The 142,374-nt window shown below is 45.4% G+C and overlaps 4 protein-coding genes, 1 long non-coding RNA gene and 1 other non-coding gene across 9 annotated transcripts; 4 read left to right on the forward strand and 2 right to left on the reverse strand.

The window, feature by feature from the left end:
• Positions 1 to 355: 355 nt before the first annotated feature.
• On the forward strand, positions 356 to 66,701 carry Scube2 (signal peptide, CUB domain and EGF like domain containing 2). 3 transcript variants are annotated; one of them, XM_052763290.1, is made up of 23 exons: positions 356 to 506; positions 1,671 to 1,793; positions 7,084 to 7,209; positions 12,153 to 12,287; positions 17,499 to 17,624; positions 19,668 to 19,784; positions 19,891 to 19,980; positions 24,519 to 24,635; positions 25,620 to 25,742; positions 29,776 to 29,892; positions 31,109 to 31,231; positions 31,675 to 31,791; positions 32,034 to 32,120; positions 33,925 to 34,029; positions 38,449 to 38,604; positions 38,968 to 39,174; positions 51,350 to 51,520; positions 52,995 to 53,162; positions 53,703 to 53,864; positions 56,035 to 56,232; positions 58,304 to 58,456; positions 62,712 to 62,791; positions 63,991 to 66,701. In XM_052763290.1, exons 1-23 carry the CDS (start codon positions 356 to 358, stop codon positions 64,141 to 64,143), a joined length of 3,105 nt encoding a protein of 1,034 aa, XP_052619250.1. In that variant the 3' UTR covers positions 64,144 to 66,701. The 3 variants fall into 3 exon arrangements, with proteins under 3 accessions (XP_052619250.1, XP_052619251.1, XP_052619252.1); XM_052763291.1 differs by lacking the exon at positions 32,034 to 32,120; XM_052763292.1 differs by lacking the exons at positions 31,675 to 31,791; positions 32,034 to 32,120; positions 33,925 to 34,029; positions 38,449 to 38,604.
• A 14,313-nt stretch (positions 66,702 to 81,014) lies between these two features.
• On the forward strand, positions 81,015 to 108,042 carry Nrip3 (nuclear receptor interacting protein 3). The gene is made up of 7 exons (XM_052760641.1): positions 81,015 to 81,301; positions 99,936 to 100,097; positions 100,677 to 100,759; positions 102,317 to 102,456; positions 104,143 to 104,195; positions 104,295 to 104,389; positions 104,840 to 108,042. The coding sequence occupies exons 1-7, from the start codon at positions 81,128 to 81,130 to the stop codon at positions 104,853 to 104,855; spliced, it is 723 nt and encodes a 240-aa protein (XP_052616601.1). The 5' UTR covers positions 81,015 to 81,127; the 3' UTR covers positions 104,856 to 108,042.
• Positions 94,308 to 94,380, reverse strand: Trnak-cuu (transfer RNA lysine (anticodon CUU)). Its single transcript has one exon. It is a non-coding gene; the product is annotated as a tRNA-Lys (tRNA).
• Positions 94,883 to 114,349, reverse strand: LOC128124418 (uncharacterized). The gene is made up of 3 exons (XR_008222843.1): positions 114,194 to 114,349; positions 99,978 to 100,052; positions 94,883 to 98,614 (listed from the first exon to the last, which is right to left on the reverse strand). It is a non-coding gene; the product is annotated as an uncharacterized LOC128124418 (long non-coding RNA).
• On the forward strand, positions 113,948 to 131,543 carry Tmem9b (TMEM9 domain family member B). Of its 2 annotated transcripts, none has more exons than XM_052760643.1 (5): positions 113,948 to 114,048; positions 116,699 to 116,790; positions 121,741 to 121,849; positions 124,063 to 124,197; positions 130,391 to 131,543. In XM_052760643.1, exons 3-5 carry the CDS (start codon positions 121,766 to 121,768, stop codon positions 130,544 to 130,546), a joined length of 375 nt encoding a protein of 124 aa, XP_052616603.1. In that variant the 5' UTR covers positions 113,948 to 114,048; positions 116,699 to 116,790; positions 121,741 to 121,765; the 3' UTR covers positions 130,547 to 131,543. The 2 variants fall into 2 exon arrangements, with proteins under 2 accessions (XP_052616603.1, XP_052616602.1); XM_052760642.1 differs by lacking the exon at positions 113,948 to 114,048 and adding an exon at positions 114,380 to 114,578.
• Positions 131,544 to 139,759: 8,216 nt separating this feature from the next.
• On the forward strand, positions 139,760 to 141,050 carry Ascl3 (achaete-scute family bHLH transcription factor 3). The gene has a single exon (XM_052762808.1). It carries the CDS (start codon positions 140,033 to 140,035, stop codon positions 140,555 to 140,557), a length of 525 nt encoding a protein of 174 aa, XP_052618768.1. The 5' UTR covers positions 139,760 to 140,032; the 3' UTR covers positions 140,558 to 141,050.
• The last annotated feature ends 1,324 nt before the right edge of the window (positions 141,051 to 142,374 follow it).

Here is a 142,374-nt window from a genome sequence, read left to right on the forward strand (position 1 = left end):
CTGTCCCACCGTGTGGGGACTCAGCGGGGACACTCCCTGGGTGTCCCGTGACTATTTCAGGCTGGAAGGACCCGGTCAAGTTGGAGGGCGCTCCACACAGAGGAGCGGAGGCTCAGGGAGCGCGGGGCGCTGCCGACAGCAGCTCGGGCCCCGGCGGTCGCGCCCCCTCCGCCCCGGGCCGGGGAGGGGCCAGGCGGGCGGGGCGGCACCGAGGACCGTGTGAAAATGAGGCCGGGGCTCGGGGGCGGGCGGGGCTGGGGGTGTCGGCGGGCGCGGAGGCGGGGAGCCCGCACACGCCTCCCGGTGCCGCCGCCGCCGCCGCCGGCTCGCCGCCGCTCCGCGCGCTGCGGCTGCCATGGGGGTCGCGGGCCGCGGTCGGCCTGGGGCGCCCCGAGCGCTGCTGCTGCTGCTGCTGCTGCTGCTGCTGCTGCTGCCGCTACTGCCGCCGCCGCTGCTGGCCACCGCCGTCCCTTCCGGCCGGGGCCGCGCCAACCGGCCGCTGGAGGGTGAGTGTGCAGCCGCGGGGCGCACCTGGCAGGTCGCAGGGCAGGGTCTCCCGGGTCCCCTTGCGTGGTCCCCCGCCCGCGGGAGCCCTCACCGGTCGTCCCCACCGTCGAGGAAGCCAGAGGCTCCTGCTCCGGGCTGTTGACTTCTCCCGTACCTGTCGTTTTCGGGGTCTCCCGAGAGTGCCTGCTGGCCAGATTGTCGCTGGCTGAATCTGGGGTCCAGCTCCCCCTTGTGTAGATAGGGAAACTGAGGGTCGGGTTCGTGGCAGTTTGCCCCCCTTTTCTCCTTTGCGGCTAATTAAGTCCTGCCAACTCCAGGATGAGCTACAGTTCTGTGAGCACGGAACAGCTACTGCGCCAAGACCAGGAATGTCCTTAAACCTCCCAGTTTGGAGCAGCCATAGATTAGGACTCTGGGCAATCTGCTCTGATTGGACTTAAAATTCTTCCAAAACTCTTTCGTTTTTATCTTCATAACCCAGAGTGGTGTCGACCCCGGAAATGCTTTGGCTCTAGTGGGTTGAGAGAACTGGTAGGGTTGGGGCTGGAGCCTCTGGGACATCATTCCTGCATTGCATGGTGGTCTGAGCGCTCAGGATACTGTTTGCTCAGAGACCAGGGAAACTTTTAGCCCCACATCCCAAACTCTGAGAAAGCTGAGAGACAGCTTTCTTGGCCGTCTTCCGGAACTTTCCAGGCAGCCCTGCTGCTTGCTCCTCTCCTCTAGCAGGCAGTCTACTATATACTCATGTGCCAGGCACGGTGCTGGCTTAGCATCAAGGACCTGGCTCAGTTGTTAGGGCACTGTGGAGAGACGGGTGAGAGTGGACAGCGACAACTCTGCATACGGTGCGCTAGGAATGAGCTAAATATGTGGGAGCATGTGGTGGGAATGTCTACACGACCTTAGAGGATCATGGGTCACTTCCAAGAGGAGGCAGATCTGAACTGAATCTTGGAGGCCAGTAAGGGATGCTTGGGTGATTGCTCTTAGAACAGTGCGTCTGGAAATGGGCCTGGACGTGGTGTGGTTTATCCCGGGGTGTCCTAGCAGTATGGGCTTTGGAGGAATAGAGCGGGGTGGGCCGGTGGGAGATAACACGAGAGAGCCAAGATCACTCACAACTTGGAAACCGTACCAGGTGCTTGCTGTGTTATTTGCAGATGTGGATGAGTGTGTCCAAGGGCTAGATGACTGCCATGCTGATGCGCTGTGTCAGAACACACCCACCTCCTACAAGTGCTCTTGCAAGCCTGGCTACAAAGGGGAGGGCAGGCAGTGTGATGGTAAGTGACTTGGGGACCTGGGTAAGGGGGCAGCAGGGAAGCTGCCCCTCCTTAGCTCTCCTAGTTCATGTTGGCTAAATGAGCACTGCTACCTAGAGTACTGGCACCTGCTCTTGGAAACGATTTTCAGATCCCCAAAGAGCTGGGACATTAGTTCCTCCCCAGAGTTAATTTCAGTTTTATCTGACTCCAGAAGGTCCTTTTGTGTAGCTTCTGGAAAAGGAAATGCAGTGCTTTGCTGTCTTTTGGTTCTACCTACCAGGAGAGCCAGATTCTCAGAGCTTCGAGGATCCTGCTTCCCGGGGACTAGACTGGAGTCCTGCCTTCTGCTGTCTTTGGAGGATCCATCCTGTCTGTGGTTTGGGGCTGACTGATTGGGACCTACTAGACTTTAGAATTCTACCCAGGCACTGCATTATTCCAATGGCAAATTCACTCTGGAAAGATATGTGCAGAGGGAGATTTTAGCTCTTAGTGCTCCAGACCTGAAGTCCTGAAGTCTGGACTCTGCCCACTAGGGATTAGTTCAGTGTCTGACCCTGAGCTCACAACTGGATGGAAACTACTCTCATAAGAGGAAGCAGAATGTTAGCCGGGACAGGGCTCTTCAGGGAGCTTTGGGCCATTTCCATTGCTCATTTTATGGATGGGAACACTGAAGACAGGGACTTGGGACCATAAACACATGATTAGCCTGTGGGCAAAAGTCACACCCTCATCCCCTCTCTGTCCCTGGCCTTTCATACTCACTCAGTCTGCAGCTGCCTCTGGTTGGACAAGACATCCCTGTAAAACTAATGAAAGATATTTGAGTTCAGTTCTGATGCTTCTTCCATCCCCTGGACCCAACCTTGATGAGCATACTGGAGGCCTCTTTCACTGAGAGGTTTGAAACTCTACAACTTGCACTTAGCTCCTGGTGGGAGTTGATCTGAGCGGCTGCAGGAACAAAATCTACATAGTGAGTTAGAAAGTCTTATCTAAGCACTTGGAAGACCACATTAACTTCTTCAGGCAGGAGAAAACTTAATGCATGTCTATTTGGGTGGGATTTGATGACTTAGTATTCGTGTTTTGTTGTTTCAAATGACCCTATCTCGTCCTGTGGCCTCTGAGAAGTCCAGTTCTTGGTGTTGAAACACTATATAACATCCAGAGGTACCTGATGTGTGTGATATACACTCATTCTTGGGTTTTGCTGTTCTTGTTTTGATTTTGAATTTTTTTTTCTTGAGATATAGTCTCAGGTAGCCCAGCATGTCCTCAGATATACAACCAAGGCTCATCCTCCTGACTCCACCTTCCAAGTGCTGGGATTATAGGTGTGTACCATCACACCCAGCTGTATTTTTCTATTTATTTATTTATATTTATAAAAGATTTATTGATTTATTTTATTTTATATATATGTGTGTGTGTGTGTGTGTGTGTGTGTGTGCTTTGACTACATGTATATCTATCTGCATCTTATTTTATGTATGTGTGTGTCTATCCAGAAGAAGATATTGGATCCTATAGGACTACGGTTATAGACAGGTATAAGCCACCATGTGGGAGCTGGGAATTGAACCCAGGACCTCTGGGAGAGCAGCCAGTGCTCTTAACCACTGAGCCATCTCTCCAGCCCCCTACTTATTTACATTTTTTAATCATGTGCTTATATGTGTCTGTATGTAGGTATGTTTATGTGAGGGTAGGTGTTCTTGGAGGCTGGAGGCATCAGGTCCTCTGGAGCTGGGGTTACAGGCAGTTGTTAAACCCAGTGCTGGAAACTGAACTCTCATCCTTTATAAGAGCAGCACACATTTTAACTGCCGAGCCACCTCACCAGCCCCTATCTTTCTATTCCTTTTCTAAAATTTGTTTTTTTTTCCTTTTTAAGAGAACTTTTCACTTAGAAATACTTTTAGACCAGAAAGGTTGCCAAACCATGCAAGGCTCATGGGTGCTTTTCGCTCAGCTTAGCCCGATGCTATCAGCTTACAAAAGCAGAGTATAGTCACCCAAACCAGGAAATTAACAATGGCACAATGTCATTAAGACAAACAAACAAACTGTAAACACAATTTGGAGTTCATCAGATTCCCCTGATGCTCTGGTTCTGCTCAGAATCCAATTCCAGGTCCCGACCCACAGAGCCAGCATCTGTGTCTCTTGTTTCCCCAGCTCTTAGTCTTTCTTTGTCTCGCACATCAACTTTTTTTGAGATAGGGTCTCGTGTAGCTCAGGCTGGCCTCAAACGTTCTGTGTAGCTGAAGAGATGATGCCTCAAATTCCTGACCATCCTGCTTCCACCTCCTAAGCTCTGGGATTGCAGGCATTGGACACCACCCCTAGCTTATGTAATATTAGAGGTTGAACTCAGAGTCTCATTCATGCTAGGCCAGCACTCTTCCAACTGAGCTATATCTCCAGCCCTGACATCAATACTTTAAAAAAAGATTTATTTATTTTATATGTAGGTGAACCACACATATGCAAGAGCCCATGGAGACTTGAAAGGGGTGTCTGATCCCCTGGAGTGACAAGTGATTGTGAGCTGCCTGATGTGGGTGCTGAGAACTGAACCTGGGTCCTCTGCAAGAGCAGCAAGTGCTCTTAACTGCTAAGTCATCTCTCTAGTACCAACACTGACATTCTGATGAACACTGTTATGTTCATTTGCCTTTTATTTAGAGGCAAAGAACTGATAGAGCTTGGCATGGTGGCTGAGACAGGACGATTGCCTTGACTATACATTGAATTTAAGATAAGCCAGAAGGAAATGTCTGTCTTCTCATAATATGATCTGGCATTTCAGTAAGGCTGTCCAGAAATACCACAGTTACCTTTCCAGTGAACCACATCATCGATATATGTTCTCACTATGTCCCATTCGGGTGATGCTAATCATGATCCCTTGGTTTAAGATGGTGTCTGGTGAGCTGGACATGGTGGTGCATCCCTTTAATCACAACATGCAGGAGGCAAAAGTAGGTGGATTTCTGAGTTCAAGACTAACCTGGTCTACAGAGTGAGTTCCAGGACAGCCAGGGCTACACAGAGAAACCCTGTCTCAAAAAACAAAACAAAAAAATGGTGCCTGCTGCAAATTTACTACTCCCTCCCCCATTTATAGTGGAAGCATATTTGGGGGAGCCAATATCCTACTTGCCCCTCAAGTCTTTGTTCACTGATGTTAGTTAGCATCTGACTGTGGATCCTGTCTGTAGCAGTTATCACTGTGGTGTGCACCTCCTTGAAACTTTGCCCTGGACCCCCTTATGTGTCTCTAAACTGGGGTTCTTTAAGGAAGATCTGCCCTTCTTGCTCACTTATCCATTCCTTCATCTATTTCACTGTATGTATACTTTTGCATATTGACTTTATAACATTTATTTTCATGTTGTTCCAGCTCCAGCCATTGGATGCTCCTGCTCCTGCTCACTGTTGTCTGTGCCATTTTTTTAAACATCCTTTTCCTTTTTTTGAATTCCTTAATATTTTGTATTGAAGCTCCTCCACACCTCCCTTATGTTTTCTGCTTGCCCTGGGATCAGCCACTTCCCACAGTGAGCTCTGGTCCCTTTGATGGAAAAGGGTAAGAGTATACAGAACCCAGGACCTGAGCACATGGCATTCTCAGGGGTACCATTGTTCCTGGGGTTCCTCAGTGCACCAGCTAGGAAGTCCAGGCATATGTGCTGTTTATTCGTTTCACTGTTGTGTTTTTCTGAGACAGAGTCTCTCTATTATATAGTCCTGGTTGTCCTGAAACTTGCTGTGTAGACCAGGCTGGCCTTAAACTTCTAGAGATCCACCTATCTGCCTGCCAGTGTTGGGATTACAGGCATACATCACCTCACCTGGCTTATCTATTCTTTGCTCTTATTCTTCTACATATGTATTAAGAACTATGGGTAGCACTGGCATTTTGAACTCTGTATTAGTACCATGTCACTCTATCCTTCTTCGCTTGCGGCTTTTTCTTCCCACAGAAAGAAATCCAGCTCTTACCGTTGTGATGTATTTACCTTTGCTCAACCCTAGCAGATACATATTTGCAGGATTACTGACGCATGCCCTTGTGAGTTTCACTAGCCACAGTATTTATTAACTAGAGTACAACACACAGCAGTTGATGCTTTTATGACACCCAGTCAGGGATTGCTTTTCAGTTATCTAGGTTAGTACTTTACTGATGTGTCCTGGTTATGTTTTAATTCATAACATATTTGTTTCTTTGTTTCTGTGTGTATCTCACTTATCTATTCACATCCCTCCTGATCCCTGCACCTCCTGGTTATTTGTTTATATTATGAACATAAATGAAACATCACGGTATTTCTAAGAGTCAAAGCTGTACCAAATTGGTGCCCTCAAACAGATGCTGTGCTTTCCTGCTCCCTCACCCTGTCCCATGACTCCTCTTTCTACCCCTCCCCTCACACCTGGAACTTGCTCTGTAGACCAGGCTGGCCTTGAACTTACAGAGATCTGCCTGCCTCTGCCTCTCAAGAGCAGGATTAAAGGCATGTGACACCACCACCCAGTTGCCTATTTTCTTGTTATTAACAACTTTTCAGATGCATCATGTATATACCATAAATTTCACCAATTTTCTATATACAAATCAAAGGTTTGTAATAAATTGAGTTGTGTAGCCATACATACAGAATTTTCAAATATTTTACTTTCTCAGGAAGATCCACTGTGCACACTTCATTCCCAGCCCCGCCCCAGCAACAACTAACCAATAATCTACTTCCTGTACCTCACAGTCTCAGCTGCAGCTAACCAGCAACCTATTTCCAGTACCCTTCCTGGATGAACTCCTTGTATTTGGATTATTTCTCTCAGACTGCTGCTTTTGAAACGGTGTCATGCCGTAGTCTGTATCCACACTTCGTTCCTTTTTGTCAGTGAATAAGTAGCCTCTTGTACAGATCTACCATGAGCTTTGTGCGTTCTTGAGACAGAGTCTTGCTCTATGAACCAGGCTGTCCTCAGACTTGCCTTGCAGCCCATGCTGACTTCAAGCTTGTGACCTCCTGTCTTTCCCCTTTTATGATAACTCTAGTTGTGTGTCAGCCAGCACATACCACATCCATTAAACTGCTCTCCTAATATGAACTTTTGGGTTGCTTCTAGTATTTTGTAACTTCAAACAGTAAACAATGAATGATTAGTGCTTGTTTATTTCTCTATTTGCGTGGATTCTAAGAAGTGAAATGCTGGCTAGTAGGTAAAGGCATACATATGTCTCCCAAGGAAACAGCAACCACTGGCTCACTTCTGTTTTATTTTCCAGACGTGGATGAATGTGACAATGAGCTCAATGGGGGCTGTGTCCACGACTGTTTAAACATTCCAGGCAATTATCGCTGCACCTGTTTCGATGGCTTCACATTGGCTCACGACGGTCATAACTGTCTTGGTAAGGAAATCATTTGACCATGGCAGTTTTCCTCTCCCTATCCCCTTTCTTTCTGAAAACTTACCTGGGATACATTTCAGCCAGCAGAGGCTTGCCCAGCGTGCACAAAGCCCTGCGTTCCATTTCCAGTGCTGCAAAACAGGCATGGTGATGCCTGTCTGTGATCCTAGTACTCAGGAGATAGAGGCAGGGAGATCGATAATCCAAGATCATCCTTAACTACATAGCAAGCTTGAGGCCAGCCTGGGCTACATGAGACCCTGAATACATATTTTAAAAAGACAAAAAGGGATCAAAGGATCAGGGAAATGTGGGTTTTGGTCCCTTAGACATTAGTCTATGTGACAGAAAACTGGGTAGGTAAATTGCCTCAGTCCAAGGAGATGGGTGGACATTGCCATCACTGTTTATTGATTTTCTGACATTGACTTCCTGCTGTTTACACCTTAGGTGTTCCGTTGAAAGAATCCTGACTATCCCAACTTTAAGTACTGTGTCTTTATTCTTGTCTCAGATATGTTTTGGGTCACAGCCAGGAAGATCCCCATGCTTTTTTTTCTTTCTTGAAAGACAGAAGCTTTCTGTGAGCATCCTCCATGACTTGCACAAAGCAGAAATAACTCACTGGCACTTCCCCCTGAAGTGAAGAGTGCAGAGTGTTCCCACCAGTTCCGCATGTGAGCACTAGGTCAGAAGCTAGAGGTCCCAGTGGGTGGGGCTGAGGTTGCGTGTCTGGGATGATGCAGCGCACCAGGCGGTGTTTCGCTTTGCTAGGCTCACACTATCAGCTCTGCAGGAGGGCATTATGCTGATGACCCTTTCTGGGACTGACCTGCACGCCAACTAAGGTGCAACTTGACCCAGGCTCTGTCTCTGGGGGACAGATATTCAGATCTTCTTTTATGGTGTGGTAGGAATGGCCACCTGATCAAATGTCTTGAGTTTAGCTTAAAGAGCCCTAGAAGTGCCAGGGAGTTGGCACAATTGGCAAAGTTCCTGCTGTGGGAGTTTGAGGACTTGAGTTCAGATCCCCAGCATCCATATAAAAGCTGAGCATACTTGCAATCCTGGCACTGGGAAGGCAGAGTCAGGCAGATCCCTGGAGCTCATTGACCAGATGGCCCAGCCCAGTTAATGATCTCCATGTCCAGTGAGGGACCTTGACTCAAAAATAGAAGATGGAGAGCACCTGAGGAAGACACTTGACATTGAGCTCTGACCTCACACACATACACACATGCAGACACCCACACGGACATCCCTTCCTCTCTTTCTAAGTCCAGGCTGAACTGTGTTTGAAAGGTTGGGCTCTGGAGTGTGGGAGAGAAGGAGAACGTTCCATTTGGGATTCAGCCCTGATATGAGATTTCAGTATTACCTGGTGTGGGCCTTTCTTGTCTGTGTCCATGAGAGAGGCCAGGCTTTGGGTGTATAGGCCACGTGGGCTTCCGAGCCTGCAGCTGTCAGTCAGACATTGTGGGTGGTTAGGGGAGTAAAAACTCCTCCTAAGCAGGCAGCACCTCAAAAGAATACATTGAGAGAGAGCCCTGAGAGCAGAAATAAGTCACAATGAGTTTAAAATTAAGACAACTCAATTTGTGGGATAACATACACACTAGGGTTCTGTTGTTATTATTGGTTTGTTTTCCATCTTCGGAGGAAGATTTCCCTTTTGGTTTTTGAGGGTTGGTATCTGATGGCTGACCTGGTCATCACTGTGGGATGGGAGCTCCTTGAGAGCAACAGGCTGAACAATCCAAGGCCTAACAATGTCAGCCAAAGCTGAGTGGGGCTTTCTGAACACAAGCATGCCCACAGATTTCCAGGCCTAGAGTCTTGCCTTAGCCAATAACAGATGGCTCAGCAGAATGTCCTTGTCACCTACCTGGGGTCTCTTCATGGGTTCTGACAAGCCTCTACTTTGTAGAGACCCCAGGTGTCCACTGAGCCTGTATGCAAAGGCTAAGGATTCCTTCAGGGAAGGTAGTAGAGGATTGGGGCTATAGCTCAGTTTAGAGAACTTCCTTTTTACTTTTTAAAATTTTCTGTGCATTGGTATTTTGCCTGTATGTATGTCTATGTGAGGGTGTCAGAACAGGAGTTATAGACAGCTGCCATGTGGGTGCTGGGAATTGAACCATGGTCCTCTGGAAGAGCAGCCAGTGCTCTCAACCTCTGAGCCATCTCTCCAGCCCTTTGGTCGAATGTTTAATTAGCCTGCACAAATCCCTGGGTTCAATTTCCAGCACCCCATAAAACAGATAGAGTGGTGCACATCTGTAATCTCAGGATTCTGGAGGCAGAGGCAGGAGGATCAGGAGTTCAAGGTTATCCTTAGCTACATAGTGAGTCTGAGGCCAGCCTGGGCTACATGAGAAGAAGAGAAGGAGAAGCAAGAAGAGAGGGAGGAGGAAGAAAGACACGAGTAAATGCTGTCCCCTTGGAGGAGTAGGACCAGCACCCAGAGAGACTTCTTTAGGCCCACACATGTCGGGACCAAACGCTTTGTGGCAAGAAAGAGCTCAAAGCCCAGATATGTCTGGAGTTGCAGGTTCCTGTGTTTTCTGGGGTGACTCCTTCCCTGTGGCCAGCCCCCTAAACACATTAGCTACAAATATACCAGGCAGCATGCAGAGCGCAAACACCTCTCAGCTCTGACACAACCTCCAGCGCCGAGGCCCTCAGCGCCGTAGTCTGGGAAGCAAAGACACGGGAAACAAGACAACTCTTCCCTGCAGCCCCCACCTGACTCAGTTCTGTGTATGGCAAATTATGTCATGGCTATTTGGCTTTGTAGCAGCAGTTCTTCTGAGAGGTTTAACAGGCACCACTGCCCGGGCCTCACAGAGTCCAGCTTCATTGATGTCTCCGGAGGATGTAGCCAGGCATCTGGGGGCTGCTACAAGGCAGTCTGAAGATGCCCACTAGCTCCTGGACCTGGACTTGTCATCTGAACACACACTGTATTTATTCCATCTCAGAGTGTCACCCAGCTGCACACCACATTGTTGATTGTTTGGAGAGAACACGTAGTAAGTGACACATGGAATTTGGGGGGGGGACTGTTGTGGCTCAGGAGAGTTTACCTTCAGGCATGCCAGGGAGATAGGCCTCGCCAGTTCACCATGAGCCCTTGCTGCAGAATGCCTAGGCCAGGTGTCCCAGCACGGGCTTCTGTTCTGGAATGTGCTTCCTTCACCCTTTGGCATAGACAGGGCAAGTTTGTTAGGCTTCAGGGGATGGCTGCAGTCCCATCAGTTTAGGAGAACGTTGCTCGGTAGTGTAGGAGGACCCGTGCCTGTGAGATCTGAAGCTTGAAACCAGATAACAGACATTTAAATGTGAGTTTTCTGGTTACAGATACACCCAGGACTCAGTGATAGGCACATGACGTATTAAGCTGGAGAAGGGTTTTTTTTTTTGTTTTTAAATCAGCTTTTTTTCTTGAGCCTTTGTGATATCTGAGTTACTTTTGAAAGTTGTCTTCTTGGCTCTGGTCATCTGAGCTCTGTTGTTTGTTGCTGATCCATTGACATGGCGTTATGTCCAGTCTCTACAAATGAATGCTATATTATATTATATTATATCACAAAAATCTGTGTCTGCCAGGAGTGCACACGTAGTGGGGACCCACAGAGAGTACTGAGGAGGCAGTCCAGTGGCTCAGTGCAGCTGTGCCAGGGTCTCAGCCATAGTGGAAGGAGGGTTCCCTAAGGGGTGAGTTGCAGTAATAGGTCAAGGGAGCCTTACTTCCTTTCTGACAGGGCCTTCCCAGGTTCTGGGGACTCCTGATGACTCCTCTGCATCTTCCCAGCCCCTGGCACTGTCCAGAATTCTCCACATGCCTTGTGCCATTCGAAGCTGTGTTCACACCACCCCATAGTGTTCTCTGCCCACTATCCCTCTGCTCCCTCATGCTGCTGGGCGCTCGCACTTCAGCGTGTTGCGATGTCTCTGTCTACCTTGGGGGAAGGGAGCAACCCTGTCTTTGAGACCAGTGTCGGTCTTTCTAGAAACCTCCATCCTGTCCTCTAGAGAGCATTGAGAAAGTGACACCCTCCTGGGGGCATCTTGTCTACCCAGCAGTTTTCTATGTCTGCCTCTCCAGCTTCCCAGAGCTGCTCTGCTCTGTTTCCTCCCACAGTACCGGCTTGGGCGGTCTTGGGTACACACGTGTGCCAGACCCTAGGCTTTCCATTTCCCCCTCTACCCCTACTGCTGCCTTAGATTTCCCAGTGAGGGGGCCTGACTGTGTCACCCACTCCAGTGCTTCCCAACTGCCTCCCAAGTAAAACAGAAGTTTCTTGATGTTTAAGACCCAGCAGCACTGTGACCTTAATCTATCTTCCTGAATGTATCTCCTGTGACTTCCCTCCACGTCTCCCAGGCTCCAGCCAAATGGAATGACTCACTGCTGTCCAATATACTCAGAGCTTCCCAGCCTCTGTGCAAGGGGAGGGCTCTGGCACTACAGCCTGAAATCTCTTTTCTCCAGGTTTATAACTGAAGGAATCCTAAGGGCCATCCCTTATCAGCTCTTCCCATAAAGGCCATGCTGATAGCACACAATCACATGCCACCTACCTGCTCTCTCCTGTCCCACCCTTCCTCTTATCTAAGGACCCATTGTACATTGTCTTTGTCTCTCCTGAAGGCATTCTCAGGAAGCTAAGCATTATCTTGCCCATCTAGCACTGTGCTTTAGAAAGTGAAGATGTTCCATGGCTTTCGTTGTCTCGGGGGCTTGTCTAGGTGAGCCTCAGACCCATGGACCCCCCGGGGCTGGGTGAATCAACCATAGCCTCCTTTGGCTGTAGCTTTCCGAGAGTTTCTGCAAAACAGGGACAAGAGGGAGTCTCTTCGCAGGAATCCCTGAGCCCCCTGGCTGGGTGGGGTTTTTAAAACAGCCGTGAAAGTGACCCTTGATCCATCTCTCCCTCCAGATGTGGACGAATGCCTGGAGAACAATGGTGGCTGCCAGCACACCTGCATCAATGTCGTGGGGAGCTATGAGTGTCGCTGCAAAGAAGGTTTCTTTTTGAGTGACAATCAGCACACTTGCATTCACCGCTCAGAAGGTACCTTAGTCTGGCTGAGGGTGGGAGGCAGGGTCTTCTCAGAGTCCCCACTCCCAGTCATACACAATCAGGGAAGCAGAGTGCTAGGAAGTTTTGGAGGCTGGGGACAAGTCCAGAATGCACTGCTAGAGAGACATGGCAAGCTCTGTTACCTTCATCTTCATCACCTAGCAACGTGGCAGTCTGTGGGAGCTCTGAGGTCCCTGCAAGCTTTCACACCCTCTGATCCTAATCTCTAAATAGAGTGCATTTCAAACATCAGTACATGGTTCTGGAGAAATAAGGTGTATTATTTGCCAAGTTTTTCAAAAGGATGCTGCAAACCACAGTACCAGTGCAAGCCTGCCCCTTGCTCTGAGCTGGGAGTGGGGGCAGGAGTGGGAGCTGTATCCTCCCCAGGGACTAGCCTCTTGCAGCCTCAAGCCACATCTGGCCCTTCCCTGAGTTTTGAGTTTCTTGTATTCTACACGTCTAGGGCTCTGTGGGGGTGTGAGGGGTGGAAGAGGGGTGAGACTCCCTCTCTGGACTGGAGGCCCTCTATGTTCCCTTCCTCTCACCCATTCGGCTATTACCACTCTCTGACGCCCCCCCCCCCCCTCGCTGCTTGGAGCTTATGTCTTTTATTAGTACTGTTTTTAAATTCCTATGACTTTGACGGAGTCTTGGGAGGGAGAGCATTAAGAGCAAGTGGCCAATCAGTTATTTTTAACTGAATGTCATCTGTTTATTCTCTGCTTCTTCTTCTTAAGCCAATGGCACATCTTAGTGGCTGCATTTCTCTGCTGTTGCATCTGACTGTTTTTAGATTTAGGAGCCCAAATATTAGACAACTCATTTTAGCATATGATGCTTAAGGATTCCCACATCTTAAGAGTGAAGTCTCTTTAAAAGTTCTTTCCATTATTTAATTACAAACTCATACATTTATTGTTTATCATGGCTTCAGTGGACTTTTCACAGGTTTCTTCATGGAAGATGATTTTGCCCCATTTTCTAAGAATGGCGCATTAGGTTACACCCGACTAGAATGCTTGTCAGAGAAGCGTTGGGGGAAGTTTGATGGCTGTTGTTACTCTAGTCTACTCATTCTCAGTGCTCATGTGGGGAGAGAGTCAGAGACACTGTTCTGATTTCTTCTCATGTTAGGCGTGGCCCTTGAAGGGTGGCAATGGCTTCTTTCTTCTTGCTGGGGTCTCTGGATCCTGGTGGCATTGAATGACATTTCACAGGAAGTCAGAACAAGATGGGACTCAATTAAGGAGTCAGGCAGAGAGTGATGGGAATCTCAGAGCACCTCGCCTTTCAGTTGCTCAAAGCTGCTTCCAGGGAAGTTGCTCTGACTTTCCCATCTGGTGGCTGGGGAGGGAGGCAATGACCAGCTGCTGGAAAAGCCATTGCCTCCACCCCCAGGATAGACTCCGCCCACCCACAGCAGCTCGCAGGGCTCCTGGTCTCCTGCTTACACTGTGTTCCAGACCCCTGGCTCAGCCTCCTCTCCCCTCCTACCAGCCCCTAGACTGATTTGAGAACCAGGTTTCTCAGAGCAGAGGTAAACACCAAGGCAGTTCGTTCTACGAGCTGTATTAGAATTCTAACCCTTCCACAATTCAGACATTCTTGGATCCCCTGATGAGTACTTAACATGAACATAGATGTCTGGAACTAAAACCCAAATCCAAGAATTGCCTTTGTGGTCTGGAAGCGCTCTGATTTTCTGTTGTGTCAACCTGACTGCTGGGCAAATTCCTGCCAGTGTGAGCCAGCAGGTTATAGCGGTTTGCAATGGCAACCCCCTTCCTCCCTAGGATTTCATTCTTCAACTAAAAAATCTTAGGACTTCTAAAAACTCTTAGGACTCCCTCCTTCATGTATACAGTATCCTCTTGGAGACTGTATTCAAACAGACTCTAAAATTCACCATGGAAAGTGGGTAAAAGAAGTTAACGTCACAGGCAAGTATTTTCTATTGATACTGTTTTTTTTTAAATAATAATTTACTAAGTATTTTCCAATAAGGAGAACTATTTTCCAATAAAGAGAACTGGTTTTGATGGAAACTCAAGCTACTGCATTTTTGTTAAAAATCTTTAGAAAGCTCAAAGCTGTGATAAAGAGAACGTGTGTTTTCACCCATGTAATGAAGGGTAGGCTGGAGAGAAACATCACCCTCAGCCTGCCTTTGTTCCTATTCAGGGGTGCTCAGGCTCTCAAAATGAGCATTTCTCTTTTGTCTTGTCTGCTCTGAGCGTATTTGGACAGTGTACTGATGTCCTGGCCAAGCTGCTGAGAGACATCGGGGCCATAAGGAAGACTATGCATATTTCTCATTTTATGTAATATTTTCTGTCACATTCTCAAATAATATCCTTATTTTTATAATTATTATTATTATTATTATTGTGTTTTTTTTTTCAAGACAAGGTTTCTCTGTGTTGCCCTGGCTGTCCTAGATCTCACTCTGCAGACTAGTCTGGCTCCTTATTCTAAGTTTCCAGAAATATCCTAAAGTGGAAGCCTGGCCAGGGAGCAAAAGTTTGGGGTATCGCCAGGGTTTCTGAGCATCTTCCCTTTTGGTGAATCCTTAGCTTTACACATGACTACCAGATCAGGTCTTAAGAGAGTTAGGGCCCTGGCTGGGCTTCCTGGTTTGAACCAGATCCATCTGCCTCCTCTAGCCATGGCCGTGTTTTGAGTTGGGGTGCTGGGAAATGCTTTGGGGGTCACCTCTTGAAAAGCCACCTGCATAGTTCTCCCCTCCTGGTGACTTCAGGTCCAGTTTGCTATAAGGGGACACCAGAGACAGCTTTTCTGTGTAACCTGATGGCTTCTGGTCGTTCTTAGGAAAAAATATTTCTTGTATAAATGAACTACTCTGGGGCAGCAAAGGTCACTTTGCCAATGGCTTAGGCACATAAACAGAGTAAAATATCCAGAAGGTGAAGGGAAGTTGTTTGGGGATAGACTTTCCATGGGTTCCTACCACCGTATTTTGAGCACTGTTAACAATTACCTGCAAGTATCACCCTGACTCAATGACTTCAAATGCTCCACTGACCCAAAGACAAACGCAAGACTTGCTGGGTCTTTTGGGGGAGGGAAGGCCACTCCCTCCATGGGCAGCTCTTACCTCCTGTGCCATTTCAGTACTGGGGCGTGAATGACATCTTCATAAAGGACCAGCCAGAGCGGAGAGAGCTTTGCAGCAGCCCAGTGCAAACCTCTTTCTGTGCTACTTGACAGCAGCCCTTGGCAGGGCCAATGAATCCCAGCAGCATGCAGCAGATTGTGTGCGGGCGCATGCAGTTCAGAACTGTCAGACGAAAACCAAGGTGGTCTTCGGACAGACCCAAGAGAGCAGAGGATGCCCTAACTGCTGCCCTGTCTTTTGAAATAGAAATGTCTTTGGAAGCAGCTCTTCCCCAGACACACAGGCATAGAGAGGAGACTCACTCACTTCACTGGAGTCTATTGGCTATGGCTTTAGGGGCAGAATACAGAATAGTGTTCAGTCCTAGTGAAGCTGAATAAAACCTTTCAGAACTCAAGTTTAAAACAGTCCTCCTAAGTCTAGAATTAGAAAGTCTCGTGGACTCTCTAAGCACTGAGAACCAAAACCCCTCTCTCAGGGATGTTTCTGAGTTGTACCACACACATGCCAAGAAACAACATGTGTGCACATCCTTGCTAATACAGTCCTGACCGAGAAGACATCTTGAGCATATGCTTGGCTTTGGTACCTAGGCAGCAAGGTCTCAGCGAACTGGTTTCCTAATGAGGCAGGCCGCAGATAACGCACACACGTGCTTCTTCTGCCGTTGCACCGTCATTTAGATCAGCGATTCACAACCCATGGGTCGCCAACTCCCTTGACAAATCTCTACCTCCAAAAATACTTACGTTATGATTCACAACAGTAGCAAAATTAGAGTTATGAAGTAGCAATGAAAATATTCTATGGTGGGGGGGTCACCACAACATAAGGAACCGTATTAAAAGGTCACAGCATTAGAAAGGTTGAGAAAGAACCGCTGCTTTAGATGTTTGTTAAACCACCAAGGATCGCAGCTCCGTGATATATCCTCTTTCCCACCACCATTAGCACAGATCGGGTCTGAGGGACTCTTACAGAACAGCTAACTTCATTATGCAGCAGCTAAAGGAGCCCACATGCACGAAATCCTCCCCTCTCTCCGCTAATTCTCTTGGTTGTTGTATGGTGCTGTCTGTGAGAGGCATGATGCTCCGAGCATGTGGAGGGAGGGGCCAAGAGAGAAACTGAGGGTCACTTAAGAGAGGCCTCTAGGCAGTTGTCTGTGTACTCCTGATGAAGGAATGTAAATATATAACAGACATAAAAATTTGGATCCTGCTTTCTGGGATGAAGGTGCCAGCTTATTGGGAGGGCTCCTTTTCTTTATTTTTAAAGGATTATTTTATGTGTACGAGTGGTTTGCCTGCATGTATGTCAGTGACCACGTGCATGCCTGGTGCCCACAGAGGCCAGAAAATGATGCTGGATCCTCTGGAACTGGCATTAGAGATGGCTATGGGTCATCATGTGGAAGCTGGGAATTGAACCCAGGACCTCTGGACGAGCAGCCAGTGCTCTTAACAGCAGAGCCGTCTCTCCAGCCTCAGCTTCTCTTCTTTAGGAAAACTGAGGCATTCTATCTCTTAGGTGACAAAAGAAATCTTTCATGTCTCTGTTAATTGTCCTAGCCTGATTTTAATACATGTTCTTTTTATTTGTTTATTGTGTGTGCGTGTGTGCGTGTGTGCGTGTGTGTGTGTGTGTGTGCACTCCTGGGTATACCCACAGGCCATTGCACACGCGTGAAGGTCTCCTACTGTGTAGGTTTCAGGGAAAAAACCCAATAGGTCAGGCTTGGTGGTGTCTTTTGCCCACTGAGCCATCTCACGAGCCAGACACGGTCTTTAAAACAGTGTGGCTGGGGCTATGTGGGGTGGCACAGGCCTACAAACCCAGTACTTGGGAGGTAGAGGCAGGAGCATAATGAGTCTTAGGTAAGTCTGAACTACATAGGGAGTTCAAGACTGGCCTGGGCTACAAAGCAAGACTCTGTCTCAAAAAATAAAAATCAATAAAATATGGGGGCAGTAGCGACCCAGGGGGGCAAGCCTCTGGCCTTCCCCACTGTCCTCCCTTGCGGCTCTTCCCAGTGTCACCTGCTATGTGCTGTTGTCTTACAGAGGGCCTGAGCTGCATGAACAAGGATCATGGCTGCAGTCACCTCTGCAAGGAGGCCCCGAGGGGCAGCATTGCCTGTGAATGCAGGCCTGGTTTTGAGCTGGCTAAGAACCAGAGAGACTGCATCTGTAAGTATGAACTGTCACTCAGCTGAGGTGGGAACAGCCTACCCTGAGGTCAGAAGAACAACCATTAGGCATAGCCACAACTCAGGGACACAAGAGCAACTTGTAGGAGTCATTCTTTCCTTCCACCTGGTTCTAGGGATTGAACTCAGGTCACCAGACTCAGTAAGTGGTGCCTGTGCCCTTTGGGCTCACACCAGACCAAAAGCTTCTTTCTTTCTTTCTTTTTTTTCTTTCTTTCTTTCTTTCTTTCTTTCTTTCTTTCTTTCTTTCTTTCTTTCTTTCTTTCTTTCTTTCTTTCTTTCTTTCTTTCTTCCTTTTCCCCCCGTTTTTGAGATAGGGTTTCTTTGTGTAGTCTTGGCTGTCCTGGAGCTCACTCTGTAGACTAGGCTGGCCTTGAACTCACAGAAATCCATCTGCCTCTGCCTCCCAAGTGCTGGGATGAAAGGCATGTGCCACCACCACCCAGCTCTTTTTTTCTCTTTTTAAATTAAACGTCTTTAAGATTTCGCTGCTTAAATACTGTTTGTCATAACATTTGAAGAATTTTTTTAAAGCCCCGTTCCTTTGATCCCAGCACTTTGAAGGTGGAGGCAGGAGGATCAGGAGTTTAAAGTCATTCTTGGATACTTGGCTATAGAATGAGTTGGATGGCATCCTAGGCTACATGAGACCCTATCTCAAAAGACCACAAAAAAGAGGGGGAAGCCAGGCGGTGGTGGCACACACCTTTAATCCCAGCTCTTGGGAGGCAGAAGCAGGCGGATCTCTGTGAGTTCGAGGCCAGACTGGTCTCCAAAGCGAGTTCCAGGAAAGGCGCAAAGCTACACAGAGAAATCTTGTCTCGAAAAACAAACGAACCAAAAAAAAAAAAAAAAAAAAAAAAAAAAAAAAAAAAAAAAGAGGGGGAACATAACCCAGAATCACATAACAAAGTTTGTACTTTTTTTCCCACATTCCTATTTAGTTATCATTCATATGCATGCCCAGTTCTTACATAGGTGTGATTATAGCACAAATATATAATTAGTTCTTTTAAATTAGAAAAATTACATATGTAAAAATTTAAACACTCAGAGGCATATAGTGAAAATCTGTATCCTCTCTCCTATTTCCTTTGCCAGAGGTAATTCAGTCAGCTGCCTGATAGGTAGCTTTTTTTTTTTTTTTTTTTTTCTGTGCTTGTTTTTTGACAGGTTTTCACTGTGTAGCTGGCCTGGAACTCACAGAGATCCCCCTGTCTCCGCTTCCCGAGTGCTGGGATTAAAGGTGTGCGCCACCTCCCTGGTGCAATCACACAGTTTTATAGTTGGCTTTTCTACGTTGATTTTTTGGCCCGCCCTCAGTGCTTTCATGCACAGTCTTCCTAATTCTTGGTTGATGTTGCATTCACTGTGTGCAGAGTTGCCATTTCCTGTGATTACCTTCCCTTGTAATGAAGCCAGGTGAACTTTGACGACAGCTGCCCTTACATAGATGAGCAAATTAAATACTGTCGGTTTGTCCCAGAATTAGTGCTAGAGAACTTCCCAGAAGCCCTGAGTACAGCAGGGGTGACAGGCACACTTCACCAGAGAGAGGGAAGCAGGAGCCTAGAATCAATCACTTGGCATAATTCCCCCTAGGTAGTGAATTGCTTCCCCACCCCAGCCTCCCATCTCCCTCTCTGTGTCACTTTGCTCAAGCCTTGCTTTTGGTACTCCTGTGACCCGGTGCCATTGCATACACAGATGCGGACAGTGTCGGAGTGGAAGGTCTGTCTCTATGTCGAGTGTCAGGTGTGCACTAGGTGCTCAGATACCCGCAGAGCATAAATCAATTCTGAGGGGAAGCACGGTGGTACACACCTCTGATCTCAGCACTTGGGAAGTAGAAGCAAGTGGATTTGTGAGTTCAAGGGCAGCCTGGGCTACAGAGTGAGTTACGCATGGAGTTACTGCTCCCTAGCGAGACCCTGTCTCTAAAAGTGAAAAGTTCTTTGGAAACAAACCCAGCCATGGTTGTGGAAACCTCAGTGCTTTACGTATTGACTCATTTTGATCTCAGTGACTTGTAACCATGGAAACGGTGGGTGTCAGCACTCCTGTGAAGATACAGCTGAGGGCCCCGAGTGTAGCTGCCATCCACGATATAGGTTGCAGGCTGATGGGAGGAGCTGCCTTGGTGAGTGATTTTCCCTCATTCCGGGGGAGGGTTTGCCCCAGCCTGCCCACCCCTACCCCAAACTGGACCATTCAGCCTGACAATTGTGGCTTTGCTTCTCTTGTAGAGCAAGAGGGCACCATCCTGGAGGGGCCAGAGGGCAATGCCACGTCAGCGGCAGACGGAGATAAACGGGTGAAGCGGCGGCTGCTCATGGGTATGCCACCCTCCCTGCCCCTCGGCCTGTCACTGTCCCCTCCCTCTCCAGCTCACTGCAGCAGGCCTGAGCTCAGAGTCCACGTGTCCCAAGGCCAACTGGACTGGGATGAGCAGCTTCTCTGAAGCCAGGATATTTTTTTCTTGTCCCAAAACTGTCCCTTAGTCATAGTCCAGGACCGCTGGGACTGCGCCAAGTCATTAGAATAATCAGGTTGATGTCCTAGCACTGCCCAACTAGCTGTGAGACGTGGCAAGCCTCTCCGAGACGCTCCCTGTCTGTAGGTCTCTCTTTAAAACGGATGTAAGGCTGGGTTCAGTCAGAGTGCTTACCTAGCATGTACAAAGTCCTGGGTTTGACCCTCACCACAGCATAAACTGAGCTTGATGTCCCATGACTATAATCCTAGGTCTCAGGACGTGGAGGCAGGAGGATAAGAAGTTCAAGGTCACCTTGCTTACATAGTAGTAATAAATGTAAGGCAGGCATAGTGGCACATAACCTTTAATCCCAGCACTTGGGAGGCAGAGGCAGGCAAATTTTTGTGAGATGGAGGCTATCCTGGTCTACATAATGAGTTCCAGTAGTCAGGGCTACATAGTGAGACCCCACACACACCTGAGAAATAAATAAATAAAAATAAATAGGATGTAATAAAATCTTTTAGGGTTATCGGGGAATTCAATTAAGATAATAATGTGAGGTCTTCAACATGGCTCAGTAGGAACGGATGCTTGCTGTCAAGCCTGATGACCCGAGTCTGATCCTGGGACCTCCATGGCGGAAGGAGAGAATGGATTCCCACAAGTTGTCCTCTGGCCTCCACACATGTGCTGTGGCACATGCACATTACACACATACATACATAAAGAAACATAATAGATTTTTTTAAAGATAATAAATGTGCAGAAGTGCCCAGAGTCCATCCAGTCTGTGGGATGCAGTGGGTGGCCGTGGAATGCTAACTCTCCTCTTTCTGATTAGCTGTAATGACAGAGCGTTCTGGGCGGCCTCCAGCTTAGCATGGCCATTTATCTGTCTTTGTGCCCACCAGCCTTCCATCTCTGACTCAGCCAATGTTAGTGCTAGCGGAGCTGAATGGAGAAGAGCGGCACTTGGCTGGGGGACATGGCACAGCTGGCCCACAGCCCCATGGCTGGGGGACATGAGACAGCTGGCCCTCAGCCCCAACAGTCAAGCTAGAGATGAGAGAGAAGAGGCAATAGCTGTGGGGATGGGGCCAGACAGATCTTTTGACACGTTATAATGGAGAGTTAGGTTTGGCTTAACTAAAACTGTCCATCTAATAGCTCCTGGGTTTACTAGTCAGGTAAGATATTGACCAACCATTGGTTACCAAGCAGGGGACTGTTCTGATCTCTTCCTGCTGAATTTTCTTTTCTTTCTTCCTTTGTGCATATGTGTGTGCATACACAACACTCACCCTTGAACACAAGCACGGAGGCCAGAGCTGTATGTTGGGTATTTTCCTCTAGCACAGTCTGCTTTATGTTTTGAGATAGGGTTCTCTAGCTGAACCAGGAGCTCACCAAGATTTGACTAGACTGGCTGACCACTGAATTCCTCGGAGCTACCTGCTTCTTCTCACCTCCCAAATAAAGGGTGCTAGGGATTCAAACTCAGGCACACACACACACACACACACACACACACACACACACACACACACACACCCTCCCATGCCCTTAATATAGCTTATCGAAATTTAAGTCAATATTAAGTATTTACTGTGAGCATCATCTACACACAATTTGCCCAAGTCCTGTAATGCACTGTTGTTTTATGCTTTCTTTGGTTGCAAGTAGGAGGGCTGTTTTCTAAGAACCACCCACCGGTTCCTTTTCCTTTGGGAGTCTTTGGCAGGGCTTTCTAAAGCCCTTCCCAGTGTGTTCAGAGGCAGAAGCACGTCTCAGCCCCATTCTCTTCTCTGGCCGTCAGTCTCTTCTGAGGCTTCCCGCTGCTGCCTGCTGTGGAGCCGACTCCTGGCCTGCAGCTCAGTCAGCTGCGCCTTTCCCAGGGGCCTAGGAACCCCCTTTGCTGATCTCCTGTTTTGGCACTTCATATTGTGGATGAGATAAAGGTTTCTAAAAACCTCATGTCCCTCAAAGTGCCTTCATATGCATTCTCCCTTCAGCCTTCGTGGAGAATTTGGCTCATTATAGAATTCAGAGTTGGAAAGAACATTCTGTCGTCAGAATTTTGACACCAGTGCTCATTGTTTTCATCTTGTCCTGTCCCATCCTCCTTTCATGCCCCCTCACCCCAATCTCATGTAGCCCAGACTGGCCTCGAACTCACCAGAGCTAAGGATGACCTTGAACTTCCGCTTCCACCCCAGGCGCTGGGATTACACGTGCCACAGTCTATGTATTGCTGGGGGTGGAGCCCAGGGCTTCATGCATGCTGAACAAACCCTCACTCAGCTGAGTTACATCCCCAGCTCTCTCCGTCTTACCCTTGATCCAGTGTGTGAAACCTGTAAGAGCTTCACTCCGGACGTTTTCAGGGTCTTTTCTTTGTCCTTGGTGGTCTGAGATTTCAGACCATGTCCGCTTTGGTGCGCTCTGTGCTTGCTAGGTCTTTGAGCTGCTCTGGCTGCCTCTTGTCCCTTGTTCTTTGCCTGCTGACCATAGTAACTCCCGGGATCCTCTAATTTTCTTCTCTCTTCTCTATATCTTTTGTTTCACTTTCTAGATTTCTCACTTTTCCACCTTCTAATCTTCCTGCAAGATTCTTTTTTTTTAAATTTCCACTTTCTTGTTTTTTTTCCAGCATTTACTTTGGTCATTGTTATAGGGGCCTGCTCGTATTTCATGAATGCTTCTCTTGCCCCCCTGAAAATTGTATTTTATTCTCTCTTTTTCCCCATATTATCTTCTTTAAAATGGCTATTATTTTTAATTGTGTGTATATGCATGTGAGTACAGATGCCTGCAGAGGCTGGAGGCCAGAGGCATCCATTCCCCCAGGGGTTGGGGTTACAGGCAGTTGTGAGCCACTCAATGTGGGTACTGGGAATTGAACTCAGGTCCTCTGCAAGAGTCTGATGCACTTTTAACCACTAAGCCATCTCTCCAAGTTCCTGCCTCTGTTATCTTGGTTTTCTGTAAGTTTCTTTTTTGTTGTTGTTGTTCGATTTGGTATATATCTAAAATCCTAAATATCCTAAATATTTGGTAATCCTTGACTAGTTTTTCATATTTGATAGAGAAAAACTAAAAAGTCAATTGGATCTTACATTGATTGATGGGCTTTATATTTGTGTGACCTCACATCTGATGTCTTTCCATTTGGGCGAGTTGGTTGAGCATCTGAGGAATCCTTTAGTCTCTTGCTTGGGGATAGAAGCTTAGCCCCCAGCATTCCTGGCTGAGTCAGGGCGTGTGGGTTTAACAGTCCATCTTTGCAGGCTCAGACTTTCATCTCATCAGCTGTGCTTGCCTTTCCTCCTCTGTGATCCCTCGTGCACTCACTGGTCTGACTTCTCAGAGTGTGAACTGCAGTGTGAACTGCACTGTAGCTGGGACCTGGTCATCACCTGGTTCTCTGGAAATAAGAGCTTGGGGTGGGAGTGAGATGTGGGGGATGGGGTGGGTGTGGGGTACTGTTTCTCAGGCAAACTGTCCTTTTTTTTTTTTTTAACTCCATTCTCATCTCTGCTTCTGGAAGAGCTTCCCATCTCTAACTCCTGGCCTTCCTGGATTCTGGGGTTCATATGGCTTTGCCCCTGTCAGTAGCCCCTCTGCAGACCCGAGGGATTCACTACCTACTCCACTGACAAGCCACTTCCTAATAGTTGACATCTTTTTTGCCTTCTCTCACGTTTAAACACTTAATCTCCGTGGAGGGAAGTTTGGAGAGTATAGCTAGCTCGTTTAATTAATTAGTACTAAGCTCGTTCCCCTAGGCTTTCAAATGAGGTAGCTATGGAAGTTTCTGGACATCTGGGTGCTAACATTGAATGTTGACTAGTACTTGCCTGTCACTGAGAATGACCATGAGAAATGAAGAACTTCTGGAGTTCATTTTCAGGAGTTATGACAGGCCTTTTCAGAGACAGACTTGTGAGTACATTGGCATTTGCAAGGACAAAGTCATTAGTGGGTAGCTAGAGAATGGTCAGGATGGGGGATAGGCCCATCACACAGATGAAAGAGAAGCTTCTGGAATAAGAAAGGAACATCCTCTTTTGCCCTGTTCTGCACTCAATCTAGCCTGCCAGGTTGAGTGGTCATACTTAGCAGGCTGTTGGCTGTGGGTCACCAGGGAGCTGTGGTGGGTAGAGAATGTTTCTACAGGTTGGGAGGCATCGTCATCCCTCTGGTCACCAGTTTTCAGAGCAGCCCTTCTTGAAGAACAGGAGAAACCGCAGCGGCCATCTCTCTGTCTCACCTGCAGGTGGCAGAGGCTTGGGGGTGTGACCGTGAGCACCCCTCTCCGCTTTCAGGGTTGTCACACAGTATTATCTGTATCAGCTCTCCTTTAGGAAGCTAACCGTCCTTCCTACCTCTCCTCAGAAACATGCGCTGTCAACAATGGAGGCTGTGATCGCACCTGTAAGGACACATCAACAGGTGTCCACTGCAGCTGCCCCGTTGGATTCACTCTCCAGTTGGATGGGAAGACATGTAAAGGTAGCCTTCACTTGTCCTGGAGCTGGGGGACTGTGGGGCTGGGGGCCTGGGTGGAGGGAGCCCTGCACTGCTGATGTGTGGGCTAGAGGTAGTTCTGTCCTTCCATACCATTTGAGTGCTTCCAGATTTGCTTATGATTCATATTGATGGGAGCTCTTCTTCCCTGGCCTAGTGGACGGTTATAATTGAGTAAGCTTAATTAGAAATGACTTAATTACACTAACTGTTGAGAAGGTCAGCCTCTGCAAGCATCAGATAGTCCATTTCAGACAAGTGGCCTTATTAGCAAAAGGCAGTTCATGGAACATTCATTGGCAGCAGATAAGATCAACCTATCATAAATAATAGCCTCAAGATTACTGTGTAAATAACGGCCGAGATTATTATCCAGGGCACTTAACGAATAACTGTACCATTAACTTTTAGTAATGAAGACAGACCCTAATGACTTGCTGGTCTTTCATGGGCAAGAGTACAAAGGGTTTGTTAGTTCTTTAGCGTGATAAAAAGATAGATAAACTGGTTATGAGATGAAACTGGGGAAAGATAAGATGAAGTATCAGGAATCATTAAAAACGTTGAGACCATTTGGTCATTGTGTAATTTGCCAAAACAAAAGCTCTTGTCCCGTACAGATTTAGTCATTAGGCTAGAATAGAAAGTGTACTAATGGGGGTTGTCTCATCTTTGGAGAACATTAGAGGATGAGAATAAAATAAAACATGATGTCACCACTCCTTTCCAGGGTTTCTTTCCTTAATGCTTTCAATGGCATGGAAAGTCAAAATTGTAACTGGAAGAGGGACTTGTCTTTCAGCCAGAAAGGAAAATGCTTGTAAGATTGAAACCATCAGTGAACATGCTTACATGCTCTTGTGGGTCTGTTTCTTTCTGAGGATAAGCGACACACACAGCAGCAGTTTGGGGACCAGGGGAAGGCAGGCAGCTATTGCTCTCTGGTTCCCTAGTGCTTGCCTGTTACAGATATCGATGAGTGCCAGACCCGGAATGGAGGTTGTAATCATTTCTGCAAAAACACCGTGGGCAGTTTTGACTGCAGCTGCAAAAAAGGATTTAAATTATTAACAGATGAGAAGTCTTGCCAAGGTATGTGCTGAAACGGTAGCTGAGGTGTGTAGGGAAGCCCCTGGGTGGGACAGAGAAGGTGTGAGGGAGCCCTGGTTTTAGTAGAGACCGGCTCACTCTGCTCTTGATGGAGTCATGGATTCCAGTCTCCAACCTGGATGTCACCTACTTCATCTTTCGTTGAGTGAAAACATGGGTGTAGCTCACATACATTTTGGAAGCGAAGCTTTCAGCATCCGAGAATACCTTAGAAAGTCCATCACATCTGACTACAGCAGAGTGCGCTGCTGGGAAGGCAACAGAACACATGATACAAACAGAGTCACAGCTGGGGCTTGAGATTAGCAAAATTTATTTTACTGCAATTGAATATTGGACAAAAGTTGGTGGCAAAAATCTGTAGACTGGGGTAATACTTCTTCCTAGCAAAACGTTGAGGTCAATTCATCCAGAAGCAGCTGGTCTCTTCTAGCCCTTACAGTGGATACTACTCTTTGGTACTTTGAGGTGAGCGGAAAGGGGGGTGAGTGGAAGTAATACTGCTTGGCTCATAGGAAGATTATAGACCCGACCCCTTTTATTTTCTTTCTTTTACTTAAAGACTTTTTTTTATTTTTAAATGTGTGTATGTGTGTGTCTGTGTGTGGGTGGGTACATGTACGGTACCCACAGAGGCCAGAGGCATCAGATCCCCTAGAGCTGGAGTTACAGGTAGTTATAAGCCACCTGGTGTGGGTGCTGGGAGCTAAACTCCACCCAGTCTTCTGTAAGAGTGGTATATGCTCTTAATGCTGATCCATCTCTTTAGCCCCTAGAGACTCCCTTTTGACTATATCCTTCCCACATAAAGGGAGCAGCAGTGGTCAATGTTAACAACTGATTTAGGACAAGCATCATTCCTATTTTAAATGAACAGTTTTCATGCCTTATCAGTATATAAGAAGAAAGTCTCGGGAAAGATATACTGTCTTGTTCCATTTCTGGGAATTAGGACTGCCTTACTTATTTCATTAGGCTTCTCGGCATCTGGGGCTCATTAAGGGGTGGAGGTATAACTCAGTTGGTAGATGCTTGCCTAGCATGCACAAAGACCTGCGTTGGACTTCCAGCACTGCATAAACCCTACATGGGGTGTCACACCCCTAATCACTTGTCATATTAGGGAGGTAGAAGCAGGAGGACCAGAGTTTCAAAGCTATCCTTGGCTACATGTCAAGTTTGAGACTAGCCTGGCTAGAGACCCAGGCAAAACAAACAAAACCACAAAAGCCTCAAACCAAAGAACAAAACAAAGCCCAGCACTGTATAAAAATCAGAATATAAAATGTAGCACTGGGAGCTGGGAGATGGCTCAGCGGGCCAAGTGCTTGCCATGTAAGTATGAGGACCTGGGTTTGGTCTCCACCTCCCACCTGCACAGCTGAGTGTGGCGGTGTGTGCCTCTAATTCCAGTCCTGGGAGGCAGAGACAGGAAAACACCTACAGCTCAACGGCCAGCCAGTTTGGCAGAATCAGCAAGTTTCAGGTTCAGTGAGAAACCTTGCCTCAAAAAATAAGGTGGGAAGCAATTGAGGAAGCCCCTGATGTTGACCTCTGGCCTTTATGTGCATGTGCACACACACATATGAACACATACATACACAGAAGACCAAAGATGTAACAATTGGAAAAAAAAGACACTTTACAGAGTAAACTAGGCTTTTCTTCCCTTTGTTCTCAATACAAAATTTGAACTGGCAGTTCAAATACAGTCTCCTTTAAATTCAGTGAGTTAATTCTAGATAATTATTTTGTGGTTTTTCTTTGGTTTGACTTGGAAAGCAAATTTGCTGTTCCATACAATGTTTCTTAATGTATAGGGCAAGAAATATGTTTAAGCTGTGTAAACACATTAAAAAGGAATTAGGAAAGTGATCTCATTATTTTTGGCAAAGCAGACATCCACAGCGAGCAGCCAAAGTCAGCTACTGAACGAGGGCACTTTGTCAGCAACTGGCTGAAGTTGGGAACAGATCTCATGGAATGGGCATCAAGTCCCAGGGAAGAAACTGACTTTTTCTCATTTTCCATCCATTGCTCTTGGTAGGACAAATATTTGCATAGAGTGAACTTGCTGAAGAAACTGTCGGGATTGCTGGAAAACCCAGGGAAGAAGGGCTTTGCAAGAATTTTCCCTTCTGTGTTTTACATTTTCATTTTTCTTGATCCATGAACCCCTGCCCCATCTACTGTTATTATTTTGAGTTGAATCGGATCCTGATTGGCCTGGAAACTGCCTAAGCCTATGCTGACCTTGAACTCATGGTGATCCTACTGCCTTGGCCTCCCAAGTACAGGCACACACTACCACATCTGACTAACACATTTGCCTTTTATTACTATAGCTTTTCATGGCATGTTGGGTATAGAAAAAGTGGTCCAGTCCAATGATGTGGTTGTCATCCACTAAGTATGACCCAGGTTTATCTATTTGGAGGCACCAGTTAAAACCATCCCAAGAGTTCTGGGAGTGAGATGGAAAAAACATGATCAGGTCTATAGATGCAGCTTCCAGAGGCTGTTTGCATGGCCCTGCTTGCTGCTAGGGATATATCCCCACTGAGCCAGGGACATAGAGGGCACTGGGAAGAATAACATGTTAATCCTCTACCATAGAACAGTAACAAAACCAAGAGATTTTCCAAGTAGATCCAATCTATGCCTTAACCAACCTGATTTCAGCATCTTTCATAGAAAATCCCTGAGGGTATGAGTGTTGATGCAGAGGGCATTAAGACACAGATCAGCTGGCCTGTTGGGGGCAGAAGAGTAATTCTGCAAAGATGAGAAAGAGGTAGAAACCAGAACTGTCTCCAATTAAAGCATTTTCTCACTTTGTTTCACCATTTACAAACAAAAATAGAAAAATAATAATGAATACTAGCACTTATTATTTATAGACTAGGTTATGAATCTATTTTTAGGTATCTTATTTGCCTTCATATATGTTAGTTTGCTTTCTATTGCTGTGACGAAACACTGTGATCAAAAGCAACATGGGGAGGAATGGGTTTATTTGGCTTACATGTCTTATCATGGCCCATCATTGAGGGAAGTCAGGGCAGGAACTCAAGCAAGGCAGGAACCTGGAGGCAGGAACTGAAGCAGAGGCCATGGAGAGACACTACTTACTAGCTTGCTCTCCATGGCTTGCTTAGCTAGCTAGCTTTCTTTTTTAAAAAACTTTATTTATTTATTTTTATTTTATGAGCACTGGTATTTTGTCTGTATGTATGTGTGAGGATGCCAGATCCCCTGGAACTGGAGTTACAGACAGTTGTGAGCTGCCATGTGAGTGAACCAGGGTTACCTGGAAGAGTAGCAAGTGCTCTTAACCACTGAGCCATCTCCCCAGCCCCTCAGCCAGCTTTCTTATACCACTCTGGATCACCTGCCCAGGGATGACACTACCCACACTGGGTTGGATCCTCCTACTTAGTTATTAATCAAGAAAATGCTCCACAGACTTGTCTACCAGCCAGTGTTATAGAGACATTTTTTTCAATTGGAGTCCCTCTTCTCAAGTGTGTCAAGTTGACAAAAACTAAAAAGCCCACAATTTATATAACTTAAATTTCTCAGCCCTACAAATAAGTATGAATGAGAGGGATCACACGAACTTCAAAGCAAGTATAGTTTACAATGGAATTTACAACCAAGGGGCTGGAGAGATGACCTGGTTCGGTTCCCAGCACCTACATGGCAGCTCAAAACTGTCTGTAACTCCAGTTCCAGGGAGCCTGACACCCTCACACAGACATAGATGCAGGCAAAATGCTAATGCACATAAAAATAAATAAATCTTCAAAAAAAATTTACAACCAAGGAACCTAGGAATGACTATAGTTAAGATGGACTCCTCAACACATTCTATGATACAAATGAGCAAAGTGATGGGTTGATCAGTTTTCCTTACCTGTGTTGTTTTGAAGTTAGTCATCACGTTGTGATTGCTACAAACACCTCTATTCACACGGCAGAGTGGGCATCACCTCCCCCTCTTTGATAATTACAGATGTGGATGAATGCTCGTTGGAAAGGACCTGTGACCACAGCTGCATCAACTACCCTGGCACATTTGTTTGTGCCTGCAACAGAGGGTACACACTCTATGGCTTCACCCACTGTGGAGGTGAGTGGGCTGGCCCTCTGTGGGGAGCCTGAGCCTGGGAGCAGGGCCACAATTGAGGTTTATCTTCCTCGACTGGGACAAAGGGTACATTCTTGGGCAGTGGCAATAAGAAAAGAACCTGTTAAAAGGAATATGCTAATATTGACCACGTGTAAACATCAGGTATGGAACGGGGCCCTGAGCTCGTCAGCCATCAACTCACCAGTGAACTGACTTGTGCTCATATGTAAAGATTGAGAGTTTTGCAGGAGCCGAGACAATATCCCATTCTTCCCAGCAGAAGATAATGTTGCTGTCTTCAGAGAGGCTTGGCAGGGCACCTAGCAAACCCCTAGTTCTGCTCTGCCTGAGCACCGGTTGCAAAGCCCTGGTTCAAGCCCTACAGTTAAGGCTTGGATCCAGAAGGCGACATTGACTTTCTTTCTTCATCTTGTGCCCAGTTAACAATCTATGCTCATGTCTCATACTCTTATGGTCAAGTAGACTGTGGTATACTACTTTCCTGGCAGTCAGAAGTCATTGAGAATAGATCCAGACTCCAGAACAACTTGTCTAAGGTCACCATGGTGATTCTAGGTGGGACTGGGGACCACGGGCTGGAACACTTCCTGCCTATCCTTGTGCCCTGTGTTTGAAAAGAACAGATAATGGTGCTTTGGTGGAGGTGAGAATGTCTCCCTTCTCTCTTCCCACACTTTCTTGGCACTTCTGAAAGCATACCCCCACCTTACCCCATCCATCATGAGACCCAGTGAGATACCCCTTGAACACATGTCAGCCTAGTTAGGAGTTACCTTCTAGCTTGGGTTCAGTCCTAAGTTATTGGAGACAGGTAGGTGCACACAATTTTTCTTCTCTCAACTGTGGAAAGAGTCAAGTAGGGAGTCTTAATTCTGTCTGTCACCCTTGGTATGTAGCCCAGAAGATGGTGGAGTTTCAAGTTCAAAGCCTAGGCAGAGTCCGAGTCTGGACATCCGACAGTGGTGTGTTCCCTTCTGAGTGTTCCTGTCAATGGCTAAACCCTCCCAACCAAGGCTCATGGTGTGAGGAGTGCAGAGTGCAGTCAGCAGGTGCCAAGTGCATGTCCCTGAGAACGATGGTCTGTCAACCATGTGACCCACCTACGGCTTCTTCCTCAAGGGAGAGGTAGTCAGCCCTTGATGTACTGTTGTGACAGGGGACCGTTTGTTTTGTTGTTGTTGTTGTTGTTCCACAGACACCAATGAGTGCAGTGTCAACAATGGAGGCTGCCAGCACGTTTGTGTCAACACAGTGGGTGGCTATGAGTGCCAGTGTCATCCAGGGTTCAAGCTCCACTGGAATAAAAAAGACTGTGTGGGTAAGAGGCTCTACCCTTCCATAGTTCACATGTGGCTACAGGCTCACCCTGAGCCAGAGGTTTGAGACTCTGTATGCTCCCATTCCCCACTGGGCCCAAAGTACACCTTTCCCATTGGCTCTTCCTCCCCGAAGCGGCAGCAGCCAGTCTTTAACAAGTCCAAAAAACAGGAGATACTTTGCAGGCTCCTTGACATTTAGCTCTGTGCTTCACATAGATTGGAGCTTCCTTCTGTTTCGTGGTTGCTTCTCTGCATGAAGAGCAGACCAAGGCCTCCTTGACCTCGGTGCGAGGCGAGGCTTGAGTCAGCCGGGTGAGGCAGGGGAGGGAGGTCAGCTCTGCCTTCTTTTCTTGGGGCCTTCGGTGCACCGACTCTTCATCACACTTACATACTTAGGTACATGCATCTTTTACCTCAAGTATCTGTGTTTTGTCCTGTCTAGAAGTGAAGGGCTTCCTGCCCACTAGCATGACACCCCGTGTGTCCCTGCACTGTGGTAAGAGTGGTGGAGGAGACAGGTGCTTCCTCAGATGTCACTCTGGCATTCACCTCTCTTCAGGTGAGTGTTGTAAATCCCTGGGGAGGGTCTCATGGCAGGGCCTCTAGGTTTAGGTGTGCTCAAAGGGCTTCCTGGCTCTGGACCAGATACTTCTTGACCACCAGAGGCCCTTGCTTTGAGAGCCCATGTCCTGGGTACTTTCTAGTGGCCTGTGTGGAGTGGGGTGGGGTGACGTTAGCTGCTCCCAGGAGAGCCTGTCATCTTGCTTATACGTTTTGACAGTTCCACATTCTATCTGTCAGGACTGCAAGAGGCCTACTCTGTCACCTGTGGCTCGTCCTCTTCTCTCAGAAGCAGACAGCAAAAACCAAATGACTCTGATTTTGGGGGTAATTACCAAACTGTGTTCTTGCAGGGACTCATTGCATTCAGTGGCTTCTTCCATGGGGTGCTGCTCATAGGGGTGGCTTTGTCTGCTCTTTCCTTACTGTATGCTGTGAGCATGATACTGGGTGTTCTTGCCCACAGCCGTGGGGTCTGATCTCAGACTTACCTGTGGAAGCCATACTTACTGAGTGTTCCCTGTGTACTTGGAGGTCCTGCTCCACCTGGGTGGGTTACCATATTGGCAAAAGGTCCACAGAGCTCTGAAGAAAACAGTTTCATGGATCCCAAATTCTTTCTATCCCAGAGCACTTTAAAGGTCCAGTAGGGACCATGCCTGGGACATATGACGTTGGTGGACATGGCATGGACAGAATAGGGGAAGTGGGATTCTGTCTCAAGAAAGAGACCTGAACCTATTTCAGTTTGTCACAGTACTAAGAATAAAAGTCCAATATTTTCTGGAGGCCTCATCTTCCCAGATAAGGACACATTTGCTATTTTGTTACAAAACTGTCCAAATTGAGAACCACATTATATCTTGACTATATTGTCTAGATTATGAAGATGTCCAAAGTTTGAAATCTCAAGCAAGATGGTAGTTTAGAAGTTAAAACACTCCAGCTACTATATGCTATAGTCCATAGACCAGGCTATTTAATCCACCTGAAACTCTCTGCATTAAATATTGGAGGCAGGTCTCACTTTGTAACCCAGGCTACCCTGGAACATATTATGTAGTTCAGGATGACCTTGAATTCATGACAGTCCTGCCTCAGCTGCCCAAGTGTTGGGATTATAGGAGTGAGTTTACCACACTTGGCTGCATCGATTTTACATTATCCTTATTAACCAAAGAAACCAAGGCACAGAAGGGTGGAAGAGGGGTGGAAGAACTTAGTCAAAGTGACTCAGATAACTAGAGGAGCTAGGATTTGAACTCAAGCAGTTTGAGTTTGGAGTCTTAAGTGGTGCTCTTTGCTGCCAATTCTGATGGATGTTAGGACCAAGCCAGAGGAGACAACATGGTCTTGTTCACCAAATCCCCCGGTGATAATTCCTTGGTCATCTGGGATGCTCTAAGCAATGGCAAGCAAATAGCTAACCGTCCTTACTATGTACCAGGCAACCAGCTAAACATTTATTTTTGCCATTATCTCATTTAATCCTTAACAATATCCTGGTAAAATAGGTGCTTAACTGTGTGCATTTAACACCTGAGGAATCTGGGGTGGGGAAGATTAAGGATCATGACGAAGTTTTTACAGATCAGAGGGTTTTCAGTTAGAGGCATGGGCTCCAGCCCAACATATAGTTAAGATCAGTTTTGGGAGAACAGAAATCTGCACTCACTCCATCGCAGACTCCAGAAGTAGTAGCCACATCTAATGGCAGCCCCCTAAGCCCTGTCCTCTCCAGGAAGCCACACATAGAAGAGACTCCCCTCAATAATCTTATCTAGATTTGAGCAGGAGGATACGTGCCCTCCTTCTCAGGAAGACACAAAAATGACTTCATCTTTCATCTGACTGTGGAGACTGTTGGGGGCCCTTCCTCTGTTACATTTGAACATTGGATCCATCTTTCCCTTGAGATAAGTTTAACTCTGAGGAGGCTTCAGGAGAACCCGTGCATACTAACGGACACACTTTGTGATCCAAACCTTTGTTGGGTTCATCTCAAGGGTTAGAGGGGTTCATCGGCTATAGCATGTGGTGAGACCTGGCCAGCGGGAGCTTGCCACCACCCACTGGGTGTTCTCTTCCTTTGCCTATGAAGGTAATTTCTTGTACTTATTTCTTTCTGAAGATGTCGTCACCGTCAGGACAAGTGTAACCTTTAAGCTAAATGAAAGCAAGTGTAGTTTGCAAAAGGTCAAGCTGTCTCCTGAGGGCCTGCGAGCAGCACTATCAGGTATGGAACCAGGCTGGTGCAGGGAGCTTGCCTGCATGTTGGGTAAGGGACCTGGGACCAGCTGAGCTGGAAAAGGCCGTCCCGATGATGCAAGCACATGGCAGATGGCACTGAGCCATTCAGAATCTGCAGGGACTTGCTTCTCCAGGAGGAGGAGAGCCTGCCCTGACCCCTGTGCAGTTCTGGGGTTATGCCCCAGGAGGTCCTTTGTGAGGTCACCGTTGATGCTCTCGGGAAACCTGGGAGTTCATAGGAGTTGTGGACTTGAGATGAATCAGCCACTTGTGACTGCATTGGGTTCAAGTTTCTAATCTTAGAGTTTGGTTGAAGCATGAGTTCTGGAAAAAGGGGGCTGATTTGGAAATGATAACATCGGTGAACAAAGAGAGAATATCCAGTGTTCTTGCTGCTCTGGTGTTTGGAAACTGTGGCCCCCCGGGGCGGAAGTAGAACACGTGTCATCCGGGGAGGGCGGGGTTTATTCAAACAAGCAAACTGACGTGCTGATTTCTTCCCCAGCTTTCCTTTCCATCAGAACCTCAGAGAATGCTTCTGGAGTTTAAGATAAATCAAGACAGATTAGGAAGGTCCCCTCCCACCCCCCCATCCTACCCTGAAACAGATAAACCTAAAGCTCATGCTGGCTGTTCTGACTGCCTACGGTGAACAGTCAAGATGCATTTTGGTGCCTCCATTGACGGAACATGTACACCTATTAACTATGTGTATTCAAAGAATGTTAATGACATAGGAAGGTGTCTTGTTATGTGGCTGAGATCATAGTCAGGGGTGGTGGCGCACACCTTTAGTCCTAGCACTCAGGGTTAGGAGGCAGAGGCAGGAAGATCGCTGAGTTTGAGGCTAGCCTGGTCTATAGAGCAAGTTTCAGAACAGCCAAGGCTACACAGAGAGATCCTGTCTCCCAAAATGAAAACAAACAAACAAAAAAGGAGATAGAAAGGTGGACAGTAGAATTCTATATGTCTAACTAATTGAAATTGTACATAAATGAAGTTGAAGAAAAAAAAAGCTCTAGAAAGTTGACTGTATCATTAGTCATTATGTCTGAGTAGGAGAATGGTGAGTGATTTTGATTTTTTTCTTCTGTATTTTTCATATTCTCCTTTCATAGTTACACTTTTCTAACTTTTATTAAATTTGTTCTTTTGAAATTTCATGCATGTACATAGTGCATCCTGATGACTGATACCCCTCCGCCATCTATTACCTCCCTCCCACCCCTATCCTTATTCCCCTTCCCTGTGAGTTGATTTCTCACATTCATGCCTTTTTGTCTTGCTTTGTGACCGACTGAGTTTAACCAGGGCCATTTGTATGCCCGGAAGGTTTGGAGCTAACCATTGGAAGCCATTGGGCACATGAGTAGGTACACAGAGAATGGTTGTTGCCCTCTCAGGATCTGTCAGGACACAATTCGGCAGGGAGGGATAGGGCCCCAGGAGTCCCTTGGAGATCCATGATTGGCTGTTGGCAGGCTCATTGCGAGTACTGCAGCTGCTGTGAGATCATGATGGCTGTGGCGTGTCCAGAAGACAGTACTCTACAGCCCTTCCCCTGTCTTCTGGCTCTTACATTCACTCTATCCCTTTTCTGAGCTGTTCCTTGGGCCTTAACAGGGGTGGTCCTGTTTAGGGCTGAGTCGATTTTTTTGTACTTTTAAAGTATTTTTTTTTATTTTTTTAAATTTTATTTTATGTGTATAGGTGTTTTGGCTTCATGTATGTCTTTGTGCCACATGTGTGCCTGGTGCCCAAGGAGGCCAGAAGAGGGTGTCTGATCTCTTGGAACTGCAATTACAAGCAGTTCTGAGCCACCCTGTGGGTGTTGAGAATCAAACCCGGGTCCTCTAAAAGAATAGCCAGCGCTCTTAGTCACTAAGCCATCTCTCCAGCCCCGGTATTACTTGTTTTTATTATTATTATTATTATTATTATTATTATTATTATTATTATGTTTTTCGAGACAGGGTTTCTCTGTGTAGCTTTGCGCCTTTCCTAGAACTCACTTTGTAGCCCAGGCTGGCCTCGAACTCACAGAGATCTGCCTGCCTCTGCCTCCCGAGTGCTGGGATTAAAAGGCGTGCACCACCACCCCCTGGGCGGCGTGGTATTACTTGTTTTTAAAGATTTATTTTAATTTTTAATTATGTGTCCATGTGTGTGAATATGGTGCCTGCCAAACCCAGACAGGGCAGCGCTCTCTGGAGCTGGAGTTGTAGAAGTTGTAAGCCACCCAATGTGGGTGCTGAGAATCAAACTCTGGGTCTCTGCAGGAACAGTATGAGCTCTTAACCATACTGTGGTAGGAGCCATCTCTCCAGCTCAGGAAAGTACTAGCTAAAAAACTAGATTTGGTCTAGAGTTTACTTAATAGATTGGACCAGTGTGAAGTAAGGTGTTAATAGGAGGAACCGAGAGGAGGGTGTGCAAGAAGTCTACTTTTCATCAATTTTTCTGTAAATCTAAACTCACTTCAAAATACAAAGTGTTAAGCTAAACATGGTGACTCACACCTGTAATCCCAGCACTTGGGAGGCTGGGGCAGGAGACTGTTGTGAGTTCAAAGTTAGCTCTCAGTACATAGTGAATTCTAGGTCAGCCTGAAACACAGAGTACAATTTGTATAAAAACAAAATAAATAGATAAAAATAGTGTTAGGACCAGTGAGATAGCTCAGCAGTGAAGGAGTCTGCTGCCAAACCTCACAGCCTGAGTTTGATCTCCAGGACCCACACATACGGTAGAAGGAGAGAACTGACTCCTGCAAGTTGTCCTCTGAATTCCACATGCACCCCTCCCCCATGGCACATGTGAGCTGTGACATGTGTGCAACTACACATAAATGTAACCACAACATAAATAAATAATGTAAAAGTAGTTTTAATATAGATACGGGAAGCCGGGCAGTGGTGGTGCACACCTTTATCCCAGCACTCGGGAGACAGAGGCAGGCAAATCTCTGAGTTGGAGGCCAGCCTGGTCTACAAAGCAAGTTCCAGGACAGCTAGGGCTACACAGAGAAACTCTGTCTTGGAAACACATACACACACACACACACACACACAAATTGAAAGGAAAACAAGTTCAAATTGAACATCTATTTAAGCTTGGGGGTTAGCTCTTTAAAAATGTAGAACAGGGCTGAAGAGATGGCTCAGATTCAGAGTGCTCACTGGCAGCTCTTCTAGAAGACCCAGGTTCCGTTCCCAGCACCCGTGTTGGGCAACTCACAACTGCCTGTAACTCGAGCTCCAAGGCATCTGATGCCCTCTTCTGGCCTCCTTAGGCACCTGCACATATGTGGCATATAGACACACATAAATAAAAATAAAAACACTTTTTAAAACTATAAAAAATATGTTTGGGGGAAAATATAGGTGGAAAATGAATTTGTCTCTTCCTCTGGCCCTGATGGTCTCTATTACTTTGTAATTAAAGACTATATATAGCACAGATAACCTTTAGTTCAATACAGTCAGTTTTAAAAGAGATGCAAATAGATTTTGTGGCTATGTGGTTCTGCTCTGTAGTTTGGTTTGGTTCAGTTTTGTCTATTGAGTCAACAGATTCATCAGAAGCCCTGGGCAGAGGGGACACCACGAATATCAAGAGTAGGGATATACAAAGCCTGTCTCCTTTTTGTTTGTTTGTTTGTTTGTTTATTTTGGTTTGTTTTGTTTGTTAAGGCAGGGTTTCTCTGGGTAGCCCTGGCTGTCCTAGAACTCACTCTGTAGACCAGGCTGGCCTCTGACTCTAGAGATCCACCTGCCTCTGCCTTCCAAGTGCTGGGATTGCTGGCATGGGCCAGCACTGCCCGGCTGCACAGCCTGTCCTAGAGCAAGCATTTCCTCCACTGTCACCCGACATGGTTTCACAGCACTGTTTGGTTCTGTTGAATCTTTGTGCCGTTTACTGTTTGCGGTTGTTTAAAACGAGACATCACCGTTGATGTCCGTTCTGTCTCTCCCTTTGGGATGGAGCTGCACAAAGGTCAGATGGACAGGAAGCAGGGGTTGGTTTCCTTACGGTCCCTGTTGGAAGCTTCAGCATCAGGCCATCCCAGTCTAGCTTTGAGAATGCCCACCACCTAGCTAACCATCATCAAAAATACAAAACACCCCCAAGGCCCCTGGTTCTTGGTCTCTGCATTTATGTGGCTGGCCAGTGGGAGACACCCAGCCTGTTCCCGTGAAAAGAGTGTTCAAGAATTAGATGGTAAAGTTACATAGTAATGAAAATGTCCCGGGGCTCCAGGCTAGGGGCTGGCAATGGCTCTGCATGTGCAGTGAATCACACGGTCCCTGGAGGGTTGTAATGAAATGTTTACTGAGCCCTAGCGAATGCTCAGCTCAGTGCTCTGCCAGGACTTGGCTTCCGATCGTTTTGTTTCTTCATACAGAGAGGCACAGCTCGGTAAAAGAGAGCTTCCAGTACGCAAACCTTACATGCAGCTCTGGCAAGCAAGTCCCAGGAACCCCTGGCCGACTGAACGCCCCTAAGGAAATATTTATCACGGTTGAGTTTGGACTGGAAACTTACAAAAAGGAGGTGACAGGTTGGTCTGAAAGCTAGCTGCAGCGCCAGACTTCTCAGGACCCATTCCTTCTCTCTTTGCCTGTCATTTCCCATCATTCTTGGGGGGCAGAAACTAGTGTAAGCACTCAAGTATCTCCTGTTTGATGTCACCCTCACAAATTACACTAAATTGGTTTAGAACCCGATGGAGAGTCTTTTCCCCCCTCCACTTCATAAAACCCAAAGCTACCATTTGGGTCTGAATTTATGTTTGAATTAAATGCTGCCCAGCCTGCTAGGTTCCCAGCTCCAGGGGACTTGGAGTGCTGGTGGGTCTAGCCTGAACATCCTTACTGCAGCCTGAGGACCTGTCCCCATGCTGCTGTCACCCCTGTTCCCACAGCTTCCTGCAATCTGAGCTGCATAGTAAAGCGGACAGAGAAGCGGCTCCGGAAAGCCATCCGCACGCTCAAGAAGGCTGCCCACAGGGAGCGGTTTCACTTGCAGCTCTCGGGCATGGACCTCAATATAGCTAAGAAGCCCCTCAGAGCATCCGAACAGCAGGAGGAGCCCTGTGGAGTGGGTCAGGGCCAGGAAGAAAACCAGTGTGGTGAGTATCCTAAGGTGTGATGACCGACAGATCTGCCTGGAGGGTTAGACATGTAAACAAGGGAGCCAGTGAGACCTGGGCCATCCTTCCTTCCCCGGGCTCACTCCAGAGAACACCAGGGAGGCTTTTTCTCATCTGATAGCTGCTGTGTATTTACCAGCCCTGGAGCTCCCCAGGAGCTGAGGGGTAACTTACCTGTCTTTTCCTCATATCTGGCAGTGCTTATGGAACTCAAGGACAGAAAAGCAAATGTAGGCTTGGCCACCATGCTGCCTGGCTAGTGTGAGCCTTCACAAACTCTGTTGTCACAGTCTCTGTAGTTACTACTCTTTGGCTTGGCCCCTGGTGGTAATGAATGAACTCATTTCTGCCCATGGTTCTGTGCGAAGGCAAAGCCAGAGGCCGTGTAGGTGCCTCGGAGACACCTGGGCTTCGGGCTAGGACTTCCAGCAGGGTCAGGTCCGTGACATGTTGTTGGTTTAAGTCTGTGTGTGTGTGTGTGTGTGTGTGTGTGTGTGTGTGTGTGTGTGTGTGTGTTTCAGAGCAAAAATCAGTTCTAAATCCAGCAAGAGACTCCAGGGTGGTCAGATGTGAGAGCTCTTCTGTGCAGTTACAAGAGAGACTGTCTGAGAAGCCTCACAGAAGGAAGTGATAAGTGTGACTGATTTGGTTCTTATCTGCTAGGAACGCAACCTTGCCCCAGCTCCCTTGATCTATCGATAAAGATGCGGGCAGGGACCAGCATCTCCTACAGGTCTCAAAATGAATGCTGAGGTCTAAGTTCTCTTGCTGAAAATCTCATTGGTGGGAGATACCTCAGAAATACCAGTAAAGCACTTACCATGTGAACACAAGGACTGGAATTTGATCCCTGGCACTCATGTTAAAAGCCAGGCTTGGTGGTACATATTTGTAATCCCAGTGCTGGAGAGGCAGAGACAGAAATCACTGGAGCTTGCTGGCCAGCCAGCCTTGCCTAATTGAAAAGCTCTAGGTTGTCTTCGGACCTCCACATATATGCACATGCATGTATAAGCACACATGCACATATATACCCCACATATACCCTGTGCCTGCCCCAAATAATAATGGTAATAGTTTTTTCCTAAAGATTGAATTTGCAGTCTAATTGCAAAGCTTGTTTTCACTCTTGTGTAAGGTGAAGTTCAGTGACCAGATTCCCCCAAGAAGAAGAAGCAGGTGTCTGTTCTGAAGGGTCAGGAGACTCTTAGGCCCAAGCAATGGAGCTTAGGTATAGGGGTAGGATGTTGGTGTTTCTGTGTGGGCATGGCTGAAGTCAGCTGTGTTCTGGAGAACTTTCACCGAGAGTCACAGCTCCAAACTGCTGCTTTGCCAAAGCTTAGAGAACACTGAACATAACTGCTCACAAGGGGCCAGTTCCCAGATGGTCTGGACTCTTACTCCAGCTGATTTTCTTAAAAAGAAAAGAGGGCAATAAACCCAGCTGGCTGGCTTCTCACTTGGACTCCTCAGAGTTTCAGTCTCCATACCAAATTAGTGACAAGAGCTGGCTGTGGTGGCCCTGCTTTCTAGGGTGAGTGGAATGAACTCTCAGGCAAGCAGCCAGGCAGGTCCTCTTTCTGGTCTCTCGGAGCTGAATTGCAGCCCCTCCCTTCCCAGGCCTGTTGAGGTAAGGACTGTGGGTTCATCAAGGAGACTTTGTGAAGAGTCAGGAACTCAGGAAGACTAGTGTCAAGGTCTGCGGACCCTCAGGGATCATGTGAGCAGTGCTGGGTGTGCAAGGTCCAAGAAGAGGAACGGCCTTCCTAACACAGGCCTCCTGGCCACAAGCCTATGGTGGACACCGATAGAGTTAAATTGTTATGGTATGCGAATGTGTCCCTGACATGTCTATCAGCTAAATTTGGTTGGGTTTGTTTGTTTGTTTTTGTTGTTGTTTGTTTTTTTGAGACAGGATTTCTCTGTGTAGCCCTGGCTGTCCTGGAACTCTCTCTGTAGACCAGGCTGGCCTTGAACTCACAGAGATCTACCTGCCTCTGCCTCCTGAGTTCTGGGATTAAAGGTGTGCATCACCACTGCCTGACATGGGTTTGTTTCTTAAAGAGGCAGTGTGTTTTCCCAAAAGCTTTCTCTAACACTAAAAATGAATCCCGTACTCAACATGGGACCAAGTCTGGCAACCGTGTTGAAGACAGTCCTGTGGGAAGAGCACAGCACAGGCGTGGTCAGGGAGGGAAGATATGGGTACAAAGAAGGGTCAGGCATACTAACTAGAAAGGATGTGGGAGGCTCAGCAGGTAAAGGCACTTGTAGCCAAGACCAGTGACCTGACTTTGATCAGGGATCCACTTGGCAGAAGGAGAGAACTCCTAAAAGTTGCCCAGGGTTATTGGTATGTTTGAACTCTAGTTGGCACATACAATGGAGACAAGCCTAGGAATGTCCCTGGTTCTTTTTAGAAAATATTTTCAGCTTCTGTTTATTGTTGTTCTTGTTACTGTAATGAAACACTAGAGATCAGGTATCTTTACAAAGAAAAGGGTTTATTTTGGCTTATGATTCTGCATATCTGATGTAAAAGGTCAGGGAAGGCCCCACTGCAAAGCCTGACGGTGCAGACACACAAAAGGAAGAGAAAGAAAACTTGGGGATGCTTGGAAGAAAAGCGTTTCAGGCAAAAGAATAAGAAGTCAAACAAAAACCCCTCTGTATCAGAAGGAAGCACAGGATGGTGAGGGCTGGGGGGCTGGAGGGCTGGGGGAATGACCTCAGGGCAGTAGCAGAGGCCCAGTTCACTCCAGGACAGAAGTCAGCAGGCTTTCCTACCCATTGTTCTAGGGCTCAACCCAGGGCCTTCCACACTCTCCACTTCCAGCCTGTATCTAAGATAGCAGTATCTGTCAGCCCTGGTCCATGAGTAGATGTTGGCATGATTCCTAATTTTCCTTTTACAAACAGAACTACTGTGGATAGCCTTCTTTGTGCAAACACCAATATTCTCGAAAGCTAGATTTCTGGAAGTGTAACTGCAAAATCAAGGACATGCATTTGTAAACATTGGTAGATACTGTCAACTTACCCCTCCCAAATCCCCCTCAACGTGCACTGCCTCCAGAACTGCATCAGGGTGTTTAATGCCCACATCCTCACTTACATGATCTATTTATCATTGGTCCTTTTAATCTTTGCAAACCCAATAAGTGAAAATAGTAATAAAATCAATAACTGTTTTGATCAGTAAGAATGCACAAATACACGGTCTTAAATTAATTGTATTTCTTCTACTAAGAACTTTATAGGTTTTGTCTAGTTACATTAAATTGTCTTCCCAATATCATTTAAAAAATTAGTCAGGCATGGTGGTGCACAGCTTTAATCTTAGTACTCAGGAGGCAGAGACAAGCTGTTCTCTGTGAGTTGAGGCCAGCCTGGTCTACATAGCTAGTTCCAGAATAGCCAGGGGTACATAGTGAGACCATATCTTGAAGCAAAACAATAAATAAAAAAATTAAAATAAAACTTAGGGCTGTCAAGATGGTTCCATGGGTGTCTTAGGGTTTCTATTACTGTGAAGAGATACCTCTTATAAAGGAAAACATTTAATTGGGGCTGGCTTACAGTTTCAGAGGTTTAGTCCATTATTTTCATGGCAGCATGCAGGCAGACATGGTGTTGGAGAGGGAGTTGGAGTTCTACATCTTGATCCGCAGGCAACAGGAAGTGAAGTAGGTCTTAAGCTGGGTGTAGCTTGAGCATATATGAGACCTCAAAGCCTGCCTCCCCAGTGACACACTTCCTCCAACAAGGCCACACCTGCTCCAACAAAGCCCACATCCTCTAATAGTGTCACTTCTTATGGCCAAGCATTCAAACACATGAGTCTATGGGGGCCATTCCTGTTCACCCCACTACAATGGGTAAAGGTATTTGCCGCTAAACGTGATCTGAGTTCAATCCCCAAGTCCCACATGGTGGAAGGATAGAACCAGCTCCCACAAGTTGTCCTCTGTCTTCCACACGTGCTGGGGCATGTGCATGTGCACACACTTACATAAAATAATTTAAACTTGTTTAAAAATAAAATTTAAAGTCACAGGTTACCCCAAAGAAAAGATTCACTTCTGATCAAATAGAAAAACTTCCTCATTGTCATTTGTACATAGTGATGAATTGGTGAATTTGGCATTTGGGGACAGCCTGTTCTTTAAGTAACCTTTATACCATCTGTGATCAATTTTAGCAAGATGTCAGAAAAGAAAAGCAGTTCTGGGGCTGGAGACATGATTGAGTCAGTAAAGTACGTGCTGTGCAACAATGAGAACATGTGTTTGTATCCCCTGCACCCATGTGAAAATCATGGTCTGTGCCTGTAATCCCTGAGCTGGGAAAGCAGAATCAGGAGAGTGACTGGAGCACACTGGCCTGCCAGTCTAGCTTAATGAGTGAGCTCCAGGTCTCAGTGGGATATCCCTTCCCCAAAACTAAGGTGTAGAGCAATTGACAAAGATATATACATACACCCAACATACATGTACACAATGAACATGTGCACAGATGAACATACAGAAATAAATACAAATAAGTAGGAAAGCAGTTCTATTTTACAAACTACAGATTCCTGGGTTGAGGCTATAGCTCATGGTGGAGTCTTTTGCTGTGCATGTGTGAGGCCCCGGGGTGGATCTTGGGGGGCTGGAGAGGTGGCTCAGCAGTTAAGAGCACTGCCTGATCTTTCAGAGGACCTGGATTTGACTCCAGCACCACATAGTGGCTCATGACTGTCTACAACTCCAGTCCCAGGGTGTGTACATGGTTCACAGACACACAAAATTTATATATTTTGGTTTTTTGAGACAGGGTTTCTCTGTGTAGCTTTGCGCCTTTTCCTGGATCTCGCTCTGTAGACCAGGCTGGCCTCGAACTCACAAAGATCCACCTGCCTCTACCTCCCGAGTGCTGGGATTAAAGGCATGCGTCACCACCACCCGGCAAATAAATAATATTTTAAAAAAGAAATGTGTTTGATAAAACAGACATGGTGGTACATGCTTGTAACCCCAGAATTCAGGAGGTTGAGGCAGGAAGATTAAGAAGTTTGAGGCCAGATAGATCTATATAGAGAGACTTTGTCTCAACAATAGCAAGAACATAATTTAGTAAATTATTGGCATTTATCAATTACTTACAATGTGTTCAGTATTATGCTAAGTGCTTTGCCTACAATCCCTACAAGTCCATATTATGTCCTTTTAGAGATGAGTAGAAGGCTTGCTGAGTGATGGAGTAGACAGTAGATGAGTGAGGGACAGCTGTGGTTTAGAGTATTAACAGCAGGGAGAGGAGAGGCCACTTATTGAAAGAGTAAAGCCAGAGAGAAAGCCTGGCCCCCTGGACCAGTGTAATTTCCAGGCAGAGGTATTGTATTATTTATTATTCTTGCTGTTGTGACAAAATACTTGACAGAAAACAATTGTCAAAAGGAAGAGTTGCTTTTGGCTCAGTCTGAGGACGCAGTCCATCGTGGTGGCAGGGACATAAGGCAGCTGTTGTATCTTGTCTACAGTTGGGAGCAGAAAGGGATCAACACTGATACTCAGCTCACTTTCTTCTACTTATTCTGGGACCCCAGTGCAGAGGATGGTGCCACCCACAGCTAAGATGGGCCTTCCCTCTTGGTTTAACATCTCAGGAAACAATCTCAATGACATATTCAAAGGTGTGTCTGTCTCTAGGTGATTCCAAATTCTGTCAAGCTCTCTTAGCTGACCTCTGCTTTAAATACCACTGTAGAGACTGGGCAGATGGCTCAGTGGGTAAGAGCACTTGCTTTGAAAGCAAGAGGACTTGAGTTCAAATCCCTAGCACCCACGTAGAAGCTGGGCATGGCTACATATGACGTAGCCCTAGTGTTGGAAAGCAGAGCCATGCAGAGCGCAGGAGCTCACTGGACAGCCAGGGTGGCCAAAGCAGTGAGCTTCAGGTTCAGTGAGAGACCCTGCCTCAAAAAACAAGGTGAGAATGCCAGAGGAAGATACCTGACGTCCATCTCGGACCTCCACATGTACGGGCACAGGTGTGTACACATACATGAATGTGCAATCATGCTCTCAATAAATAAATAGATAAATAGATACATAAATAAATACTGCTATATAGTGGCAACCCCCTAACTGCCCTATCTAGCTATAGGTCTGTCTGCCTGTCTGTCTGTCTTTCTCTCTCTCTCATACTCCCCCCTTCCTCTCTTTCTATGGTTTAAGCGTGTATCTTTCTCTGTCTCTTTAATATATATTTGAATTTATGACAGTTTTCTGGTATACTAACTAATATAAACAATAAATGATAAAAGACAGAATAAGACAAAGATTAAATAAACATAATTTGAGCTGGCTTTCCTCTTCAGGTATACTCTTTCCAACTTGGCAAGGTTCACTGTTGACTGTACTGGTATGAATCCATTTCTAAAGCAGACTTTTCATTTGTTGCTAATGCTTTGTGCGAACACCTGTCGGATCTGATCGATTCATGACTCTTTGTCTTGTGATATGGCTCGATCAAGAGCTAGTGATATTGGTAGAAGATGTGTCTACCCCAGCATGCTCCTGTGTATCTGAGTGCCATTCATAAGCCTTCAGTGCAGATGGCCTCGAAGGAGTCATCCACAGCTGCTTTCTGTGACTTTACGGTGGCCAATCACTCTGTTTGAAACTATATATTATAATCAGTTAAGTCTATTTGACTAGGCACAGTTAAACCATAATTCCTCAAAATGTATGGCAAGAAGTGAGTCTATCAGTTCCTCTACATACCCAGAGTTGTGGAATGCCCACAATTCTCCTTTCTTAGAGACATGGAAGATCAACCCCACAACTGTCTCAAGGCTTTTGGACAGGTGGATTGACTGAGGGACCAGTCTTATACCATATACCTAACCGGTGGAGGCTTGTTTCTTATTTAATAGGGAGAAATGAGTATATAGAGATCTGAGAATGTTTTCCTTACCCCTCTGAGTCATCCAGTAAGCCCTCAAAGTGCAGTATGTGCCTCAGAGAGCACGGAGAGCTTAGCTAGTACCCCTGAGGATCAACACTTACTGTTTTCTCCTCCTTCCCAAACAGACCTGCCTTTCCTCCCCTCAGGAAATGGCCCTTCTCTTCATACAGTGGCTCAACCCCAAAGCTGGAGTCTGCCTGGCATCTCCCCTGCTGTACCCCTCACCCCTCCACTGGTAAATCCTGTCAGCCCTGCCTGCAGGCAGGCTCCTGCACCCAGTTAGTGACCCGCCCCATTGGCACAGCTGGCTGGCTTCCAAACCACCTCCTTTCCCCTGTCTGTCCTCACAGGCTCTGAGTGTTCTCCTTCCCCTTCCTGTCCTCAATCTGTTCTCATACAGCAGCCAAAAGATGGCTTAGAGACAGAAATTCTGTCACACCGCCTGGCGGTTCAGGACCTCTACACACTGTCAGCCTCCTTTCCTTATCAGACAACCTGCTTTGCTTGTTTTGTATTGTTTGGTTGTTTTTGTCTGTCTGTCTGTCTGTTTGTTTTTCAGTGTTGCACTATGTAGCCCAGGCTGGCCTTGAACTCCCAGTGATCTCCCTGACTCAACCTCCCTAGTGTTAGGATTATAGGTATAGGATTATAGGATTATAGGCTCTTTATTTATTTGAGATAGGGTCCCACTGTGTAGTACAGGCTGGCCTCAAACCTATAAATTCTCCTGTTCCAGCCTCTTAAAATACACCTCCACTCACCTTGCCCCTTTCCTCCTATTCCCGTGACACAGGTCTTCTGTACTGGACAGTCTCAGAGCAAGACTGTTTCCCTTCCAGAGGTCTTTCCTAGTCACCTTACTGAAACAGACACACACAGACACTGGGTCCCAGAACACTGCTTACTTTGTATCACCACGCCACTGTTGGGCATGCTACTGTGCATTCTTTTGCCTATTGTTAATATTCTCCATGAGAACAAGGGCTGTATTAGGGTAAGGCCATATCTGTCAGCCTCCCTGCTGTATCTCCAGCTCCTAGAATAACACTAGACACACAGTTCTTGTTTGGTAATCCTTGTTAAATGAAGACACGAATGATTCTTCACGAGCGCCACCAAAGGTCAGGGCTGGCAAGATGACTGACTCAGTGGGTGAAGGTGCCCGTTGACTGGAGTTCACTCCCTGGAACCCACAGGTGAGAACTAACTCCCACTAGTAGTCTTCTGGCCTGTACCCCCCGCTCCCCCAAACACACACAAAATAAGTAAAATGTCAAAAGAGTTAAGAAGAAAGAAAGAAACCCTAAGGACAGGTGACAGTATACAAAGAGGCCAAGCCTAGCTTTCTGGTGGGTGGGGGGATTTAGATTGAGGGCCAAAAAGACACTTTGAAGGAAGCAAAATTTTGACTTCACTTAACTAGGCATGAAGAGAACATGACACACACTTGGGTCCCCAGCAAGGAAGGCACCCAGCTGGGCTCATTTCTGGGCCTCAACCCTATGTTTTCAGGCAGCAACTGACTGTACCTCAAAATCCTACAAAGACAATGAAGAAGCAATTCTTTAGTCCAAGGAGTTGCTGTGTCCTGTTACCCTGGGGTACTCTTTTAAAGGAGGCTCCAAACAGGATCCTGAGGTCACTGCACTGCCTTGGGACTCTTGGGACTTGCCTCTGAGCTGGGACAAAGCAGCCGCCCCAGGATACCTTGGGAATCCGCATGGGCTGCTTGTGGCTCTCCTTCAGAAGTCAAGACTCAATCCTTCAGACAACGGTGAGACGCTGGAGAGTGGCCTCTTTTATTAGGTTCGCCCTCTTAGCTGCCGAGAGACCATAGTGTTTGCCCATAGCCTGAAATACTCAAAGGCCAGGGAGCTGAAAAGAGGGCAAGCCTTTAGGCCTCTTTGTCACCATTAATCCTGGTCCCTGCTGGTTTCCACCCTTTTGCATCAGAAAGGCTTTCTGGTAATTTTTTTTTCTTTTTTAAGAGGAGGAGAAACAGCTGTGTGGGATTTGAGACTAGGGTTTTAATGGTCACTGACAGTACACAAAAGCTCCACTGTGATGGTGAAGTGTTCTGGGGGCAATGGCCTCCTTTGTCTGAGGGCAGCAACACAAGCAGGCCACTCAAGGGGAAGAGAACCTGTGATTGAGGTCCCACCCAGCACACAGGCACAGCGCTGTTCCCAGGCAGCCATCCTGACAGTCAGGGTTTCACTCTGTTTACCCCGTGGAAGAAGCAAATGTATGTGGCACGAATTCTTTCCCTAGGTCTTTCTGTATGGAAACTGACTGACTAGATGAGGCTGTTTATGTGAAGCAGGCCTCTCACTGTGGGGAGAAAGAAACAAGACCTTCTTGACTACAGGGCAAACCTTTGATCAGTTAAGAAATCCCAACTGATATGGGATGATGTGAGGCCTCTTCAAGTGGAACCTTGACAGGAATTGGGGGTTGGGTAAATAGCTCCAAGGTGGACAGTCCTGTGTCCATCCTGGTACCCTGTTCCATGAGACACAGGTCTAGGCCTGAACATGGGCACTGTGTTTTCCTCCAGAGGAGCCAATGGTGACAATCATGTTGATCTGTCTCTATGTGAGGATTGACTGTGCTGCTGGGGTCACAGTTGTAACCTGGGTGTCTGCCAACAGCTCTTCTTCCAATGGAAATGGCTCAGGCCAGAGGCACTCTGGTCAGGCTAACATTGATTGCTATCTGCTAGCCTCCATGACAGCTTGGCTGGAGAAATCCATAAAAAAGTTATGTTCTTATTTACTGGCCCACCATAGACACTGGAATGGACAGGTGAGATACAGCATGACACCTGAATGTCTTGTCTGTAACTCGGCCTAGCTTTTCATGAGACATGGGTGAGAAGCAGTGTGGTTGTAGAAACCATCATGCAATGAGGCTGTGTGTAGAGGGTAAGTCTGAAATAGGGACTCTGTCACAGATATATGCATCCTGTTCATTATAATGTTGAGTGCCAAGGAAGCATGGGAGGCTCGCATTTAAGATTTCAGTTATAACAAGATCACAAACTCCCTGGGGGCTGGAGAGAGGGCTCAGTGGTTAAGAGCACTAGCTGCTCTTCCAGAGGACCCAGGTTTGATTCATAGCACCCACATGGTAGTAACAACCATTTATAACTCCAGTTTCAGGGGACCTGACACCTCCTTTTGGCTTCTATAAGCACGAGGCACACACATGGTGCACAAATATACATAAAAGCAAAACATCCATATACATAAAATAAAAATAAATCTTTTTGAAAAAAATCACAAACTCATATAAAAGCAGCCCACAAATATTTTAAGACAAAAACGCAAACAATACCAAAAGATGTTAAGATTTAAATATAAGTGTAGATTCTATTGGTTGAGTACTGTAGAAATGATACCTGGAATATTGCATAGCCTCATTCTGATAAAAATAAAACCTCATTTTAAACAATATTTTTGAGAGAATAATGAAAAGTGGGTAATAAATGATTTTTGTTGTTTTTGAGACTAGGTTTTACTACGTAGGCCTTGAACTTGCTGTGCAGACCAGGTTGGCCTTGAACTCACAGAGATCGGTCTGTCTCTGCCTCCCGAGAGTTGGGATATCGAGCACTGAACGTTTTGATTACTGATGATAGATTTCTTTAACCCTAAGATTCCATACACAAACTGCACTTCTAGGATAGGATGGAGATAAACACCCCCTCAGACAGTTGAGGTGTGTAGTAGTCAACTTTGTCCTGTGGTTCTTCTATTTCCTGGAAAGTTTAAGTTTTAAAAAGAACGTTTTTGTTCTAGTCAGACCCTCAGCTGCTTAACAAAGTCTGAGCTTCTTCGGTCTCCTCTTGTGCAAAGTAACCTTTTCTTCTTCTAAGTCAGGGTTCAGGGTGCCAACTGTTACACCAGAGAAATACCGTCTCTTAGAGCCAAGGCTCTAAACCTTACCAAAGATGTATTCCACACGGTAGCTGTGAGACCTTGGACCAAGTTATTCCTAGGCTCTGTTTCTGTTAATCAAAGCTAGTGATGTCATCTGCTCTCCAGGGTTATGCTAAGGAATACATTAGGCATATTACAGGTGTCTGGTATGGTGTCGTGTACACAGTAGGTACTTAATGTCAGCTACATAGAAAGACTATTTAGGAAGCTATAAGGATGATGTTTGACTGTTGAAATAGGAAGCCAAATTGGGTATATTTACTTCACTTTCATGCAGTAGAACAGGGCATAAATCCTGATTTAACTAGCACCATCAGAATCTCGAATTAACTAGCAATCAGAAGCACAGTCGTGAATTTTCTTATTGCTTATTCTTTCTGGAACATTTACAAGGGTTTATGCTTTGGAATGCATTTTATTGTGCATCTGAAGTATGCTGTTTTATGAGACCCTCAAGATCTTACCCACACAGTGACTGAAGGAGGAGCTTTAGAAAACATAGCTTCTGATGGGATTCCCCCTTCCAGTGCCTACCTCACCCACCCAAGAATAAAATCCCAAGGTCTGGAATTCAGGAACTCCTTTGATCTATCCCCACTTCTCCTTCCTTTCCTTCCAATATGCCATGCAAGAACCTCCAGGAGGGCCCATTTCTACTGGGAGATCCTCTTCATCCTTCAAGGCCTGACTCGTGTGACTTCCTCTAGGAAGCCTTGCAGGATCCTGCCAGGCAGGATTCAGAACACCTTCCTCAGGGCTGGACCTGTATGGAGCTCAGTGGTAGAGTGTTTGACTAGCATGTGTGAGGCTGTAGACCCCTAATTCTTTCAGGGGAAACACACACACACACACACACACACACACACACACACACAGAATGAGTAACTTTCACCTTAATACTCCTTTGATAGCCCTGTAAACTAGGACAACCCAGAAGTTAAACAAACAAGCAAGCAACAAAGCAAAACAAAACAAAACAAATAAACAAAACCACCCAACATTTCATCATTAAGTGCTTCTGCTACAAAATAAGTAAGGTTCCTATGGTCCCGGCTATCTGGTCTAGGGAGATACAGACCCTTTAGACAGGGGTCAGGAGTGGGGAATCCAGAGACAGCGCACACTCTGTCTTTAAGGGATTTGCATGGGGAGTGTGGTACATCTTCATCTCGACACCTTCATCTCTAGTGCTCACATGCTCACATCGTGCTTCCTCAGCCTCTGTCTCACACTGACCAGATTGTTCCCCCTTTGGCTAGTCAGTTGCAGGGCTGGGACGTATTACAATGGATCCCAGGAACGCTGCATTTTATGTCCAAATGGAACCTTCCAAAATGAGGAAGGACAAGTCACTTGTGAGCCATGCCCAAGACCAGAAAATCTTGGGGCCTTGAAAGTCTCAGAAGCCTGGAATGCATCTGAATGTGGAGGTAAGGATTCTGCTGTCCCTTCTTACTCCTCCAATCCCTAGAGCCATTGTTCAGATTAAGGCTGGTGGCCCCCCAAAGACTCTGGACGATGCACACTAGACCTTGGTCTTTGAACAAGCAGAGAGCATGTTGGGTTCATTATTAGTTCTCTAGTGCTTGGGTTGGCACCTGACGCACTGGGCTGATGCCCACACGAGCAAATGAATGAAGATGGGGACCCAGCTCAGTTGGTAGAGTTTGAACTCCAGTACTGCATTAACCAGGCATAGCAGTGGACATTTGTAATCCTAGTACTTGGGAGGTGGAGGCAGGAAGATCAGGAGTTCAAGGTTATCTTTGACTACATAGTGAGTTTGAGGCCAGCCTGGGCTAAATGAGACCCTGTCTCAAAGATAAAAAACAAAGAGATGGGGACGATATTGGCAGAACAATATAAATGTTACACTTACATGCTTTCTTCACTCTGTAAACATGCACACTGGAGACCTCAGCCATCTCTTGGTCCAAAGGGCTCTGGTTAAATGAAATGGGTCACAAAACAAAAACAAAACACATGAATCTAGAAAAGGGACAGGGAGTGATGAGGGGGCATTAATAGGAGTGAGATGGAGAGAAACATGGATCAGAAGAGAGTAATTAGAATACATTGGATACATGCCGAAACAAAATTAATAAAAATAATTGAAAAATCCCCAAATAGATCAAATAAATAAATATAAATATAAATAAATCAAATCCAAAAATAAACCAAAAATCCCACAAATGAACAGAAAATAGGATGTGAGTAGGGTCGTAAGAGACATAGACTCTATAGAGCATCTTGCTAACAACACACTGCTTCCTAAAGAAGAGAGCTTCTGTGTCTTTCATTAATGGCTGCCTCCTTTCCTAATCTTGAGAGGAAGAAAGGAGCCAGGCTTAAAGTCAGTGTCACTGGGTCCCTCTGCCCATGTGGAGTGAATTAGTTGGGTTTAGTAGACTGACCGAGGTAGGCCAGGACATACCTCGGTGAAGGAGATGCAGCTGAGTAAATGGTGAAATGGGAGACTCTTGATCAGTTCATGCAGTTTCTAAGTGAGTTTGGGCTTCTGTGTCTAATCACCAGATTGACTCCACAGCAGAGACTGTTTCACGCCCCTTACTCCGTTCCCACCCCAATGCTACCCCATTAAAGAGATCCCTGGGTAGTGTGCAGGCCAGGCTCCACACATATTAGGTCTTTCTCATACTAGAAGCAGATAGCATGGCCTCTTGGTGTCCATCTTTGTGCTGGGCTCTGTAGGCCTGTGTGCAAACCTCAGGCACTTGCCCACCTCCAAAAGATCCCAGCAAGACTGGCTGGGTGCTTCTCACTGATGTGTGAGCTGAAGTCAGCATGGGATATAAGGCCTCACAAAGGCCATCACTTCTGCAGAGTGGTGGGGAATGGCCTTCCTGGGGAGCCTCACTCACCCAGGGCCATGATTTCTTGCAGGCCTGTGTCAACCGGGTGAATATTCAGCAGATGGATTTGCCCCTTGCCAACTCTGTGCCCTGGGCACCTTTCAGCCTGATGAGGGCCGTACATCATGCCTCCCATGTGGAGGAGGTCTTCCCACTAAACATCTCAGAGCCACTTCCTTCCAGGATTGTGAAACCAGAGGTGAGTACTTGCTTGCTCCTTTCTGGAACTCCACTTCTCTCCTGAGTTCCGCAGGATCCAGTGAAGATGTGACCCAGTCCGGGCTGCCCCTATGGCAGGGCTTTAGATGTCTCCAGCCACTTAGGCTGCTCACACAGGTCTGATGATTGGGCAGCAATGAGCAGGTTTTACAAACAGACCTCCTGAGCTACACTCCTCTAGTCCTCCTTTATCTTAGTGTCTGGGCCTAGCTGCTCCCACAGCACCCCCATTCAGTCTACCAGCCCCTTCCAGATTCCCACTTTCCTGCCTCTCCCAAGTCTAAGTCAGCCTTGGCCTGCACCCTCAGTGTTCCCACCCCGAAGATTTAAGAGGTGACTACTGCTGCGGGCCACGTGCATTTGAGTGCATTTGGAGGTTATGAATCCCTCTTACTCTGGCTATTGAGGGAATCAAGTGTTAATTAATCCCAGCTTGCCTGGAAAGCAGTATTTCATTTAGACACAATAATTTATTTCATAAACCTTGAAGCATTTGATTAAAAACTCTTTTTCTTCACAGTTCAATGTTCGCCTGGGCATTTCTACACCACCACCACACACCGATGTATTCGTTGCCCACTGGGGACATACCAGCCTGCATTTGGAAAAAATAACTGTGTTTCCTGCCCGGGCAATACTACCACTGACTTTGATGGCTCTACCAACGTAACGCAGTGTAAAAGTAGGCTTTTCTCTAAGGTGTTTCACAGGCTGGATTAGAGGGCAAGTGTGTGGACTAGACTTGGGTAGTGGGTGTGGGGAGGAAGCTGGGGTTCTAGGTTCATTCAGGATCATGTGTGTGATGTTAGCGCCACTCATAGCTAAGTGGACCAGTGCTATGGGAGAGAGACGCTGCAGTGTCTTGGCTGTTAAAACGGGAGCTCTAGCTATGAGCGAGAAGTACTCGCCTTTTTTATATGTGTGGGGCAGGGGATCGAACCAAGTGCTTAAAACACTGCACCCTGTCCCACTAGCCCCACTTCAGCTCCTTCTCTACACTTACAACTGTCCTTGTCCCTGGAGGATAATTTTGGTCAGCCTAGCTCAACATGCATTGTCTGAGGGCCTGCTCTGTTCCTAGCATCCTAAGTCAGCCTGGCCAAGCTGCCGGGAGCCAGGCTGTAGGGCTGCAGAAGGAGCAAGTGATTGGTCTGTGGAGGAAAGGTCTTTGGAGAGCATGGAAGGAGGATGGGGCACATAGGAGAGAGCTTCATGTTCCAGATAGCCCTCAGGGAAGCCAGGGCTTAGGCAAGTGAAAAGCCTTCTGGGAGCAGACTTCTGAATCTGAGCAAAGAAGAGCTGGCAGGTCAGTAAAAGGAGGCCTTGGATGCCCCGCTAAGGAGTGAGATTTGTAGTTTCAATGATGGGGAACTGAACCGTTTAAGGGCTTGCGAATGTGGGTTTTTCCTGTATTACCTGCTATATGAAATTCTATAGTAAAGGTCCAAAGTAGAGCTCATCTAATAGTGACTGCCATCCAGTCTAGTGAGGAAGCCTCCCCAAACTGGAGAAGCTTGGGGTTGAGAGGAGCATCGAACCAGTGGAGTTTTATGGTTAAAAGGTTATCTAGCTTTCTCTCCTAGGTTGTTGTTTGTTTGTTGTATTTTGTTTTCATTTCAGTAGAGGAGATTGAACCTAGGGCCATGTGCATGTGAGGCAAGAATTTTACCACTGAGCTACAGCCCTAGACCCAAATATCCTCTGTCTCAATGTAGCTGTAGCCATAGACAGTGGCATTGAATACATGCTTCAACAGCGCTCTCACTACCATCCATGAGAGCCTCATCTGTTGGTAGACTAGACTTTGGGAAGACTCACAGTGTTAGGGAAGTCTTCCTCATACCAAGATGACTCGATTCCTAGTCTTCCCACTCCCTGGGCCTTGGCTGTCCATCAGGAGCCCCAAGTCAGTTTCTCAGGCAACCCTGGATTCCATGACTCTCTCTTCTCTTTTTTCTCTCAGAAGAAAAGCCTAGTTATTATTATTATTATTATTATTTTTTTTTTTTTTTTTTTTGGTTTTTCGAGACAGGGTTTCTCTGTGTAGCTTTGCGCCTTTCCTGGAACTCGCTTTGAAGACCAGGCTGGCCTCGAACTCACAAAGATCCGCCTGCCTCTGCCTCCCGAGTGCTGGGATTAAAGGCATGCGCCACCACCGCCCGGCTAGTTATTATTATTATTTTTTAACTACTGCTAACAACAAGTTATAGGTAGAGAAGAAAATCACCTCCCCCCATGTCTCTTGTACAGGTTTACCTAACAGTAGTAAACAGTGAGTCCCCTGAGGAACTCCTGACTATGTCTGTATCTGAGCCCCAGACCTCTGGGCGACATGTGAGGAACTCAGTGCCTGACAGTAGAGCTAAGGTAGTGAGCATGTACCCATGAGCTCTTTTCCTTTGATGCCAGATGTAAACATACTGCATGTCCAAGTGCATCCAATAGTTAACTGAAACTTCCTTCTCCACTGAAAAATAAAATGTGCCTTTAAACAGAAGGAAGAGTGAAAGAAAGTTTGTTTTATCTTCATCAAAGGTCTTGGTTAAATATTCTCCACTGAGCTGTGAGCTGTGTTCTGAGTTCAGTGTTATGTCCCCCGGATAAATAGAATTGTAAACAAAAATAGCAAAGATTAAAAGTGTCAACCTTGGTGTCTTCAGGCTAGCAAGGTGGGCTGCTTTGGGGAGTCCAGGCTGCTTGGCTCCCACAGAGACCTGCACTATGGGATGCACATTCTCTAGGTGGTGTCACTTCCTTGCAACAGGGGGTCAACGGTTCTCAGCTACCCTTGGGGTGTCTATATTAGCAATGCCAGTGTTTTGCCCTCCTAACTCACGGCACTTCCTTTCCAGACAGAAAGTGTGGAGGGGAGCTGGGGGACTTCACAGGATATATTGAATCCCCAAACTACCCTGGGAACTATCCCGCCAACTCAGAGTGCACCTGGACCATCAACCCACCCCCTAAACGTCGTATCCTGATTGTGGTCCCCGAGATCTTCCTGCCCATAGAAGATGACTGTGGTGACTACCTGGTGATGCGGAAAACCTGTGCGTCTCTCCCTGGGCTTCCCTCCCCTCCCAAGGCAGCCTGGGAAACCTGATAGCCTCCCCCCACCACCCCCAGATTTAAATGTGATGAGTAGGTCTAGTAGATCCTTTCCTTCATAGTAGAACAGAGATGGGACATGAGTTTATAGCCAAGTGGGACTGACTTGACATTGTTCACTCTCGGTAGCAACATATAGTTTAGGGACTGTTCAAGGCCAAAGTCATGGTCCAGCCAGAAAGGAAGGTCCCTCCTGTTATCCTGACTCAGTCTCTGGTGTCTGTAAAGGGATGCTACTATCAATGCAGCTTGATTGAGCTCAGTCCCAGATTCACCTCCTTCTGGGTCTGTGATCTTGGGTGGACATTGGCAGCTTCTCACTGTAGTCTTCTCGGGGAGGGGGTATTGGAGAAACGGCAGCCACTGCCTTGTAGGGTTGTTAGGGCTAAAAGAGTTCAAGTTGCAGAGTGCTTGGAAAAGCCATGTGCTTTCTTTTCCTTCCTTCCTTTCTTCTTTGAAATTTACTGGTATATACTACTTTTATAAAATAATGGGTTTATTATGACATTTTCACACATGTATATGATATGTTTTGATCATATTCTCCCTCCATTACCCTCTTGTGTCTCCCTCCAACTAATTCCCTTCCTCTTCCCAATTAGTCTCTCTTCTGTGTTTGTCTTTGGGGAGGAAGTTGTTTGTTGTTGGTTTTTTGTTGTTGTTGTTTGTTTGTTGTTTTTTTGAGACAGGGTTTCTCTGTGTAGCCCTGGCTGTTCTGAAACTCACTTTGTAGACCAGGCTGACCTCGAACTCATAGAGATCTGTCTGCCTCTGCCTCTGCCTCCAGAGTGCTGGGATTAAAGGTGTGTGCTACCACCGCCCGGCCACAAGATGTTATTTACAGGAACACGGGCACCTTTCCAATGACTATGCCATAAAGCAAACATCTCTTTCCCATGCCACCAATAACTGTACAGATCATGGAGCAGGGGCACTGGGGGGTGGTACAATCATGAGCTTGTCCCCTCTCTAAAACAGAATATTGATAATAAGCTCAATCTTACACAGATGCTGTGAGTTCAAGAGTGCAATGACCGTTACTAGTGGTTAAAATGCCTGAAGTCAGATGAGGGTTTGAATCCTGTCCTCACCACATACTGGCTGTGGCCCTGGGCCACAAGTCCTTATTGTAACAGAGGTAGTAATTGGTCAGCCTCTATGGTTTTCAGAGGAATCAATGAGATCAAGCCCATAAAATGCTTAGTGTACCCCCAGAAAGCTACAATAAGTAGGGGTGACTCTTTCTGGGTACCAGCAACTGGGTCTGGACTCTGGGGCCATCTCTCCACTCCTACCATGGATGGGATAGCCTGGGCTGTGGCCGTTTGTCTGCTGAGGGCAGGTGGGGCTTAGCCTTTCCTTGGGGTAAAGTATAATCCCCAGTGGAAACTTCTCTATTTCCAGGGCTTTCTACTGTTAGGATGAGCCTGAGTGTGTGTGTGTGTGTGTGTGTGTGTGTGTGTGTGTGTGTGTGTGTGTGTGTGTGAGAGAGAGAGAGAGAGAGAGAGAGAGAGAGAGAGAGAGAGAGAGAGAGAGCAAGTGAGAGCATGCATGTGTGCACGTGTAGGTACTTGTGGAGGCTCAGGGATAAGCATGCATGTGTGCACGTGTAGGTACTTGTGGAGGCTCAGGGATGACCTCAGCTGTCGTTCCTCAGATGCCATCCATTTTGGTTTTTGAGGCAGGTTCTCTGATGAGCCTGGTACTTACCAAGTAGTCTAGAGTGGCTGGGCAGCAAACCTCAGGGGTCTACATGTCTCAGCTATCTCATGACTACTCTATCTGGCTTCAAAACAAAGCAAACAAAACAAAAAACAAAGCCTGGATTCTGGAGATCAAACTCAGGTCCTCGTGTTTTCAAGGCAAGCACTTTACCAAGGGAGCCATCTCCCCGACCAAGAGTTCTTGAGCTGAACTTACTGTGTGGGCTAAGTGTTTCCCAAGATGAGCATTTCCTGATTGCTGGCTCCATGACACCTCTTGAACCCCACCCCCTCCAACTTCCCTCGGCAGCTTCATCCAACTCTGTGACCACATATGAAACCTGCCAGACCTACGAACGCCCCATCGCCTTCACCTCCAGGTCAAAGAAGCTCTGGATTCAGTTCAAGTCCAACGAAGGGAACAGTGCCCGAGGATTCCAGATCCCCTATGTGACCTACGATGGTAAGCAAGTGCAGCCCGTGGCAGGCGTGGTGTGGCTCTGCTTTGAACTGAAGGAACTGGCTTCCGGGCTAGCTGGCAGATGCTAACGAGCACACCCACTCAGCCAGCCAGCCGGGGTGAGGCAAAAGGACGTGGTTGACTCACTGGGGCCACGTTTTAAACAGACATTTGGGGACACTTACTGTAGGGATGAAAAAGAACGGTTTAGAAAATACAGGGGAAAGTGAATGGAGTCAGGTGTGAGAACATGGTCTCTTTCAGGACCTTGTGTTGGTGATTTACCATCTCTAAGAGTTCTTTTCTTCAGTTCCATCGATCGAACCCAGGGCTTCTGACTCTGAGATACACCTCTAGTCAAACCGAATTCTCTCTCTCTCTCTCTCTCTCATTCATCTCTCTCTCTCTCTCTCTCTCTCTCTCTCTCTCTCTCTCTCTCTCTCTCTCTCTCTCATTCTCTCTCTTTCTCTTTGAGACAGGGTTTCTCTGTGTAGCCCTGGCTGTCCTAGAACTCGCTGTGTAGACCAGGCTGGCCTTGAACTCACAGAGATCCGCCTGCCTCTGCCTCCCGAGTGCTGGATTAAAGGCGTGCACCACCACGCCTGCAAGCCATATTTTCTTAATGAGTGATGAAGAAAATCCTTTGAATGAACATTGAGAGTTTAACATGGACAGTTCCTGGCAGATAGTAATTGCTCAAAAGAATGTTAATGTTTTTAAGGTTGTGACATTTATTAGACAGCTCATAAGAAGGGGAAGAGGTTTAACTCCAGGTCTTGGGCCTGCTTTTGACTCTGTGATCTTGGGCAAGTCAGGTGATGTTTCGGGATCCTCTGATCCCTGGAGACCTACTTAGACTGAGACTTGGTCAACAAATATTTGTAGTGACCAGAACACAAAGGTGTGTATCTCGTCATAGGTGCTTTCATGGGGTGCATAGAAACAAAGCTCTGTGAATGCAGAGGGAGAAGGCAGCAACTATTCTGGGTAGGCTTGGAGGGAAGAATCATTTTTAAGAGGTTCGGGGCTTGAAAGAATATGTAAATTGGGCTGGGACATAGAGAGGAAGAACATTCAGGAAGAGGCCAAAGGATAGAGCACCTGGCAAAACCAGGGTCTGATTTGGCCAGTGGGTAGGGCACACAGGAGGATATGTGAGGGTGGAGCTAGGCAGTGAGTAGCCTTGAATGACAAGCTCAGGAGAGTAGGCTTAATTTTTTAGGGAGCTATTAAAGAATTTTAGGCAAAGAGACAATATCCTTGGCTTTCCTAAACTCACTTTCCTAAACTCGCTTTGCATAGTTTATGTCTAACAAGTGACTAGACTAGACTTACCCTGCTCTGCAGTTGCTTCAATAATGTGCAATGACCAGGACCAGGGCTCTTGGAATCTTACTCCTGGGACTCTGCTGAAGGAGACATTGAGTCTAGTTCCTGCCTGGAGGCAGATGTCCAACAAGCTCTCCTGTCTGAAGTTAGGGAGGAAAGCAAACAGACTCTAACTAAGGCTTGGGCAAATGTTATCAAGGCATTGAGACATTTTCACATGTCACAATTTATTCTGCTTTTGTGACATATTAAATGTCCCCCCTTTAAAAAATAATTAACTATTTTATTTTATATACATTGGTGTTTTGCCTGCATGTATGACTGTGAGGACCCTCTGGAAGTGGAGTTACAGACAGCTATGAGCTAGGATTTAAACCTGGATCTTTTGGAAGAGCAGCAAGTACTCTTAACCTATGAGCAATCTCTTCAGCCCTCTAAATGTCACTTTAAAAAAAATTTATTTTTATGTGCATTGGGATAAGGATGTCAGATGCCCTGGAACTGGAGTTATAGACACTTGTGAGTTGCCATGTGGGTGCTGGGAATTGAACCCAAGTCTTCTGGAAGAGCAGTCAATGCTGTTAACCACTGAGCCATCTCTCCAGCCCCCCAAATATCCCCTTTTTTAATTGAACAAATATGAAAACAAGGGCTGGTGATGTAGCTCAGTTGTTAGATAGTTTGCATGACATGTATGAAGCCCACGCTCAGTTGCCCAGCACTGTATAAGCCGGGTATGGTGGCACTTGAAATCCTAGCAGAAGATAGCGGGGATGGGTGGGGTGCAGGTGACAACTGCAGATGACATTCTGGAGAAGGGCAACCAAGAGTCATGGTGACAGGCACTGGGCATTCCTGAGCACCAGGTATGCACCACAGTGCCTCTTATGGGGCACATTCCTCATGGCCACCTCATAAATTGGACCCAGTCACTTTTGATGTTACAGATGAGGCCACTCAGGCTTGGAGATTTAAATAGTTGACCTGAGATCATGACATGGCAAAGTTGCAGAACTCGGATGACCCAGGTCTAGGGACTTCAGAGCCTGAGTTCTTACCTATGAGTTTCTCTGTGTTTTGAAAGGCAGAAGGAAGACAGGAAACACAGGAGCTCTTAGAAACGTGTGTGTGTGTGTGTGTGTGTGTGTGTGTGTGTGTGTGTGTGTGTGTGTGTTAAAGACAACATTTAGGAAGCATTTGGTATAATGGCAAAGCACAGTCTAGTTTTCTGTTACACCATAGTGCACAACAACCTGCATTCCTAACAGTAGATTCCTTTATGGAAAGAAGCCAGTCCTCTGAGGTCCAGACACTGAACAAGGGTGCAAAACTAAAACTAAAATAAGCAGGGCATGGTGGCACATGCCTGTAGTCCAGCACTTGATGGGTAGAGGCAGGAGGGTCAGCTTTGGTTACATAGCAATTTTAAGGCCAGCCTGGACTACATTAGACCCCCCCTTTTTTTTTTAAAGAAAAACAAATAAAACTTATTCCCTTGATTTTGTTTATTGATTTGGGCTTTGTTGTTGATGTGTTTGTCTTGAAACAGAGTCCTACAGCTCACAAAGTCACCTTGTAGGCCAAGCTGGCCTTGAACTTGTGCACTTACATCATATATTCATTAGAATAAAAGAGTGAGGATAAAGGTGCCACATCATTAGTAGCAATGATACTGTGTGTGTCAAATATAACTGTGCAGTGACAGTGTTCCATCACTATCTCTGGACTGAAGAAACTTCTTGGGAGTGCTTCCAGTACCCCTCCACGGATGCTCTTATAATTCATGTGGCTTCTTAGCACATGGTATGCATACAAAAAGGCCATTTTTGATGTGTCTTGGCTTTGGAGAGGACTGTGCTCTGCATATGCTTATTTGAATTATGACTATGGGAAGCAGGCTAGACTTCAAAGTGGGATGAGATTACATTTGGAGAAGGAATACCATGTGCACTGCATTTAATGTGTATGCCAGGACCAAAGAAGTGATTAATGAGGAAGCAAAAAGGCCATTCATCTTTCTCAGATAGTCAAGTTCTCCATCCCCAACCCTATTCCACCTAAAGAGAAATCTTTCTTGGTGCTTAGAAGCTTGGTCACCTTATACATTGCAAGGACAGGAAGACAGTGGAGGTGGGCAGGTGTTAGAGAGGGAAAGAAAAGCCCAGATGAGCTCAGAGCAGGGGGTGGGGGTGGGGAGCATGGGTAGGAGCAGTCCCAAGACCCTCCTACAGGAAAAGACCAGGGACAGAGGAGAGCCGAGACTGCTTCCCCAGGAAGCAGCCAGTGAAACAGCAGGAAAACCAACGTGCAGAATTTTCTAGATGATGAGAGGGGAACTGGATGAAGGAAGAGGGTGACCAGCCAGGTCAGTGCTACTAATGCATGAAGGGAAGTGAGGACCAGCATTTGACTTTGGGACACACACCATGAAGCTCATTGCTGAGCTCAGTAGGCAGTTTTGGAGGGGTGCTTGGGACGAAACTGAGCACGGTGGGTTTAGGAGAAGAAAAGTCCAATTATAAACTGAGAGCCGACCCTGCTCTGGGAACAACAGGGAAGAGAGACGTGAGATGGAAACTGGCTGGAAAGATGAAGTTAAACGAAGCATCCTTAAGATCAGTTTTCGTGCTGATGGGAGTTAGTAGAAAGATTTCTGTGGAGGGGAAAGTGTAGACTTACTGGCTGAAGTGTCCTTGACTTGGGGAGGAAAGGTGCAGCTGGTGGGGGAGGCAGACGATGGGTCTTGACTGGAGGCACAGAAGTCTCCTCTGAGGGGAGGGGAGGGAGGCAGGGCAGATGCCAGCTGAGAATGGAAAGTTCTCTGAGAGCAGCCACTGAAGGGGGACTTCTCAGGGCTTATAAAAGACAAAAGTGTGGGTTTGGAAATAATTAAACAGTGAGAAGCAAAACGTGTCCTTTGTTTCAACAGAAGACTACCAGGAACTCATTGAAGACATAGTTCGAGATGGCAGGCTCTACGCATCTGAGAACCACCAGGAAATACTGAAGGTGAGTGCCGGCCTCAGCAGACAGGAAGGTAGCCACGAACTCTCCACATACAGCTCTTCCTTCCAGACACTGAGCCTATGGGGACCAAGGCCCTCTCCATCCTTCCTGTCTTTAGTGGTTTTTTTTTTTTTGATTTTTTTTTTTTTTCATTTTTCAAGATAGAGTTTCTCTGTGTAACAGCCCTAGCTGTCCTGGAACTAGCTCTGTAGACCAAGCTGGCCTTGAATTCACAGAGATTCTCCTACCTCTGCCTCCCGAGTACTGGGATTAAAGGCATGCACCACTGCCTGGCTTCTTTAATTTTTTTTAAATATATATAACCAAAATTCTCATATATTTGAGAATTTTGATATAATGTATTTTGATCTTAGCTACACTTCCCCCTAACTCCTGCCAGACCCTGCTCAAGGTATTCCCTTCCCAATTTCATGTTTTCTCTCTCTTTTTTAAAATAACCCACTGAGTCCAATTAGTCCAATTGTAGCACTTACAATTAGTGTATGCACATGGTTGCAGGGTCAGCCACTGGAGTATGGGCAACCTGTGAAGGACCACACCTCTAAAGAGAACTGTGTCTCTCTCCTCCAGCAGCCATCAACTGCCAATAGCTCCTCAGCTAAGGGTGGGCTTTGTGAGCTCTTCACCCACCCACCCTGGGGTTTTGGCTTCCTCTCGTACTGCTCTTCTGCCGGCAGACACAGCTGCAGGAGTTCCTGCATGCAGTGGTTCTACTTACACTGGGCATTTGTGGAGGGGCAGGTGTGGGGGGTGCTTGCTTACAAATCCAAGTCGCAGGCATATAGTGTTTTTATGTTCAACTTGAATAGTGAAAGACCTTTGCCTCCTAGTTTATGAACTCAAAGCCCACCACATTTCAGACACTTGTGAGTAATTTTATAGCAAAGACTTGCTTATCACTAACCCTAAACTGTTCTCCAAATTTCTATGTTGTATCTCATACGGTTGAGAAAAAAACAGTTTTCTTATGTCAAGTTTTCTTTCATAAAGTAATGCATCCTTATTATTAACAATTAAGAAAAATTAAAACTGGAAAGAAGATAAAAATCAGGGGAAACAATTTCACAAAGTGTTTTCTAGCTAGTGAACTCCAGTTGATAGTGAGTCATTGTGATTGCATTGGCCAAGTGCCAGAAGGTTTGAGTGTTTTGGCCTGGTAACAAAAATTCTGTTCTCTTCAGGATAAGAAACTGATCAAGGCTCTGTTTGATGTCCTGGCACACCCCCAGAACTATTTCAAGTACACAGCCCAGGAGTCCCGAGAGATGTTTCCAAGATCTTTCATACGATTGCTGCGTTCCAAAGTGGCAAGGTTTCTGAGGCCTTACAAATGACTCTTCCCACGTGCGACTCAGAACAGTGTCTTACTGTGGCCTCAGTGGGCTGAAGCCGTCTACCCTCCACATGCCAGCAAGCCATCGGATTATCATCATGCCCGGTATCAGTGACTCCTTACAGTTCGGTTTTTATAGATAATACAGACATCTTGGTAAACTGAACTTGGGTTTTCTTTCCCAGCTTCAGATGGCTTTGAGCAGCACCAGCTTCTCACTGTGTGGGCATGTGTCCTGGGTGTGTCCGGGCCTGGCTGAACTGGCCTCCTTTTGGGTTCTCACTCCTCTGATGGTCTGTAGTGGAAAGAAAGGAGGCCACAGAAGGACCACTCTGGCTGCAGTTCCATGTCCTCCAGGCCAGTCCTCTCCCAGCGAGCATCTGTACTCATGCAGAGGCCGAACAGACAAGCAGGAGGCAAAGGCAAGCACTCCAGGAGCCACCCAGGTCCTCTGAGTCGTGGGAGGATCCCCATCCTCTCAGCCTCTGTGATGCCAGTTTAATCCCAAATGTGTTGAGTTCTAAGCAGTGATGATTTTTTAAAAAGACTAGAAAGAATTAGAAATCAAAAGGCAAGTGTAGCCCTTCTGGAGACATCAATAGTGCATGCACACACAGCAAATGCAGAGGGGGCTGGCTGTAGTAGCATCCCCCATGCCTTCCAGCACACTGAGCACTGTGCTAGGGCTTGGAGAACTCCTGGAGGTGATTTTGATGGATGACGGTTATAAATCATCATGGAAGGGAGACTTCATCAGTCCAAGGTCAGCACTGCCAGGCTCCCCCCAGTGCCAGTAGTGACTGACACAAGTGCCTTCCTTTTTCATTCTCCCAGAGTGAAACAGTCTGAGATGAAGTGGCATCATGTAGGGCACTGTCATTCTCTGATGGTGGGCCACACACCTCTTCACAGGCCACACAGTTAAGTCACTTTGGTTTGCATAGTGGGACCGTATAGTGATTCCCCTCCCGCATGAACTTGACTTTTCAATATTACTGAGCTTTTAAGTATTTTAATATCTACCCCCATCCCCGGCAGGCAAAAACCTCTTTACAGTGGATGAAGGAAAGATCCTATTGCACTAGAGATGTAGCTCAGTGGTCGAGTACTTGCCTAAGATGTACAAGGCCCTGGGCTTGGCCCTCAATACCACTTTCTCCTCCAAAAGAATCCTGTCAATCAAGCTACTGTCTCCCTAATGGATGGACTGACTACACATAGCCATAGGGTTTTATTCTTTCTGTGGCAATAATAGCACACCATTCTGTATACCAAAGTACTAAAAAATGTTTAATAGGCATTTTAAAAAGAAAACAGAATATTTCATTATTATTAGACTTGTTTTTCCACCTCAATGTTGTTTTTAATCTATTAATAACATTGACTTTTTTTGGGGGGGGGAGACAGTGTCTTACTATGTAGCCCTGTTAACCTGGAATCTATATGTAGACCAGGCTGGCCTCAAACTCACAGAGCTTCACCTGCCTCTACCTCCCAAGCACCCATATCCAGAGACATTGACATTTTTAAAGCTCTAGTGAACTTTTAATTTTTATTTGGATGAACTTTCTCTTCAAGAATTTGTACATCTTGCTAGGCACAGTGACACCTATAATCCCAGCACTCAGGAAGTACAAGCAGGAGGATTAGGAGTTCAAGCTTACCCTCAGCTACATAGGGAGTTTGAGGCCAGTCTGGGCTACAAGAGACCTTTTCTCAAAAAAAAAAAAAAAGTTTTTAAACATATTCAGTTAAAAAAATCATTAAGGGGTTAGAGAGATGGCTCATCAGTTAAGAGCACTTGCTGCTCTTGCAGAGGGCCCAGGTTCAGTTCTTAGCACCCACTCTAGGCAACTTACAACTGCCTATAACTCCATTTCCAGGTGATCTGCCACCCTCTTCTGGCTTCTTTGGGCACTGCATGCATGTGGTGCACATATACCCATACACATACAGATGCAATGTAAAAATAATAAATCTTTGTTTTTAATGTTTAAAAATTTTAGGCCAGGTGGCAGTGGTGCATGCCTTTAATCCCAGCACTCAGGAGGTAGAGCCAAACTCTGTGAGTTCGAGGCCAGCCTGGTCTACAGAGCGAGATCCAGGACAGGCTCCAAAACTACACAGAGAAACCCTGTCTCAAAAAAAAAAAAAAAAAAAAAACCAAATTATTTTATGTGTATGTGTATTTTGTTTGCATGTATGTCTGTGCACCACATGCACACCTGTCCCAAAGAAGCCAAAAGAGGGTGTTGGGTTCACTGGGACTGGAGTTACAGATGACTGACTTTAAGCCAATATGTGGGTGCTGGGAATCAAACCCTGGTCCTCTGGAAAAGCAGTCAGTGCTTTTAACTGTTTGCCAGCTCTCCAGCCTCTAATCATTTTTATTTTATTTTATTTTATATTTTTGAGACAGGGTCTCATGTATTTCTGGCTGGCCTTGAACTCATTTACCTGCTCCTGCCTCCTGAGTGCTGGGACTGAAAATGTGCACCACCATACCTGGATATAAAATAAGTCTTTAAAAAAAATCATTAAAATGAATTTGATATGCTACAGTTTGACCTGTATTTCTGAGTTTGACCATAAAGTGGAAATTCAGAGTTCACCTGAGTTAGTGACCCAGCTGATCAGGAGGACAGGAGGGCTGAGCCTACTAACTTGGTGTTCATGACAGCGTATTGTGTTGCCTTTCCAGAAGGCTGGGGGTGGGCGTAACTGGAGGGTTGGCAGGAGGCTGCATGGAACCAGTCAGTAGCTTTGAAGTATCCTCCAGGAGCAAACCCCCCTTCCCCCACCAGAGCTGTTTCTGGTACAAGTGTGAGCCCCTGATATCCTCCAGGAACAGACCCCCCACCAGAGCTGTTTCTGGTACAAGTGTGAACCCTTGATATCCTCCAGGAGCAGACCCTCCACCAGAGCTGTTTCTGGTACAAGTGTGAACCCCTGATATCCTCCAGGAGCTGACCCCACACCAGAGTTATGTTTCTGGTACAAATGTGAGCCTCTCAGTAGAAACTCTTCAAGTTTCTACTCTAGACATATCAGCCGCCCTGAGAGATTCTGTGGCCCTGGTGGGAAGCTGTCTGGCTAGCCAGGCAGTTAGCTACCTACTAAGTCAACCCACATTGCATATCCAATCTGTGCCAGGTACTATTTTGGACCCTAGAGATTAATCAAAGAGCTCAGTAATAAGGTAGATAGGGTCTTAGCCCTCATAGCGCTTGTATTTTAGAAGGAAGAGAATGAACTTGAATTGGCTAGTGGTAAGTGCTATGCTATAAATTAAAACTGATGTAACAATGGCTCTGTGGCTACTTTAGGTTTGGGGACCAGGCCAGAGAACCACAGATGGGCCAGATTCCATCAGCTGTGGGATCAGAAGGAGAGGTTTGGGTTTAATTCCAAATACCCTTTGAAGTCTGTGGTGGAGTTAAGCAGAGAAATGGGGTGGCTTATATTTGAGTGTGTGTGTGTGTGTGTGTGTGTGTGTGTGTGTGTGTGTGTGTGTGTGTCTTCGTGCCTGCATGCACACAGTTTTACACACGTGTGTATGTGGTGGTTAGAGGGCAATTTGATGTCGTTCTTAGGAGCCGTCCACCGTGTTTGTTATGACCAGGACTCTCACCAGCCTAAAGTTCACCAAGTATGCTAGGGTGGCCCATGAGCCTAGGGGTGTCTGCCTGCCAGGCAGGGGATTACAAGCACATGCCACTACACCCAGCTTATCTTTTCTTACAAGGGTTCTGGGGATGGACTCAGGTCCTCATGCTCACACAGCAAGTACTTTACCCTCTGACCCACCTCCTCAGCACCCCAGGCTTATGTTTCTAGAAGGTACCATGGACTCCTCGGTGGATGGCTTTGAGGAAGCAGGCACAGGAACTGTATAGGAAGCTGGTACCACAGAGCAGGCACTCATCTGGGTGGGAGGGGGGAGGCTCCAAAGTTGAATGTCCACCTTCCTGCCATTCGAGCTGGTTCTGTGGGTGAGTTCTGAGCAGGCGTGGGAGTCTGGGAGTCCCACCTTCCAGCTGTGGATATTGTAATGCAGCCACACACTGCAGTCCTGCCTCTGTGGATCCAGCAACATTCTCCTCCATTTCCAATGCTAATGAGAGCCTGCCTCTTCACACCAACAGATGATTACCTTCCCCTAGGGAAATTGCTTCCTCTGAATCATCCTCTGAGCTGGTAAGTGCAATGCCTTACAGGCATTTGCTGGATTTAAGTTTGCAGATGATTCTCACGTGGCATGTGGGAACCTGAGAAAGGCAAAGGCTGAATGCAAGAAGTAAGATTTCACTTGCCCTTGGGTAGAACTTTGCAGGAAGATGGACCAGGGCTGTGCCCTGCTGCAGGCTGTCTCAGACTGGTCGGCTGGTGCACCCAGCGATCCTCCTCCAGGCCCAGCTACAGAGATGTCATTGTGAGCTTTGCCCAGGTCTACACCACTTCTCAGGAGCATCTGAGAGGCAAATGGATCAACTGAGGCTAAATGGTTCCTTGTTAAGTAGAGGGAGCCTTCTTACTCCTGGCTAGCTAACAGGCCAGCTACAAGCTGTCCCCAAAGCTGATCCTGGAAGAGGCCAGAGGGACTCATCCATAGGAATTAGAGGCCACCACTAGTGCTCCTTTCTGTGACCTGTCACACAGGGGTATGTGAACTCCTGGTATCCCATCTCCTTTCTCTAGGTATTCATATCAGCCTGCAGGAAACAGACTGGCGGCCCAGCAGGGCTATTCCAACGATTAAAGGCAGAGAATATAGCCACAAAGAAGTAAGTAAGCTGGACATGGTAGCTCACACATGTAATCCCAGCACTTGGGAAGGCAGCTGTGTGGTTGTCATTTGGAAGCTTGCCTGGGCACACAGCAACCACCAGACCAGCCAAGGCTACAGAGCAGGACTCTGAAAAATAAGACACAAGTATCTATCAAGGATCTCCTCAAACAGTACAGTAGGAGCAGAATAGATGTAGAAAATGAAACCACTTTAATTTACAGGCAAGTTGTTCTGGTTGAATTAAAGCAATACAAGTTAAGCCCAGTCACCACAAGGGTAACAGCACAGTATTACTTGGTTTTCAGTTTCCCAGGGAAATGCAACTACAGTCCTTAGTTACTATACTACTTTGTTGCATATTTGCTTCTTCATTAATTTATGCAATGTATATTTACTGAGGGCTTACTAAGTACTAGACATTGTAGGAGCTAGGGGTACAGCACTGAACAAAATAAATCTCTGTCCTTGGTGAATTGAGAGTCCAGTGGAGAAAGGCAGAAACCAAACAAACATACAGGCAAGTGGGCAATGAGTTTGCAATGGTTATTTTCATTAGGATAAGCTAATCACTGGAGACATGAGTTCAGACTGGCTCCTCAAACTAAACCTGGCAGCACTGCCCTGGCAAGCTCCTTTACTCACCCAGCAAGAACTTAGCATTGTGTGGACACACCAGGCTACTAACCATAGCACCAAGTGAACCAGCAAGTCCTAGAACTGGTGCCACCTAGTGGTTGAAAAAGAGTTGACCTGTGTTTCAGTTGCTCATGCTATTTGCCTGAGAACTTAAATGCCTAAAATTCAAAATAAAGTGCTACCAAATGGGGCTCTGAAGGTCAGGGCTGATCTTTGATAAATGACTGACCACATGCTGAACTGATATAGACCACAGAGAGTATTGGTTTAGAACCACACTCTGCCTGGCCTAATAATTAGTCATTGGTTTAGGTGATTTCAAGCTATCAACAATACTGCCAACCCACCCACACCATTGATACTCATTCTTTTTTATGGTGTTGGCATTAGGGTAGGCTGAATATATATTACTGAGTTGGTGAGGAAAAGGAATTGAAAGGGGAGGCTACAGAGATGGCTCTGTGGTTAAGAACACTTGCTCTTGCATAGGGCCAGAATTCAATTCTCTACACCCATGTCTGGCTGCTCCCTCCAGGGTTCTGATATCCTCTTCCAGTTTCCAACAGTACTCACACACAGGTGCATGTACCCACACAGACACATCTATGCATAATTTAAATCATTTTTTTTTTTTTTTTTTTGGTTTTTCGAGACAGGGTTTCTCTGTGTAGCTTTGCGCCTTTCCTGGAACTTGCTTTGGAGACCAGGCTGGCCTCGAACTCACAGAGATCCGCCTGGCTCTGCCTCCCCGAGTGCTGGGATTAAAGGCATGCGCCACCACCGCCCGGCTTAAATCATTTTTAAAAATTGAGGAGTGTCTTAGTTTGGGTTTTATTGCTGTGAAAAGACACTATGACCACAGCAACTCTTACAAAGAAAACATTTAATTGAGGCAGTGGCTTACAGTTTTAGAGGTTCAGTGTATTATCATCATGACGGGGAGCATGGCGGCCTGCAGGCAGATGTGGTGCTAGCTACATCTTGACCATAAGGCAACAGGAAGTCGACTGACTGTTACACTGAGTGAAGCTTGAGAAAAGAGACTTGAAAGCCTGCCTGAACAATGACACACTTCCTCCAACAAGGCCACACTTCCTTCAACAAGGCCACACCTCCTAATGGTGCCACTCCCTTTGGGGGGGCATTTTCTTTCAAACAACCACAAAGAGTAATTTGTAATCTTGCCTAATGTGAAGCATCTGTGGCTCTAGGTGCTACGACATCCCCAACTTGGATTGTTCTCTTATCTCAAAATATTTCCCAAGACTGAAGGGTAATTCTGTGTAATTACCGAGGTAATACAGTCTGATGTTTTCTGTCTCTTCCCTGTGTTATGGTTCAAATTTGAAACATCTTCCCAGGTTCGGGTGTTGAGTGTTGGTCTCCAGCTGGTGGCACTATTTTAGGAGGTACAGTCTTGGAGGAAGTAGGTCCTCCAAGGAATGTGCCCTTGAGGGTCTCTCCAGTCCTTTCCTTGTATTGATTCCTGTCTGTCCACGGGTGAACAGCCTCCTTGCTCCACACATGCCCTTCACCATGATGTTCTGCCTCACAATGGGTCCAGAGACACAGAGTCAAGTAACTATGGATGTGATCCCTGCACGCCAGGAGCAGAGCAATCCCTCCCTCCTTTGAGTTGCTGTGATAGCTGTTCTTGGCTGTCAACTTGACCACATCTGGAATGAACTAAAACCCAGTGTTGTAGGAATTTAGCAGAGACATTAGAATGAGTAGTTGTTTTCTAGAAGTACGTTGACTTGGAAAATCATTGTGGTAAACAGTAAAGAATCTTTGTGGAAAATAGTGATTTATCCCCCCCTGTGATTTGTAGAATTGTTTTTCTGAAGGGGTGTTGCAGCCTCTGGTACACTTTAGGCTCATGGATTATTGTGTATTATAAACGATATACAATAAAGGACTAAAGTCATGAGGGCATGTGATACTTTCCTTTAGAGAGACATATAGATTAGACAGGACCTTGCTGTGAGGAAATACTTTACCCAACAAACAACTTTGTATAACAATCAATAAATACACCTTTATATGGATGTTTGGAGTTCAGTTCAGTTCATCAGAGCTGGACCTTCCTGTTGCCACACAGGCCTTAAAATTTCATCTTGGAGTGACCTCTTTCTTCAACCAAACCATGCAACACAGAACACCCCAACACCCAAGCAGCTGGACACATCTTCCAGGGACTTTTTCTTAATTAAATCATTTGAAGTGGGAAGATCCACTTTTAATCTGAATTTTTTGAGGTGGGAAGATCCTCCTTTAATCCAGATCTTTTGAGGTGGGAAGATCCACCTTAATCTGGGCCACACCTTCTGCTGGCAGCCTGTATAAAGGACATGGCAGAAGGAAGCTTGCTCTCTGCCTGCTTGCCCTTGTTCTTGCTGGCAAGTCCATTCCTTCTCTGGCATTAGAGCCGACTTCTTCAGGATTCCAACGTGTACTCAAGGCCAGCAGAGACACCTGAACAACTACTGGATCCTTGGACCCTCTATTGGTAGACAACCATTGTTGACCTACAGCCTGTGAACCACTCTAATAAATCCCTGTCTGTGTCTGCGTCTCTCTCCACACACTCACACACACTCATTCTATGAGTTCTATTCCTCTAGAACTCTAACTAACACAGTTGTCTTCCTTGGGAAGTTGGTTCCAGCAATTAAAAGTCTGACTAATACTCCCTTCAAAATTCCTGAGGCAGAAACACAAACCTGCCTCAAAGCTGAGCTTTGATGCTGCCTTTGCCCTGGAACCTGACTGGAGGTGGAAAAATTGAATAGTTCCTGAGCAGAAACTGGGACTGATGCCACAGGAAGGGCAGTCACGTGTGACAAAGCACACACAGCAGAAGAGCACGGTGCTAACAAGAAGAGTTTTGGTGACCCTGGCCACCCTGCTGTCTCCGTGGCCTCATCTATGCTGACCGATTATCACAGGCACAGGTGCTGATGCAGCTGGCGTGTGCCATGCCCGAACAGGGCACAAAACTGAGGACAATGTAGCGAGATGCTGATGGTGGCAGAGAGCCAACCAGAGTGGTGGTTCCAGGTGACTTAGCTTGAGGAAGGCAGCTTTGAGCAGCTGCGTCACACATGTGGGTATGAGAGTAAGAAGCCAATAAACCTTCAGTCAGGACTTCCTATGAGGACCTAGGGTGACTCAAGGAGCGAGCACCAGTACCCGGCAGCAGCCCTCCCCATGTTCTTAGCGTGCTTTTCCGAGAATTTGTCCTGTCTGCTGGTCACACAGAAACGTTCTTTCTCCAAGGCTTAGCTTCGGCATGCTCATCCTCAACTCCCCTTCTGTCCGCTGATGTTCCTGGATTGCTAGTCCAGTCATACTCATCAGCTGTGTGGCCTTATGCAAGTTATAAACAACTTAGGTCAGCAAGATGGGACCTGAGTGTGGATCTCCAGCCCCATCTAAAAAGCTAGGCATGGGAGCTGGGAGACTACGCCTATAATCCCATAGCTGGGAGGGAGAGACAGGAGGATTCCAGGGGCTTGAGGGCCAGCCAGTCTAGTCAATCAGTGAGCTCCAGGTTCAGTGAGAAAGCAAGAGAGGAAGACAGCCAGTATCAATTTCTGGCCTCCACACATGTCTACTCAGGTGTGTATGCATGCGCACAGACAGACACACACACACACACTCACACACACACACACACACACACACAGGGTTGGACGCAGAGACAGAGACACACACACACACACACACACACACACACACACATACACACACGGTGGGAGGAGCAAGAGACAGACAGACACACACACACACACACACACACACACACACACACACACACACACAGACTACACACAAAAGGTAGGAACAACTCAAATGTTCATCAGTCATGAAGAACAAAACAAGACATGTCTACACAATGGATTGTAATTTGACCACACAAAAAAGCACTGGTGTATTACAAAATAGATGACCTATGGAAACATCATACTAATTAAGAGAGGCTAGTCACAAGAGACCAATCATTGTTTGGTTCCAGGTATATGAAATGTCCAGAATAGGTAAATCCATGAAGACAGAAGTAGATTACAGGTTTTCTAGGGCAGGTAATTTGGGAGAAAATGTGGAATGATTAATAATGGGTATCTCTGGGAGTGATGGTGATACAGCTCTGTTAATATATTGGACACACCTCTATGTGCATCTGTGAGGATGTTTCCAGACAGGTTTAACCAAGGAGTTAAACATTCACCTACTCTGAATGTGGGTGGCACCATCCCATAGATTGGGCTCCTGAATAAAAAGGAAAACAGGAGAAAGTGAGCTGAGCACCAGCACTCACCTCTCTGCTTTCTGGGCTTCCAGGATGTGAGGAGCCCTGCTGTGTGCTCCTGACCTGCAAACTCTGCCATGTCTCCCCTGCCGAGGTAGACTCTACCCCCATAAACTATGAGCCAGAAAAAACCTTTCTTCCTTAAATGGCTTTCACCGGGAATTTAGTAACAGCACAGAAAAGAGCAATGGACACAGGGGATTGTATTTTTGTTGTTGTTGTTGTCTTTTCGAGACAGGGTTTCTCTGTGTAGTTCTGGTACCTGTTCTGGATCTCACTCTGTAGACCAGGCTGGCCTCGAACTCACAGAGATCCTCTGCCTCCCGAGTGCTGGGATTAAAGGCGTGCGCCACCACTGCCCTGTGGTGATTGTATTCTTTAGGACAGAGAAAGCTGTGCAAACATCCTGGATTAAATAAGCTGAGGAGACATGACCCTGGGTACCTCCTGTACTAGACGAAAATGTTATAAAGAACTTTACTATATCCACTGACAAAAATGGAGCATGAATAATTTAGATAAAAATATTATATCAATGTAAATTTATGAAGTTTATGTCTGTAGTGTGGTTACATGAGAGAAAAGTCCCTCCTCCATCTTTTCTAGTTTTAGAAATGTAGCCTCACTACTCTTGAACTTTCTGTGTAGCCCAGGTTGACCCCTAACACATCCTCTCTCTCTCCTTCTCTCTCTCTCTCTCCTTCTCTCTCTCTCTCTCTCTCTCTCTCTCTCTCTCTCTCTCTCTCTCTCTTTCTCTCTGTACAGGGCCTCACTCACTATATAGCTCTACCTGTCCTGGAACTCACTCTGTAGACCAGGCTGGCCTTGAACTCGCAGAAATCCACCTGCCTCTGCTTCTTGAGTGCTGGCATTAAACACATGCGCCACCATGCCAGGGCTGGCCTCTAATTCTCAATCCTCCTGTTTAGCCTCCCAAGTAGGAGGTAGATTATAGGTGGACACCACCATACTTGTATTTTTGGTAAATATGCAATGTCGAGTTAGTAGTAAAAGGTCATACTTTATGTAATCTGTCCTTCAATGTTTCAAGAAAAAAGGCGCATGTGTAATAAAATTTTAGTAACAGGTAACCTGGGGGAAGGACATTCAGGTATTCTTTGTAGCATTTTATGCTTGTGACTTGAAAATTTGGAATTGTTCATAAAAAATTTTTTTTGAGTAGCCAGGACGGGTCTAGAAATGTAGTAGAGCACTCACTTGCCTAGCATGCTCAAAGCCCTGGATCAGATCCTAAAATAAGGTGAGGGGACTGGGAGGGGGAGATTAGCTAGGAATGACTTTTTCTCTCTGGGCAATGCAGAACTGAGCATGAAAGTAGGTCAGAGTGAATTCTCTCTCTCTCTCTCTCTCTCTCTCTCTCTCTCTCTCTCTCTCTCTCTCTCTCTCCCTCCCTCTCCCTCTCCCTCTCTCTCTCTTTCTCTCTCTGCACATATCGACATTTCCGGGACTCTACTTGGGATGCATGCACAGAGTCCCTCATCTTTCTGCTGTTTGCCCCCAGGCCCTGTGGCCTGTCACCATCTTTCCCTGACAGCATGCTTAAAAGAGGGAGGTGGAACCTGAGGTGGGTATGATTACAGGGTGAGCTGCACACTCCGGCTGTCCACCAGTGAGCAGGCAGGTCATGCCTAGGATTCACTGGATTCTGAGAGCTCTGTGGTTTTCATAGCTCTTCCACCCTGTGCTGTTTCCCCTGCCTCAGGAGGGTCACTCATTTTGTGTCTGGATTCTGTGTGTTGAAGATGGGCAGGAAAAGGAATGGGGCTTATATTTATTGAGGGTCCACTCTGGGCCAGGCCTCTGTGCTCTACCAAACTACACAGACTCACAAGATGGGTCGACTGAGGCTCAAATACTTCTGCAGCACATCCTGTGTTCCACAGCAGGCAGGGGGCAGAACTGAACTCAAAGCCAAGCCTAGATGCCTCCCTTCCCGACCTTCAAAATGGACTACTGCTTTGATGTGGAGGTATCTATCTGTCTGTCTGTCTGTCTGTCTGCCTCTAGCTGTCTATCTGATGTGAGGTCAAAATCTGCCCCCATCTCAGGAAATGAAACCAAATCATTGCTGACAGGAGCAGATACAAAAAGGCTCAGCAGACTTTGGAAAGCAGCCGCAAGGCTGCCATCAGCTCTGTATTTTGAGTCTGCGGTGATGCTCAGAATGTCTCTGAAGGGGCAAAAACAAAAAAAAAAAAAAACCCTGTTTCTGCTTTAACCTGCCAAAGTAGAAAAGGTCTCCAAGGCTAGAGCCAAGACAACCCAGCACACACCTGGTAGCTACAGAGGACGAATGTTTGAGGACTCTGCCTGCCACAAGAGTGGTAAGGACACCCAGGAGGGAGCTTGCTCTGTTCCTAGTGCTAAGGATAGGTCTGGGGATCCAAGAGCGCTCCAGGGAGTGAGAAAGCGGCTTCCCAGCCTCAGCTCTCATCTGGTATTCCATTCTCAAAGGCTTCTTTGTCGGCTGAAGAGTCAAAGAGGATTTCTGGAAGAAGAGACTGTAAGCCAGGAACTGCTGACAACTAAGACAGGAGCCACCTGCATGGCCAGAGAGCAGCTCGGGAGGGAGCAGGGCTGAAATGGGTAATACCACGTAGCCGTAGATCCAGTCATGCCTGAGGCCCGGGCATCTCTGTGAAAGGAAAGTCCGAGTTCTTGTTCTAAGAAAGTTACAAGTTTTTTTCACATAAAAGGGGGGCTGGAGAGACGACTCAGTGGTTAAGAGCACTGGTTGCTCTTCTGGAGGACCTGGGTCCAATTCCTGGCACCCACATGGCAGCTCAATCATCTGTAATTCCAGTTCCAGAAGACCTGACCCCATTTTCTGGCCTCCTCAGGTATTTCATGCACATGTTACATAGACATACATGCAGGCACAACATCCATACACACAAAATAAAAATAATTTTTTAAAGAGAAAGAACATTAAAAACATCTTACAAAACAGTACTGGCCTGTTTGCTATGAGTTTTAGGTACAGAGCCTCTGCAATAGCCAAGGTGGGGTGCAGAGAACTTTAGATGGTGCCTTAGTTGGGGGTACTATTGCTATGACAAAACACCATGATCAAAAGCAAGTTGAGGAGGAAGGGTTTATTTGGCTTATACTTCCACATCATAGTCCATCTCTGGAGGAAGTCAGGACAGGACAGACGCTCAAGCAGGGCAGGAACCAGAAGACAGGAGCTGATACAGAGGCCATGGAGGGGTGCTGCTTACTGGCTTATTCCCCATGGCTTGCTCAGCCTGCTTTCTTATAGAATTCAGGACTGCCAACAGCCCAGGGATGAAACCACCCACAATGGGCTGCACCCTCTCCCATCAATCACTAACTAAGAAAATGCCTTACAGCTGAACTATGGAGGCATTTTCTCAATTGAAGTTCCCTCCTTTCCAGTGACTCCAGCTTGTGTCAAGTTGACACAAACTGGCCTGCACACATGGGCAATCCAGAATCTGAGACACCGGGAGAAGAAGAGAGCTGGCCAGTCTCTGCCTCAGGAGGTCTCAGACCCAAAGATCAAGGAAGATTTTTCAGGTCTGATTTGTGTGCCTGGAGTTTTATAAGGAGCATTAGTCAGACCCATTCATATCATAGCAGCCTATGGGTTTTCTTGAGGTTGTCCCAATTAATGATAATAGCTCCCTTCTTCTGGGCTCTTGGTACAAGCCAATGTGTTATTTGGATAATTTCATGTGATCCTCACAGCAGCTCTGATAGGTAGAGATGGTCCTAGCACCATTTCCTAGGAACTCTTCCATATAGTCCAGAGAATGATCTAGTTTTCAATGAGTGAGTTTATTAAGTTTAGAGCGAGTCAAATAAAAGGACACATAGCAGACAGACAGACAGACAGAAAAACATTACCGAATTGTGTACTCAGAACATCCAGCAGAAATGGACTTCGGGAAGTCTGTTGAGGTAGTCGGCTGGAGATCCTGATAGAGTCCAGGATGAGTCCTTTTGGATGAGGTTTCCAGGAAAAGTAACAAAAAGCACCAACTTGAGGCTCACAACATCTAGCAGAAATTGACTGTGGCTGTTGAGGCAGTCAGCTGGAGTTCCCAGCTGAGTTTTGCCAGTGAACAAGCCTTCTGTGGATGAACTGGCTTCTCTTTCTCACTGTTGGCTCTTATATACCACGGGATAAACAATAGGAGCATCTTCAGGAAATCATTTACCTTCCAGCTGGTTTCAAGGACACAGTGTTTTTATTCTTGAGCTGTTCTCCCTCACCCTTTGTCACGGAGTTGGGGGTGCAGATCATCTCCAGATAAGAGTCCTTGAAGGACACTTTGAGACAAATATACTTGTTCGGAAGGAGTGGTATGTGTGTGTGTGGGGGGGGAGCACCCTGCTTCCTGAGCCAGCTTCTTGGTGAGCTCAAGCACATGACAATTTACCAATACATTGAAGAAACCAAATTCTCATAGTCAGGAAGTCACGTAGCTCATTAGTGACAGAGCAATGCTTTAAACTCAGTGTATTATACTCCCAAACCTGTGCTTTTAACTACTATGTGTTATCCATGGTCTAGAGCTGCAGAGGGCTTTGGCTAGATGAAGAATTAATATCAATCTTTCCTATTGGTGCAGTCCTCAGAGTTTATAATGCAAAATTGAATATGCAATATCACTAAACCATTTTTGTACACATGGAAACAGACTCAGAAGTAGAAAAATGACTTGCTCAGTCATTTGGGAACCGAATATACCACCCAGAGGTGAGCCTTTTCAACCTGAGGGTCCAGGCTGTGTCTGCAGAAACTCAGTGTGTGTGCTGACATAGAGGAAGCAAGCCTCACCACATCAACCATGCATGCGAATAGTGATGGACTCAGTCTGGCAAGGAGGGTCTTTAAGAGGTAAGGGACCAATGGGTCCCACAGATCCAATTGCATAGCACAAACCCCGCTACAGCAATGAGCTCTGAATTCACACAAAGGCTCCCAGCTCCAGCCAGGGCCCACTGATTTTTCAGCAACACTTGATATGGCCAAATTCCAGTTTAACCAGACAGAATCTGCTTCCTGGTGTTCCCGGGGGAGTGTAGCTATGACAAGAGCTCTTTTCTTCGGTCAGAACATCCTCAGCAATAAAAGTCTGCAAGACTGAGCTGAACTGCCTCAAGAATTCCAACTCCTTCCCCAGAGCATCTACCTGCCTGGTTTCTTTCCTGAGGAAAGGCGTCCCAATCCAAACCACATGGACCCTCTGTGCTGGGCTGTGCTGACACCCTGCCAAGTTCAAAGGCACCTGTCCTAGAGAGACAAGGCAGGGTTGTCAGTCAGTTCCCTAGCTGACCCACTGGAGGAGCAACCAGGCAGGGACCCAAACAACAGGACAAAGGAACCAGGGCAACCACTATGGAAGTGTGCCAGAGGAGTGGAAGATGAGCAGCCCCACCTGCTCTCTGCATGAGAAAAAGCCCCCTGCCCTGGGGCTTCCTCAAAGCTAGGTGAGCAGCTTTCTGGATTTGCTTTCCTGCAAACAGTCTGTGTGCTCCCAAAACTAGGGCAGGTGTTGAAGGGAGGGCAGAGAGAGGTAAATAAGCATCTCCAGGAGGTCAAGGCCAGCCATTCCAGGTCTGGGAGGCCAGCACAGGTTCTAAGGATGAACCTCGTAGCTCTGTTTCTTGTTTTCCTTAGACATAACCTTAACGTTTTGCCATGCCTATACGAGTGTTTATTGGTAGCCTTCCAGGTATTGGGGATTTGATGCTAAGCAATTAGGAGAAAGCACCAAAGTCAGAGACATCCTCTGAAAGAAGCAAAAATCGGTCTAGAAGAAGCACAGGCCACTGAAGAGGGTGAGAGAGGACATCCACCCCACTCAGAGGGCCCTCCAAAGGCAAGCCACTTGGCAGCAGGGAGGGAGACTTCTCCACAGCACTGGAAGAAAACTCAGGAGGCGGAAGTGCAGAATGCCACCACAGAAGAGGGTCTTTCCGTCAAGAGCAGACACCTTTTGGGATGCTAATGGTACTTAGGGAATACTTTAACAGCACCATGAGCAATGGAAAGGAAGGGGTGAGGGACATTCCGGAGGCAGATTGGGTGGTTTGGGTATTTGCCTATATAAAGAGAATGGTGATGCTATCGCATAGCTGCTGTCCTTCACTAAGACGCTGCCTTGTAAGTGTTCATTCTAGTGTCTAGCTCACAACCATAAGAGCTCAGTAAGTGTCATTATTGTGACTTACAGTGCTCTCAGGGTGCAGATCTTTCTGATTCATGCCTGCTCCTGTGAGGTGGAGAGAGGTGTGGTGATTCCCAAACATAGAAATGTGATTTGTATTAAGTCCTATGTCAAGACTCCAACCCAGAAGGAACAGAACACTCCTTTGAGAATGGCTAGAAAGTATGAATGAGTCTCAAAGAAAAACAGCTCTCAATTTTCCCATAAGGATACACTCCACTTCCATGGCCAAACGTAAAAGTGAGCGTCTGCAGAGAAAAGCAGGTGCTTTCTTGGTGTTCTTAAGAGCAGGTGTACTCCCGGCCAGGTGGAGTTTTCAGACCAGACCTGCCTCCCCACCTCTGGTGCTGGTGCCAGGGGGAGGAGGGTCCTCGAAAGGCCTCATCCAGCCCGCCCTCCTGCCCCCCTCCTCAGTCACGTGGCCCTGTGGGTGGGGACCGACCTGAAGTTGGAGGAATCCGGAGCTCTCCCAACTTCGAGCACTGAGGCACGACTCTGAGAAACCGAGCATGGCTCAGCTGTCAGTGATTCCCGGATCGGCCGCGGCGTGGACAGGTGAGCTGGGCGTCGGAGGGCGGGCGGCGGCTGGGGTGGAAGAGGCTGCTGGAGCACAGGGCCGCCCATCCCATCCCATGCAGGGCATGCAGGGCATGCAGGGCATTCAGGGCAACCCACTCGGGAGAGGGGACAATTGTGCGAAGTGGCCCTGCGGGATACTCAGCGCCCCAGGGTCAGTCGGTCCACCGCGGGCTGCTTGCTCCTGGCTGGCTTTTTCCTCAGGGTGGATGATGGAGCGGAGGTAGGTGATTGACGCTAGACACCCCGCCCCCTGCCCCCCCACGGGGCGCCAGAGGGCGGGGCGCCATGCCAGCCACGCCCTTCCCGCGCACACTGGCTGCTCCCCGTGACGTCACGCTCGGCTATAAAAGACGCGGGAGCAAGGCTCCCGCGGCGCTGTCAAGGAGCTCGAGGCTGAGGGTGCTCGGGGCCCGGGAGACCCGGCCGCCGGGCCGCGGGCGCCTCAGCAATGTTTTACTCAGGACTCCTCACCGAGGGCGGCCGCAAGGAGACCGACATGCGGGAAGCGGCGTCCCTGCGGCAGCAGCGCCGGATGAAGCAGGCGGTGCAATTCATCCACAAGGACTCCGCCGACCTGCTACCGCTGGACGGTCTCAAAAAGCTGGGCTCGTCCAAGGACACGGTGAGCTCCCCATCCCCGGCCACGCCTGCCTCCGGCCTCCGGGCCGCCGCTGTTGCCCAGGCCCTCGGGGCCGCTTTCACTGAGTCACTGGCCAGGCCTGTCACTGCCCGCTCCCTGGCGGGTGCTCGACAGAGATCCCCTCTGTCTCACATCCCTGGGGACCTCTAGCTGCCTGTTATCCCTCGGCGTAGCCTTCTCCCGGGAGCCTGGCTTTCTCCTCCCCAGTACAAGGAAGGAAGAGACCCTGCCCCGCTCTATTGCTCTCAGATCTCCTTTCCTCCCGCTTATTCGGAATCTCAAATTTGGCTCCCGGGGCTGGAACCTCGCAGCGAAGTCTCAGCTCCCACTGCCTCCTCGCAGGCTGCGTGGCCAGTCCTGTGTCCCAGACAGAGGTGACTCGTAGTGGGTGATTGAGAAACAGTGGAGAGCGAGGTTTCGTGACGGTTGCTGAATCTAGATGACTTTGGTTGTTTCTACTGCGCCCCGCTCCCTGCCGCCCCAAATCTATTTAGTTTAGTTCTGGCCTTAATCTACCTTTGATTTTCTACCCTGAGTGGAGGTGGGGTGGGATGGGGCGGGCAAGGGAAAAAGGGGGTCTAGCTTGAATATTCCCAGAACCTAAACATCTCATCCCTCTTATCTCTTCCTCTTCTTCAGTCCTCCCTCTAGCTAGTGAGTGGAGGGAGGAAGCCCTGACTGCTCCATCTCACAGATCAGCTAATGCATGCACATAGTTGGAGCTGGGGTTGGTGCAGTCCTTTTTTTTTTTTTTTATTTCTGGCAGGATTATTCTTGTTATTAAGTAGAAGTCCTGGACGTGGACCAGAATCCAAAACCATATTGTCCTCCATCTATTGAATCAGGGTGAATGGCTGAGGGATGTGACCTATATTTAATTCTCATTCCTCTCTCACAAATTTATATCTAACTTTGTAGTTTCATCTGGGGTTTGCTTGTACTTTTTTTTTTTTTAAATGAGATATCAGGGTCTTGCTATATGACCTAGGCTGGCTTGGTCCTCAGCACACAGTGCAAGTTGGCTTCTAATTCTGGGTCCTCCTGCCTCAGTCTCATGATTGTTAAGATTATGTAGGCATGCACCACCACTCCCAGCTTTGATTGTTTTCTTGTATCTATAACTTGCTTATTATTTGTGGAGAAATTTATGGAACAGTAATTAAATGTCTTTTGCAACAAAAATAAATGCTCTAGATAATCTTTCTAGTATTTTTATATTTTGAGCTTCTGATACTTAATTTTGAATGCGGTTGTTGGCCCTGGTTCACTGAAATTGCTATTTCTGGCCCCAGGATGGCAATGGAGGCTAGTGCTTCTGCTTTAAAAAAAAAAAAAAAGTTCTAATGATTCATCAATACCAAAGATTTTCCCTTCCTGCCATTAGATACTCTCATGAAAGGAAAGAGCTACTCCAGGTAACTTACTCTGTTTTTTAAAAGCTGTTTTTCGACTTGAGCCTGGGTATAGTTGATCTAGTCATGCTAACACAGAGTGATGAGTGATTAAAATGTATTCCTATCAAAGAGATAACTCTCTCTTGCCTTCTTTCACTTTAAAGCATTCATGATTCATTTGGCAAACTCAGTCCAAATAGTCTCTCCTTCAGACCAAATAATCCTATTCAACAAGGTGGGAGGTAGTATGGGAAGAATTAAAATGTGGACTTTTAAAATGCTGGATTTAAGGCATAGATGTTTGGTTTCCATGGGTGGCTATGGAGTTCCCTGATGAGAATTACCACAACATCCTTCTTCCTAAGATTCCTGATCCTACTGTGAACTATGGAAGGATAATTCTGTTCTGACTCCCTCTGTCACAGCTAAACCACAAGGAGTGGGCAGCATAGAGCGTAGCTGAAGGCTACAAGGAGGTAGCTTTCAGAGGATAGCCATGGGTGTGACACACGGCAGTTGACTGTGAAACCCTGAACCATGTTTCACACTTTCTGTACCCCATTTTCGGAGAGTTAATTTCCCTGCCTCACTGTTCTCACACCTTTAATGTGCAAGTTATTGAAGGGAGGAACCAGAGCGCATCACAGAAACCAAGGCTGACTGAGGAGGGCCGGGAGAGCGCCGCAAGTGCTGGGGTGAAGCAGCACCTGGAACTGACGTGGCAGCCTCAGTACCATCTCGGAAAGGGTTTTAGAAACACATTCTTATCAACTTTACAGACAAGATAGACCATGCCGACTCCATCTTCTTCCATGACGTGGAATTTGGAGGGCATTAAAATGGAACAGTAGTTTTGGCTTGAAGTAGTTTATCAAACAACCCCAGTAGAAAGGGGGCAAAAAAGGGCTGTGAGAGGAGAATACAAATTCAGTTTTTATTGACTCTGGGGCTTGAGCAATGTTAAGTCTGTGGATTATTTTTCATCACACAAGTATCCCATGTTTTAATGATGCTTCTAGCTTACTGTATTATCTAGTACCTTGTACTGTGCTCTTTCTGTCATGTTTATGGTTTGATATTAACATTTTTGGTTTGGCAGATGGTACCTGTAAGGCAATCAAAGATAGTCATGTTCTCTTGGCCCCAGGATAGTGCCTGTACCCAATTACTTTGTGTGTGGAGTTGGCTGCTACAAAGTCTGCTGTGGAAATTACTCATATTTCTCATGTCTGGCTCACTTATTTTTATCATTTCATTGTATTGGGATTTTTGTACTAAATTAAGAACTAAAAGCAGATTTATGTGCCATATTATATTTGACTTAAAAAAACTGGTAGAGCCAGGCGTTGGTGGTGCATGCCTTTAATCCCAACACTTGGGAGGCAGAGGCAGGCGGATCTCTGTGAGTTCCAGGCCAGCCTGGTCTACAAAGCAAGTTCCAGGACAGCCAGGGCTACACAGAGAAATCCTGTTTGGAAAAACCAAAGTCAAACCAAACCAACCAAACAAAACCAAAAAATCTGACAGAGCTAGACAAAAGCATTCTTACTCTTGGAGTTTTGCCTATTGTAATTTTTCTTGTTTTGGCAACCAGGAAAGTTCTTCTTCTTGTACTACAGACTTTATTTTTTGAAAGCAGTTATATCATGTGATGATATGCTGAATTTCTTATATGATGTTATTACTGACCTGCTTGGCTATATCCTTCCTTGCCTAGTAGCAGAGGGAGAAACTTTCTTTCTATGTTTGAGTCTGCATATAACCAAAAACTTTATCCAAACTAGCTATAGTTAAGGCCAGGGGAGAGATAGTAGAACATAGTGCAGGAACCTGACTATTAAATACCCGAGGAGAACAGTTCTCTGTCAATTAGAGCAGCTCAGCCTGGTGCCCTATAGATTAGCTACCCAGAATGCCAAAGGTCTAGGACTAGAGAACTTGGTAGCCTTAGAAAAGGAGTTAAATGCAGTATAATACCAGCCTCTGGAAGGGGATTGTGATGGGATGGGGGAGAGAAGGAGTGGAAGTTGGGAGTGGATATGGTCAAGAGACATTGTATACATGTATGCAATTGTCAATAAATAAATTGCTATTTTAAAGGAATTACTTTTATGGAGATAGTGAAGGAAACAAGGGAGTAAAATATGTCATGAAAGAATGTTCTGGGCAAAAGATACAGCAGGTACAATAGTCTGGCCATCAGGATGCTTCATATAATTAGAGGATTGAGAGACGGCCAGTATGGCTAGAGCAAAATGAGCAAGGAGTGTGGTGATAGGGAATAGTAACAGACAAACAATGGAAGCTAGATCTGTTTTGTCCTAACATGTTGTTAGGTAAGGATCCTACCACTAAACTACATCTCCAGCCTCTGACATGCATTAAAACAAACAAACAAAACCTCACTGTGGCCACTATGCAGAGAATGAACGGAAGCATAAAAATCAGAAGACAAGTTAGGAGACTGTTGCATTATAGATAGAAAAGATGGCAGCTTGGTTAGATTGGAGGTAGTAGAGAAAAGGATGTGGTTTAGAGGCAGGAGCAACAGCACTTGGAAGGGAATAATAAGAATCAAGAATGTGTATGACGCCAGAGAGATGGCTCAGTGCTTAAGAGCATTTGCGGCTGACTGGGGTTCAATTCCCAGCACCCACATGGTGGCTCATAACCTTGTGTAACTCCATTTCCAGGGGATCCAACTCTTCCCATCTTTTGACCTTCCTGGGTGCGAAGACATTCATGCAGGCACAACACCTATGCATATAAAATAAAATAGAAAAAAGAAAGAATGTGTATGAGTTGGGTATACTGCCTATAGTTCCAAGCTACTTAAGACTAGACTGGGCAATATAGTGAGAACTATCTCAAAACTTAATCAAACAAAACCAAAACAAGTAGATGGTAGTGCCATTTGCTAAGGTTGGCAGGAAGAAGTAACTAACTGAATGTGGAGCTCAAATATCCTTTATTACTGTTAAAGAAAGCAAAAGTTGGGGCTGGAGAGATGGCTCATCAGTTAAAAGCACTGGCTGCTATTCCAGAGGACCCAGGTTCAATTCCCGGCACCCACATGGCAGCTCATAACTGTACCTCCAGTTCCAGGGAATCAGACACCCTCACACAGACATCCATGCAGATAAAACACCAATGCATGTAAAAGAAAAATAAATAAATCTTAAAAGGAAAAGAAAAAAGAAAGCAAGGCTTAATGAGATTAGTGATTTGCCCAAGGTAACATGCAACAGGTGGTAGTTTGCTAAAAGTAGGAAGCCTTGGTGCAGGGATAGTTAAATAGATGAGATTGGGAAGGAGGATGAGTGGTAGTTAGTAAACCTTGAATTCTAAAGTAAGAATTTTTGTTTAACCCAGCTGGCAAGAGAACCATTGTAAGGGGAAGAGATCATGAAGGTAATGTTTTAGGATTACAGATGCTTAGATTTAGCAGTAGAAATACAGAGTAATATATGAGGAGGCAGAATTTCATTCACCAAGACAGAGGATAGAGAAGAAAAAACATCCTTTATGGGAAATATGGGTAGGACAAGTTCAGTCTGAAGCCTGTGGAATATTCAAGTAGGGGGGCCACAGTTGGGGCTATGGGCCTGAAACTCAAGAGTGAGAGCTGTGCTTGAGATAGAGTCCTTATAAAGGTAGTGATTTATGCAATGAAAACAGATAAAATTGCCAATGGCAAATATGTAGAGTGAGAAAAAGGCCAAATATAGAGCACTGAAGAACACTGACATTTTAAAAAGGAACAGAGATAAAGGAACCAGTAGACAAGGCAAAGAGTAAACAGAAGGATGGCTAGTTGAAAGAGACATTCAAAAAAAAAATGTTGAGCTTATTGCAGAATTTCTGATGACAAATATATGGAAGAAATCCATTATTAATTAAGTAGCTAAATAGACATATGTTTGTATAATAAACTCAAGTACCTGCAAATGATAACTCCAAGTATGAGTTGGGGAGATGGCTCGGGGTTTATGAACACACACCTCTCTTCCAGTAGACTTGAGTTTATTTAGCAGTACCTACATTGGGTAGTTACAACCTCCTGTAACTCCAGATCCAGGGGATCCAATGCTGTCTTCTGTTCTCTGAGGGCACTTGCACTCATATGCACACATTCCCTGCCCTGACACAGACTTATAAATAAAAAAATAAGGGGTTGGGGATTTAGCTCAGTGGTAGAGCGCTTGCCTAACAAGCACAAGGCCCTGGGTTTGGTCCTCAGCTCTGAAAAAAAGAAAAAGAAAAAGAAAAGAAAAGAAAACAATTTTTTTTTTTTTTTTGGTTTTTCGAGACAGGGTTTCTCTGTGTAGCTTTGCGCCTTTCCTGGAACTCGCTTTGGAGACCAGGCTGGCCTCGAACTCACAGAGATCCGCCTGGCTCTGCCTCCCGAGTGCTGGGATTAAAGGCGTGCGCCACCACCGCCCGGCTAAGAAAACAATTTTTAATGAACCAAGTAGGACAGCTATGAGGGAAAAGATGTTAAGCAAGTGTATTGGGTTTTTTTGTTGTTGTTACTGTGACAAAATGCCTGACTAAAGGAACTTTAGGAAATAATGATTTCTTTTGGCTTATGGATTGAGGGGACAGTCCTTCATGGCAGGTAAGGCATGGCAGTAAGAACCTGAGGCCCTTGGTCCATTGTGTTGCAGTCAAGAAACAGACACACACACACACACACAGATGTATGCACATACATATACTTAGAAATTAAATCTTGAAAAAAATAGTGTTGTATATGCACACAAAACATATTTAGTTTTTGCATGTTCTAGCAGATACTTTAGCTGTCTAATTGGTTTTCCGTATTCAGTCCTTTTCTATTTGACTCTATAGAGATTAGAAAGCTAAATTCTGTTCCAAGGTTTCTTGCAGTGAAGATGATTGTTGAATTTCATCAATAAGATACAGGAGAAGAAACCTGCTAAGGGAACTTCTAGAAAAACCTCTGCTTTCATGACAAAAGAGATGGATGGCATCAGCATGGTTCCCACCCTCTTCCCTCTTCCCTCTTCTTTTGAATATGGGCATAATGCCTGGATCTAGGGCACCTTGCTTATGACCATGCGGGCATGTGCAAGAGAAACGAAATTGTTAATCTACTGAGTTAATGTAGGCAATGTCCACCTTCAAATCTCTTGTTGCTTTAGAAAAATAACACTCCACTTAAACCTCTGTAAGTGGGCCTTTCTTGTGGCTTCACTATTTCCTATGATATGGGATTACCATATTTCTTTTCTTTTCTTTTTTTTTTAAACCCCTTTGTCCATATATCTTTACTTGCAAGTGTTCATTGCAAAGAATCATTGGTCTGGTTCAAGGCTCTGGTTTCTACTACACTATCAATGCTGGGCCCTCACTGGGACTCCTCTTGGGTATCCTGTTGTTGCCCTGTGTTGTAAAGATCCTGCAGCTTTGGGTTTGTGGGTCAGGCCTCTTCATGTGCTCTAGCAGATCACAGATGGGGTGGATGCTGGGGCAGACCAAGTCATAACCCTGGTTCTGGGCCTGGGCAGCTGCAGGGTTGGTCAACCTGCCACTTCTCCCCTGTCCTCACTACCAGGGTGAACTCTCCAGCACTGCCCCAGCTAATTTTACTCTTTGCAGCAATGAGCAACAGGCAGAGTCAGTTCTGCCTTTCCACCCTCAGGGTCGGCTCTCCCATACCTACACCACCAGGGCCAGCTCTACTATACTGCCTTGTTGAGGTACAGGGGCCACCCTCACAAGCTGTGCAGCTGCTGAGGGACAGGAATAGCCCTCCTGCTCCCATGACCCCAGGACCAGCTCCTCCACCTGTCATCCATATTTCTAAATAAATGGTAATGTGCCAACTTTTTTCTTCAGAAAAGGGCTCACTATATTGTCTAGGCTGACCTTGAATTTGTGATCCTTCTGCTCCAGCCTCCTGATTTGCTGGGATTATAGGCATATACCACCATGCCCAGCTTCCTGATTTTTTATTTTACTAGTACATACTACTAAATTGATTTTGTTAAAATGGATTAAGATGGACCAGCAATATGGTTCAGCAAGTAAAAGCACTTACAACTGAATCTGATGGCCTGAGTTCTATTCTTGGAATCCACATGGTGGAAGGAGAGAACATACTCCTGAAATTTGTCCCTGGCCCCAATATGTATGGTGCAACACATGGGTACAACAGCTGGGCAGTGGTTGTGCATGCATTTAATTCCAGCACTCAGGAGACAGAGTCAGGTGGATCTCTGAATTCGAGGTTAGCCTGGTCTACAGAGCAAGTTCCAGGACAGCTAGGGCTATACAGAGAAACCCTGTCTCAAAAAAGAAAAAAAAAGTTCTCTTTGAATGGGTAAAAATTCCATTCTCTTATTCTTTCACACCATATCCTCTCTCCTGTTATATTAATATTCTGATGAATTATCATTTTGGAACAAATCAATATTTACTCTTATGACTATGTTCATATTGTTCATATCTGAGATAAATGTACTATGATTTTTATCATGTATTTTTCCAAAATTAATTCCTTCAAGTTTTTTCCTTTAATTGATTTTCAATATAAAAATGCTTTAAAACTACAGATAATTACAAGTTCATTAAACTTTTTTGAAACTAAAATATAATTACATATTTCTCATTTCTTCCTTCCCTTTCTTCCTTTTAACCCTTCCCATGCTCTCCCCCTTTTCTCTCTCAAATTCATGTCTTCTTTTTCCTTAATAAATATATAAATACAGCCTTCTCAGTCTGCATAATGTTATTCATACATATAGGATTTCAGGATTGACTACTTGGTATTGGTTTTGGGGGGAGCTCTTTCCAGGGAAGACTATTTCTCCCACTCACAATTTTCCTTATTTGCCTATAGATTTTTGTTTAGGTTGGGGCTCCATGAGATCTCCCCCTTCCATGTTAGCATGTCTGTTGCTGTTGTTCAGGTCTTGTTTAGGCAGCCATGTTGAGATTTCACGGGTGTAGCTTCCCTGACACTCCTAGAAGATGCAATCTCACAGCAGATTCCCTGCTTCTGAGGGGCAGGAGTTGTGTTAGAGATGTATCAGTTAGAGGCCAGCATCCCATGATCACTTGGTCTTTGCATTTTTGAAGGGTTGTGGTTTTCTGTAATGCTTTCTGTCTGTTGCAAAAAGAAGGTTCTGTGATGAGGGGTGAGATATCCGGCTGGACTCTGGCACAGGATGTACTCATTTGTATTTTTGAGGCAGAGTCTCATGCAGCCCAGGCTTAGCCTGTACTACTATGTAGCTAAGGCTAACCTTGAACACTTGATCTTCCTGTCTCCTCCTCTTATGTGTCGGGACTACAGGCATGTGACACCATGCTTGGTCCGTTTTTTTCCCTCTTAAAGACGTTCTTTCCCATTTTCTCATTTCATTTTGGGCTGGCTGCTGTTCGTCTTATAGGCAAACGTTTTCTCTAATGCTGCTCTCAGAATTTCCTTTGCTGTCCTTCTCAACTGGATCCTTTTAAATTTTTTAAATTTTTATTTATTTTACGTGTATTTTTCACCTGTGAGTGTTTTACCTGCATATATGTCTGTGTACTGTGTACATGTCTGGTTCCAGCTGAGGCCAGAAGCTGGCGTCAGATCCCCTGGACTTGAGTTACAGAAGGTTGTGAGCCACCACGTGGGTGCTAGGAATTGATCCCAGGTCCTCTGAAAGAGCAGCCAAATGCTCTTTCCGTTGAGCCAGCTCTCCAGACCCCCTCTACTGGATCCTTTATTTCTTGGATCCCATGCTTTTTGCCTTTTGTCTTCCTCTTTTTGGTTGAGTATCTTTCAGTAGCTTCTTATGGTTGCGTGGTAAATAACTCCTTAAAAGCTGATTGCTAGCATGGCTAGGTATGAAATGGTTTACTTTTAGATTTTTTAAAAAATATTTGTTTTTATTTTATGTATATGGGTGTTTTATCTGCATGTGTCTGTGCCAACAGAGGCTAGAAAAAGGCATCAAAGTCCTGGATGAAGGCATCCCTGGAACTGGACTGATAGGAGATTGTGAGCCTCCATGTGGGTGTTGGAAATGAACCTGTGTCTTCTGGAAGAGCAGCCCATGCTCTTAACCACTGAGCCATCTCTCCAGCCCCACTGTTAGATTTTTGAAGGTATTATTCCATTGTCTTTTAGCATCTGTTTTTTATTGTTGAAGAATATTTATCATTCTGGCTCCCAATCCTTTGTATTTGGGCCATATTTTTCTCTTTGGAAGCTTTTGGGATTCGTGTCATTTATGATATTCCACAGTGATGTGATATCTTTTTGACTGTTTTCTTTTCTAAGGATGTAATATCTTGAGGTAGATTTTTTTTTCCTTCATCATGCTAGACTGTGCCCTCTGAATCTTTAATTTCACATCCTTCAGTTCTTAGTGTGGTACTCAATACTATTCTATAGCTGTTATATACATCTGGAAAGCCAAACTATTAACCAGTCAGAGTCTTTTAAGATGTTCTTACAAAGAGTAAACTTTTAGCATTCTTCCCAACTGTTTGGGTCAAGTGGGAGTCATATGCAGACTTTAAACCAGTGGTTCTCAGCCTTCCTAATGCTGCAACCCTTTAATATAGTTCCTCATGCTGTGGTGACCATAAGATTATTTCATTGCTATTTCATAACTGTAATTTTGCTACTGTGAAACTGTAATGTAAGTATTTGATATGCACACTCCCCCCCCCCCCCCGCCCCGTGAAAGGGTCATTCGACCCCTAAAGTGGTCACGGCCCACATGTTGAGAACCACTGCTTTAAACTATTGTGTTTCCATCCCTACTCACACCTCTGATGGAAGAAGTTACAATACCTCTAACTTCTCAGTTTTGCCAGGGTTTTGGGTTGATTGAGAAAACTGTTTTTACAGCTAGACACCACTATACATGTAATAGCTCAAACATAGTTCTCTTAAGTAATAGTACAATGGCCTTTGGTATTTGTGGGTTCTGTATCCACAGATTCACCCAACTGTATGATGAAAATATATTAAAAAAAAAAACTATGTTGGGGAATATTATTTTAAGGTGTGTTCCTTTTGTTTATGTTACATTTGTCAACTCTATGATATTGGTGAAATTATTAAGGCCACTCCACGTAGTTAAAAGGAAGATTTATTTAGTGGGTAACTTACAAATAAAGGGATAGGTAGGTTGCGGGGTCTGGGGAAGGTGTATTGCAGTCCAGCGGTGTTCTCTGGAGCTCTGCTCGGTCAACCTCCACCTCCACCGTCTAGGGTCCAGGAACAGAGAGCGCACTGGCCCATCCAGATCTTGGGTCTCTCAGCGCCTCCCTTGGCCCCGCCTTGTAGGCGTGACAGTTGCCGAAGCCTCAATGGGGATTGGAACTTCCAGATCAAAGCTGGAATGGCTACCCACTACACTAAGAAGCTGTGTTACTGTGCCTGTCTAAAACACCTGATGATCTAATAAAGAACTGGCCAATAGCAAGGCAGGAGAAAAGATAGGCAGGGCTGGCAGGCAGAGAGAGTATATAGAGGGAGGAATCTGGGAAGAGGGAGAAGAAAAAGGAAGAAGTAGCCAGAGAAGGAAGAGGACTCCTGGGGCCAGCCATCTAGCTACACAGCAAGTCACGGAGTAAGAGTAAGATTTACAGAAGTAAGAGAATGGGAAAGGCCCAGAGGCAAAAGGTAATTTAAGTTGAGAAAAGCTGGCTGGAAACTAAGACAAGCTAAGCCTGGGCATTCATAATTAAGAATAAGCCTCCGTGTGCGAATTTATTTGGGAGCTGGGTGGTGGGCCCCCTCAAAAGAGTAAAAAAGAAAATACAACAAAACTGTTTATAGGGACTGGAGAAATGGCTTAGCAGTTAAGAGCACTTGCTCTCCAGAGGGCTCAAGTTAGGTTCCCAGTACTCATCTTGGCCAGCTCACAACTGCCTAATAACTTCAGCTTCAGGGGATTTGACACCTTTTTCTGACCTCGTGTGTGTGTGTGTGTGTGTGTGTATGTACACACATGCTCACCTGTACATACACACACAATTAAAATTAAATAATTATTTAAAAATAAAATAAATATTTTAAAAAACAAAACCTCTGAGCTGTCAGTGGTATTGCATACCTGTAATCTCAGCAAGAGGCAGGCGGATCTCTGTGAGTTCCAGGCTAGCCAGAGCTACATAATGAGCTCTGTTTAAAAGTAAAAAACTGCTGGGCGGTGGTGGCGCACGCCTTTTTTTTTTTTTTTTTTTTGGTTTTTTTCGAGACAGGGTTTCTCTGTGTAGCTTTGCGCCTTTCCTGGAACTCGCTTTGGAGACCAGGCTGGCCTCGAACTCACAGAGATCCGCCTGGCTCTGCCTCCCGAGTGCTAGGATTAAAGGCGTGCGCCGCCGGGCGGTGGTGGCGCACGCCTTTAATCCCAGCACTCGGGAGGCAGAGCCAGGCAGATCTCTTTAAGTTCAAGGCCAGCCTGGTCTACAGAGCGAGATCCAGAACAGACACCAAAACTACACAGAGAAACCCTGTCTCGAAAAACCCCAAAAAATAAATAAATAAAATAAAAATAAAAAACCTGCTTTTGTACCAATATGACTGACTTTTTCCTTGGTCCGTATTCTCTAAACAATATAGTATAACAACTATTTACATTGTCTTATGTATTGTAAGCAATCCAGAGATAATTAAAATATAGGGGAGGATATGAGCAGGTTATATGCAAATAATGCCATCATTTCATATAAGGGCCAAGTATCCATGCATTTTGGTATCTGCAGAGGGTCCTGGGATAAATTCTGAGGTGAATGTACTAGTGAAAAAGTTAGCAAGATAACTTTGCTTGTATTTCCAGAGACCCGAGTTTCAGTGACCTCTGAAAAGGTTGCTATGGCAGTCAACTCTGCTAGTCATTCAGAATTCAAAGAATTCATGAAGCAATATGTTCAGGAGCTTTTTATGGGCCAGTCTTAAAGGTGTGCATATCACTTCTACCCACATTCTATCCTCTAGAACGCAGTCACAGGGCTCTGCCAAAAGAAGGGTGGAAAGCATAATCTACTTAACTGCCCAAGAAGGAAGGAACTAGGATTTTAAGGAGCATCTATCAGCTGCTCCACTCCTGTGGTCTGTGACGTAAAATAGTGTGAAGCACTCACATTTTCTCTAGTCCAAGCCAGTTGTTGTTTAGCTATATGCTGTTCAGTTGTCAGATTTTTGTCAAAATCTATTTTCTTTTTCTCTTACTATTTTTTTTTTTGTTCTTGTGGGATTTAGGACTTTCTTTTTCCATTACTATAATGTTAGGAAAATTTTGATTGGGAGTTGTAGTGGGTAGCCATTCCAGCTTTGATCTGGAAGTTCCAACCCCCATTGAGACTTCGGCAATGTCACGCCTACAAGGCGGGGCCAAGGGAGGCGCCTGGGGACCCGAGAGCTGGATTGGCGGGCGCTCTCTCTGTTGCGGGACCCTGGACTGGAGAGGTGGACCGAGCAGAGCTCCAGAGAACACCGCTGGACTGTGATACACCTTCCCCAGACTCCGCGACCTACCTATTCCTTAATTTGTAAGTTACACCATTAAATAAATCTCCTTTTAACTACGTGGAGTGGCCTTAATAATTTCACCAATATCTGGCGCCCAACGTGGGGCACGAACCCACGACCCTGAGATTAAGAGTCTCATGCTCTACCGACTGAGCTAGCCGGGCTGGGAGTAAGGTAAATGTCAGCTGTGTAGCCTCCTAAAATATGTAGGCATGGGGCTGAAATGATGGCTCAGTGATGAAGTGAATTGACTGTTCTTGCAGAGGACCCAGGCTGAATTTTCAGCACTCACATGGTGGTTCACAACCATCTGTAACTCTAGTTTCAGAGGATTTGATGTCCTTTTCTGGCCTCTGAGAGTACCAGGCATGCACATGATACACATACACACATGCAAGCAAAACACTCAAACACATAAAAATGAATAAATATGTAAAATTTAAAAATATGTACACATGGGGCTGGAGAGATGGCTCAGTGGTTAAGAGTACTGACTGCTCTTCCAGAGGACCTGGGTTCAATTCCCAGCAACCACATGGCAGCTTATAACTGCCTGTGACTTCAGTTTCTGGGGATCTGATACCTTCATACAGACATACATGCAGGCAAAACACAAATGCACATGAAATAAAAATAAATAAATTGTAAAAAATTATGTAGACATAATAAAATGATCAAATATCTAAGTTTAGTATGGGTTAGCTGGCTGCTACAAATCTGCTGTGGAAATTAGTCATATTTCTTATGTCTGGCCCCCTTATTTTATCATTTCATTGTATTGGGATTTCTATATTAAATTAAGAACTGAAATCAGATTTATGAGCCATATTATATTTGACTTAAAAAAACAACTGATAGAGCCAGGCGTTGGTGGCGCACGCCTTTAATCCCAGCAATTGGCAGGCAGAGGAAGGCAGATCTCTGAATTCGAGGCTAGCTTGGTCTACAGAATGAGATCCAAGACAGCCAAGACTACACAGAGAAACACTGTCTCGAAAAACCAAAAGAAAAGCAATAAGTATTCGCTGTATGTTTTTGAGTTTTGTGAGGATGTCTTCTTCCCAGGATCTAGGAATGTTGAGGATGTTCTTTAGCTTACAGAGGAAGACTCCAGGAGAAAGAGAGGAAAATACAGAAGGATGGCTGTACTAAGAATGAATTCAGAATGTTAATGATTAGGTTTCTGTGCAAGATTAAGAAGAAGCAGACACTGTTGTATAGCTTGAATTTTCCTGCCTGGCCCACGGTCAGGACAAATCTCCCTCACCCCGCCAGTCCCACAGCAGCTCAGACCCGACCAAGTAAACACAGAGACTTATATTGCTCACAAACTGTATGGCCGTGGCAGGCTTCTTGCTAACTGTTCTTACAGCTTAAATTAATCCATTTCCATTAATCTATACCTTGCCACATGGCTCGTGGCTTACCGGCATCTTCACATGCTGCTTGTCATCATGGCGGCTGGCAGTGTCTCTCTGACTCAGCCTTCCACTTCCCAGCTTTATTCTCCTCCTTGTCCCGCCTACACTTCCTGCCTAGCCAATGGCCAATCAGTGTTTTATTTATTGACTAATTAGCAACACATTTGCCATACAGAACATCCCACAGCACTCCCCCCCCCCTTTTTTTTTCAAAAAGGAAGGTTTTAACCTTAACAAAGTAAAATTACATATAATTTGGGAATTTGGGCGTAGCTTCTCTTACTACTTCCTGCTGGAGGGGGGCGCTGTATCTTATGGGGATGCAAAGAAAATTTTAGGATTATGGAATAGTCCATGAGGCTGTATTGTCTGAGCCAGTTGCCTTCAAACCATTCTGGATGTTGGATCATCTGGGCCATGGTGTCATCAGAGACCTTTCAGGGGGTCTTGGCTGGTCAAACCTGATGTATCTTAATCTGGAACAAATCCATAGCCTTTGGCTTTCTGTGGGAAAAAAAGCAGAGACTCTTTTCCAAAGCAACATATCCTTATATCCAAATTTTGAAGTCAAGGTACCTTTAAAATATACATTTTGGCATAACTCAACAGCTTTTACAATCAAATATTTTTCTGCAGTTAAAAATCTCAAAGACAACACAATCCAGATTCTCTGTGTAATATTCATCTTCACATGGCTTATTTTTTATATTAATTTTACTGTATCTTTAAAGACTTTATTTTTTAAAACTATGTATTTGTTTATATAACTGTATATATCACCTTTTTTTGTCTCTTTCAAACCTACGTATATTTTACACACATTGTAAACTATTACATCTGAATCTGTCTTATTGTAAATCTATTGCTTTAAACTGCAACAGCTGTGGCTGCTGACTCCGCCCACCTCAGCTTCCCAACATGGCAGTAGTACATTTTCCACCAGCTCTGGGAGCTATCGTGGGTCTATGCTTTTATCCAAGCAGCGTGTAGCCCAGAAACCTCTTTTTTTGTTTTGTACTAGCAAAGTCTAAATCCACCATGCAGCTTAATGTGCCACTTGCAGAGGCCTCATTCCCGCCATACAGCAGATCGAGCTAGGAACCCACAAGTAGCTCAAACCGGCAGCTGCCGCTCATTTGAGAGAGACAATTAGGAACTGTTTTTAGCTCCATTTTAGAATCTTTTTTCTCAGGTTTTAGGTGGAAACTCTTGCCACCACGTTGGACGCCATTTGTAGCTTAAGTTTTCCTGCCTGGCCCACAGTCCGGGCAAATCTCTCTCACCCGCCCGTCCCACAGCCGCTCAGACCCGACCAAGTAAACACAGAGACTTATATTGCTTACAAACTGTATGGCCATGGCAGGCTTCTTGCTAACTGTTCTTACAGCTTAAATTAATCCATTTCCATTAATCTATACCTTGCCACATGGCTCGTGACTTACCGGCATCTTCACATGCTGTTTCTCATCATGGCGGCTGGCAGTGTCTCTCTGACTCAGCCTTCCACTTCCCAGCTTTATTCTCCTCCTTGTCCCGCCTTTTTTTTTTTTTTTTTTTTGTTACAAACTGTATGGCCGTGGCAGGCTTCTTGCTAACTGTTCTTACAGCTTAAATTAATCCATTTCTATAAATCTATACCTTGCCACATGGTTCGTTGTGTTCGGCAAGACAGCGTAGAAGGAAGAAGCTTTTGATGAGGCTTTGATTAGCTGGCCCTTAAAGTCCCATCTGCAAATTCAGTTTGTCTGGGTAGGTCCTGCTAAGTGGGACTTGGCAGAAACCCCCACTCTGCTTTAGTGTGGCTCAAGCTGGGATCCATCTTCTTACTGACCGAGATTAAAGTGAGGAATTGCTTTCTGCTGAGGAACAGCGTTCTGTCAGTGTTACATCACAAAATCCGCTGGAGCCAGCCCTTTCCCTAGCTGCCCTTACCATGCTAAGAAACGTGCAAAACTGCCTTCATCAGTGCTCTGCCTCTCCTTTCCTCGGGGATGTTAATCTATATCCTGTTTTGCCAAGGACCAGTGGATTTGGGAATCTGTTTCTTCTCCTTACTAGAGTGACAGCAAGTCACAGCTCTGACTCCCTTCTTCCTTTGAAATCTGTAAGATAGCTTATAATAAAGACTTTCCCCTGCTCTCCTTCCCCAGGAACTTCTGGTTCTAGACTTCTAAGAGTAACTTCTTACTCTTTGAATCAGAGGGAGAATGTGGTAGGTTAGAATCTTGGGACTAAGTGCTATCATTTGAGAGTTTTGAAACGTTATTGTAAAGTGGGCACAAGATACATGTGCATAGAAAATTTCTCAGGTCAAATGACTTAACCTAAAAAAGAGAGAGAGAGAGAGAGAGAGAGAGAGAGAGAGAGAGAGAGAGAGAGAGACAGAGAGACAGAGAGACAGAGAGACAGAGAGACAGAGAGACAGAGAGACAGAGACAGAGAGAGACAGAGAGAGAGAGAAGTGTTCTAAATGGTGGTCTGGAAGCCACTTTGAGCAGGAATAGAGGAACATTATCTAGAAACTCTACCAAGTTCTAGCAAAACTCAGATCTGCCATTCTGTTTCCTAACATTTGGTTCCTGATACATATATAAAGTCTGTTAAATTCTCTTCTTGGTCAGTGTCTGTCTGTTTTAAGTCCCCACTTTCCTGTTCACTACACTTAGTTGTAGAGTGTTTGACTAGTATGCAAATACTAGCATACCCTAAGTTAAATCCTCAATACTGTGGAAGGAGGATGTTGAGGGACAGAAGACAGGAAAGAGGAGGAGGAATAAGAGAAGAAAAGTAGATAAGTGAATAACATGATAGGCCCAGTATTTTCAAGTGTACAGGTTGTCAGTGAGGATGATTCCTGTAGGGTTTGCCTGGTTCCAAAATGTCCATGTTAAGTTTACTCAGCCATGAATTACTGTCTTCCTAGTCTATCAGCCAAGCTGGTAATGCTACCTTCAGAAGAGCCAGGTCCACAAGGCACCTGCAAAATAGATTTGAAAAGTAAGACTATATAGGTGTGACATTTAACATAGCAATTAGCGGAGCTTCTAAGTACCTATGACAATGACATGCCCTTTCTGTAAGCTGACTTACAGTTGTTCAGGAAAACAGAGATCATTTATTGTAGAATAAACCTTCTTTCTCCTGACCTGCCCTTGTAAAGGGAGGAAGGCATAAGTCCACATCACCAGGGCTCTTCAGTTCTCTTAAGCACAGTGGTCCTATCTCCATGTACTAGTTACTTCTCTATTACTGTGATAAATCACCATGGCCAAGGCAATTTATTGAAGGAAGGGTTTATTTGAACTTAGGGTTCCAGAGGGATAGAGTCCATCACCATCACAGTGGGAAAGTGTGGTGACAGACAGGCATGGTGACTAGAGATGGAAGTTGAGAGCTGACAGTTCACATCTTGAACCACAAACAGGAAGCAGAGAGGACACAGTGGGGATATAGCAGGGCTTTGAAATCCTTAAAGCCTCCCCTCATGATATACTTCCTCCCACAAGAACACACCTCCTGGAGGCAGGAACTGAAGCACAGGCCATGGGTGAATTCTGCTTAAAGACCTACTCCTCATAGCTTGTTCTGGATGGCTTGTTCAGCCTGCTTTCTTTCTTTTTTTCTTTCTTTTTTTCTTTCTTTTTTTCTTTTTTTCTTTCTTTCTTCTTTCTTTCTTTCTTTCTTTCTTTCTTTCTTTCTTTCTTTCTTTCTTTCTTTCTTTCTCTTTCTTTCTTTCTTTCTTTCTTTTTCCAAGACAGGGTTTCTCTGTGTAGCTTTGGAGCCTGTCCTGGATCTCGCTCTGTAGACCAAGCTGTCCTCAAACTCACAGAGATCCGCCTGGCTCTGCCTCCCGAGTGCTGGGATTAAAGACATGTGCCTCCACCACCCCCAGCCTGCTTTTTTATACACTCCAGGATCACCTTCCCAGGCATAGCACTACCTGCAGTGGGCCGGGCCCTTCCACATCAATTGTCAGTCAAGAAAACGCACCACAGGCTTTCCTATGGCCAACTTGATGGGGGCATTTTCTCAACTGAGAGGCCATCTTCTCAGATAATATGAGCTTATGTCAGGTTGACAAAAAACTAAGAAGCACACTCCAGAGTAGTCTATTACATGTTGATTTATAATACTTGTGCTGATAGTACCAGTGACATCCTCACCCGGGGGAAGAGTATGAGGCAAAGTTGGAGCTGTTACATGAGGTTCCTTCATTACTTCTGTGGAGCCGGGGTGGGGGTGTTGGGAGAGGAGGGAGTGGCCTGGCATTAAGAAGCCTCTGCTTTCTATCCCTCAAGCAACCTCATAACATTCTGCAGAGGCGCCTCATGGAAACCAACCTGTCCAAGCTCCGGAGCAGTCGAGTCCCTTGGGCCTCCAAGACCAACAAATTCAATCAGGCAAAGTCTGAAGGGCTAAAAAAGTGTGAAGATGATGACATGATTTTAGTGTCTTGCCAGGTAATGTTCAAGGAACAGCTTTTCCAGAAATTTCTAGAAAGTAGGATTTGGGTGCCCTTTATAATCTCAATAGTAGACCTTATCCTCAAAACTTTATAGACAGTGGTTCTTCACATGGAATTAATAATTGGGTTTTAAAGTTCTATATATTAGAAATGCATACAATATTTTATATGTGTGCACATTTGAATGGCAATAAGTACCAACGCTTTTGTCAGATTTACAAAAGAACGTGTGATCTTTTTAAAGAGCTGAGATGTAGTTCAGTGGTAGAAAACTCATGGAGCATGCTCAAGGCCCTGTATTTGACCCCCAGAATGATTTTTTTTTAGAATATTGTGTATGTAATATTTAGTATATAGAATGAAACCTCCAAAGTTCCCTATGGGTACTCTATCAGCCTTAGAGTTAGCAGGAAAAGAGCCAATCAAAGACAGATTTAGCAGTGAAGGACAATGGGACAGCACCGACCGACCGACCAGTTGGAAGGTTGCTCTCAAACCATGCCTTTCCTTTGACTGCTGCTGCTTGCTCTTTGCTTCTCTAGAGCCTATTAAAGAGTATCTTTCCTTCCCGTAGTGTGCTGGAAAGGATGTGAAAGCTTTGGTTGACACCGGCTGTCAGTATAATCTCATCTCTTCGGCCTGTGTGGACAGATTGGGGTAAGTAGCCACTTGTGCTGGGTGCACGTCAGATGTAATTATACTCCTTGTTTGAATCTGGTTTAAGGTTATAGATGCTTGAATGTACCCACAGAAGCACAGAGAAACATGCAAAGTTTTTATCTTGGCCAGAACCATTTCCTTAATAGAGGGAAAATGCGGCAGTTGTTAGACAGCGGAAGAGATCCAGGACACCTTGGGCCTTCTGCTAACTCCCACTTTCTACATTTTGAGCAGACTTCTAGACTGTGGGATGAGAGAGAGAAAACCCAGGGTTCTCCCTCTCCTGGTCAGAGAAAGCCATTCTGTCTTACTGCCGTTTCACTCAACCTTTCCTGTTACTTCTTTCCTTCTTCCTACTCTTTCTTCTAAAGTACCAGATGGCCCCTGAGGTATCTAACCTAAAATGAATAGAATCAACCTAGTATTGTTTTCCATATTTCCCTGTAGACAGTAAATCATTCCTCAGACCAAATCTCTGCAATTAAACAGTTATTGAGACAGACCAAGTGGCCTGTTTTGAACTTCATCCAAGACATGCAAATTCTCAAGTGGGCTTACACCAGGGGCTTCATTTGGGTTCTTAATGATGGCATTGTGTACCTTCTACATCTACCTTGTTCTCACTCCTCATCACTGCTGTGATTCCCTGAAGTTGGCGCTGTGGATTTTGCACATTACTGTTAAGGGTTGGGGTAAAGTAGATTCCAAGACTCAAGTGGGATGAATCTTAAATTTTTTTTTAAATGTGGTAAAGAGATGAGGTATGTACAATTTGATTGTTCCAGAAAGACTAATAATGTCCTGATGCATAATTAGGCAGCAGACTGCCATGATTCTGGAAGAATTAATAACCATCTGTAAAACTGCAATTAGTTTTCTTTTGGATAGGCTGTAACACCAAAAGAGAGGAAATGGAGGAGAGCCGAAGTATTGGCACAGAAAGTCCATAATTAAGTATTTATCCACCAACCCATAATAGCTTGGGTGCTAGCTATTCCAACCAGCTTATGTAATTGTGTGAGCACTTGGTGCTATTCCTTTCTTTCCTTCCCGGCAAAGGCAAGTCAAATTAGGGAGAACTTCCTCCATAATACTCTCTGCTGATAGTATCTATGCACTTACCAAATAAATGCCTGTCCCTATTAACCTTATGGCCTAAGACAATCTGATGGGAATAAACTGAAATAGAAAGGAGGGGGAAATGGGACCTTGAACGAAGCCTTTTCTAAATTAGGATTAATTTGTCCTCTGATATCTGTTATCCACAGATGGGTAAGAGACACATTAATTAAACTATCTCACACACATATGGGGATGTTAGGATGCAAGCAGAATTCTCTGAATGTGTCAAACTCCTCTCTTAACAAATGCAGGTAGTGATGTAATCTTCTTAAAAATAGGAAACAAGTCTCGTGGTTTCTTTTGTATTCCCCTGGCATGTTTAGGAAAAAGGGTTAAAGTAAGTACAGGCTAGCTAGCCCAGGAAGTCCCGAGTGAATCCCTATTGTCAATCAGAAACCTTTGCCAATGAGATTATATCTTCCTATGTTTCAGACTAAAGGACCATGTTAAATCTCACAAGCATGAAGGAGAAAAGCTTTCTCTGCCACGGCATCTCAAAGTAGTAGGCCAGATTGAGCACTTACTGATTACAGTGGGCTCTCTCCGTCTGGATTGCCCAGCAGCTGTGGTTGGTGAGTTAAAATTGGGGACTAGATCTATGGACCTAACATAAACCTTCCTGAGGTCTCATGCCTGTAATACTGGCTTCTTCAAAATCCAAGGTTCATATTTCCTTGTGCTGTATACCTTTGTGCTAATTTTACCCTTCCAAGTGCTGTAATTACAGTGCCCGCCATACCCAGCACATTTTTTTTGAGACAGGATCTCTCTATATAGTCCTGTCTATCCTAGAGCTCACTATACAAACCAGGCTGGCCTTGAACTCAGAGATTCTCCTGTCCCTCCTCCCTAGTGCTGAGACAAAGGCATGTACCACCATGCTCAGCCCAGCACATTACTTTTTTTTAATTTTTAAATATGTATTTACTGGGGGCTGGAGAGATGACTCAGTGGTTTAGAGTATTTCCTGCTCTTGCAGAAGCCTCAGGTTGGGGCATCTATATAGGATGGTTCACAACCACTTGTGACTCCAGTTCCAAGGGATCTGGCATCTTCTTCTGACGTCCTCAGGCTCCTGTACACATATGTGGTGTACATACATACATATAAACACTAAGTAAATACATTTTTAGAAATAGAATGGAGCTAGTGGAATTGCTCAGTGGATTAAGATGCTTGTCATCAAGGTTGACAGCCTGAGTTTGATCCCCAGAACCTACATGGTAGAAGGAGAAAACTGACTTTTGCAAATTATCCTTTGACTTCCACATGTGACCCATGGCACAGGTGTTCCCACCCAAATAAATACATGTAACTAGATGTTTTGATAATAAAATTATACTTGATTATATAAGGCTATTTTCACACAAGTATATAAATATACTTTGAGCATATCCCATTTCCCTTTCTTACTCTTCACTATCCAGGTAGTCCCCTTGTTTCCCTAGACAGCTTCACTACTATTTTATGTTATCTGTTTATATATGATTTTATGTGTCCATATGAAACCTAAGACAAGCAAATGAGAAAAAACATGAAGTATTTGTCTTCTGGGGACTGACTTATTTCCAGTGGTTATCTCCAGTTGCATTCATTTTCCTACAAATGATATAGCTTCATTCTTCTTTATGGATAAAAAAAATTCCATTGTGCATATCGGCCACAATGGAACAGATTTTGTCTACATTTACTTATTTAGGGAGGAGGTATGCTCATGTGACATGACACTTGTATAGAGGTCAGAGGTCAGGTCTTTCCCTCCACCATGTGGATTCCAAGGATTGAATCAGGTCTTCAGACTTGGCAGTAAGCACCTTGCCCACCGAGCCATCTTACCTGCCTGAAGACAGATATTAAAATGTCCCCAAGGGCACTTTTCATTTGGTGAGGGCACTGATCCTCTTCCTCCTCTGCCATTAATGCCTAATTGCCTACTCTCCCTCTGCTTCTCATATGTTCTATGTTAGACTATCTGCCTATTTTTTGCTGAAGGCCTCTGTCCTCTAGAGTGAAAAAGACTGGTTTGAATTTTGGCTCTTACCTTCTTTTAACTATAATGATCTGAAAAAGTACTCAATAAAAGATGTTCAACAGATATTTATTGGCTAGTTAGCTGGCTGGTTTGTTGGATGGATGGATGGATGGATGGATGGATGGATGGATGGATGGATGGATGGGACAAATGAACCTAATGGTGATTAGGTTGACATCCAAGCCAGCATGGAAATGTCTCAATCTTACTGTTTTGCTTTTATTAGATGATAATGAAAAAAACTTGTCACTTGGTCTCCAGACTCTTAGATCCCTGAAGGTAGGCCCGACTCTCCTTTTCTTTTGATACTTCCTCTCACAGGCAGGGAACTGAGAGTAGCATCACTGACAAGTGACCAGTGATCCTCCTTTGTTTCAGTGTATCATAAATCTGGACAAGCACCGGCTGATTATTGGGAAGACAGACAAAGAAGAAATCCCTTTTGTGGAGACAGTGTCTTTGAATGAAGCCAAGTGAGTACTGAAATTAGTCAGAGAAGTCAAATCCATCTGTCTTGAGTGGGGGGTTCTCAGTGCATGGGATCCTAGCCCAAATCTGCCCTTGCCCAGACCAGAGTTCATTGTCCCACAGAACTCTGTAGTTTACATGTTATAATAAAAAAAAACGATAGCACACAGAATGGCGGAAGAAATCAACAGCTTTTTAAGGTAGAGTATGTGCATGTGAAACAAAATTTCAGTATGTAGCCCAGGCATGGAATGGGGTGTGAAGTGGAAGTGGGGGCATTGAGATGGGGTTTTTGTATATAGCCCAGGCTGGCTTTGAATTCATGAGCTTCCTGCCTCAGCCCCTAAGTGCTGGGATTAGAAGTGTATGCATGAGAAGTTTTTAAGTCAGTTTATTTGCCTTCAGATTAACTTCTTTGAATTTGCTCTCAATTCTTTGTTTCTTTCTCATTTCAGCACTTCAGAAGCATAATTGCAGCCTGGAGAGTGTCTGCATGTGCACACACCAGGTTGACAGACTGAGAAAACTGGGTTTGAACTAAATGCAGTAGCAATTTGCTATGGACCAAGTCCTTCCCTCCAGTACATCCTGCAGGGGCTTCTTCCCACTCAGACCTTTCTAGACTATAGTCTGTGCTTAGAGATCTTGTCTAGTTAATGGCTTAAATGGTTAAACAGCCATTGTTTTTTACTTCTTTGAATATTTAATTTATAGACCCTTTGGACACTGCCAGGTCTCATTTGTGGCCTATTTCTCTGCTTATTCCAAGAATTTGCTTTTATTAGTCCAGTGTAGGGGCTGCCATGTTTCTCCACAGATAAAACTTGCTTTTTTAATAGTAAAATATATAGTAAATAGGATTCTCTTTTTAGCTGTTTCAAAGAGTTATATAAACATGTCTTGAAGTTAGAATCTCTTCTAATGAAGTAATTGATTTTTTCCAATGTGAACTGATCTGAGAGATGTCTCAGAGAGATCATCTAGTCCAGACATTTCACTTAAACACACAGACAATCAAGTGAATTGTCTAAATTTACATATTAAGTCAGTAGCAGAAGCCAGCCAGAATCTGGCCTGACATCCAAACCAAGACTCTTGTGCTGCTTCATTTTTCCCAAGCCTTACAAGGAAGGCAGCTAGGTTAGAGTGCAAAAAAGGGAGGGGTACTGGATGTGGGTTAGTGGTGGAGTGCTTGCCTAATGTGCACGAGGTCCTGGGTTCAATCGCCAGCACTAGAGATAAAGAGAGATGGCTTGGTGATTAAGATGCGTGCTGCACAAGCATGAAGACTGCCATTTGGATCCTAGTACCCAAGGGCTGGGCAGAGTCCTACACACACCTGTGACCCCAGAACTGAGGGGGCTGATGACAGGATAACTGATGGGACTTTCTAGCTGCCGGTCCGCCCAGAGAGGGAGAGAAAGCGAGAAAGCGAGAAAGGGAGAGGTAGAGCTCTATCTCCAGAGACCCCGCCTCAAAGGAACAAGGTAGAGAGGGATAGAGGGATAGAGGATACCCAATGTGAGTGTGCACAGGTGCACACTCACATACACTCATACGAATTCCTACATACACCCTCTCATAGACACACCACAGAAGAAAATGAGAGTGGGGAGAAACAACAGGCTACAAAGAAAAACAGGGAACTTAACAAGAGGAAAAAGAAACCACAGAGAGGAAGGAATATTAGTTCCAGACATACCATAGATAATCTGATTGTCACTATCAAATGCTGATTACCCTAAGAACCAATAAGAATTTCTGTCTGTCTGGTTAGAGGTCACAATGATTCAAGTATCTGGAAAGAGAGGTAGAAAGGAAGAATAAGATCCAAAGTGGGGCCAGAATAGAAGGGAGGAGACTGAGTACACTTTCCCACAGAAGAGTGGGAAAGCCTACCTGGAAAACTTGCCTGGCATTGAAATAGGGAGTGAAACCTCCAGGCAGGGAATTGAAGATTGGGAAACCCTCAGTACAAGGAAAGGTGTTAAGAACCATTAAGAGCTGGGTGTATTGCATGCCTTTAATCCCAGCACTAAGGAGGCAGAGGTAGAGGCAGAGGCAGAGGCAGGCAGATCTCTGAGTATGAGACCAGCCTGGTCTACAAAGTGAGTTCCAGACCAGTCAGAGATACACAGTCTCAAAAGACAAACAAAATAAAACAGAACAACCTTTATAACTGCCCAGTATTTCCTAACCCATCTCAGTGGATTGGGAAATCATGGGATGGTTGTTGTTTTTGTTTTTTTGTTTTTGCTAATGTGTCATCTCAGGCATAGGGGTACCTATAACGGAATCTCCCCTTCAGTTCAGTTACAGAAGCATTTGACTAAGTCAGAAAACTAAACAACCGTGAATATCCCTTCAAGACATTCCTAAGTCTACCCTTGGCTCATAGCAGTTCTCAAACTTTGTATCTTGTCTAGTGTCCCAGCCGTCAGCCTGTCTATGAGCAGCTCCCCTTGTGGGAGGAAAGTGCCCCTTCCACTGAGGCCTTCCAGCACTTCTGTTTATCACAGTATCAGATCAGCCTGCTTCTCACAGGACAGAGCTGAAGATGTTGCCCCTTGTTTACCTACTTGAGAGTTCTATCCCAAGCCTTGATGCTTGGCTGCAAGGGAAACATACTGCAGGCTCCTTCTAGTGTCTGCTAATTTGGATTTCCTGAGGACCCAGTGAGACCAGGAATTCTCAGGTTCTTGAAAGATGCAATTGATCCTGGCCCTTTTGAGTTCAGCGCTGTATGGCACTAGGATGATTAGATGGCCTTCAGTGTTCCTTCTGGTCTCTGAAAATCAGTCCGTGATTTTTTAATTTGGAAATAGAAACAAGTGGGGTTAACTGGACTCCGTCTCATGGTTCACTCAGCTCATTCAAATTGTCTGAATTCTTTAACCAAATTATTTTAATCCCCAGGCATAATAGAGACACCTAAAATGCTTCAAGGTAATTCTAAGTCTTGAAATTCATTAATGCTTGTTTTGTTTTTTGAGACAGTATCTCATTTTGTAGCCTTGGCTGGCCTGGAACTCAGTATGTAGATGAGGCTGGACTAGAACTCATATAAATCCACCTGCCTCTGCCTCCTGTCATTAATGCTTTTTAAATGCTGCCAAATTAATTACTCTTATAGCTTCTGTCTCCCCAATGTTCACAAGGGTATACTGGCTCTGCTTTTGGGAGCTAGCAAAGTAAGGAGGTAAATGAGTTTTCCTATCAGAAATTTAGTGTTTCTAAGGGTGTAAGAAAGCGTCTACCACATCATAGTTCTGAGTTCCTGGAAAGTGGTCGCAGACCTGTCTCATTCCTAAATAGATGACACATCCAAGAAGTTGAAAAACATGACTTTTGGCATTTCTTTATCTGATTTGAGGAAGGATTATTTTCTGACTTTCCCTTTTCCTTGCTCTGCACACAGCCCACTAGTTTGATTTTCTGTTCCTTAGCTCACAGCATCTATAGATTGGATTACCTAGCTACCCTTACTCTTGTGTAGTAGAAATACCTTTTCGGGCTGGGGACATGGAGGAGATGAACTGGATTCCTCCTCCTTCTGTTGCCAGGTCTCTGCATTAGCACTTTATCTGCTCAGTGTTTCTGGCTGTACTGGGCTTCTTTGTGACACTGATATATCAATAAACTGGGACCTTTCCCTCTGTGTGCTTGTCTGATGGTCTCTGTGCCAGGGTCCCGACCTGGAAGGTGGAGGAGCCAGGGCACAGCCTGGCTGCATCGGCTTTCTGCTTTAGGGCCTTCTGAACGCAAGGCTTTGTGGGTTCCAGCTCAACTGCTGCTGCTCCTTCAGCTCCCTCTTAAAGTCTTTGGACAAACTAGTGAATCTCACTGAACCTGGCTTTGTGTCTATAAAACAAGTAGAAAAAGGACTGAACTCATAGTGTAAAGTGAGAATATCCAAAGTAAAGTACAAGAACAATCTGTTATGTTGAACCAATCGGCAGTGTATGAGAGAACAGTTACTTCTAGAAACGGAAGTGTTTATTTGGATAACAAATGAGAGTGGTTTGGGCAGGGAAAGGGTTGAATTAATCTTACTATATTACTGTGTCATTAGTTGGTATTCCAAATAAATACATTTTACAGATGATAGAAACTTATCTTTTAAGGATACATATCTTTTTCATTTTTTCTACATTTATTTATTTTGTATGTATCTTTAATACTTAAACATAAGGTTAAGAAGCCAGCAAGCGCCGGGCGTTGGTGGCGCATGCCTTTAATCCCAGCACTCGGGAGGCAGAGCCAGGCGGATCTCTGTGAGTTCGAGGCCAGCCTAGGGCTACCAAGTGAGTTCCAGGAAAGGCGCAAAGCTACACAGAGAAACCCTGTCTCGAAAAACCAAAAAAAAAAAAAAAAAAAAAAAAAAAAAGAAGCCAGCAAGCAAGGTGTTTCAACTCTGACAGTGGCTCTCACACTCTAGAACTATGCTCTGCTGCTCAGGAGGCATTGCCACTCCACCTCAAAGAATTTCTTATGCTTTTAAAATTATCCTAATTATGAAAAATGTCAAAATTTTACCAGACCAGGCTCTTTAACAATGAATGACAAAATTAATAGTCATAACTACCTCCAGAAACCTATACAATTATTTAAATAATCTTATCTGTTTCCTCAGAGACTTTTTATTTAGGGTGTGGTGTGTTATAGAAGACTAGAACACTAGGGTTAGAAAGCCAGGTGTGGTGTTGCAAATTCCAGGGTTTAGGAGGCCGAGGCAGGAGGATCGTGAATTCAAAGCCAGCATGAGCAACATAGGAAGACTGTCTCAAAAAGGGGAGACTGAAGAAGGTTGGAGAGATGGTTCAGCAATTAAGAGCTCTTGCAGAGAACCAGAGTTTGGTTCTCAGCACCCACATCACTCAGTTGACAACAGCCTATAACTCCAGTCCAGATCTGATGCACTTTTCTGGTTTTTATGGAAACCTGTGCATGCATGTGCACCTATGCATACACACATGCGTGCACACTCACGCACATACACACACACACACACACACACACACACACACACACACACACACACACGGAGGGGGGAGAGAGAGAGAGAGAGATATTTTTTAATGGGGAAAAGACTAGTGCTGGGGATGTAACCAATGGTGAAGTGACTAGCATAGATAAAACCCTGGGTTTGATCACCAGCTCTACAGAGAAATAAAAAGGGGAAACGGGGAAGGTAAGGTAAAATTATCCCAGAACAAAAGTTGTACAGTAGGCATGGAGAAATGTCATCAGCATGAAGGACAATGAGAGATTCTGGGGGAGATTTCCTAGTTAAAGTCATAAATGGAACACATGAAGCCCTGAGAGCAATCCCCAGCACTTGGGAAGAAAAAGGGCAGACTGTCTCATGTGTTTGAATGTTCTGAGACTATGGGATAAATTATCAATACTTGAATGCCAGGTACGTTAGCTTTCATGGAGAAAGAGGCTATAGCTAACTTTATTCCCAAGAAAATGCAATCATGTGCTAATTAGATCAATGATGAATGGTATATATACCTTTATAATAAAATATTTACCTGAATAGTATGATATAGGTATATTAGGACAGAGGACACAGAAGTCATGTTTTAAAAAAGGTTTGAGAGTATAAGTGTGTCTTACTTGCTATAGTATGAAGTAAAATAATAGCCAGGCGGTGGTAGCACATGCCAGCACTTGGGAGGCAGAGGTAAGTGGATCTCTGAGTTTGAAGCCAGCCTGGTCTACAGAGAGAGTTCCAGGACAGCCAGGGATACACAGAGAAACCCTATCTCAGATAGATAGATAATAAATAAAAATGTAAAATAATGAAATAATTCCCCCAAACCAACAAAGTATGAAGTACTAGTACCTAACCTGTAATCCCAGCTACTCAGAGGCTGAGGCAGGAGGATTTCAAATTTAAGGCATATCTGGGCTACAGAGTAAGTTAAGGCCAACCGAGACTATTAGTAGGCCTCATCTCTAAAAGAGGATTGGTAGAGCCCTGCACTAATATGAACAAGACCCTAGGTTCAACCCAACTCCCAGCACCACAAACAACAAAAACCATGCTGTTCAAAAATATGGGGCTAAATCTCAGAGATGACAAAAATATAAAGAGATATGGAGATGAGAAATTGAGTGTAGAGGACTAGAGCAGACCCTGCTGCTCTTCATTATAAGTCTTGTGACACTACATGAATAAAAACTAATGTTGTGTAACTTCTCCTGGGAAACTCTCAGAAACCCCTCTTGACCCCCAGAGAGGACAACCAGCAGAACAAAGAAAACTCAAGTCCAGCTGGCCAACCAGTGAGCCTATGGTGGGGACCCAGAGAAGCATGGGTGACTTTGGGCAGCTGTATCTGAAATTCCTGGTCCCAGTATAGTGACAACTCACAAAAGCTGTCACTGGCGTCCCAACCCAGGTCGTCTTTCTACTACCTATATTCTCCAAGCACTCCACCCCCAAAAACCACATCATCAGGGAGGGAACAGGAGTCTGGCTAGACTCTGTGAGGTCTTCTTGGGAAGGTCGGGAACAGGTAGTCACAGCTCCTCTGATGTGATCATGATTTCAAGATGACAAAGGCTGGGGGACCAGAGAGATGGCTTAGTGGTTAAGAGCACTGGCACCAGTTACAACTGTTGGCTTATTTTAGGAACCCAAGAATCTAGCAGCCATAGTGGCATCAGCAGCTCCAGCGCCAGAAGTGATATTCTGGCCCCGTGATTAATGGTACTGAAGGGCACCAGTCAGTGATGACATGTATGGTAAGGCACACTTGACGTGTTTCACGGAGTGCAGAAAGCCTCGTATTTCAGGAGACTAATAAGGGCAAGCTGACAGGGGCACATGGTAAAGTCATCACTTGGGCTTCCTAATTCTGACTCCAAGTCTGGAGCCGGCTCCTCTAGTCTTCCTAATCATTGCCCACAGAGAATTTTTTAGGCTTTACTAAGAGGTAAGAACTCAGATCTTGTAGAGTACCCTGGCCCTCTTAATCAAGGGGAATGGAGTGGGGGCTTGAGAGGCAGCTCAGTAGAAAAGGATTTGCCTAGCATGTGTGAGATTCTGGGCTCAATCCCTAGCATGGCAAAAGAAATAACAAGGAGAGTAGGAAAACCTACTTACAGGAAATCCAGGAAAAGGGCAGGGCGGAGGACGGGTGCTCACATGAGAATAAACAGAACGGCTCTAAAGTGATCCTGGTCGAGGTCTTTCCTCATCTACCTCAGTTCCCCAGGTTCTGCCATTTGCACTTTGGACATCTCACTCATCTCTCAGCATCAGAAAGAAATCAAACAAGGACTCAAGTAAGTACCTGTTATCCCTGTGACAACTAAAGGAATTTCCTTCTCTCCTCTTTTCTCTTCCCCTGGTCCTCACATTAATGCTTAGATCTCAGTCTCCAGATCCAAGGATACTAAGACAAAGGTTCCTATGCTCAAAGGGCCCACAAGACTTTGGTAGTGGGTGGGAGTACAAAGCCATATATTAAAACACAATTTTACCATAATGAAGTAAGTTAGGAAAGAGATCTGCAAAATCACAGACATGTACACGTTCAAGGAAGGCTTTCTGGCATTAAAGATCCCTGACCTACATGAAAGAGTCATACATGTATAAGCAGCACAGAGCAAGGGAGCTGAGCCTTCCACTTCTATTAAAGTTAGCTGAAATGTACATTTATTTTTGGCAGATACACTTCTTCCAAGCGCTCAGCTATACCTGTACCAGCTTTGCCCCATCACTGTTCTTTTTACCTTAAACTAAATCTCCAGTCTATAGTCAATTACACTCCATTAATGGCTGCCACATTCTGCATTCTAGAACAAAAAATTTCCTAGTAGCCATATTGAGTTTTTAAAGTAAAAATTAATAATTATTTTAATCCAATATATCCAAAATATTTAAATGTTAATCACTATTTAAAATGTTTATCTTATGTGTATGAGTGTTTTGCCAGTAATGTATGAATGTGCACCACAGCACGAAGAGCCACTGGAGAACAGAAAAGAGGAACCAATCCCTCCAGCTGGAGTTACAGAAGGTTGTGAGCTGCCATGGAGGTGCTGGAAACGAAACCTCAGTTCTCTGCGAGAGCAGCAGGTGCTCACAACTGCTGAGTCATCTCTCCAGCTCCAACTTTAATCAGTGTTTTAAAATAAAGGCATTTTTTTTACATTTTTCTCATGCTGACTCTGAAATACAGTATACGATTACAACATAGTTCAGTTTAGATTACTCACACCTCAAATGCTCAGTTGGCACATGTAGTTCTAATATTCTGCCCATACCGAGAGTATTTGGTGCTTCTTCACTAAACAGACGAGGTGGTCCTAACTTGGGGGCTCATGCCTGTAGTCTGCTATTTAGGAGGCTGAGAGAGAAGGATCACTTGAGCCCACAAGTTTGAGACAGCATAGACAAAGAAGAACAAAATAACCCACCAGCCTGAGACACTTGTAGTCCTCTAAGTCTTTGCCACCCCCTCAAACCTTTGAAAAGAATTTTGAAGGAGGCACACAGGAGGGTTCCTATGCTTTATCTCAAGAGTACATATTCCTGCCGGACGGTGGTCGTGCACGCCTTTATCCCAGCACTCAGAGGCAGTTGGATCTTTCTGAGTTCGAGGCCAGCCTGGGCTACAGAGTGAGTTCCAGTACAGGCTCCAAGCTACACAGAGAAACCCTGTCTCGAAAAACCACACACACACACACACACACACACACACACACACACACACACACACACACACACACACACACAGTACATATTCCTTTTAGATGTCAGATCTACAGCTCCAAGCTGATCCAAACTGGCTACTAAATCAGCTTTTAGCAATCAGATCCACCGTGTCTCACCAACAAATTTCATCCTGACAGTCCTGTGATCAGCAGGACACCACTTAGAAGGACTTGAGCTGTCCCCAGTGTGACAGCATCCAGTCCTGCTGATTTCACTCTGGGCTTGTTGCCATTTAAGACTAAAAAGAGCTAAATATTTTTAATGCTATAGCACCTTGCATAGGAGCTCATCTAGCATCAACAAGAATCATACTGCAGAAAAATATTGAGAAAATTCTACCCGGTAGTTAAAACATTTTTACTAACCAGGAAAGGACCTTTTTTTTTTTTAATGGGTATCTTGGGAATAGATTTTGAAATTCATAGAATTCAGTCCCCTCTTATTGAAGGGATTTACTGATGACATTCCAGTAAATCCCTAAAGGTTGTGATGAGCATGCTGCATATATATATATATATATATATATATATATATATATATATATATATATATATATATATATATATATATATAAATTAGAGGCACTGCGTCCTCTCCAAGGTGCTCCTAAGTATCAGCAGAAGAACACAACTCAGAGAGTATGGTCAGCGCTCCCCGAACTGAGGGGGTTTAAATAGGCATTGCCTCACAGGAGCGTAGCGACTGGATGGATTTTCCACCTCCAGTAGTCCTGGGCGAGGGATGCTGCCGGGGCGGTCCATATCTAGGGAAGCCTGACTTAAGCCAGCCCAGCTCCACCGTCTTGGCCCACTTTCCAACCCCAAGCTGCACCAAGGCGGCCAGCCCCTAGTGGAAGCCACACCCACGTGGGCAGCCCACAGCGACCGGGGAGCCCGGCAGGGAGCTGAATCCAGGAGGCGCAGAGCACAGGTTAGTACCGAAGTCCAGGGACTGAGTGAGCTCCGACCCTCCGCCGCCGGGTGGGCTTCGGAGCTCGGGACGCTCGGCCACTCCCGGCCAGGTCTCCACGCCCAGCACCCTCTCGGCCTCGGCAGCTCCCGGGGATGGGGCTCACCGGGCCTGCAGGACTCGGCCCGCGTGGCCTGCTCCCTGGAGCCGCAGGACTCGGCAGCCCTGGCCGGGGCAGCCCCCAGACCGTAGTGCAGCCCCGTGGCAGCGGCCGCGGCAGGCCCGGCGCACCCGGAACCGTTTCCGGGGCGGAGGCTTTCTCGCAGCTGACCCGGCGCGGACGGTGACGCGCAGGCCCAGGCGGAAGTGCGGGCGGAGGATCCCGAGCCGGATCCCGAGCCGGGCGCGGGGCTCGGGGCTCGCTGGGGCGGCTGGCTCCCGCGATGGCAAGCCTATGGTACGGAGGCCTGCTGCGGCTGGGCTCCGGGCTCAGCCTGTCCTGCCTGGCGCTGTCCGTGCTGCTGTTCGCGCAGCTGACAGGCGCCGCCAAGGTGAGTCCCGCCTCGCCCGGCTCCTGACAGGAGCTCCGCCCCTGCCTCTGGCCTGGCTGAAACTGGGGCTGCCCACTAGCTCCCCACTCCCAGGTTCTCCCAATCCGAGAGCCAGATCCCCTGCTTCACAGCCCGGGCCGGCCCTTCCTAGAGCTTCTTAAACCTCAGCCCCTGGCAAGTCCCCGGAGCCGGGTCTGCAACTCCTCCACCTTCCCACCTGACACGTCCCTTCCCAGCCCCGACAGCACACACCCGGAACTTGACGAGCTTCCCAGCCCTGGGAGCTTTGAACTTTCCACCCCTAAACTCTGGCAGCCCACTCCCGCCCTTCACCAGCCCTCAGGCCCCAACTCAAATGATGAGAAACCCTCATCTTCCCGAAGTCTTCCCTACTAAGAACTAGCTCCTCTCAACTCATCCATGAACAGATTTCCTTGCCATGGTGGGGGCTCGCCTCTTGTGGCAACCACCCCTCCCCAGGAGGACCTACAGAGTCATCTCACCAGCTTGATACTCTCACTCAGCCCCCCTCCAGGAACGAACACACACACACACACACACACACACACACACACACACACACACACACACACACCTCCCTCTTCTGATAAGGGAAGAACAGGCCTAGAAGAGAGGGAGATTATATCCTTTCCCCCATGGTGTTTCTTTTTTTTTTTTTTTTTTTTTTTTAAATTTTTCGAGACAGGGTTTCTCTGTGTAGCTTTGCGCCTTTCCTGGAACTCACTTGGTAGCCCAGGCTGGCCTCGAACTCACAGAGATCCGCCTGGCTCTGCCTCCCGAGTGCTGGGATTAAAGGCGTGCGCCACCACCGCCCGGCTCCCCATGGTGTTTCTTAACCGTTCTGGTCCGCTCATGTTGTTATCTGGTGCCCCAGAGCTGCCCTGAGTCAAGAAAACATATGCTCTCTTCCCAATGAGCTAACTCATCATGGGGCAAAATAGAAAGAATTCACTGTGTGGTGGGGAAAGAGTGATACTGCGTTTTTAAAAGAAGAGGTTTATAATATCTAAATATTATAAAGGGCTGGGAAAGACAGGTTACAGGAAGGCAGGTGGTTTTGGTCAGTTTTTTTTTTCAATCTTTCTGATGTTATCAGAAATAGGGACAGCAGAAAGTCTCCCAACTTTTGAAATATGGTTGGCACCCTCTGCATGGATATCATACATCACCATTTTATGTAGTGTATCATGATATGCATAATACATGTATTTGTCTATCTCACTCTTGCTTATCTGAGTCGCCCTCATTGAACACTGGGTCTGGCACAGTGGTTGCTGAATACATTTAGGAGCTGTCAACAGCTCTGCCAGACATTGCTCTGTACATAGGAGCAGTGGACAGGTCTCTCTGGGGACTAATGAGCCATTGCCATCTCAAATAAACAGCCCTTTGCTGAGGAAGCATCTCTTGGATCTATCCAGCATTTAATGACTGCTTCCTCTGCTTGGTGAAACTCGTTTTGCTGGGAGTTGTCCTCCCAGTTTCCTGGGGGGACGGAGGTTAGCAAGATTCGGCAAGATTCAAGCTACTTCCCCTTTCACTGCCCTCCTGGCACTGGCTGAGTGTCTCTGGGTCTTCATCCTGTCTGTAGCCAACATAGCCTTTTTAGCCATGCTCGGTGCCTTTCTCCCCAAAGGAAAAAAAGTTAGAGAAAATGAAATTAGAAGAATTCTGGCTTCCCCCACTTTTGTTGCATTGCAGGTTGAACTGGCCTTATGCATGCTGCACATGCTTTAGCTCTGAGCTGCATCCACCCCCAGCCTAGAACTGGGACTTGCTTATGAATAATTTTGAATTGGATTCTCCCCCGTCCTTTCATGCCAGCATTTCTCTTTGTAGGCCTCATTATCTGTCACTGACATGTCTTTCTGGTGGCAGGTAGATGATGACACAACTTGATTGTCATGGGTTCATAAAGTGGGTTTAATAAATCACAGGTCAGGGCTTGTGGGCTTTAGGAACTTGTGTCTCTCAAAACTAAATCTTTATGATGGTTTTAGAACACCTGACAAGATACTCAGCAAAGTGGATGTGTCCAGATTTTTTTTAATTATTGATGCTAATATGACCAAGTTATGATGCTTTCATTTTCATTACAGAATTTTGAAGATGTGAGGTGTAAATGTATCTGCCCTCCCTATAAAGAGAATCCTGGACATATTTATAATAAGAACATATCTCAGAAAGATTGGTAAGTATTATGGGTCAAGAAATCACCTGTCACATTTCTTTCTGTGGTTCTTACAGTTAACTCAATATTCATACAATGTCTCGTTTAGTTTTTTTAGCAAAAGTGTTAAATTCTCTATCTGGAAAAAATGAGATTTGAGTCCTGAGTGCATGATATGAATCTAAAGGAATACTGTAGCCCAAACAGAAAGCTCTAGGCTGGGAGGTTTCATATGGAGATGAGACTGAGTTTATTGTGCCTACACTACCAAGGTCTCTTGTGCCCTCTTAAACTTTGGTCAAGGATCTCTTACTTCTCAGTGAAAGATAAGTTGAGCCTCCTTTATCTGATATATAATTTTTAAGCACTTTAAAAAATTTTGTATATGTTCATACATACATGTGTGAGTGTCTTTGGAGACCATAAGGGGATATTGAATTCCCTGGAGCTAGTGTTACAGGTTCTTGTAAGATGACCAACTTGGGTGCTGGGAACCGAACTGGAGTCCTCTGCATAGTAGCCAGCACTCTTAACTACCAAGCCCTCTCTCTAGCTCCTGGCTTATAATTTTTACAATTCATACATTTTTTTTTCTGGGAGTGGGGGGTTGTTTTGGTTTGGAATTTGCTTTTGTTTTTTGTTTTGAGACAGGATCTTACTATGCAGCCCAGATCAGCCTGGCACTTGTTTCGTCAGCAGGCTGGCTTCAGGCTCTTGATTGTCTTGCCTCTACTTCCCAGGCTACGATTTTAAGTTTTGATGATATATTGTGAACTATTGGAGACTATATTTAAAAGTTTCAGAGATTGGGGCATGAATGAGAATGAAGTATGTGTGTTAGAATTTCTCCTTTGGTATGTGTCAGTGGGTTCGGAGAATGTTGAGACTGTGATCCTTCAGCCCTTAGGCAGCCAGGCAGGCCTATGACTGGAATCCTGATTGACTAGTTGACTACCAGCAGCTTTCTCAGTTTATCCCAGTGGGCCTTAAAGAATGACAGATTGCTCTTATGTGCCTGAAACAAGAAGTGGCCAGGTTATACAGCAGGACGGATGTCCTTCCCCCAGTGGGACTGCAATGTCACACCACAGTGGAAAGTGATGGGGAGAAGTGCCAAATAAGGGGTGCTTCGGCCTGTGCCTGAGTTCACAGCTCTGTAGTGAGCAGCGATCTGAAAGCAAGATTAAATCTGCTCTGTCTGCCGGGCGGTGGTGGCGCACGCCTTTAATCCCAGCACTCGGGAGGCAGAGCCAGGCGGATCTCTGTGAGTTCGAGGCCAGCCTGGGCTACAGAGTGAGTTTCAGGACAGACTCCAAAGGTACACAGGGAAACCCTGTCTCGAAAAACCAAAAAAACAAAAAGTTTGTTCTCTTTGACTTTGAGCACACTTAGTCTCTCTGGTGCCATTGTTTATTCTTCCCACAATACGCATTTAGGTTTAGTGTGTTCTTGTGATCCTGTGAAGGTCTGGGTTCCACTTTAAGAGGTCTCTATGTTACAAAATGATTGGGTTTGGGTTTTTGGTTGTTGTTATTGTTTTTGTTGTTGTTGTTGTTTTTGGAGACAGGGGTTTTTTTTGTGTAACAGCCCTGGCTGTCTTGGAAGTTGATTTGTAGACCAAACTGGTCTCAAACTCATAGAGATCTGCCTGCCTCTGCCTCCTGAGTGCTGGGATTAAAGGCATGTATCACCATACCGGGCTAATGATTGGGGTATATATATATATTTTTTTTTTTTTGGTTTTTCGAGACAGGGTCTCTCTGTGTAGCTTTGCGCCTCTCCTGGAACTCACTTGGTAGCCCAGGCTGGCCTCGAACTCACAGAGATCCGCCTGGCTCTGCCTCCCGAGTGCTGGGATTAAAGGCGTGTGCCACCACCGCCCGGCAAGGGGTATATTTTTAAAGGCTTTGTACCAGCAGGTTACTTTATATGATACATGGAAGCTCAAATTCTTTTTGTACTGGAGATAATATCCGAGGCCTTGTAAGTTCTGGGCAAACATTCCCCCACTGGACAGTATCCCCAGTCCTCAAATACATCTTTAAGTTACTTCTATAATTTCCCCAAAGCTGTTGAACATGTGTATAATCAGTTTGTTTTCTTTTTTCTTTTTTTTATTTTTCAAGACAGGATTTCTCTGTGTAGCTTTGCGCCTTTTCCTGGAACTCACTTGGTAGCCCAGGCTGGCCTCGAACTCACAGAGATCCACCTGGCTCTCAGTTTGTTTTCTTATCGGTAACAGATGTGATGTATATTAGTGGAGTAGCAACTGAACTCACTTTTCAAGTGTTTAACACTAATTTTTGTTGTTGTTAACTTTTTATTATTCTATGATGAGACAGGGCCATGTCTTCATCCCTGGCCATAAATTAAAATTAGGAGCTTTGAAAATAAATAGTTGAGGAGCTGGAGAGATGGCTCAGCGGTTAAGAGCACTAGCTGCTCTTCCAGAGGACCTGGGTTCAGTTCCCAGCACCCACATGGCAGCTCACAGCTGTCTGTAACTCTGGTTCTAGGGATACAACACCCTCACGCAGGCATATGTGCAGGCAAAACACCAATGCACCTGAAATAAAAATAAATAAATTAAAAAAAAAGAAAATAGTTGAAAACAAGACCTAATAGGATTTTTCTTCCATCTCTTCTACTTTCTCTTACTTGTAAGTCTTTTGCTGATGTATGTTCCTATTGACAGTGCAAATTTTTAACTTGTTTGGCAAGACAGGCAAGTTATGGTCTACCAGGATGCTATGGCTCCTTGAGGACCTAGGTATCTGTGAGTCCCTAAATACACTTTAACCTTTTGTTCCCTGGGCCTTTTGTTTTGTCCAGTTGTTGACTTTAATTCTTCATTGACTTGGGATAGTTGGTTAAAAACAAGGAAAGCTAAGAGTAGTGCTCTGGCTTGTCTTTGGGGTCTTGTCAGAGCTGATTCTCCCTTTGAGCACTAGGTGGGGGTGTTTCCTAGTTGCTGACAGTGGCTGAGCCACATCTTGGGGCTAGCCTTCCTGCTGCTTCAGCCCTGCACAGCCCTTCCTTCTCCCTCCCTCCCTCTCTCTCTCTCCTTTTGCCTTCCTTCCTTCCTTCCTGCCTTCCTGCCTTTTTTGAAGCAGGGTCTCGATATATAACCCAGGCCTGTCCAGAACTCTCAATCATCCTGCCTCCGCCTTCCAAGTGCTGGGATTATAGGTGTATGCCACCGTGTCCAGCTTTTGTTCAAAGTAAATTACTTGTTGTAGATACCTGAAGTTTGTATTATTTATACCATTTTGAGCTTTGTTTCTAGTGCTATAGTTTAGAGCAACAGAACATGAAAAGGTACATTTTGGTAGGTCAAAGAAGGAATCATCTCAGAACACCGAGTGCCCCCAAGAGGGGTGGCTGGGCTAAGATAAGATGCTGTCATAGCATTCTCGAGGCTGTCAGAGATGACTAATGAAGACACACCAAAGTGGAAGCAAGGGCTGGCCAGACTGCTCAAGCATGAGCACACACCTCACATACACAGTTGCAAAATGGAAAGTAATCATTCATGACAGATTCTTGGAAAATGACAGATTCCTAGAAAAGATATTTTTGGTAGCATTTTTTTAAAATAAGGTATCTCTACCTTATTTTTTGTATACTTCATTTTTCATTTTAAAATACTTTAAAATTTATTTTTAATTTGTATGTTTGTAAAATGGGTTTATGTATACCACATGCATGCAGGTGCCCTTGGAGGTCAAAGATCATCAGATCTTCTGAAACTAGAGTAATAGGTGGTTGTGAGCTGCCTGATAGCATTGCTGGGAACCAAACCCAGGTCTTCTGTAAGAACATGAAGTGCTTTTAACTGCTGAGCCTCTCTCCAGCCCCTGGATGTCCTAGAACTAGCTCTGTAGACTAGGCTGGCCTGGGATCTGCCTGTCTCTGCCCCCCAAGTGCTGGGATTAAAAACATGTGCCAGCATGGCTGGCCCAAGAATGTAATTATTTCTCACTGTAGCTTTAGGGGTCCACCTTTCAGCATTTCATAATTTACTCTTATATTAAATGTAATAAGCCATTCATATGCTATATTGTGACAATTAAAAATAATGTTAATTGGGAGCACATACCTTTAATCCCAGCACTTGGGAAGCAGAGGCAGACAGAGCTTGAGACCAACCTGGTCTATAGAATGAGTTCCAAGACAGCCAGCGATACACAGAAAAACCTTGTCTTGAAAAACCAAAATAATAATAATATATAACAATGATGATGATGATGATGATGTTAATTGGGATAGGGAAGATGGCCTGGTGGGTAAGAATGCTTACTGTGTATGATGACCTGAGTTGGAATCTCCAGCACCCACATAAAAAAGCCAGGTATGGCCATGTGTGCCTGTCACACATGTAGGAAGCAAAGGCAGGGGGACCACTGGGGCTTGTGGCTGCCAGCCTAGCTGCAGTTTCAGGGAGAGACCTTGTCTCCAGGGAACAAGGTGAAGAGTGATATTTGATATTCCCCTCTGGCCTCTGCTGATGTGTACTTGCACACACATACGTGTACACCACGCTTTTTCTCACAAATGAAAATAAAAATGTGATTAATTCACAAGAGATAGTATTTAAATAATGCCTTATGTCACTTTAAAGCATTTAAAGGAGTTTTGCTTGGTAACTGGGCAAGTCTAAATATGACTTGTTTTGGCAAATAGTTTTTTTTTTTTTATACAGTTTGGGATTTTCTAGGGCATCTGAAACTGTTAGTAATAGCAACTTGGACATAGACAGCCATTGTCTTTTGGCTTCTTACACTGTTTAATCTTACCAAAATGCTAATACTGAGAGAGGAAATTATTTTACTTTGCTTTATTAATTATTCATTTCTTATATTATTTCTTTGGGTAAGCTCAATGATCATTCTGAGTTTCAGGAAAAGTTTTGATCAGAGACAGGAAAATATGAAGCCAGGCTTCTGCAGTCTTTTACCCTTGTTTTTTCAGTGATTGCCTTCATGTTGTGGAGCCCATGCCTGTGCGGGGGCCTGACGTAGAAGCATACTGTCTACGCTGTGAATGCAAATATGAAGAAAGAAGCTCTGTCACAATCAAGGTGAAATATAAATATAGTCACATGCACACATGCATGCACAAACACTCGCACATGCTCTCCAGAAAAGACAGAAACATTTGAACTTTCCTGAAAGTAGTAATGGACCTGCTCTTGCTTTCTGGATCAGTTAGGATATGTTAAACAGACAAGTGAAATGGCTCTAAAATGTGCTATAAATAATTAGCATATTCTGGAAATATCGTAGTTTCTCTCTGGATCATGTATGCTCAAGTCCTCTTGCCCCCTGCCCTCGCAACCCTTTGACTGAATTATGCATTTGGTCACTATCATAAACATGTACCAGGTCTTCAGGTCCTGAAATGGAGTGTGGATAACTCACCACCGTTAGGTCACTAATGAACTCAATTACTTTATTATGGTGACGAGTGGTTGTTCTCAGGTTTGTTTGTCTTAAGATTGTGCTTCCCGTTCCTTTCCTAAAAAAAAGAGGCCTCATAACTCAGGAGGCAGAGGCAGGCAGATTTCTGTGAGTTTCAGGATAGACAGTAATGTGTAGAAAGACCCTATCTTGAAAAGAAAAGGAAAGAAAAAAGAAAAGAAAAAGACCTCATAGTGAATGCAGGGCATCAATCACAAGCATTTCAGCAGGGCCCAGCCCTGTAGGGAAATCTCATCATGCCTTGGGTTTGTCATGTTCTGCTCTTCTCTCTCCCTGCCCTTCCTCTTTCCATCAATTTTTAAAAAGATTTACTGATTTTACTTTATGCATATGAGTGTTTTGCTTACATGTATGTCTATGCACCAAGTACATGCCTGATGCCTGCAGAGGTCAGAAGAAGGCATCAGATCCTCTGGCACTGGAGTTATGCATGGTTATCAGCCACCATTTGGGTGCTGGGAATTGAGCCTGGGTCCTATGTAAAGAGCAACAAATGCTCTAAACTTCTGAGCCATCTCTCAAGCCCCCTAAAGTATTATTATTTTATTATTATTTCATATGTATGGATGTTTTGACTGCATGTATGTCTATGCACCATTTGCATGCCTAGTGCTCATGGAGGTCAGAAGAGGGCATCTGACCCCAGGAATTGGAGTTACAGACAGTTATGAGTCTCCATGTGGGTGCTGAGAACTGAACCTGGGTCCTCCAGAAGCAGCCAGTGCTAACTGCTGGGCCATCTCTCCAACCCACCTCTTTTTCTGGAACCCAGGTCCTCATGCCTAACGGGGCAATGTTTAACCACTGAACTGCAGGCCTAGCCCATATGCTTTTTAACAGACCTTTTAAATGTATAATTTATATATCCTAAAATTCTCTCACTTTTATGTAGATAATTTAGTAAATTAAAACAGCATCTTAAACTTCAGTTTTTAAAACATTTCTGTCCCTGATCCCAAATGGTCACTATTTAACTTTCTACCTGTACACATCTTAATATTTCATGTAAGTAAAGTCATATGTGGTCCTCTGTGACTTTTTATTTTGTTTAACTTGTAGTATGCACCAGGACTTCATGTTATTACTAAGTAGTATTCCATTATACGACTGTTTTTCAGTTCATGAGTATTTAGATTATCTCCATATGTATATTATGAATAATACTGTCATGAGTGTCTTTTTATGGATATATGTTTGTTTTTCTCTTGGAAAAATTCCTCAGAGTGGTAAGTTTATGTTTGTTTAAGAGATGGCCAGACAGTTTTCCAAAGTGGTTGCACCATTTCGCCAGCAGTGTGTGAGGGTTCCTCCTTTCCATGCCTTGGCCAGCTGTTGGTGTTTTCTGTGTTATTATAGCCAGCCGAGTGTATGCTGTGCCCTTGGCAGCACGTGAATTAATATCCTGAAAAAAATCACTGTCCTAACAAGTGTTTTTCGTACCTCTACTTACCTCAAGGAGTGGTCTGTTGAAATCCACCTGAGTCACAGTCTCAGCTAGGACGCCTTTGGTTGCTCTGGCAGTGATACTGCTGAATGTCAGCTGCCGTGTTCAGCTGAAGAAAGAAAACAGCTGTGTAGGCCATGCTGGGGAATGATGAGCAGTCGGTGGGGACCCACAAAAACATCCAAAGGCAAAGCTTTGTTCCCTCCTTTCCTGCTTTGGTGGATTAGTTTGCCTCTCCTTTTGGACTCTGGCTGGTTCAGAAATCCTGTGGGCTGAGTAGATTGTCAGTCTTCACTGTAATGTCACTGTTACCAAACAAACTGAGTTCTCAGCTTGAACAGAGAGTAACTTCTTTTCATTTTCCTTTAGGTTACCATTATAATTTATCTCTCTATTTTGGGCCTTCTACTTCTGTACATGGTATACCTTACCTTAGTTGAGCCAATCCTGAAGAGGCGCCTCTTTGGACACTCACAGCTCTTGCAGAGTGATGATGACGTTGGGGTAAGTTCTGGCACTGCAGGAGCTGCTGCTCACTGCCAATCTCCGCCCCCATCTGGGAGAGTGGAGATGGCCATAGGTAGACGTTTTCATGGAAGTGCAGGTCCTCACTGAGGTGCTCACTGCCAATCTCCGCCCTCATCTGGGATGAGTGGAGATGGCCATAGGTAGATGTTTTCATGGAAGTGCAGGTCCTCACTGAGGTGCTCACTGCCAATCTCTGCCCCCATCTGGGATGAGTGGAGATGGCCATAGGTAGACGTTTTCATGGAAGTGCAGGTCCTCACTGAGGTGCTCACTGCCAATCTCTGCCCCCATCTGGGATGAGTGGAGATGGCCATAGGTAGATGTTTTCATGGAAGTGCAGGTCCTCACTGAGGTGCTCACTGCCAATCTCTGCCCTCATCTGGGATGAGTGGAGATGGCCATAGGTAGATGTTTTCATGGAAGTGCAGGTCCTCACTGAGGTGCTGAAATGAGTTCTAACTTTAGTGTGTATCCCTCTATGAAGAAATCGTTCTTGCAAGCCATACATGCAGCCCACTAGGCAGAGCACATAGCACCCCCTGCCCAGCCTTTCAAGGATTACAGGTATCTACAGGCATACCACTTCACACCTAGCTTACTAAAACACCTAGATAGGTTTAAAGAATTCTAAGAGAAGGCTTGGGGAGATGGCTCAGTAGATAAAGGACTTGGTGTGTAAGCAGAAAGACCTGAGTTTGAATCTCAGAACCAATGTAAAGCTGGGTGCAGTAGCACATGTCTGTAAACCCAGTGTTCCTACAACAAGATGGGAGGCAGAGAAGGGAATCCTCAAACTCATGGGCCACTAGCCTGGTGTATGCAGCAGTGAGCAACAAAGGAAAGACCCTGCCTCACACAAAATGAACACCTCAAGTTGTTGTCTGACCTCCACACACATGCCTTGGCATTCCCATGGTCTGCACTGCCACACACAAATACATGCACATACACATCATACATATACAAAACAAACATTTTAACTAAGAATAAATAATTCCAGGAGTAGACTGGTAGGCTGAGAGAAAGGTAAGTCTAGGGATCTGATATAATAAAATATGTAAAAATTTAAAAACAAAAACAGGCACAGATAGGCTGGGTGTAGTGGTGCATACCTGTGATCCCAAGATTTAGGAGGTAGGAACAGGATGATTAGGAGTTAAAGGTCATTCTTGATCACATAGTGAGTTCAGTGACAGCCTAGGCTACTTAAGAACCTGTGTCAAATTCAAAATAAATTAAAACAAAAAAACTAAAGGGCCAGGGGAGAGAGAGAGAGAGAGAGAGAGAGAGAGAGAGAGAGAGAGAGAGAGAGAGAGAGAGATTAGTGGTTAAGAGCATATATTGCTCTTGCAGAGGATCTGGGTTTCATTCGGAGCACCCATGCCGAACTGCTCACAACTACCTGTAATTCCAGCTTCCAGCTCCAGGGGGCTCTAATGCCTTTTGCCTCCAGTCTCTGCAGGCACGTGTACATACATACACATAATTAAAAATAATAAATCTTAAACATAATACACACATAAAGCAGACAGTAAGATTAATGCCAGAGAGAACTTGTATATAAGAAGCAGTAGAGTCTCAAATGTTTTCCATTTATATATTCTCAGCCTTGACTCTGTAGATACTAGAGTTAAATTATCCTTTGTTGTGAAGAAACCTTGCCTTCAAGAAACTTGGCAGGGGACAGAATCACTACCAGTTGAGAACTACTGACAAATGTCTGTCAAAGGCCTCACAGTATTTCCATTCCTAGCACAGGAGTTTATGCGGACTTTACATATATCCTTATAGCATTAGTTACCTGCTGCTGACTCAGAGGCAATGTTAGTGTAAAACATGCAGAATGTAAACTGGTACAAAAATGTGTAGATGGGGCTGGAGAGATGGCTCAGTGGATAAGAGCACTGATTGTTCTTCCAGAGGTCCTGAGTTCAATCCCCAACAACCACATGGTGGCTCACAACCATCTATAATGAGATCTGGTGCCCTCGTCTGGCATGTAGACATACATGCAGGCAGAACGCTGTATACATAATAAATAAATAAATCTTAAAAAAAAAAATGTGTAGATGTAAACATGGAGGGCGACACTGATTGATAGGCTCATGTGCTTAGTAACCACTTTGCTCATGGGTGGTTAATTCTTCCTACATGCTGACCATTGGAGAACATTGTCACTAAGAGTCGCAGCTGACTCTGATATTTGTCAAACTGATTCTAGACAGAGAAAGGTTTTCCAACCAAAGCTGTGAGTTTAACTGTACAAATAGAAGTTAAATTTCAGTTCGTATGAACTGCTTAGCTAACATGGGAGTTCTTCAGTACGTACTTTTTAAAGGTTAATTTTAAGGCATTTAAATTTTTCCCCAATTTTTTATTCTGTTTTATTTAAGGCAGATAAAAGTTATTACAATTAGTCAAGAGGTTCACTTCAAACAATGGTAGTATTTGTTGTATCATATATCAGGGACACATCATCACTATTATCTAAACACTCCACTAAAGCATGCTTTGTATTCATTGTAATTTTATCAGGTGTAAAAAGAACAAACACATGAAAGTGGAAATCTCTATTTGCATTCTCCCCGTGTCTATGAGCAGCTAGTCTAATCTTGTTCTGTAGGTGGATTGCAGACCAAAAGGATTAACTGGTTTGTTTAGTCATTTGAGTTTGTTCCTTAGGATTTTCCCTTCCCCTACCTTGAGGAGTAGGTGACAGGACTGTGTAACTGAGAGGGTCTCTGATAAAGTACTTCCTTCTTGCTAGTGTTGTTTATGTCCAAATAAACCAATGGTAATAATATTTTATATACAAAATCACTGATGCACCATTTTCCCATTGTAATCTACCGGAAACAGTTTGGTGTGTTGGGAGGCTATGACACCAACTTAAGATTAGGCACACAGAGTGTTGGTGTCTGTGTGTGCTAATTTGTTAAATGACCTTGGGCCAGTTTATTTCTCTATTGGAAATCAAGTAATGCTACAACTTTAGCTGTTTGCTTTCTTTTTTTATGTTTTTCCTCTCTTTCTCCCTCTTACCTCCCACCTCAATCTCTCTCTGCCTCTTAGCAGGGTCTTACTTGTAACCCTGGCTGACCTAGAACTTGCTGTATACACCAGGCTGGCCTCAAGCCTGCAGCAGCCCTCCAAGCACTGGGGTGTACATCACCATGCCCGGCTAACCATCCTCTTTCTTTACCTTTCTTTCTGTGTCTGTGGAACATCTTAGACTTGATAGCATTGTCTTTATTGTTTTCATTTGTGGAGTTAAATAAGAGATTTGCAAAAGATATCACCTAAGTTAAACAAAAGTGGAGGACATTTTGATAGAAGACAAGGATGCCTTATAGAAAGCCTTTGAGGTAGCTCGGCAGTTAAGAGCACTGCTCTTGCAGAGGACCCGAGTTCAGTTCCCAGTACCCATGTCCAGTGGCTCACAATTGTGACTCCAGCTCTAGGGGATCTGACACCCTCTTCTGGCCTCTGTAGACACCTGCACTCCTGTGCACACACCTACACATAATTCAAAGCACAGTAAGTCTTTACAAAGTAAAACAAAAAGCTTCTTTGAGGTCCAGAAAGATGGCTCAGTGGGGAAAGGAGCTTACTACAGGAGCAAGCCGAGCAGCCTGAGTCAGGTCCTGGAACTCAGCTACCGATGCATAGAGAAAACAGATTCTACAAACACAAGAACAAATAAATACTTTAAAAATTAAAGAAGTAAGGCGCTGGGGAGATGGCTCAGCACTGAAGAGCACTGGCTGCTCTTGCAGAGGACATAGGTTCTATTCCCAGTACGAACATGATGGCTCACAACCATCTGTAATTCCAGACTCAGGGGATCTGACACCCTTTTCTGCCCTAAATGGTCACTAGGTATGAACATGGTTCATAGACATATATGCAGGGAAAAACACCCACATATAACAAATAAATATATCTCTAGAAAATGCTCGGGATATGTAAACATAGTAGAAATGCCTTGCTGTAGAGACACAACCAGGTAAAAGCCCGACAGTGACAGTTGTAATACAGTCAGGTGGTTGTGCAAAGCTTTCCATGCCATGCCCACTCCGGCCTGCTGCCTACGTGCAGCAGAATGGTGCTGCTTCTCTCTTGTCAGCAAACCTAATTTAAGAGGCCTGGCCTGTGTTGGAACATCTAGAAACTTTGCTGACATGGGGTTGAGGAAAAACTCAAGGAAAAAGCAAAATAAAAACAGTAAATTACAATTGAAGCTGTTTGTCATGTGGGCAGCTGTGTTGACATCTCATCCATAGGTAGATTAGTGCGGTGGTTTTCTGTGTAATGACTACAAACATCCAGTTGAATCAGTTTATTTTGACAGGAGAATCTGGCTTTGTACACAAACTAGGGTAACCTTCATTAGCCTCTTTCCTAAGATAGCAATTAACATTGAAGCCGTGGAGCTCTCTGCAATGAAAGATGTAAGTTTTTGTTCATTAGACATGCTGAAGTAAGCCAGCCCTCACTCTCCATGATAAGAGAAGGCACTAAAACACATGAGCTCTGTCTCACTGCAGAACGGGGAAGAGAGAAAATGAGCAAGTTCTGGAAAACAGTTCATCAGTGCATGCTGAAGGCCTAGAGAGACATTAAGACCAGCCAAGATATGGCCCTGAGAGCTCCTGGCTGCTCTAGCCGCTCTAGGTGGACATGTCATCAGTTCTGATATAATGGGAGTTGGGAAATGGAAAGACAGAGCTCTCCTCTGCCACAAATGAGCTATTAAGTTTTGACCAATACAGAGGAAAGTCCTACATTAATATCTACATGGAGATAGGAATGTGAAAGCAGGCTTTCTTTCTTTTTCTTTAAAGGGACCTACAAGTCATAGCTTTTGAAGGCTTTTTTTGTTATTATTTTTATTTTTTTAAGATTTATTTTTTATGTACATCAGGGTTTTACCTGTATGTATGTCTGTGTGAGGATGCCAGATCCCTTAGAACTGGAGCTATAGACAATTATGAACTGCCATATGGGTGCTGGGAATTGAACCTAGGTCCTTTAGAAGAACAACCAGTGCTCTTAACCTCTGAGTCATTTCTCCAGCCCTGAAAATAGACTTTCTTAATTGAGGTATAGGTGGTGTATGCCTGAAGTTCTAGTCTTGGGAAGTTGGAGGACCACTAGTTTGAGGTCAGTCTGGACAATACAGTGTTCCAGGCTGGCCTGGGTGACATGGTAAGACCAAATCTTAAGGGAAAGAAAGGCACAAGAAAATGCCTACATTTTTTTTAGGATTTAAAAATTTTTATATGGCTGTGTGTGCAATTTTTGCAGGTATCCTGGGAGGCCAGAAAAAGGTGTCAGATCCCTTGGAGCTGGAGTTATAGGCAATTGTGAGCTGCCTTACAGGGGTGCTGGGAACTGAACTCAGGTCCTCTGGAGGAGCAGCAAGCATTCTTAATTGCTAAACCATGTCTCTGGTCCCTTTAAAAATTTTAATTGCATTAAAATAATTAGTTTGTTTATTTAGGGGGCAGGGGTGGGAGTGTGGGCCTCCACATGCCTCAGGGTATGTGGAGCTCAGAGGACAACTTGAAGGAGTCAGTTCTTTGTTTCCAACATGTGGGCCCCAGGATCAAACTAGGTCAGGCGTGGTGGCAAGTGCCTTTACCTGCTGAGTCATCTCACCGACCCAAGAGAATAGATGTTATTCTCCCACTAACCAGGAAAGACTTCTCTTTAACGAAAATGACCACTATCGTTGGCTTGGTGTCTGCTTCTTAAAGAAAATGCCTTTGAAAATGGTGACCTAAGGATGTGTTTCTCACGTACCCCTTATTGCTCCTGTCTCTGGAATCCTCTGCTTCTGTAGCTGAGTTTGTCCTGCTTCTACTAGTTGAAGGACAGAACCCCCTGCCCCTAGTCTGGCTCACAGGCAAACTGTTGGTTCTGTGCATGTTTTTTTTTTTTTTTTTTTTTTTTTTTTTTTTTGGTTTTTCGAGACAGGGTTTCTCCGTGTAGCTTTGCGCCCCTCCTGGAACTCACTTGGTAGCCCAGGCTGGCCTCGAACTCACAGAGATCCGCCTGGCTCTGCCTCCCGAGTGCTGGGATTAAAGGCGTGCGCCACCACCGCCCGGCTCTGTGCATGTTTTATGCAGCTCCCGCCATCTCTGACAGTTCCCACCTTGACTTTCAGGATCACCAGCCTTTTGCAAATGCCCATGATGTGCTGGCCCGCTCTCGCAGCAGAGCCAATGTTCTAAACAAGGTGGAGTATGCCCAGCAGCGCTGGAAGCTTCAGGTTCAGGAGCAGCGAAAGTCTGTCTTCGACCGACATGTTGTCCTCAGCTAACTGGGAACTGGAATCAAGGTGACTAGAAAAACCACGGCAGAAAAACCACGACTGGGAAGAATTGACTGGGTGTCCTTGGGTTTTAATGCCCTGTTGTTTTTACACATCCTTGCTGGATGGAGGAAGACTCAAAGTTGGAAGCAGACCCACATGCTTAGTATTTTTTCTTGTTAATGTATTAATAGAGACATTTTTAAAGCACACAGTTCCAAGTCAGCCAGTAAACCTTTTCCTACTTGTGACTTTTACTAATAAAATTAAGCTGCCTGTGAGTTATCTTGAAGTCCTGTGCCTGGAACAAGCTCTCTTTCTCACTACACAGTTCTAACTTGGTTTTCAAGATAATTTCCAGGTGTGTTTTTCCTTCTGTTTTTCCGTGGTGGGAGAAGGAAGGGAGGTCTTGGGAGTGCTTGACAGAGCTTCTCTCCAGTCTCTTTACTAGACAGACTTGTAAATACACCAGACCTTCTATTCCACTCGTTAATATTTCCAGTGTAGCCAGCTCTCGCGTGCTGGCCTGCCCACATGACTTTTGCACTGACTACGTTACTTAAGATTCTGGTTGGCCTGTGGCTGCATTTCTTGGTAAGTTGGATCTAAAATGCCTGGCAGACTTGTTTCGTTTGTGCACTGTGATGTCTGATGCAACACATCCTAGAACAAACTGGCCGTTTGCTAGTTTACTCTAATAACTAAACACAGTCTCGGTGTGTGTGGTCTTCCTCATCTTCTTCTAGTATCTCTAAGGACTTGAGCATTTAGAATAAAGACATTTTCTCTTAAGCCCAAGCCTCCCTGGATGAACGGCATACACATACTGGTCAGCATTTCCTGTTGTGCTGAGAGGCAGCTATTTGAACTAATGTGGGCAGCTTTGAACTAGGACTGGAGTTCAGATGGCCTCTCTCTGAGAAGTCTAACAGTTATTGGATAACTGGCTTTTTTCTTCCTACATCCTCTTTGGAATGTAACAATAAAATAATTTTCAAAACCCCTATCAGTGTGTCTGCTGCCCAGCCTTCTCTCCTTCTTCTTGTGCTATGTGATAACCTGATGATACAGAGACCTTTGGTACCCTGTTGTTTGAAAACATGTTATGCAACCGAATCCTAAAACACTGACATGTATTACAGGTGTATGGGTGCAGAGAGAAAGATGATGTATTCCTGGGTACACAAGTAGTCAGATAAGGTGAGAAACTTGAAATTCATAAGCCAGGCATGGTAGTGCATGCCTATAATCCTAGCACTCAGGAGGCTGAGGCAAGAGGGTTGCTTGGAATTCAGTCATCCTGGACTGTGTGATGAGACCCATACATACATACATACGTATGTACGTACATACATGTATATATATGAAAAAACATACATTTATATAACAATTCATAAAGGAGTGCTGATTCTGTGAAGATCTTGGCAAAATTACAGAGTTACAGATACATTAAATTCATATTAACATTGTTACATTAAATTCATAAGGATGAGAAATAAAAACTCAGGGGCTGGGGAAATGGCTCAGTGAGTAAAAGCACTTGCCACACAAACCCAACTTGAACTTGAATCCCCAGGACCCAGATAGAAAAGCTGTATGCAGCAGTGTGAGCGGGCCAGCTACCCTGCTTATGCATCCTGTCTCAGACAAGGTGGAAAGGTAAGGGCTGACACCCACAGCTTGTCCTCTGATCTCCACGTGCATGTGGACCTGCACACACATGAAAGAAAGAAACCTGGGAAGAAAGCGAACTTCCCCAACCAGATAAAGAATTACAAACTGGATACAGTGGCTTTTCCTGTAAGCCCAGCGTTTGGGAAACTGAAACTGGAGAATTGCCAGGAGTTTAAGGCCAGCATAGGTTACAGGATGAGACTAACATCTCAAGGGGGGAAAATAGCTAATATATTTACTGGTGAGAAGCTAGAAACCTTCCCCCGAGATCAAGGGGACAAGGATGTCCTCTCATGACTGTTGAACACTACCCTGGAAGTCCCAGCTCACGCAATAAAACAAGAGGTACACAGAGTGAAGGAAAAAGTAACACTGTTTGGCGACAACACTGTCTTCTAAGTAGAAAACCAAACAACAAAACCCTCTGGAACTAATAAATGGTTCCAGCAAGGTTTCAAGATGACAGTAATGCAAGAGTCAGGTGCCTTCCTACGTACAAGCGCGTACAAGCTATAAACAAGTGGGATGGAATTGGAAATTTAACAGTACAGCTGGGGCAGGGAGAGGACTCGGCAGGTCAATGTGGTTGCTACCAAGCCCGATGGCCTCAGAATCCCTGGGACCCACTTGGTAAAAGACTGAACCAACTCCTACAAGTTGTCCTCTGAGCTCCACAGGTGAATACACACACACACACACACACACACACACACACACACACACACACACACACACACACACGTTCATAAACTATTTAAAAGGGGAAAGAAGGGGCTGGGGTGTAGCCCAGTTGGTAGAGTGTTTGTCTAGAATGCATGAAGCCCCAGGTTTGGCCCTCAGCATAAAAATCAGGTGTGGTAGTACATGCCAGTAATCTCAGCCCTTGGGAGATAGATCCAGGAGGATCAGAAGTTCAAGGTCATCCTCAGCTACTTGTCAAGTTTCCCCATTTAAAAAAAAAAAAAAAAAAAAGACTGGTGACATGGCCCAGTGGCTACGAGCATTGGTCGCACGTGGGGGGACCTGGGTACAGTCCCTAGAACACACATGGCAGCTCATACCCCCTGTAATTCCAGTTCCAGGGGATCCAGTGCCCTCTTGAAGCCTCCATAGGTACCAGCTGTGCACATGATACACAGACAGACATGCAGGCAAACCACCCATGCACATAAAATAAAAAAATCTTTAGAAAAAAACATGAAAGGGGGAGGGAAACTTTTGAAATATCTATGATTGTATGTTGTTCTTCTAAATAAGATAGTGTCATGTGAAACAAAAGAAAAACTAAAATGAATATTTAAAATAAGATACAATTTTAATTACAGGTGGGCAGGAGAAAGGTCAGAATCCTCTCTGTGCAACCTAGAAGGGGATGTTCTCTAGGCTTCTTGGAGAAATCAAACCCCCACCTTGCTGCTCTGTAGTTAAACTAATCATCTGCAGCCTGGACCAGAAAAACATTGTATTCCATCAGGGAAACGTCACAGGGCCTGGTAGATAGTAACAGCTGCCAGACAAAGACAGAACTCTGCCCACATGTGGCTGCTCTTCCCAATGAGATCTCATTTCCTTGCAGGTGAATCACTTAATGCCAGGAAAACCAGCCTTGAACTATGGGAGAATTGGTCAGCCTCTGAAAAAAATGCCTTTGAAGGGATCTGGGCTGATACAGGGGCCAAAGGCTGAGAACTGCTTTTATCTCAAACCAGGGTGAAGTCTTGAAAAATGTCTTTACAGCAAGTTGCTATTCTGGGCATTGATATCAAAGAAGATTTAGCTCAAAAACTGAATCTGGAGAAAGAAAAGAGTCCAGATTTGATTCCTAAATCTATGTGCAACACTGAGAAGGTCTCATAGAAAATCATAGGATCTCATGTAGCCCAGGCTACCCTTAAACTCAACACATAACTGAGGATAATGGGAAACTTCTGATCTTCCTGCAATGCTTCTCAAGGGCTGGGGTTACAGGACTGTGTTGTCATGCCTAGTTTTGTGTGGTGCTGAGGCTCAAACTCAGGGCTTCTTGTATGCTAGGCAAGTACTCTACTAATTGAACCATACCCCCAGCCAAAGAATAGTTTTATAATGGTGAAAAGAATGTCAACACATGTCTCCTGGAATACACAGAAAAGTAAATGTGAAATTATCTTTCAATTGCAGAACATGAATTAATGGAAATATCAAATGTTTTAAAATGTTATGTTGGGCTGGACATGATGGTGCACACCTTTAATCCCAGTACTTGGTAAGCAGAAGCAGGTGGATCTCCATGAATTTGCAGACAGCCTGGTCTATGTAGTGAATTACAGGCCAGCCAGGACTTCATAGTCTCAGTATAAAAAAAAAAATGTTGTGCACTGGGGCTGTGTCTTAGTTAATATTACTAATGTTATGATGAAACACCATGACCAAAAGCAAGATGGGGAGGAAAGGGTTTACTTGGCTTATGCTTCTGTATCATTCTTCCACATCAAAGGAAGTCAGGACAGGAATTCAAACAGGGAAGGAACCTGGAAGCAGGAGCTGATGTAGAGGCCATGGAGGGGTGCTGCTTACTGGCTTGCTCAGCCTGCTTTCTTATAGAACCCAGGACCACATGCCATCACACACAATAGGCTGAGCTCTTCCCTATAAATCACTAAGAAAATGTCTTACAGCCAAATATTATGGAGGCATTTTCTCAATTGAGGTTCTTTCCTTTCCAGTGACTCCAACTTGTGCCAAGTTGACATAAAACTAGCCAGCACAAGCTAGAGAAATGACTCAGTGATTAAGAGCTCTTGCTTCTCTTGCAGAGTACCCAAGTTCAGTATCCAGCACCCACATTGGGCTGTTCACAACCACCTGTAACTCCAGGTCCAGGGGATCTGACACCCTCTTCTGGCCTCCATAGGCATCTGCACTCAGGTGCACATACCCACACACAAATGCACAGAAACATATAAATAAAAATGTAAAAATCTTTTAAGATATTAGATTTTCATTCTTGAATTTAATCTAATATGGCACATATTTGGTTATTTTTAGTTAGAATAAAGATCTTTCTTATTTATTTTAATAAACATTTTCAGAAATTCCAGCTTTTTATTTTCTACTTGTGTGTGCATGCATGCATGGTGTGCATATATATGTAAGGGGTGTGTGTGTGTGTGTGTGTGTGTGTGTGTGTGTGTGTGTTATGGAGGGTGTCAGGTGCCCTTTATTACTCTACACTCTGTTCCTTTGAGGCAGGGTCCTTCATTGAACCTGAAGCTAGTCTGGTGGCTGGCCAGCAAGGCCCACTGCTCCTCTTGTCTCCACCTGACCATCCCCAGCACTGAGGTTCCAGGGACGAACACAACCACCTTTGGCTTTTTAATGTGTATCCTGGGAGATTTGAACTCAGGTTCTTATGCTTGTGAAGCAAGCGCTCTTACCTGATGAGCCATCGCTCCAGCCCCTTCAAAACATTTTGAAACATAATTATGCTTAACTATATTATAGAATATGTTTTCTTCATGACTCACGAGTTTCTGTTGATTTAAGGAAGCAGTAGGAACTTCTCCCCATATATAAAACTAAACACTTGTAGTATGCCAATTCGCAGTTTGTTTTAAAGGGAGTTATTTTGCCAACATGGCGCTATCAAAGCACCAGCTCTCAGGGTCACGTCACTGTATTGCATTACCCAGAAGACTTCATGCTGCAAAGGTTACATGGACCCTCTTAGTTCTGGTCTGTCTGAAAAAATACTGACCAGTGTTTGCATATTATGAGACTATTGTATTTTTCATAAATAATTTTATATAAACCCATAAAATCCAGATGAATGGGAGCACCCTCTAAACAAAAGAATCTGACCCAAGTGTCCAGTTTCATAAGTAAACCTTTCAGCTTAGATTGTCAGGTGCTGTCATAGCTCCATAGTAGGTAGAAAGAAACACACACACACACACACACACACACACACACACACACACACACACACACACAGTTAAACCAGAGCCAGTCGGTTCTGTTTAACTATAAGCTACTTTGCATATTTTCACTAAATGACCACCTATAAATCAGGTTCAGTCAGACTCAGCCCCAAATACAGCATCTTGAACTACAAAACAGGTAAGAGATGCTTCTCCATATTGGCCCATGGGGAGACTGCAAAACAGCATTTTTAAGAAAAGCCCCAGGCACAGTTGATAAATGTTGTCATCAGTGGGATTATGCTAGTCTCTTAAGAAGTCGATGATGACCCATAAAACAAAAGGCCCAGATTGTCCTGGTGAGGAAATCTGAGGAACGGAGGTTCTGGCATCTGGCACCAGCATTGCTGCTGCCTTTGAAACCTTAGCCATTTATCATAGCCTCTGAGGAGGGAGGGAAGGAGGGCATCTCTAAGCTTCCCCAGCTCTCACATCCATGATCCAATTGTATGTGCAATGGTGACTTTATATTTTTTACATTCTAGATTTTTTTTTTAAATTATGAAAGTTGATGTTTTTATGCTCAGTGGAGCATCAAGAATCTCTCAGGATTTTATCATTAAGACCTCATTATTTATTTCCCAGAAGAGCTCTAAGACAGAAACCTGAGATGTTCCCGAGGTAGGTGTGTTCGCCAGCCATGCGTGTATTTGGAAGCCTGGAATAGCAGCATAAATCCATTGCTTTCTTTGGAGATAAACTTGTACTCAATTCCCCCATACACACATCCAGACCCCCCACTAGGCTTCCTGTCTTCACCCTCTTCATGGCTGCATGCTTTCATCTTCCTAAATTTTATGCTTAAATTCTCTTGCATGAATGAAAATCGACCACTCTTAAATGCCCCTGCACAGATGGAGGACTTTTTGGAAATGCTCAATAGAAAAGCCTCGTCATCAATGTGTCTTCAGACACACCATGCTCTAGGAATTATTCAAAATCTCATTAAAACTTAGAATCTTAATTACCTGTGGTCTATACGAATCACTCAGATTTCATCTGGGTCAAGGGCTAAGATACTATTTAAATTATTCTTCAGAGTAAAAACCATGACTCAAAATAAAATTCTGCCTAAGTGGCTTTGAGGACATCTGCTTTACTTTTGAGGAACCTGACTGTTCTGGTTTCATCTTGTTTGCTGTGATAAAAAGCACTCTGACCAAAAGCAGCTGAGGGGAGGAAAGGGCTTATTTCAGCTTACAGCTGCAGTCCGTCATCCAGGGGAACCAGGGCAGGGGCCCAAGGAGCAGGCACTGGAAGCAGCGACCATGGGGGACCACTTGCTTACTGGCTCACTCGCTCACTGGCTGGCTCATACTTAGCTAGCTTTGTTCTGCAGCCCAGGATCACCTGCCCAAGAAATGGTGCCACCCACAGTGGGGTGGGCCCCCCAATGTCAATTAACAGTCAAGACAATACCCTAGGGGCTGGAGAGATGGTTCAGCTCTTATGAGCACTTGCTGCTCTTGCTTAGGACCTGGGTTTGGTTCCCTGCAAAGCTCTCCAGCCGCTTGCAACTGCCTGTTACCCCAGTTCCAGAAGACCTGACACCCTCTTCTGGCCTCTATGGACACCAGGCACACATGACATGTGGTACACATACATACATGCAGGCACTCACACATAAAATAAGAAAAACAAAACAGAGAATATCCCCATACAGGCCCACAGGCCAATCAGATGTAGACAATTATTCTCTCGGGTGACTCGAGGCTGTGTCAAGGTGACAGTCAAAGCTAACAAGGGCATGGTATAGTGCCATTTAACTCGCCAGCTGTAGGCAAAAAAGGCCCTTATCAAAACTAAGCGGTGCAGGCTGCATTTCCCTTCGCCAGCCGTCTTGCTTTGCTTTGACACAGGGGCTCATGAATCTCACTAGCCTCGGGTGACCTTAACCTTCCGGTTCACTTGGTGCTGGGGTTTGACTCCAGGGCTGAGCTGCGCGCCCTGTCCCCATTTGCTGGATCTGTGGCTTTGTCATACCTGCCCTTTCCTCTTCGCCTCTAGAATTCCTGGCTTGGGAATTTCCTAACTAGTTTCTTGTCTCAGCAACTTTTTCTTTTTGACAGAATTCTGGCTCCTGTTTAATCTTCCAGAGATTTTTGTCTTCTGTTAGTTATTGTGGGTCATTTGGTCAGTAATTTGGCCTCTCCCATTTCCCGTTCCTCTCCTTTAGTTTTCATTGGCACTGCGTCACTCTCCTCCCCAGCCTCTTTAGCACACGCTGTTCCAGGCATTCACTCCTTTCCCAGCCAGTCCCACCGTGGCCTCCTACAACCCTCCCCCTTCTTCCCCTGCGCTCCAGCCCCTGGGCCCCCTGCCCCCGCCCTCAGCCCCCAGCCCCTACGGCCATTTCAGATTCGAGTTTCTTATCTCTTCGGAGGCCATGCCTAGGCCTCTTCACAAGGATGGAAACACACTAGAATCTGGTCCTAAAGGCCATTCCTCCTGTCACCCAGCAAGGTCTGTAGAGTTCCTGCTATGCTCAGGTAGAGAGGATCCAGTGCCAAGTTAGGTTTGGTGCCACATGCCTAGGATCCAGCCTCGGCTCTCTAACAAATGCCCGGCCGGCAAATACACAGCAAGACCCAGTCTCAAAACCACAAACGGAGAGAGCGGCCCCAGCGTTATCCAGTCTTGTCCATAAACATTTAGTTAGTTTGCTTTGCTTCGCCTCTTTTTTGTTTGCCAAGCCTATGACTCCCAAAGACACTGGAAAATTACCCCCTGAGAAGTCAGTTGCCCCAGAGCTGTGGATCCGCTGTCCAGGCCCACATGTCACCTGGGCTGCAATCATGAGCATGCTCAGACCTCTGCAACTGTGCTTTGAAGACACTAATGTTTTGATTCTCCACTGTGGGGGGAAATATTAACTAGGTTTTCTATGAGGTGCAGAGAAAGAGAGCTCCATAAGTATCCATCTGTGAAGAAAAAGGAAAACACCTAATTCCGGGATGAGGCATTGCCTGGACTTTTCAAATGCAAACCTTTTAACCACTGCAGGATAGTCAACACCTCAGGTGGATATAGGAAGCAGGTGAGGCTCAGAAAGGGTTAACACACCCGCCTGAGGATCCAGAGCAAGGGAAAGGAAAAGTCCAGATTGAGCCCCTAAAGGATTTCCAGCAGAAACACAAGCACTCCTTCCCTGCCTCCTAGGGAGCCAGTTAACAACAGTGTCCTAGAAAACCTACTGAGGCTTCTTTATACAGGCAAAGGCAAAAGGGTAGTGTCCATGTAGCTCAACGCACCTTGCTGATCACGTGCAAGGCCCTGGATTCAGTGCCCCCCCCCATCCGAGAGAGAGAAAGAGAGAGAGAGAGAGAGAATCCAATTTTTGAAGAGGGAAAGAGAAAAGGGGGGTCCTCCCTCCCTCCCTTCTTCCTTCCTTTCTTGTTAGTGGTGGTAATGTTTTGAGACAGTTTCACTATATCTCCCAGGCTGCCCTTGAACTCACAGCTATTCTCCTGCTTCAGCCTCTGGGGTACTGGAATTACAAGTCTCAGCCACCACCCCAGCGCCTCCACACAAATGACTATAACCCTGTTTGCTTTTCTTTTTTTTCTTTTTTTTGTTTTTTTCGAGACAGGGTTTCTCTGTGTAGTTTTGCGCCTGTCCTGGAACTCACTTTGTAGACCAGGCTGGCCTCGAACTCACAGAGATCCGCATGGCCATGCCTCCCAAGTGCTGGGACTAAAGGCGTGCGCCACCACTGCCCGGCCTGTTTACTTTTCTATATGAGCCCCCAAACGAAGCAGAAGTCTCTAAGACATGAATCTCGGAGAAAGTAGATTAAACCTGCTCTTTTTGAATCTGGCCAAACTGACAAGCTCACCTCTGTTTCTAGGTGAAAGGGGAAAGGATGGACACCAGGAGCTACTCCAGCCCTCCAGACAGGCTCTCCGTCTTCTCCGAGTCTGCCCACTTGCCACTGTCCAGGCCCTTCTACCTGGACCCCATGGTCACTGTCCACCTGTGCCCTGAGGCCCCGGTGCCAAACCCTTACGCGGACGAGCTGCCTCTGCTGCCCTTTTCCAGCGATACTCTGATCATGGACAATTATGGGGACCCGTACCCCTTCCCCTTCCCCATGCCTTACCCCAGCTACAGGCGCTGTGACTATGCCTATGGGCCGGCCTTCATCCGCAAGAGGAATGAGCGAGAGAGGCAGCGAGTCAAGTGTGTGAACGAAGGCTACGCCCGGCTACGGCGGCACCTGCCCGAGGACTACCTGGAGAAGCGACTCAGCAAAGTGGAGACCCTGAGAGCGGCCATCAAATACATCACCTACCTGCAATCTCTCTTGTACCCGGATGAGACTGAGGCCGAGAGGAACCCTCGAACCACCAGCTGTGGCCCCCTAGACCCACCTCTGAGAGTCATTTGAGCTGGCGCTTTCCAAAATGGGGTCTCCTGAAGCAGCATCCAGGAGATTCTCATACATGCACGTGGTTTGGGGCAGGGGACAATAGTCCTACCACCGACCTTCATTGAATGTTGCTTACCTGGGTTTCAGATGTACTAAAGTATCTCAGGCAGACTGAGAATCGCATGCTGGCCTCACTGCTTTAAGAACTCAGAGGGTACAGAGTTCCCAGGGTTCTCTGCACCTCCAACCCCACCCTTCTAACAGCCTTGGCCAAAGGCCCTCTGAAGAGTGACGGCTCAGTGATTGTGTCACACTTGGTAAATATTTGTTGATGCTATTCTCCTGTCCCAATCCCGTCACCTGTGTCAGGACCACCATTGACTTTCATCCCGGATTCTGCTCTCAACGGGCTCTACCCTCATTCTGAAGTCGTTTCTTTATCCTTTTGTGCATCCTGTAAGTCAGTGTGTACATACGTGTGAAGTTATTAAAATATCATTGCTCAAACCGATGACTACCTTTTGACTGCTACCTTTGAATGTACCCACTTAGTTTACTTTGTGGTTTTTTGTTTTGTTGCTCTTACTATGTAGCTCTGGCTGGATTCTATTTAACTCACAGAGATCAACCTGCCTGTGCTTCCAGAGTCCTAGGATTGACAGCATGTGCCACCATGCCTGGACCCACCTGGCTTTCATCCCCACAAAAGGGAAATCACAGTCTTGCAAACACATCCTTCTCTCTTTACTCTTCCATTTTAACTTGGAATATTTTCCTACTTACCACCACTGAAACCCCATGGTCTCATTCAGTAATCCCTTCTGGCTGCCCCCTTCACTAGTCTTTTTTAGACTGGTGTTCAAGGCACGTGTCTGGGCCACAGTCATTCTGGTGACTGCAGAACTAGCTTTAGGAGAGCATCATCACTCAAAGAACTTTGAGTTGCCAGAGAAAACTCAGCCCAAACCATCACCGTCACAACCAACACAGAGAATGTATTCCCTCCTTAACTTCTCTCTCTCTCTCTCTCTCTCTCTCTCTCTCTCTCTCTCTCTCCAGCAAGAAGTACAGGGAGCTGGAAAGATGGCTAAGTAGTTAAGAGTACTTAATGCTCTTGCAGAGGATCCAGGTTTGGTTTCCAGCATCTACTTGGCACCTCACAACTCTCTATGACTCCAGTTCCAGGGGATCCAAAGCCCTCTTCTAGCCTCTGCAGGCACCAGACATGCCTGTAGTGCACATACATACATGCAGGCAGAACATTCATACATATAAAATAAAAGTAAATGAACTTTTTTAAAGTCAGTACAAAACACACTGTGAGGGGGCAGTGGGCTACTTGAACAGAGTGCTTAAGAGACTAGGTCTCTCTCTATGACTTTCTCAGGAAGTAGCCACCAGAATCTTCTAGAATTAGCTATCTCTTTATTTCTGCACAAGAAGAAGAGAGTCTAAGCCGGGTGGTGGTGACACATACCTTTAATCCCAGTACTTGGGAGGCAGAGCCAGGCAGATCTCTGTGAGTTCAAGGCCAACCTGGTCTACAGAGTGAGTTCCAGGACAGGCACCAAAACTACACAGAGAAACCCTGTCTCGAAAAACCAAAAAAAAAAAAAAAAAAGAAGAGAGTCTTTACACAAAATTCCCAGCCACAGTCTTGAGACTCACACACATGTCCCTGTGTGCCTTCTTGGGTCTTCTCCATTGAGCACCATGACTGCTTCGACATACAAGTCTTTTGTGGATACAGGCATGAGAACAGAATCTGGACTTCTTTATTTTTGTTTTTTTGAGACATGGTTTCTCTGTGTAGTTTTGCGCCTTTCCTAGAACTC

Source organism: Peromyscus californicus, unplaced genomic scaffold (genome assembly GCF_007827085.1).
Source record: "Peromyscus californicus insignis strain IS unplaced genomic scaffold, ASM782708v3 Scaffold_4__1_contigs__length_199733344, whole genome shotgun sequence".
Lineage (NCBI taxonomy): Eukaryota > Metazoa > Chordata > Mammalia > Rodentia > Cricetidae > Peromyscus > Peromyscus californicus.

Coding starts and splice junctions, on each gene's coding strand:
- Nrip3 (XM_052760641.1), top strand. CDS start 81,128: ATGTTTTACTCAGGACTCCTCACCGAGGGCGGCCGCAAGGAGACCGAC. Junction 100,098..100,676: donor TGATTTTAGTGTCTTGCCAG/GTAATGTTCAAG, acceptor TCCTTCCCGTAG/TGTGCTGGAAAGGATGTGAA. Junction 100,760..102,316: donor GCCTGTGTGGACAGATTGGG/GTAAGTAGCCAC, acceptor CCTATGTTTCAG/ACTAAAGGACCATGTTAAAT.
- Tmem9b (XM_052760642.1), top strand. CDS start 114,471: ATGGCAAGCCTATGGTACGGAGGCCTGCTGCGGCTGGGCTCCGGGCTC. Junction 116,791..121,740: donor AACATATCTCAGAAAGATTG/GTAAGTATTATG, acceptor TTGTTTTTTCAG/TGATTGCCTTCATGTTGTGG. Junction 124,198..130,390: donor AGAGTGATGATGACGTTGGG/GTAAGTTCTGGC, acceptor CTTGACTTTCAG/GATCACCAGCCTTTTGCAAA.
- Scube2 (XM_052763290.1), top strand. CDS start 356: ATGGGGGTCGCGGGCCGCGGTCGGCCTGGGGCGCCCCGAGCGCTGCTG. Junction 12,288..17,498: donor TTGCATTCACCGCTCAGAAG/GTACCTTAGTCT, acceptor GTTGTCTTACAG/AGGGCCTGAGCTGCATGAAC. Junction 31,792..32,033: donor TGGCATTCACCTCTCTTCAG/GTGAGTGTTGTA, acceptor TCTATCTGTCAG/GACTGCAAGAGGCCTACTCT.
- Ascl3 (XM_052762808.1), top strand. CDS start 140,033: ATGGACACCAGGAGCTACTCCAGCCCTCCAGACAGGCTCTCCGTCTTC.